Here is a 143,445-nt window from a genome sequence, read left to right on the forward strand (position 1 = left end):
CGAGCGCGCGCGCGCGCGCACACACACACACACACACACACACACACACACACAGGAGGAGGAGGAGGGAGAAGGCAGAAGAAGAGGAAGAGGAGAGAGTGCTCTTGGGCATGGTGGTATAACCCTAGCTACTGGAGAGGATGAGGAAGAAATAATTCAAGTTCAAGATCAGCTTGGGATGTACTGTGAGACTCTTTCTTGAAAAAGACAAAACTAGAGGGCAGGAGAGCTGGCCTTGACCAGCCATAGATAGGTGTGCAGAGGGTCCCACAGGTGTGAGTTTGTGTGGGGATGACAAGGTAAAAGTATGATCCCTCAGGGTCCCAGAGCAGTCCTGACAGCTTGAGGTTTTCACCTCTGGACCAGAACTGTGACTATTGTGGGATGGAGGTGCTGAGATGTTGAGACAATGTTAGGGGGGAAAAATCACATAGATCAGTGGAGGCAACAAAGTTGACTTCAATCATCCTGTGACCCAGTCACAGAGTGGAGCGCTTTGACATCTTCTCTGGTTGTATTCAGCTTGGACTGAGGAAGTTTCAGCATAGCTGGGAGACATCGGAAGAGAGACAGCTGAATGTGTCTCCCACAAGCCTTCTAGAATCTGTCACTCAATGATACATGTCCTTTACCAGGAAGACAGGTCTCTCCACTCACCCTCACCCCACACCAGCCACACTGGGCATGCTCCCAAGGGCACCACTGTGGGTTCTGCCATAGCAACAGCAGAATAGCTGCAGAGATGCTCGGTAGGCAGCTCACCCACCACTGAGACAGCACAGCTGGTCCACAGGCTTTTCATTAGCTCCATTCTCCTTCACTCTCAATGTCTCTCTCATATTCATCCTTACACGTCCAACCCCGTGTGACAGTGAGTGATGTGTACGCCTTGTAGAAAGGTCCCCACCTAGCTCAGAATTAGAAGAAATATGATAGACACTCCACCCCCACCATTGTGTCAGTACCACCCTCCCACTTCTGTTTCCTTTTTTCCAGGTGGGAAGAAGAAAAGAGGGGAGGGCAGGGTGTCATATTGTAGCTCAGGCTAGACCAGAACTTATAATGTAGTAGCCTAGGCTGACCCATAGCAATCTTCCTGCCGCAGTCTCCCTACGTTGGAATTAACAGGTCTGATTCTGTAGTGGGAAAACATGACTCTGAGATGGCAGAAGACAAATTCTTAGAAATGTGGGCATCCTAGGGTTGGTAAGCAAAGGAAACCATTGTGGCCATGATTTGTGTTAATATGAAGTGATGTTTCTGGGAGGCAGAGGCAGGCAGATCTCTGTGACTTCAAGGCCAGCCTGGTCTACAAAGTGAGTTTAAGGACAGCCAGGGCTACACGGAGAAATCCTGTCTTGGAAAAAAAGAAAATTCCTGTAGGGCTACTGTAACAAAGTGCCACAGACCTAGACTTAAAGAATAGACGTTTATTTCCCCACAATTCTGGAGGCAAGGCGTGGGAACAGGACCCAGGATGCGTGGATGTGAAGATGCAGGGTGTGAGGCGATAGAGTCATGTGCTGTGCTGGGAAATCTGACTCTGGAGACAAGCACCAGGGTGCAGATTTCAGTTTATTGCCCAGCCCATAAGCTTACTTATATACAGAGTCTGAGCCAATCCCAGGGCCCTAAGTCCTCGGCCAATGGCATCTCACCACACTGTTATCCTGCTCCAATGAAAGCCCTGCCTGAGGAAGTCACTCAGAAGGAATGTGTGTGTGTGTGTGTGTGGGCGGGGGTGTGCGGGGGGAGAGTACTTTCACCTGTGAGGACTTTTCTTAAGATAGGGGGTAGGGGCTGGAGTGGGGTGGGGGGAGGGGTGCTGCCCTGGCCTTGGTTCCTTTTGCTGCCTCATGAGCGTGCCGGGAGCCATCTTAGATTTGACGCCAGGTCAGGATTCTTGAAGGAGTCGCAGGAGCCTGTGGCACCTTGTTCTCCACCCCACTTCTTCCTTGACAAGGTTGATTTCCTCATCCCTCACGATGAGAAGTTAGATTGAGACATCTTCAAGGTTGGTTTCCTGAGGCCTCTGTCTTTGCCTTGTAGCCGGGATCTCTCTGTGCAGATCGTCCTTCTTCTGTATGTGTCTAAATCCTAATCTCTTTTTCATATAAAGACATGAGCCAGGGGGCTGGCAAGATGGCTTAGTGGGTAAAGACATTGGCCATTCAAGCCTGATAACCTGAGTTCTAGCCCTTCTATTCACATAAAGGAGGCTAGAACAAATCAGCTCCAATAGTTTTCCTCTGATGGACACACACACACACACACAGAGGATTTAAAATATATTACTGGAAATCTACCAGGCATATTAGTATATACTAAGAAAGATGATTACCCTAAATAATTATCTTTTTCCTCCTTCTGAGATGGAGTTTGTGTAACCTTGGCTGACCTGGAGCTCTCTATGTTGACCAGGCTGGCCTCCAACTCACACAGGTGTCCCTCTGCCTCTGAGTCCTGAGATTAAAGATGTGTCCCGCCATGCACAGCCTTGGTTGCTCTTTTTAAAAACCTTATCTCCAGAAACCAGAAACGAAGAAGCCCTAGACAAGCTGAAGACAAAGCACTGACAGTGGTTCTTCATCTCGTTTTGCAGCATTGGCCATCAGAGCCAATTAGTAGCCAGCCGCGGAGTTAAACCCAAGCCCTGAGGGCTTTATTTAGGTGCAGATTATATCTGCAAGTCTGGAAACACAGGCTTAGCTAGGCAGGACCAGTGCCTCCCAGAGGGAAGGTAAACCTTGGCTCTTCCTTATCAGGCTCAACATTCGGACGCCAAGATAAACTAGAGAGGGCATAAAACGCGTATGTGCACACATCGAATGTCCTCGTCAAAACTGGTCATACTGCTGTTCTCAAACATTTCAAGGTATTATTAGGTTCCAGAAAATCATTCCTTCTAGAAGATTCGATTCCTCACATGATACCGCTCCTCTTGTATGAACTCTTCCTCTTGTAAGGAAAGCTCTAAAGGCGTCTGATATTTCTTGTTGCTGTGCCATCCTGTAGTCATTTTTACTTCCGTTTCTGTTGAGGAAGCCTTCTTTAAAAAAAAAAAAAAAAGATGATTTATTTATTATATATAAGTCCACGGTAGCTGTCTTCAGACCCACCAGAAGAGGGCATTAGATCCCATTACAGATGGTTGTGAGCCACCATGTGATGGCTGGGAATTGAACTCAGGACCTCTGGAAGAGCAGTCAGTGCTCTTAACCGCTGAGCGGTCTCTCCAGCCCTGAAGAAGGCTTCTTTGTTAGTTGAAATTGGGTTTAGGACTTTGAGCCCTAAGTTAAGATGGCCACACCGGCTGGCTGGGATCTACCTACCATTCAGCCCATAACAAGTAGCAAAGCAGGAGGAGCCTCGTTGCACATAATTTCCTGTGCAGCCAGAGCTTTAGGAATCTTTTCATTCTCTCACAGCAGGAAATGAGAGACCCATGCTTCTCACAGCTTCCCATCCAGTAGCCTGCATGTGAAGGATTTTGAAATGTCTCAGAAATGAGATCTCTCCCTTTATGAGACATGACTTACAACCAGCAACCATGAGATACATGTCATCTTAAATATTTACTGTCAAAATTCAGTTCCAGAGTGCATTTTCCCTTCTGAGAATCCCTCTCCTTGGTGCAGTCCCTGTGAGCCAAGCAGCCAGGAGGCTGAGCGGCACCTAGCACTTTCTGAGTCAGGAAGGTGCAACTTTTCCCTTGTTGGTTTTTTCTGCTTCTTTCTTTTGCATGCTGGCCAGAAGCCGAGTGTGCTTTTTCCGGTGCTTTGAGCTTCCTTGCTCTTTTTCTAGTGCATCCCCCCTGGATCATGTGAAGTGTGCTGGCTGGACTCACCTGGTACGGCCTTTTTCCTTTTCTTATCCATTGTCCTCTACTGGGAAGTTATTGAAATTTACAGCTCACCTGCCCTGTTTTTTTTTTTAACTTTAATAAAATTATTCTTGAGCTTAAAAAACTAATAATAGTAACATGGGCCTGAGGCAGGTGTAGTAGCACACACCCTTAATCCCAGCTCTCTGGAGGCAGAGGCAGGTGGATCTCTTAGTTTCCAAATCAGCCTAGTCTACAGCCTGAGTTCCTGGCCTGCTAGGGCTACATTGTGAACCTGTCTGAAAAAGAATTTAGGTTTGAGGAGGACAAGACACAATTTGCAGCTAAGTGTCTTTGTTAGGGAGTCAGGCAGAGTGGTGACATTCCTGAGAGAGGGGCTGAGACAGGAGGCTTTCGAGTTCAAGGCCTCCTGGTCTCCAAAACTGTATAAATCTGAGGTGTTCATACTTCAAAGGCCCATTGCCTTCTCTAGAAAAGTCCAGTGGGCAGGAAGATGGGGAAGGGCTCTGCCCCACAAGATCATTTAAGGCCTTCGGGGTGGCAATAATTCTGTTACCTTAGACAAAGGACTGCCAGCCGGGACTCCATTTAAAAACAAGACAATTCTGTATTAAAACCCCATGCTGCTGCAGAAATCAAGGAGAGACATCCCCTACATATCCAGAGGGCAGACTGTGTTTTTCACTGGTGTATTTGTATATCCATAGTAAGATTATTAGGGAGGAAGGGCTCTGTTAATAGAAGAGGGGAGAGAGGTACCACTGTGGTCTGTACACTCCAGAGAGACTTCAGGAAGGACCTGGAGGTAAGATACTCAAAATCAAAAACCAACCAACCGACCAACCAACCACCAACCGACCAACCACCAACCGACCAACAGAAACCCACAAGTCATAGACGAGGGAGAAGATGGAGAAGAGGCCCAGGCACTGAATTCTGGGATACCTTGAAATCAGGGCATCAGAGGAAACCTCGTATTAGATTCTACAAAGCAAGCTTTGGGGCCAGCAAGATGGCTCCACAGGTTAGAGGCGCCTGCCACCAAGCTTGACAACCTGCGTTCAGTGCCCAGGGTCTCACATGGCGGGAGGAAAGACAAGGTATCCTACAAGTTTTCCTCCGACCTACACACTGGCTGTGGCATGGTGCACCTACATCCACTAGAGAGCACTGAGTAAGTCACACACACACACACACACACACACACACACACACACAGTTTACTAACTGTGGGAAGAGATAGCCTTGGGCCAGTTAGCTGACTCAGCAGATACAGGCACTTGCAGTACAAACCTGAGGACTCAAGTTTGATCCCTGGAGCTGTGCAAAGGTAGAAGGAGAGAGCTGACACCCCCAACCCCCAACACACACACGAGGGCACATATGACCCCTCTCATAATACATAGCATTGTATGTCCCATATCATCATCACCACCACCATCATCACCATCATCACCATCACCACCATCATCATCACCACCACCATCATCACCACCACCATCATCATCACCACCACCATCATCACCATCATCACCATCACCATCATCATCATCACCACCACCATCATCACCATCATCACCATCATCATCACCACCACCACCACCATCATCACCACCATCATCATTATCATCAAACAAAGATTTTTTTAAACAAGAAAGTGGTTCACTGAGGTAAATGTATAAATGCTGCCAGAACATCAAACAGGAAGACTTGAGACTTGCCCTTGGATCCAGCCACATGGAGTTTAAGGAAGGCTTCCACTCTCTAAGGATGTTGGCTCACTTGATTCAGAAAAAAAAAAAAAAAAAGTCAGTATCAGGCATTTGAATAAAAACTCAAACTGAAGCCCAAGCAAATAAGCAACAAAATGAACAGGGAGGAGAGTTCGAAGTGAGCCCCCAAATATGTTTGTCAGCTCTGTTTGTTTGTGTGTGTGCAGGGAGTGGGAGGATGGCACAGGCGACCTCTAGTGGTTCATTTAGATCATTAACTTTTTCTTTGTTTCCTTACTTTTCCAAATGCAAATTAGCACTGTCAACATTGTAACATCTTTGAAGAAGCATGATTCAGCACTCAATATAGGAAAGAAAAAGAAACACACAAATAGTAGGAATTTCGGTGAACCAACCCACATCATCTAGGGTCCAAGTGGGAATTGCTGGAGTTGCCATGGGTTATCACTGTGAAGATGGTCTCTTCCAGTCGATCTCTGCAGGGATGCATGGACTGACTGGCATTCTGCCTTGGGGACCAGCAGTTGTATTAAACCCACAAGGACAACTGGAAGGCTTGGCTGATCCAGGGCTGGCTGATCTTGTTGCTCATACACAACACCCAGCAATTCAAGGCTCTCAGCGCTTCTTCTGACTTTTGGATATCATTGGGTTCTCTACCTGACCAACACCCTAGTTTAGCCAGCTCATTTCCTCTTGGGAGTCTCCAGGTCAGACTGCCTCAGGTGTGACCTGTTACACAATCTTGTAACATTCAGTGCTTCTTTCTGCCATACTTGTCGTCGTCGTCATCGTCTTCTTCTTCTTCTTCTTCTTCTTCTTCTTCTTCTTCTTCTTCTTCTTCTTCTTCTTCTTCTTCTTCTTCTTCTTCTTCTTCTTCTTCCTCTTCTTCTTCTTCTTCTTCTTCTTCTTCTTCTTCTTCTTCTTCTTCTTCTTCTTCTTCTTCTTCCTCCTCCTCCTCCTCCTCCTCCTCCTCCTCCTCCCCCTCCTCTTCTTCCTCCTCCCCCTCCTCTTCCTCTTCCCCCTCCTCTTCCCCCTCCTCTTCTTCCTTTTTTTAAAAAAAAGATTTATTTATTTATTATATGTGAGTACACTGTCACTGTCACCTGATCCCCATTACAGATGGTTGTGAGTCACCGTGTGGTTGCTGGGAATCGTACTCAGGACCTTTTAGAAGAGCAGTCAGTGCTCTTAACTGCTGAGCCATCTCTCCAGGCCACATAGTCATTTTCCTGAACTGTAATGAAACAGTTTTACATTACCACTTAGTGTCTGTTTCTTCTGATAAGTCATGAGACCCATAGGGCAGAGACCAACCGGCTGGTTCAGCACTGTCTCCTAAGCACTTAGCCCAGTGCCTACCACATAACGGATACTCAATAAATGTTTGGTGAGTGAACTAACACTCTTCTGCAGGAGACTTTCTGCCAGGATCCTATTAAAATCTTTTGGATCTCACTGCACAGGAGACTGGGTTTTAGAATGGATTTCAAGAATTTCTGTGCCTGGGATATAGCTCAATGGTAGAGTACTTAATATGTGTGTGGCCCTGGTTTAGCCCCCAGCACCACACACACACACACACACACACACACACACACACGCACGCACGCTAGCACACACATACATATACACACATATACACAGACACACACAGACACACAGACACACACACACACACTTCTATTTCTAGAATAAAATTTACAGCTGTTCTATGTGTCCTGTGACAGATTCAACACTCTGTTGCAAATCCCTTTCACCTATTCCTTCAACGACCCTACTTTTAAGATTGAAAAAAGTTGGGTTGGGGATTTAGCTCAGCGGTAGAGCGCTTGCCTAGCGAGCACAAGGCCCTGGGTTCGCTCCCCAGCTCCAAAAAAAAAAAAAAAAAAAAAAAAAAGAAAAAAGAAAAAAAAAAGATTGAAAAAAGTTGGGGTTGGGGATTTAGCTCAGTGGTAGAGCGCTTGCCTAGCAAGTGCAAGGCCCTGGGTTTGGTCCCCAGCTCCAAAAAAAAAAAAAGAAAAAAAAAAAAGACTGAAAAAAGTTTCTACCTATTTAGCGAAGAAGCTTTTTACATAAAAAGCTGAATCCGTAGATCCGAGCCAGACCTTATCAGATACCTGCAGAGCTAAGGGAAGGAAAAAATGTGACTATAGCAGGAAGTTCCTTAAGACTTTTTATACCTGGTATCCATGGTCGTAATCACCGTCCCACATGTTCCCAGATTTGGTAATCTTCTGGTCTTCTGATACTACAGATTTTCCCCTCACACCAAGATGGGCAAGTGAAAACCGGGTAGTGATGGGGCACGCCTTTAATTCCAGCACTCTGGAGGAAGAGGCAGGCAGATCTCTAAGTTCAAAGCCAGCCTAGTCTACAGAGTGACTTCCAGGACTACCAGGGCTACATAGAGAAACGCTGTTTCAGAAAACAAACAAATGAAAAAGATGGGCACGTGACCGTGTATACCACAGGAAGCCTCCAGCACCAAGCCTCCACCTCACACTTGGGATCTGAGTACCTGTTTGCCTGAGAACGGAGAGATGGTCAATTGTGTAATACTATATAGGCCCTGGATCTTAGACATGTGGCTTGGGGTTGAGTAGGAGCGTATTAGAATGCTCTGAGCAGGGAGTAGAGTGCGTGTTCTATGCATGTGTTGCTACAGATCAAGCTTAACCTTGCACACACTAGGCACTTCCACTGAGCTATACTACCAGCCTCGGGACATCCATCATCTTTTCCCACAACTTCTCATCTTAAATAATTTAACCTCTTACTCTGATGTAGTTTTTTTTTCCTTTCTCATGTGTGCATAAGTATGCATGGCTTTGCATGTTTGTGGGCACATGTTTGTATGTGCATGTGAGGGTCTGAGGTTAATGTTGGGAATCAATCTTATTCTCTCTTTAACCTTAAACCCAGAGCTCACTCACACAGCTGGTCAGCTTGTTCTGGGTACTCACCACCTTGGCCTTCTGAGGCTGGACTGACAGCCCACATACTCACCACTTATGTGGCTACTGTGGCTCTGAACTCTGCTCCTCATGTTGTTCAATAAATTGTATTAAGCCACCCGCCTGCTTCTGATTTAGGTTTTTTGATGTAGGTCCTGGAAAAGATCCTCGTTTATTGCTGTACGAACGTGGTAGGGTTTTCCTAAAGATTAAAACATATATATTTTTAATGTATATTCGTGTGCATATGTACCTCATGGGTGTGAAAGTCTGCAGAGACCAGGAGAGGGTGTTTAAATGCCTGGAACTGGAGTTAAAGAAGTTACCACATGGGTGCTGGGGACCCAACCCAGGTCCTTTGCAAGAGCATCAAATACTCTTTACCAAAGAGCCATCTCTCCAGCCCCATAAATAAAAAGGTCCTCTGTAAGAGCAACAAGTGCTCTTTACCACTGTCTTTCTAGCCCCACAGGGCTTTCCTAAAATCACTTTAACATTGTATTTGTGAGGGATACCCAAGCGTGCACGAGTAAATTTCTGGTATGTTCCTTCAAATCCTGTCTGTCTTCTTATGTCCATGATTGTTTTGTTATAGACGGCTGCTCCTTTAGGTCTCAGCCACCAAATCTAATTAGAATCCAATTTATTCCGTCAGTCTCAGATACTTTTATTTCCTTTCCTTTCTAATTTCCAAAAATTTAATTTTGTATGCAAACCTGTATTTATTGCACTTTCTCTATTTTTAAGTTCTGGTTTGTCGTAACCCCCCTTTTTTTGGTTTGACTGTTTTCTAAAGAGAGAGAGAAAAGAAGGAAGGTGTGGAGTTGGGTGGACAGGGAGATGGGGAAGCTTTGGGTGAGGGGAAACTGTGATCTGAATATATTGCTGGAATATATATATATATATATATATATATATATATATATATAAAGTAACACTAAAAATAAGGCATATGGGTATTTTGCCTGCGTGTACACATGTGCATTACTTGTGTGTATGTTGTCCATGGAGGCCAGAAAAGGGCGTCGGATCCTCTAGAACTGGAATTACAGGTGACTGGAAGTCTCCAGGTGGGGGCTTGGAATCCTCTGGAACTGCAGCCACTGCTGAGCCACCCCTCCAGGCCTGACTCTATTATTTTCTGTCATACCATAATTGGAAGTCATCAAATATTTATGTTCATTTATTTAATTCTGTCTATTCCTCTAAAATGAAATTCAGATGTATTCCAAGGGAAAGGACTTTGTAATTTGGTTCACTTTTGCATTCCTGGACTCTGGCACAGAACAAGTAGCAGGTGCTTCATGAATATTTGTTGACATTTCTTTGGATGGTGCATTTACACTCATTTCTTCTATGGTATTTTAGTTTCTGCCATTGCACTGTAACCTCCAAGGGAGAAAATTACAGTACTCCACTCCTCTATCTCTGAGTACTGAGACCTGCAATTTTGCTAATTTACAGACAAGCTCAGGCTTCTCCTAAGAGGCTGTCAAGGACCCAAAGGTGCGTGGTAATTCTATTAGTTAATAGCGTGACTGAGGCAATAAAGACAGATGTCAGAAATGCTTTTTAAGTTACATTCTTTGGGTTCTTGAACAGCTGAAATCGCAAACTACTGCATTACAATTGGGCAAGAGCGAAACGTTGACTTTTTTTATTATTATTTGCATAATAGATATCCTAGATATCCTTTCTCGCGCTCCAGGAAACTGAGCTCCTGCAGCAGCTCATCTGCCCGACGGGGGGCGGCAGTATCCCAGTAACTCACTTCTTGAAGATGTGTAGGTGGGAGGAGAGATTCGCGTTCATAATCTTTTTGACTCTACCCACTTTCCGTAGCGCCTTAGCCCGCTCGAGTTTCAATGCGCGTTGTTGCTGGACGAAGCTGAGTCCTATACAGCGCTCGCAGCTCTCCCGATCATGGCTTCTTCGAGTTCCTTCACCTATTATTGTCCTCCATCTTCTTCCCCTGTTTGGTCAGAACCGCTGTATAGTCTGAGACCTGAGCACGCGCGGGAGCGGTTGCAAGACGACTCAGTGGAAACAGTCACGTCCATAGAACAGGTGAGGTGGCAGGACTGGGCGAGGCGCCCGCGCGGGGCCTTCTGGGAGTAGGAGTCCCATATGTAGGCCTGTGTGGGTGCAAAACTCTCCATGGAACTACAACTCCCGTAGTGCACTGCGCCCCCGCCCCCGAGCTCTAGGCTCCCAGATTGGGGCTTCTGAGTGGAGCGTTTGCGGGGCTTGCTTGGGTAGGAAAGGGTTGTTGTCAGGGTTGGATTTGGAGAACAGGACAGTACCCCTGTCCTCTCTGCTTCGGAAGTTGTAAAGAATCGTGTTCTGTGTCTGGAGTCTACAGCAGCCTGGGCAGACCAGGTAGCCCGCTCCGTTCTGTCTAGATGTCTTGAGGTTCTAGGACCGACCGCTCACTTTTCCTTCATATGCTCGCAGTTTCTGGACATTTAGGGGACCGAACGGCCGGACTGTGGTCAGGCCATCCCAAAATCGATTTAATTTCTGATCTGCCAGGTCAGATTGAGGCCTACCCCCGTGGTGGGTAACCGTTTGAGCACCTGCTGTTGAACGCTGGGAAAACAGTAAAAGATAAACAGCCCCTAGGCAAGAGCCTGGTTGGGGAAGACAGACTGGAAAACTGTATAGTTCAGAAAGAACAAAAAAGTATGGGGTTTGAGCTGCTTGTGAGTCACTAAGGCCTAGGGTATACCAGACATGCCATTTTGAAAAGTGTTTAAGGTGTGAGTAGTGAATTTCATTTTTCTCCCTCTCCATTTGGAATTGTTCCCAAATTGGCGGTTGTAGAGCTGTTTACCCATCTGTTACTAGAAGTGGTCAGGATGAGTCTTGTCACTAAGAATGGGCATGCAGCCACTTACTAAGATCTTACTAAGCTTAGTACCCAGGCTTAACTGTGGAGGGACCCGCTTCATCCTTCCTGCCTTAAGGTGGGAGCCTCTATTTAGGGAAAACCAACAGCAAATAATGATTATATAGATTTGTAATTTTCATGTGTGTGACTGTGTATTTTTTGTTTGTGGGAGTTGATGCCAGGGCGCACCATGTGGGTTCGGAAGATCCAGCTGAAGTTGGCAGGCTTGCATAGCAAGCATCTCTACCTTCTGAGCCACCTTGCTTGCCCTAAAGAAAATTCATAACAAAACAAGGGATTGGACACATGGTTATTCACGTAGTCGCAGAGGCCTTGTGGGCTTTAGGGGTAATAAAGGAAACTTACTTTTTGACTTCAGCTCTCTGACTTAGTTAACTGTCCCCCACAGAAGTCTTTTACAAAACATTGCAAAGAAATCTTTCATCAGTAACAAAAACCTGAAGGCCCTGAATTCAGTCCCCAGCTCTGAAAAAAAGAACCAAAAAAAAAAAAAAAAAAAAAAAAAAAAAAGAGTTGCAGTTAGTAGGAAGGTGGACTGGCTGGTTTGTGTGTCAACTTGACACAAGCTGAAGTCATCAGAGAGGAAGGAGCTTCAGTTGTGGAAACGCCTCATGAGATCCAGCTCTGGGGCATTTTCTCAATTGGTGATCAGTGGGGGAGAGCCCCGCCCATGGGGGGTGGTACCATCTCCAGGCTGATGGTTCTGGGATCTATAGAAAATCGTACTGAGCAAGTCAGGGAAGCAAGCCAGTAAGAAGCACCCTCCAGTGACCTCTGTATCGGCTCCTGCCTCCACGTTCCAGCCCTGGCCTTCTCCAATGATGAACTGTGATCTGGAAGTATAAGCCGCCAAATCAACCCTTCCTCTCCTATTTGCTCTTTGGTCATGGTGTTTCGTCGCAGCAACAGAGACCCTGACTAAGAAGATAATGTGATATTTCATTTTTTTTAAATCCTTACTTATTTTTTCATATGAGTACACTGCAGTTATCTTCAGACACACATTAGAAGAGTGCATCAGATTCCATTACAGATGGTTGTGAGCCACCATGGGTTACTGGGAATTGAACTCAGGACCTCTGGAAGAGCAGTCAGTGCTCTTAACCGCTGAGCCATCTCTCCAGCCGGTGATACTTCATTTTTATGGCTTCCTCTGCATTTTAATAATCACCACACTGACCGTTCATTTGGTTCCAGCGGAGTGCTCAGTGCTCTCCGAATGTGTCACTCAGTCCTTAACACATTCTGACAGAGAAGGCAGAGGCTCAGAGAACTGTCTGGTTGGTGGCTAACATAGTGCAGCCATAAGAAATAACATTGCTGGGAGGAATTGTCCAAGAGCGTACTGTGTGAATTTTTTGGATTTGACCAAAGCTTCCTCAAAGATTTGCTGACAGCTCAGTTTTATGTCACGACAATAAGGATTAATGCTTGCTATCTCATTACTTGGAAACCTTCATTTATTAAACAGTAATGTAAGAATTTAATAACAGGAGTAAAACTTGTAAGGAGTGCAAAGAGCTCTTTCTCATGAGGCCTTCTATTCTGTTCATTTACTTTGAGGAAATTCTTGAGGGCACGAGTGATGGCTCAGTGGTTAAGAGCATTGGCTGCTCTTCCAGAGGACCTGGGTTCAATCCCTAGGACCCTACAAGGTGGCTCACGGCTGTCTGTAACTCCAGTCTCAGGGCGTCTGATGTCCTATTCTAGCTTCTGGGGGTTCTTCCTGTATGTGGTGCACAGACATAGCACTCATACACACAAAAGAATAAAATGAAAATTTTTAAAGAAATCTCTTAGGTGCTAGACACCGCTCAGACACTTGGCATGAGTCAGTGAACAAAGGACATGGGTTTGATGTTTTTAAGGAATTTTAAGAGAATTGTTCCAGGCCAGGGAGTCAGCCAATTAAGGAAAGAAAAGCATGAGGAATGGGGGTGTTACTTTGGTAGAGCATGTGCTTAAACATGTGCAAGGCCGGATCTACAACCAGTTCCACAGAGAAGGGAGGATAAAAAGGAGTTTTCTAGAAACTTAAAACACAGTGAGCAGAGGGTTGCCAAGGATATCATGCTTGATCTGATCGTGTTTGAAGTATCCGAGGGGACCAAATGGATGAGCGTTCTGGGCTGGGAAAGCGTATGCAAAAACCTGAGGTGGGAGTGTGCCAGGTGTGGACAGGCCAGGAGACAGGAGATGAAATGGAATCATGTGTGGCTGATGGCTGCTGAGTTTGAAAGGGCCAATTGAGTTGAGAAGCCACTGGCTGGAAAGCTTGCATTTACCAAGCATACTCACCATAGATCTTTAGATTTGCCTCAGGAAGTAGATCTGTATTAACAGTCTCCCTTGTCTCTTGTGCTGGGATTGAGCCATGAAATATTGCTAGAAGTCAAGAGAGTGAAGGATGAAATCAGAGCATGTCCTCACTCCTGCAGTGCTGTGACCTGAAGTCTTCCCAGTCTTAAATTCAGATCTCCAGTACCTTCTCCAGAGACCCTTACTCTCTCTCAACACCCCTTCCCTTCCCACTTTCAGACCTTTGAGCTGCCAGGACTCAGCAGCTCTGAATCGTAACTTAATAGAGTGCTCAGGTTACTGTCAAGAATCGCATTTGTGTGTGGGGAGGAGGGGTTGGGCTGGAGAAATGGCTCAGCTGTTGAGAGCGTGTGCTGCCTTTCCAGAGGACCTGACTTTGGTTCTTGGCACACACAGGGTGGTTATAACCTGGAACTCCCACTCCAGGGGTATCTGAGGCCTCTGCTCTCCAAGGGCACCCACACTCAGGGGCGAATAACACACACACACACACACACACACACACACACACACACACACACACACACACGGAGATTAGGGTGGAGATAAGAGGCAGGGCTTGGGAGGCTATTGCACTGCTCTTGGTGAGAGGTGACAGAGTGTAGTCAGTTTCTTGACAGTTGTGAAGGTCTATCCCTTGATAAGGATTTTGCCAGTGGATGTGATGCGCAAGGGCCTTTTCTGAGTAGATAGCAAGGTGAGGTTGTGCTATTAACGTCCACCCTCATCATTATCCTGCCATTGGAATCACCTTATTGCAAACTTCAAATTACTATGGATAGTCTCAGTCTCAGTGGTGGCCTTGCTAACATTTGTTTCTAACTGCTGTTTGTTTTCAGTTTACCCTTGAACAGAGAAACAGAGAACAAAAACATCTTCCACTTTCCACAGGGTCTCTCAGTCCTGGAACTCACCCTGTCCATTAGGGTGGCCTTGAACTCAGAGATCCACCTGCCTCTGCCTCCTAAGTGTTGAGATTAAAGGTGTGTGCCACTGTCACAGACTGAATCTTCCACTGGAAATGGAAGGGTTGTTTCTGTCAGACAACTCTAAGGGGAATGTGAGATGGTATTATTTAAATGTCAAATCTAGGTAAATCCGAAAGGGAGGGTGAAGTTGGCTATGGTGGTGCATACTCCATAATCCCAGCATTTGGAGGATGAGTCAAGGAAACCATAGTTCAAGGCCAGTTTATGCTACGTTGCAAGACCCTGTTTATAAACAAACAAATAGGGCTGGAGAGATGGCTCAGTGGTTAAGAGCACTGACTGCTCTTCTAGAGGTCCTGAGTTCAATTCCCATCAACCACATGGTGGCTCACAACCATCCGTAATGGGATCTGATGTCCTCTTCTGGTGTGTCTGAAGACAGCTACTGTGTGTGTGTGTGTGTGTGTGTGTGTGTGTGTATTTTTAAAATGTTGTATGTACTTTAATATTAAAAAAAAACATAAATAAGCAAAAAGAAAACTGGGCTGGAAATGTAAGGCTCCTAGGTCTACCAAACAAAAAGAAGTCTACATATTTTTCTGGTTAGGATGAAATACAAGCACTTTTAGACCTTCAGGTGTGTAGCAAAGGATTCAAGTGCCTGTTGAGAAAAATTGCATTTAAATTTAGGTAACCGTGGGCCTTGGGATATAGCTTGGTGGTAGAGCTATATGAGAGGCTGGAAGTTCAACCCCTAGTACTGCGCACGCGTGCGCACGCGCACACACACACACACACACACACACACACACACACACACACACACACACTCACTGATAACATGAATATTTAAAAAGGAAAGTTTCTCCTCTTTCTGAGTTTTTACCTTGAACTGTCTGAGTCAGAAGAGATTAGCAAGAGAAGCCACACAGAAGGTCATTAACATGCATGCATCTCATGCTGATACCCAGAGAAGTTAGTGACTCTCTAAGAGGTGACTTAGTTCTGATTTGCGCAAGGTCTTTAACTGCAGTGTTGGGAAGCCTGTGACAGGAAGGTGACCTGGAAGAGGGCAGAAATCAGTAGTAAGGTTTGTTGTGCGGATTCACACTGTGCTTTGAGGAAAGGAATCTGGAGTTATCTTTCATGTTGGGAGGAGGGTGGTAGTGGAGGGGAGAGGAGGATTGCCAGAGGAGGTGGAGAAAGATGGAGATGTTCTTTAGAGATGGAAACTTCCTCTTACAAAGGAGCAGCTTCGGCTCTGTTTGCAAAGCTGTGTCTGCTGCTGCTCAAAATAATCAGCTCAAAATAATCCTCACGCCAAAGAGGCTTATGGCCTGCGCTGTGCTTTGTCTCCTGTGGTCTTATTGTGAGGCATGGGTTCTGGTCTCCCACAGTCTTCTTTTGGGGTGACATACTCTACTTGCCTATATTCCTCAAATATTAAGTTATTTGTCCAGGAAAATGTTTTGCTTCTTGAACATTAGAGAATTTTTTTGTTATCCTTTCAGTTGAGAAGAGGAATAGTATGGTTGGTGTTTTTAAAAAGTAACATTTATGAATGAAGAAAGTACTTTATCACTTATAAAAGCCTTTTATGGCTTTGGAGATGGTCACACAAGCATAAGGACCTAGGATCAGGTGCCCAACACCCAGGTAAAAGCCCCTACACTGGTGGTACTGAGGCAGGAGGATCCCTGGAGCTCACTGGCCGGCTGTATAACTTCAGGTTGGTGAGCTTCAGGTTCAGTGAGAGACCGTGTCTCAAAAGTAATGTGGAGAGTGGCTGAGGAAGGCACCCAGCACTAACCTCTGACCTCCAAAGGGCTCACAAGAACACACAGGCACACCTTTTGATCTAACAAACATGAGCATGCATCAGAGTCCCTAACGGTTTGTTAAAAACTGGCGGATGGACTCCATCCTCCTAGGCTGAGTATGTAGGTCTGTATTGAGACTACAGAGCTTCCGGTTCTCACTAACTTATCCTGGTTCCCAGCTTCTGGGATTTTAGTTTTCTAGCACAGTTCACATGGGGAGGCCTCTTTCTGGTTTCCCTTTTCATGCTCATGTTTAAAGAGTGTGGGTGAGCCAAAGGCAGGCTCTGGGGTGGAAAGTCTCTTTTGTTCAGCAATATATTCTAGACACCTACAACATAGAGGGAGGATGACAGTATTATTGAAAAAATATTTCTTCTTTTCTTTTCATATGTGCGTAGGTACACATGTGGAGGTCAGAGGTTGGCCACATGCCTTCTTTCTCTGTCATCTTCCACCTCGTTTTAGTCACTGTTCTATGGTTGTGAAGAGACACCATGACCACACAACTCTTATGAAGAAAGCATTTAATTGGGAGCTGGCTCACAGTTTTAGAGGTTTAGTTCATTATCTTCAGTAGAGGGAGCATGGCAGCATGCAGGCAGACACTGGAATAGGGGCTATGAGCTACATCCTGATCCAGAGAGACAGAGAGACAGAGACAGAGAAACAGATAGACTTTGGGCTTGCATTGGCTTTTGAAACCTCAAAGCCCAATTCCAGTAATGCACTTCCTCCAACAAGGCCGCATCTCTTAATCCTTCTAATCTGTTCAAATAGTGCCACTCCCTAAGCATTCAGGTATATGAGCCTTTCTTTTTTAGGACTATTCTTTTTCTTTCTTAAGATTTATTTAGTTTTTGTGAGTACACCATTGCTGTCCTCAGACACTCCAGAAGGCATTGGATCTCATTACAGATGGTTGTGAGCCACCATGTGGTCGCTGGGAATGAACTCAGGACCTCTGGAAGAGCAGTCAGTGTTTTTAACTGCTGAGCCATCTCTCCAGCCCCTTGGGTACCATTCTTCAAACCATCACATGCTATATTTTTTTGCCACTTTGGCTACAGTGGCTGGCTATGTGCTTTTTATCCAGTTCCATAGAGCAGGAGCAATAGATGTACTATGCCTGGCTTTAATGTTGTTGTTGTGGTCACAGACTCAAGTTCTTATGCTTCTGTGGCATAGTCTTTAGGCCATCTCCCCGGCTCCCCAGCCTAAGAAAATATTTTACTGTTTTTTGAGACATGATCTCACAATGTAACCCTGGCTATCCTGGAAGTCACTATGTAGATGAGGTTGGTCTCAAAACCCACAGAGATCCACCTGCCTCTCTCTCCTGAGTGGAATTAAAGGCATGTACCACCACACTACACACTTGGTGAGAATATTTCTTCATAATAAAATATAGGAATAATAATTATTGTTTTCTCATAGTTTATTATAGAATTTTGAGCAAGGTTAAAGAATTTCATGGTGAAAAGCGTATGCTCACCATCTAGATTCTTTTTTTTTTAAATATTTATTTATTTAATGTGTGGGTGAGCACACTGTCACTGTCCTCAGATCTCATTACAGATGGTTGTGAGCCACCATGTGGTTGCTGGGAATTGAACTTGGTACCTCAGGAAGAGCAGTCAGTGCTCTTAACCACTGAGCCATCTCTCCAGCCCCCATCTGGATTCTTATGTTAACATTTAGTTTTACTTTTTTAGGGGGCAGACTGTGGTGAGAGAGTTGAGGGAGGGTCTTGTAGCTTAGGCTGGCCGTAAATTCCTAGGTCTCTGTGTCTGATTCCTGTGTGCCAGAATAACCCTGCTGCTTCTGGGGTCTTTCCCCTTTCCCTTCCCTCTTGTGGCATTGGGGCTGAACTCAAGGCCTACACTCAACACTGACCCAAACTCCCGCTTACCTGTCTTTTATTTTCCATTTGTTTGCCTCACTGGGTATCTCCCACTGCCTGGAACTGGTGATCCTCCCTCCAAGCTTTCCAAGTGCTAGGTTATAGGCACACACCACCATCTCTCTTTAGTGGATTTCAAAGTAAGTAGCAGATGTCAAGACAATTGTTAAACACTCATTAACTGGAGTTTAATATTAACATATAGTTCATGCAAGATGTAATTTATACAGAATGAAATCTGCATACAATCAGAGTAACATTTAAACGTGCACTTAGTTTGGCAGGCGCTCATTCCTTTGTACACAAACCTATGTCAAACCAAAGCATCCCATAATGCTTCTTCCTAGTGACTACTCCCGACCCCAACCCCAAAGGTAACGGATGTCTGGTTTAAAAGAAAAAAAAATTAGCCTTTTCTAGAATTTTATCTTTTCCTAGACATGGTTTCAATGTGTAGTCCTAGATCGCCTAGATAGAACTCACTATGTAGACCAGGTTGGCCTGGAACTCAGAGATCCATCTGTCTCTGTCTCTTGAGAGCTGGTATTTAAGGTGTTTGACGTGCATGTGAGTGTGCGTGCGTGTGTGTGTGTATGTGTGTGTGTGTGTGTGGTGTGAGTGTGATATGTGTGTGAGTGTGGTATGAGTGTGATATGTGTGTGAGTGTGATGTGTATGTTGAGTGTGTGATGTGTGTGTGAGAGTGTGAGTGTGGTGTGCATATGAGTGTGAGAGCTTGTGTGTGACCTGTACTCCTGTGGAGCTCAGAGGATAACTTGTTGGAGTAGGATTTCTCTTTCTGGCTGTTGAGGCAGGATCTCACAGGCTGTGGTTTCTTGCTGCACTGAATTCTCCAGGCTCGTAGGCCAGTGAGCATCCAGGCAATCCCCCTGCCTGCCTCTCTTCTCAAGTACAGATCCATGCCACTGCACCCAGGTTTTTTATGTGAGTTCTGAGAATTGAATTCAGGTTGTCAGGCTTCCGTGGCAAGCACTTTTACCCACTGAAAGACCCTTGCTTGTATGTAGCCAGAATGGCCTTGATTTCATGAGTCTCTTTCCTCACCCTCCCAAATGTGAGTCAAAAGTGCATTTTTGTTGTTTTTCGAGACAGGGTCTCATTATGTAGCCCTGGCTGTCTTGGAACTCACTATGTTGACCAGTCTAGCCCGTAACTCACAGAGATCTGCCTGCTTTTGCCTCCCATGTGCTGGGGTTAAAGCTGTGCGGCACTGTGCCTGGCTAAGGATACATTTTTAAAAGATTCTAAATGATGACTTATGGAGGCAGAACAGGAACTACGTCGAAGATTTTCTTTTAATTATTAGTTAAAGAAAACTGTTAATGTGTTCATTTGGAGAACTGAGAATCTCACCCACTTAGAGTCAGGGAAGGCATGTGATGAATTTATGAATTAATGAAAAGTGTTAGCCAGGTGTGGGGGACTGGAGTCCGTGGGAAGGGATCAGGTTTATTCACAGGCCAGCATCTTCAGAATATGGAGGGGTTATGGACCTCAAAGCTCCATCTCAGGTAATTCAGGGGCACGGAGGGCTAAAGGGAGGAAAAGGCTATGTAGGGGACAGTACTCAGGAAGGCCATGTCCAGTATGGAGCCTTCATCATCCTGGCTCCCTTTCCCTCAGAGGGGACACCTCAGTAGACTGCAGCCTCCTCAGGCGAGTTCCTGTGTTTTCTGAAGTTAAACGTCAGCGTAATGTATATGCTTTTTGTTACTCGGTACACAGGACTAAGGACCAAGGAGAGGCATTGCCTGCTTGGATGGTGTTGGAAGGTCTCAAGGTGTTCTGGGTTCTTAAATCTGGAGTTTTTTTTTTTTTTTTTAAATATCTTAGTCATTTAGGTGTGCCTTCTATCCCTCTAATACTGAGTAATACTGAGGAGTCCAGGTGAAAGGGAGGGGCTATCATCCTGGCCAGAGCCACTGGGGAGAAGGTAGCCTTTCTTCCCAAAGGAGAAGGGGGTGCTGCGGAACCCATCTCACCCCCAGGATAGTGATGGCTGTGGATGGGACTGTTTATAGCCCTGTTGGTTTGCTTCTTAAGGTCTTTCACTGTCTTCAGAGTTGTGAAATAGCTGAGGTGTCGAAGACATGGGTGTTTTCTTTTTTTAATATGTGGGCTTACATGTCTATCCATATACATACATTTTATATACTTAAAACTGTATCTATGTATGATTTTTGTCCTAAAAATTTGCAGGGGTGGGGAGCATTTTGATTCAAGACAAGGTTTCTCTGTGTAGTCTTGGCTGTCCTGGAACTCATTCTGTGGACCAGGTTGGCCTCAAATTCACAGAGATTACCTGCCTCTGCCTCCCAAATGCTGGGATTAATGGTGTGCTACCACCACCCAGCTTTGTCCTGAAGTTTTTAAAGCAATGTGAAGATATTGTCACCTAAGAATGACTTTCTTCTATATAAAGGCAACAACATCATGGCTAAGAAGAAAATAACCTAATTCAGTAGTGCCATCTAATATCCAGTTCATGTTTAATTTCCCCTTTTGTCCAAAGATTTAATAGAAAAATGAAGTATATGCACTTATTTGTATGTACATGGGAGCAAGAACTTGTGCACATGAATCACAGTGTGTTTGTGGAGGTCAGAGGCCAACTTGCAGGGGTCAGTTCCTGCAGTCACGTGGGTCTCAGGGATTGAGCTCAGGTGGTCAGGCTTGGTGGCCTTTACCCAGTGAACCATCTTGCTAGCCTCTGCTTTTCTGTTTTTGTTTTTAATAGCCTTTGGGTATATATTTAAATTGGATCCAATAAAGGCTCACTTATTTGGGGCCATTTTTAAACAGTAAAGAGCCGGGCTCTAGGGAATTAATCTTCTGTGCTGATCCTGGCCTTTCTTGTAATCTTGTCATGTAGCTGTGTTTCTGAAGTAGGTCAAAGACTCTGAGCTCCATCCTTTTCCTGAGAGAAGCCGCTCCTGTTCATTTACATGGCTATGAACGGTGTGCGGTGCTCGGTGCTCTGGGGACACAGCCTCTGGGCCCTTGGTTGTTTAGTCAAAGAAAAGGATCTGTTGCTGTCGGGCTTGAACAGCCTTTCTGTCCTATAGTCTGGTACCTGCCTGTGGGGACTTATGTAGAAAGGAGAGATTAAACAGAACAGTGGGATTAAAAGGAAGCAGGGAAATTAAAGCAAAGGTGAGAGGTCACAGGAGGTACGTGTTTTGGCATCCCTAGGCTCTCTTCTTTCACTGTGTGGAAATCCGTGTATTGAAAGGTTTTGTTGTTGTCGTTTTCTCGATTGTAGACAATGAAACAGTAACAGCAACAACAGCCGATCACATTCAGACCCTCAATATTTCTTTCTTTTTATTTATTTTTGTGAAGTTCTGGGTAATTGAGCCCAAAGCCTCATGTCATGCGTACTAGACAACACCTTTACCATCCAAGCCTAGTTCACCTATGTTTAAGGTGTGTGTGTGGGGGGGGTTGTGTCTTTATGTTGTGTATATGTGCATTTGTGTGTGCGGGTGCCTGTGGGTGAGAGCACCTGTGCGCACTGGGGTGGAGACCCAGTGTCCCATCACTCTCTGCCTTATTTTGAAAATGCTCCATGAACTAGGCAGCCGGCAAGCCATAGTAATGTTCTTGTCACCATCCCATAGCCCTGGGGTGTGTGGGGGATCATGTCCAGCTTGATATGTAGGTGTTGGGATCTGAACTCTGGTCTTCAGGGTTGCACAGCAAGTGATTTTACCCACTGACTCATCTTTCCAAATTGATGATGAAGAAGAAGAAGATGATGATGATGGTGGTGGTGATGATGATCATTGGCTTTTCAGTTTAACTCTATGTAGTTCTGGCTGTCCTGGAACCTGTTCTGTAGATCAGGCTGGCTTTGAACTTACAGAGAGACCCACCTGCCTCTGCCTCCTGAGTGCTGGGATTAAAGTCATATATCACCACTGCCTGGCAAATTAAATTATTATTATTATTATTATTATTTTTTTGGTTCTTTTTTTCGGAGCTGGGGACCGAACCCAGGGCCTTGTGCTTCCTAGGTAAGCGCTCTACCACTGAGCTAAATCCCCAGCCCAAATTAAATTATTTTTAAAACTTTAGATTTACTTTATTTTTCTGTGTATGAGTGTTTTGTTCACATGTATGTCTGTCACCTCATGCCTGCCTGGCTCCTTCTGAAGGTTTCAAAGGGCCTTGGATTCTCTGGAACTGTAGTTGTGGACAGTTGTGAGCCACCATGTAGGTGCCGAGACTCAAACCTGGGACGTCTACAAGGACAAGTGCTCTTAACCACTGAACATCTCTCCAGCCCTGAAACTGAAGACTGTAATGATTTGGTTTTGTTGTTGTTTTTATGTTTTTGAGACAGGGTTTTACCATGTAGCCCCCGCTTTGTGTGAAGCTTCCTATGTAGACCATGCTAGCATTGAACTTGCATCGATCCCTGCCCGGCTTCTTGAGCATTAGAATTACTGGTAGTGACACCATGCATCTTAATAAAGATCTAAAAGGACTTCGTTATGTCTTCTTTCTAATCCTGTCCCACAAAGCACGTTTCTCGTTGCACTGGGGGTTGGAGGTCCCTAAGGCCATGCTTAAGTTTGGGGATTCAGTTTCGGGGATTCGAGGACTCAGCGTATATGTACTCACAGTTAAGTTTACTGAAACAGCGACTCAAGGCAACATCCCAGAATGAAGCTCTGGGGCAAAATCTGGAGGAAAATGGACACTAAGGACACAGCTTCACAGTGTCCTTCCTCACTGGAGTGAAAGAAGAGAACAGTTGTTTTTTTCTTATTTGCATCTCTCTAACTAGGACCCAGTAGACGACCAGGTGACAGAGTGACAGGAGAAAACTAGAAGCTTATTTATTTGATTTTGTTGATGTTGTTTTAATAATTTATTTAATTTTATTTTATGTGCACTGGTGTGAGGGCGTCAGACTCCCTTGAACTAGAGTTACAGACAGTTGTGAATTTGTGGATGCTGGGAATTTACCCTGTGTCCTCTTAACCACCGAGGCACCTCTCCTGCCCCATTTTGTTGTCTTTAAATAGGGCCTTAGTATGTCGCCAAGGCTGGCCTTGCACTTGTGTAGCTGAAGCTGGGTTCAAATGCCCAGCCTCCCTAGTGCCAGCATTCCCAGTCACAAATGGAGCTTTATAAACGTCTGAGCATGCAGGAGTGGCCCAGTGGGGTGGTGAGAACCTGAGGTAAACAAAGGAGTTTACCTGAGCAGTTTGGGCAGGCAGGAGGCCAGGTGTGGGGGGATAGGACTGTGGCACATAGGTCTATCAATGTGTTGCCTCTGTTTCCCTGTGTTGCAGAAACAAATGAGTGAAGGAAAATGGATCTATTTAGTTTGGCCAGAGCTGGGGAGAGAAAGTTCTTTAGATCCTGTCTGCCTTTGATGCAGCAGTGTTAGAGCTTTGTAGAAAAGATGAAAGGACACTTGTGGTGGCTTAACTGTGAGGTGAGGTGGCAGAACCAACGTCTCCCTCCTCGGGCAGGGCCTCCTCCTCCTCCCACCCCAGGCTTCAGCCTGTCCTCTCCCAGCAGAAACGAATGCATTCGTTCATTCCGTTGTCTCAGAGCCCCTGTTTCAGTGCAGTCCCCTCTGTTCCTTGCTCATTCTTCAATCTTGAGGATTTGGGATGCTCTGTTATCTGTTGGAGGCTCGGTGTGAAACATTCTTGAAATTTGACTTGCAGGTGCCTGAAAGAAAGGTCTGCAGCGGAATGCGGCAGCCCCAGTTAGAAGACCCTCACCCTTAGGTCACCTTCATAAGAACCCCTTCTCTGTAACCTCTGGCCTTGTGACTGTCTAATGGGCTGGCACTGGGGACTCCATTTTGACTGACAGTATGCCCCTTGCCTTGGAACAGTTTTTCTCTGAAGACATAGATGCCAAAGCCTTGTGCTTTGCTTTTAATTCTTCCTCCTTGCTGTGATGAGGCTTTGCCCTTTGATCTATGCTGGAGGTTGGGGGTGGGGAGAAGTATGGCAGGCAGGCAAGCAGTGTCAAAGGCCTCATTTTTTGGGTCAAGCATAAGCAATTGTTTAGAAGGGTCTTAGTTTTCCTGGAGTCTCCTGAACTTTTGTGAATGCCGAGTCTCTCTTCAATCAGGATCAATTGATTTATTATAATTGGGGGTAGATAAGACAGATCTCACTAGCCCTGGCTGTCCTGGAACTTACTCTGTAGACCAGGCTATGCTAGAACTCATAGAGCTCTGCCTTCCTCTACCTCCCAGCTCTTGGTATTAAAGGATGTGCCACCAGACTCAGCTAAAGATTTACTGTAGTGCACGCATGCGTGCATGCGTGTGCGTGCATGTGTGTGTGTGTGTGTGTGTGTGTGTGTATGAGTGTTTGCACACATGCATGCAGGGACCCGAAAAGGACATGGAATATCCAGGGCTAGAGTTATAGGCAGTCATGAGCCACCAAATGTGGTTGCCAGGAAACCCACTTGGGTCCTCTAGAGGAGCAGCAAATGCTATTAACTGCAGAGCTGTCTCTCCAGCCCCTTATCTCTATTTGAAGGCTCAGCTGTAACTATGGCCTCCTGGTGCCTATTAAATACACTGATTCCTAATAGAAAAAGATTTCTTACCTTTTTGTAGCAGAGTATCAACAGACAACAACTAAAAATATCACAAAGACTTCAGAGAACAAAATCAAAGAAAATGTAGCAATTTACAAAAGAATCTAGTTATTTTCACTTAAATAATTGATCAGGACTTATATGGTCAATGTTAATCCTTTTAGCTATTAGAACTAGGAATGCAGAGTGCTTGGCCTTAGCCTATTGTCTGTACTAAAAAAAAATGGTGATTATAATTAAAAACATACACATGCTGTGTACAGTTGCATCTGAAAAGCCATGAAATATAACCAAACTTTAATGATAATTTCATGTTGCATCTGTCATATATAAATATATATGTAAATAGTGAAATACGTATTACAGATGGATATGTTATATTACATTTCATATATCATAACATTTTTTAAAAGAATTATTTATTTTATGTATGTGAGTATACTGTAGCCCTCTTCAGAAGAAGGCTTTGAACTCCATTACAGATGGTTGTGAGCCACCATGTGGTTGCTGGGAATTGAGCTCAGGACCTCTGGAAGAGCAGTCAGTGCTCTTAACTGCAGAGCCATCTCCCCAGTCCCCATAAGAACATTTTCTGCTACATACATATTATAAATATATAATCGAGGGGACTAGAGGGGGAGTTCAGTGGTTAGGAGCATTGGCTGCTCTTCCAGAGAACCTAGGTTTTTAGAACCCACGTGGAAGGTCACAACTGTCTGTGACTATAGTTCTAGGGACCCAACATCTTCTGGCCTTCAAGGGCACTTCATGGAAGTGACATACATGTTGGCAACCCCCCATGCTCCCTACATATTTATACATTTATATATATATGTGTGTGTGTAAAATACATGTGTTTATATGTGAGTCTAAAGAGTATAGAGACTTTAAATCTAATATTGCCTTTTAGTAATTTTTATTACTTATATATTAAATTAGGTATTAAAATAATTAAGCTCTTAATATTGTTGATAAAATATATATTATCTATTAGTAGTGAATGAGTGTTGAGTAGCAATTTTACCATCTCAATAGCTAGAATAGCTTATCTTAGCATGATAAAGTTTACATAGATTTCAAATGGAGCAACACCGAGAAACCATGTAAAATATCTATCCATATAGAGCAGTGGTTCTCAACATTTCTAAGGCTGTGACCCTTTAATACATTTCCCTGTGTTGTATGACCCCACCCATAAATTATCTCACTGCCATTTCATAACTAATTTTGTTACTGTTATGAATTGTAAAATCTGATATGCAGGATATCTGATATGTGACCCCAGTTTTATAGAGAGCTGGCCCGTGACAGGTATCCATTAGAACTTCTAACTTGAACGGTCGGCATCAGTCCACTGCAGACAGCATTGAGTGGAAGGTGCGATTAGGATCCAGAGGTAACTGCAGAGTGTTGGGAATGTTTCTGTTACCTTACCCCGAGCACTATGGCATTTCCCTGTGTTTCCATCAAGGTATTTTAGTGTAGAAGTAAACCTCCATTCTCTTGCTTGGTGTTTGATGTCCATGTGCCCAAGTGGGAGTAGGATGTCTAAGTGGCAGAATTCTAGGGAGACTGTGGATGCCTCTGGTGGCATCTGAAGGTTACATGGATTGGAACTGGCTTGTGCTTGCTAGTGGGTTTGTTTCATTGAGGATTTGTCATCTCAGGTATACAACAGTATGCTACAGGCAGATCTTGATTTTCTGTTCTTGCTGACATGCTGCATGGATATTTCCCCAGATCATTTATGTGCAGCACAGCAGGAACACTGTCTATGTTCCGTTTGTCTGCTGCTTTGCATTAGTCCAAGGGGAGTATTTGGAATGGAGAAAGAACTGTAAGGAATCTAGGACAATGTTCTGCTTTTTTCTAAGTCATATTTGATGTTCACTTTGATCTTTTACTTACAGTATTAAAAATTCTTAACCACATCATCCCTCAAACTAACGTCCAAATAGAGATACCAAAACATATCCTAAAACGAAATATAAATATATTTTAGGGGGCTGCCATTGTAGATGGTTAACATCACTGCTCTCCTCAGTAATGCAAGGAAGCTCTGCACATTTCTCACACTTTAAAACAAAATCTAAATCATAAAACACAATAAATGAGTGACAAAGAGAAAGGAAGGCAGAAAGAGAGGCCGGTGGCTTCTTTGGTGACTTGATTTTCTGAGTGGCTTCATTTTGTGACACTGTGGAGATGTGTGTCTGACAGAGAACCAGATTTTCTAATTCCTTGGCACCTTAGAAGTTATGTCCTTATACATTTCTTAGATGATTTTTATAGTTTTATTTAAACTTCAACTTGACAGTAACATGCAGTCTTTCATAGGAACTGATCGTATTTGGTTGGCAGTTTTGTAGAACAGAGAGAATAAATCTTTCAGGGAGTATAGCTAGGTGGTGAGTGCTGCCTGCCCTGTGCCAGACTCTGGGTTTGATTCCCTGCACAGAAATAAGAGAAAGCATGTATCTCGAGTAGGGGAGGAAAACAAAGCAAAATGAAGGGGGTGGAGAGATGGCTCCATGGTTAAGAGTGGGCTCTGCCCACTCTTCCAGAGGACCTGGGTTCAATTCTTAGCATCCGATGATGGCTTATACTGTCTGTAACTCCATTCCCAGGGGCTCCAATGCTCTTTTCTGGCTTCCATGGGCACAGGTGTGCAAGTGGCATACAGACATACATGCAGGCAAAGCACCATTCCCCTTTTAAAAAAAAAATAGGAGAGGGAGAATAGTTTTTCTATCCTCTAATTTTGTTTTTCTGAGATCCTTATAATAAAATAAATTTGTTAACATTATATACATGAAGTTCCCCAGGGAGAAATGGTTGAGACCATATGCCTATGTAGCCTCTTCCATAACAACAAAGCGTTGGTAGCAGTAAAGAAATTGCAAATACAGTGAACAGGAGCAGACGGAATCAGCCATTGAAGAAAGGCTTTCGTTAGAGGTAAGGAAGCACACACATACAGCAGGCAGACAGACAGACTTTCCACAAAGCAAACAGGTTCTTCTTGAGGGCTGGGAGCTTCTAAGTCTTTGAAAGGTCATCTTCCCACACTCTAGGTTGGTCAATTTGAAGAAAGACAGGATGGCTGATTGGCCTGCAACTTGTGTAAACTTAGCCTGATCTGGCCTTGGACTCGTTGAGTCAGCCATTAGTAAGGGACATACTGGCAGGAGAAAAAACCCACGAGGGCTTTGTTCATACTGCCAGGCTTTTACCTCAGGTCTAGAGGGTGAGGAAGTAGCCATCTTGGAAGTTCACCATCTTTATTACCTAGTCATGGACTCTCTCCCTTTCTGCCTGACTACTAGGGAGTCTGTCCACCTCCTAGTCCCTCAGTATCTACCTTCCCTTGTCCCTCTGAGTGACTGGTACTGGGGAGATAAACACCCAAACTGCCTCTCACCACTCAAAAGCCAATGTTTAGTCAAGAGTTGACAGGAAGGAATTAAAGCACCCTGAGAAGGTGAGGAGGAACATTTGTCCCTTAAAAAAGGCCATCTCAGAGAACCTAGGACTGCAGGTGGTCTCTCAGAGGGAAATAAAAGGTACAGGGGGCAGTGAGCAAGAAGGCCAAGGGCTGGGTGTGGCCTTCTTCCTCTTCATCACCACAGCATGACTGTTCTTTTTTCTTAGTCAGTACATTACAATCCCCCTCAATCTCCTAAAACTAGTTCCTGTAATTCTTTAGATGAATTTACTACCTTCTGCAGCTTAAACTTCATAGCAGTGTGCATGCTTACACAGACTTAACACATCAGGAGGGGCAGGACACGTTTGCAGCTACCTGAAGGTCTCCAATCGCTCTGTTCTGTAAATCACAAGAAATATTAGCTGTTCAGAACTCCATCATTTGGGTGTGGCTTCTCTCGAACTTAGGGAGGGAACTCAGGACTCTGTGGAAAGGGGCAGCTATTGTTACCTTTTGGAGAGCATGGATGAAGTTGCTGGAGAAACTTATGTGACACCAGCATGTTTTTATAAACAGGGCAGTCTCTCCTCATCTTTCTCCCTCTCTTCTCGTCTTAATTTTACTAGAATTTTTGGGGTGCGTCATTCAGGGTGTGACCTGCTACTAGAAATCAAAATGCCTTTTTAGAGTTCTTGGTCTTATTAATAAAAGAATTGAGGAATGGCTTCAGGGGAAAAAAGACCCAGGACATCTTTATTAGAGTTTCAAAGAAATGGTCCAGGGCAGACAAAGCTGTAAATCTTAGCAGCTGTCCAGGGGAGGAAAATGGGGGTGGGTTGGGAAGAAAGAGAAAGCCATGCTTTTTAAGCTAGGTTTTTACAAGCAGCCTCATGGTGGAAGGCAGGGGGCTTCAGCAGAAAAATGTGAAAGCCCAGGTTTTGGTGAGTATCCAAAAGAAAGAAAAAGCTTTAAAAAAAAAAAAGTGCTTTTTGGAATAATTTGGAAAAACAGAAGACTTAGCAGAGCCCATGGCATAGTTCCATAAGAAACTATACTGAGAGTTGGGATTCTGGGAAGGGAATCCTTAAATTATTTTTAAAGGGATAACTGTTCCTCCCGTATTTTTAGCATGGCTGAAGATGAATTGGCCTGGTTGAGGGGGGAATGGTCTCCACCAAGTGACTGACAGGCCCACCTGGGTTAAGTCTTACACTTTGGGTAATGCGTATGCGACTTGCGTTCTACTTAACCCAGGCCTCCACAAGGAGGAAGCAGCTTTCCTTTCATGGGCCTCCGCAAGAGCTCCACAGAGCCATGAGCAAGGCTATCGTGACATTCCCATCCCTGAAGAGGTGACCAAATGGGCTGAAACTGGGGAGTAAGTAGTCCCATTTCCACCAGCAAAGACTAGAGAGTCGGTTATGTTTATCAGAAAGGATTAGCGCCTGGACTGGGGTTCTATATCTGTCTGTGTTGGCTAGTTGTTTTTATTAAGCCGTGACTCTGAATGTCTGTGCAGCACAGAGCTGTGCTGAAAACCTTCGGCACTGGACAGAGGTCGCGGTAGAAGAAAGTGGATAGCCTCTCATCTTTATGTTTTCTCTCTTCCATGTCCTGCCACCTCTCAGGCCAAAGTAGAAGAAAAGATCCAGGAGGTCTTCAGTTCTTACAAGTTTAACCACCTCGTACCAAGGTAAGCTGTTCGTTGGAGCTTGGGGGCCTGAGCTTGGGGCCTTGTCATCTGTCCTCGCCTCTACTTAAACATCCTCAACCAGCTGGACTAAACCTCTACGTCCCTGGAATCGGAGATCAGGTGATTGTGAGCCACCTGACGGGGTGCTGGAAGCCAAGCTCATGTCCTGTGGAAGAACAGCAAGTGCTCTTAACTGCAGAGCCATCTCCGGGGCCCCTAGGATAGTTATTTCTGACACTATCCAAATTAAACGCAGGAGACACCAGCTGAACCAATCTGGTTAAGATACTGTATGGTCTGAAGTACCCCCCTGCTTAGCATGTCTACCATCCTTCTCCTCCTCCTTCTCTTCATCCTCCCCCTCACCCCTGCTTTAAGACAGGGTTTCCCTGTGTAGCTCTGGCTGTCCTGGAACTCACTATGTAGACCAGGCTGGCCTTGAACTCTGCCTCCCCGGTGCTGGGATCAAAGGCATGTACCACTTCGCCTGGCTGTCTGCTGACTTCTTAAGAAAGTTTTTAATTTAAGGGGACTTTTTCTTTTTAGACACCTGGTCAGAGTTTATTCCTACAGATGAGGAGGCCGGAGAGGTAGTAATTCATTCTCTTATCTGCCTTGCAGTGCTGGGGTTTGAACTTGGGGCCTCACATGCACATCACACATCTCCAGCCTAGAAATAACCCTTCTGTGCTTAGTGTTCTGCAACAGTCCTCGGGCCAAGTACATAAAAGTCTGTGACTGGTTCATCAGACAACAGGGCTGACCGCTTTGCATGCCTGCCTGGACTCTCAGGGTGACCCAGGACACTGACCCAAGACAGAGGTCTCCCGGTACTTCTTACTGAAAATCTACATATGCTTCTGCCCTTGTTACCTTTGAGCCTCTGTTCCCTCCCTAATTAGCCAGTGCAAAAAAAAAAAAAAAAAAAAAAAAAAAAGCAGCTGGAAAAGGACTAGGGAGAAGGTGGAGGCCCTCATCCTTCCCTGGAAAGGCAAGGGGCCTTCCTCTAGCTGCCAGGCTTTGTCTCTGCATTACCCAGAACAGTCCTCAGTCCAAGGAACTTTTCCTTTTGCCTCAAGCCGCAGCTGGAGCTTAGCAAATGACATTATGTCAGCAGCTCGGGAACAGACAGTAAGAGAACCTATGCCACTCTTGCCTCCTCCACACAGACCTGCTCCAGCTTTGCTTCCCAGAGGTAACGGTTGGACTGAAGGGTGTGCCAGCGGGGAAGAGGGCTTTGCTGTTAGCCATTGTGTCTGCAGATGACTCACCTGAGTGGGCTCTGAGTCACTGCTCCTGCCTAGGGCTCTGTGTTCCCACTCGAGGGACATCTGACATTCTCTTCTCATTGCCCATCCTTTGGACTCTGTGCTTCTTAACGAGAGGTGAGGACGGCTGAGAGGCTGCAGTCTGGAAGGGTTTTGGAGAGCGGTGGCAGACTCCACCCCGAATTCATAGATCTTAGGTGTGGGTGGAAAGCAAGTGTTCTTGGGCTTGGAACTTTCTAGAAGCAGAATAGATCAGCTTTCCGGGTTTGTCTCAGGAATCATAGCTTCCCGTTTTTATTTTTCTCTTTTCTTCTTCTCTCCTTTTTTTTTTTCTGTTTTCTTTTAAATGTTTTTCTCTTGTATTTCTTTTTTGTTTGTTTTTTCAAGACAGGATTTCTCTGTGTAGCCCTGGGTTTCCTGTTTGTAGACCAGGCTGGCCTCAAATTCACAGAGGTCTGCCTGCCTCTGCCTCCTGAGTGCTGGGGTTAAAGGCGTGTACCACCGTCACCCAGCACTTTTGTATTTCTTGTTTTAAATTTTGTCATTTTTTGCCTATGAAAATGACTATCTAAAAAAGGGTTTTACAAACTGGAAGTGTATGTATCATGTATATGTCTGGTGCCTGCAGAGGCCGGAAGAAGGTTTTCAGATCTCCTGGCACTGGAATTAGGATGGATGTAAGCCACCATATAGGTGCTAGAAACATGACCTAGGTCCTGTGCAAGAGCAGCCAGTGCTTTCACTGCCGAGCCTTCTCTCTAGCCCAGAACATGAGTGGCTTACAGGATGATTAGCATGTGAATTGATAATAGAAATATTACACAGTTTGGCTGAATAGCTGAGTGTAAAACTCAGGCTATCAGTGTAAAGCCAGAGCTAACTACCACAGAATGAGCTGGGGTCTAAGGATCAGTCTGGGGTATGGTTCATCATGGTAAAGTACTTGCCAGAATGCACCAGGCACTGGCTTCCACACCCAGGACAATCCCTACCCCCAACCACCACCAAGGAAAAAAATCTGAAAATGTATCAAAATTTTAAATTATCATTATAATCTTAACCTTTTGTTAATCAAAATTTAAGTCTTGGCTAGGAGGAACAGTGAAATGTAGAGTATTTGTGTAGAGATATGAGGCCTAGTGTTACACCACAAAACAAAATATAACAACCCCCAAATAACAACAGACCAAAGAAACAAAATCACATCTGAGAGTGTTGACAGCTTGATTCAGGAACGGACTTTCGTGACTCACCGCACGCGTTCCCAGATGTTGGCAGTACACCAACAAGCTGGTGACAGCTTGATTGTATTCCTGAGGTCACTGTGCTATGCTCATTAGCTGTGACACCCTGTCAGGACGGCTGGCTGTGTGCAGGTCCAGGAATGCCCACAGTGGTGCTGAGGCTGGCATTCACTATGCAGCCTGACCCTGAGCTCCGTCTTGCTCTCTCCACCTCTCAGATGCTGTGATCTCAGATGCCACACTGCATCCTGGTTTCTTACAAAAGTCAGTATTTTCTGTTAGGTCTCAAAGAAACCAGGGATCCATGGATGAGGTGCCTGTTAGCATATCAAAGCAGACTCTGGCCACCAGTCTCTCAGTGGCTCCAAGTGCTTTTGACAGAGACCTGGCTTCTCTCAGTATTTCTGACCCCTGACCCCCTAAACCTCTCCAGGCCCTCAGCTGAGTTGAGCTTCCCTTCCGCCAGCCTCTCTTTCCTGTCTATATAACTCAGCCACTTTGGCGACATGCTGTCTTGGTTCTTCTCTTGGTTCTCTCTGCCCTCTTGGTCTTCTTTTGTCTCTCTTCTTCCTTTCTCCCTTTCCCTGTCGCCCTTTCCTCTCATGCCCAGTCTGTTCTGCTGGCCATGTTCAGTCTGTCTCTTCCAGATGCTCGTGGCTGTGCTTTCTTCTGTCTACAGTAACCCTCCCCAGCTGCACCTAGGGGAGCGAGGCCATGCCCTCATTGTCCTCTTCACTTTTGTTCTGGCCATGCAGTAGTCCTTCTAATAAAACCTCATTCCAGGCCTCTCCAAAGCCCTCTTGTTCTGCCCCTTAGGAATGTATACCTTTCTAGTCCAGAACCATGCGTGATTAACCACTTGGCCAGCACAGTCCTTAATGTATACTTTTCTAGTTCATTTGCCTTAATGTGAAACCTAAAATGTATAAACTGTGCAGAATAGACACAGACAGACAGACAGACAGACAGACAGACAGACAGACAGACACACACACACACACACACACACACACACACACACACAGAGTTTAAAATTTTCTCTAGGGCAGAAGTGACCCATGTGCTCCTTAGTGCAGTAAGCTGTGCTAGCAGCTGTGGGTGGTTCTGAAGCCAGCACTGGAGTCCTAGAAACTTGACCTGTGTCTTCTGCGATTCCTGTAGAGAAATCTGAGACTCTGGGAGACATACTTCTTCTTAGTGCTGCGTTTTCTATGCTCAGTGTCTTCTGTGTCACAGTCCACCACAGGACACTCGGGGGAGGTCCAGGTTTGGAGAAGTGTGCTTGATTTCACTCTGTCTTGTCATGAAGCCCTTCAGGGTTTGTCCCCTCATTCAGCACCTGTGTTTAAAGAGTCTCCAAAGAGTCAACCATGTATTCTCTTAGGACCCACAGGATGAGTTGGCTAACTTAGAAGTGTCTAGAATGTTACAGACAGAGGGGACAACACGTGCAAAGTCCTGAGGCCACAAAAAGCAGAACTCAGTGAGGTCATGGGGCGACGTTGGAAGGAGAGGAAGGTACTTGGGGAAGGTCTGGAAGCTGAGTGGGCCTACCTCAGAATATAAGCTGTGTCACTCCGTGGTACACACTTTAAATCCCTTCCAATTCCAGTCCCTAGACACATGAACATGCACACCCGGTGTCCCTCTGTTTGTCACCTGAGTGCCCTTGCCCATTGGTGTTCTGAGTTCTTGCGTCATCCCAACCTCTGCTTTCTTTTCCCCATTCTTGGCTTTGAGGCTGAGCTCTTGGGGGTGGGAGGAGCTTTGGCTTTTAACTTCCTACACACAGAATGAAAGGAGAATGTAGGGGTATGAGTCAGCTTGGTAACCAAGTTCACCCTGGGTGCTCTGAAACCCAGGGGCGGAATAGGGTCAAGAGGTTGGAAACCCAGGATCAAGATGCCAGCAGGCCTGGTTTCTCCTGAGGCGGGTCTTAGGATTTGCGGTTGGCTGTCTGTCTGTCTGTCTGTGTCCCCACGTAGCCTTTGTTTGTGCTCAGACTCCCTGGAGTCTCCTCTCCTCCCTTGGCTTCTTAGGGCCTTTGTGCATCCTGGGCAAGCGCTGCACGCCGAGCTCCACCCTTGGCATTCGTCCTCTTACTAAAGCACCTGTGTTATTGGGTAGGGCTCCACACCCTTGGGCTCTCATTTGCCCTTAAATTCTTGCTTAAAGGTCTGATTTCTAAACACAGTCACACCGTGGGTTAAGATTTCAGCATTGGCTGTGAAGGGTGGGGGCACAATTTAGCTCATAGTAGCAATTTTTTTTTGGTACAACTTAGTGCAATTTCTGGTTGGCCAAAACAAAACAAAACAATAAAACTGAACAGTTCAACTTAACAATACCTTTATATGCTTATAATTAATGGATAAGAGTGGAAGAAGTAAGACGTTGGTCTGGGGAAATGTCATTGGAAATAATCTCTCTCCACATTCCCTAAGCCTCCTTTTCCTCCAGCATATGAAGCTGAAGTTTCTCTTCAGACAGACTCAGCTAGAAAACAGTCCCCCTCTTTCCAGGGCTCTTGGGCCTGCCCTGCTGTCTGTGGGTGAGGCTCAAGGTTGGAGGGAAGCTCCTCAGGAGGGGGCTCACCTGGGGCTGGCTCTGGTTCTAAGGAGCAGCCTGAGGTAGATGAGAAGGTAATTCCTGGCACTTAGGGTCCAGGCAGTTCTTTCACTTAAGCAAGCCCATTTGTTGCCTTTGGAGGCCAAAAGCTCCGGCCTTGGCGCTCATTGACTTCTTAGTGACTGTTCAGTGCTTGAGAGCATTTCCTTTTGCATTATTTGTGTTGTGTATGTGCATAGGGTGGGTGCTTGGAGGTCGGAAGACAGTTTGAAGGACTCAGTTGTGTCCTTGAACCATGTGGGCTCCAGGGATTGAACTCAGGGCGTCAGGCCAAAGTGCTCTTATGCTGAGCTGTCTCTCTGGGCTGCATTTCTGTACTTTTGAAGGGTTTGTTTAGTTGTTTAACTGAGCTTGGTAAAAATGTCATTCGTGGTGGCACATGTTGATAATCTCAGCAGAGTCAGAGGAAGGATCTCCAAGTTACAGGCCAGTCTGTTCTACAAAACGAATTCCAGGGCTCCATGGAGAATCCCTATCTCAGAAAAACAAAACCAACCAAGCAAACAAACAAAAAACCCAGCCAAAGCCTGGCTTGTGGTACGTGTATGTAACCCCCAGAGCTTGGGGATCTTGGCAAGAAGATCTTAGTTCAGAACCAGCCTGGACTACTTAGGTAAGATCAGTGTAGAGTCCGGATACTGGTAGTGTTTGATTTCACCTGGCCTGGGCGTCTGCCTTCATTAATGGTCTTGCTCATTCTTGTCATAGGCTTGTGCTAGCCTGTGGCTCCATCCTGCTCGGGCTGAGCCAGGACACATGAGCTATTTCAGAAATGTGCTTACCATTTCCCTCCCTCCCTGCTTAGTCTGCTCTGCCCACTGCTGTTTCCCAAACAGTCCCAGCAAGGAAGCCAGGCAAGGTAGCACACACGCATAACAAAAGCCTCCGCTAAGGCAGAGAATTTTGAGTTTGAGGCTAACCTGGGCTAGTGAGACTCCATTTTTATAAAAAAGATCATCAAGAAACACCTAGAAATGTCTGCTAACTGGCTTCACTAAAAATGTTAATACTCCTTGGTCCCAGTCCCTTTATTCATCTCATGAGTTCCCCCAACACCATCACCACAGCAGCCAGGCTGTAGCTCCTGTGCACCGGGCTCCTCATTCCTGGAAAGTCACAGGCTGTCATCCACATGGCTTCCTTGTCTCCTCTTCCCCACTTCAAACTCCAAGATTTGTCTGGATTCACACACCTGCACATCACAACATCTCTGTCTCTGAGGATGTGGAACCCCCTTTAAAATCCCTTTTACTTGCTTGCTATGGTGTATACGTGCGTACGACACATGGGCAGCACATATCTAGGTAGAGGATGGATGGATCTCGGGTCCTTAGTCTTGGGCTTTAACAGCCCGGGAAGTGGAGACTTTGTGGCCTTGGACATGCAGCCTCCTGCTCCAGCCCCCTGCCCCAGCCTCCTGCCCCAGCCCCCTGCCCCAGCCTCCTGCTCCAGCCCCCTGCCCCAGCCTCCTGCCCCAGCCCCCTGCCCCAGCCTCCTGCCCCAGCCCCCTGCACCAACCTCCTGCCCTTGTCTCCTGCACCAACCTCCTGCCCCAGCCTCCTGCCCCAGCCCCCTGCCCCAGCCTCCTGCTCCAGCCCCCTGCCCCAGCCTCCTGTACCAACCTCCTGCCCCAGCCTCCTGCCCCAGCCTCCTGCCCCAGCCCCCTGTCCCAGCCCCCTGCCCCAGCCTCCTGCCCCAGCCCCCTGCCCCAGCCCCCTGCCCCAGCCCCCTGCCCCAGCCTCCTGTACCAACCTCCTGCCCCAGCCCCCTGCCCCAGCCTCCTGCCCCAGCCCCCTGTCCCAGCCCCCTGCCCCAGCCTCCTGCCCCAGCCCCCTGCCCCAGCCTCCTGCCCCAGCCCCAGCCCCAGCCTCCTGCCCCAGTGTCATGCATGCTGGCCTCCTGTGCAGGCACACACCATGTTCAGCTTTGTCCCTGTTTAGGAAAGAATAACATTTAATGAAATATAACTCTTACATAATTCATTGAGTTCAAGTGTGGAACTCGTTGGTTTTCGCATATTCACTGAGCAGTATAGCTTATCAAGGTTAATTTTTGAGCATTTCATCACCCCTTAGAAGAACACCCTTACCCACCACCCTCAGCGCCTTCATCCTCCTGAACTCTAGGCAACTAATTAATCTACTTTCTGTCTCTAAGGGTTTTTCCTTTGTGGATATTTCATATAAATGGATCATATAACATGTGGAAATTTGTAAGTGGCTAAGCAGAGCATGTTTTCAGGGTCATCCTTATTGTACTTCAGGCTCCCGTTTGCCCCTTAGGTTTTATTTGTTTTGTTTTAGAAACAAACTCTCAGGATAGGCTGACACTCACTATGAAGTCTGGGCCAGCCTTGGCTTTCTGAGTCCTGGGTTTAGGGCATGGGCTCCAGTGCCCAGCTTTGCTTCAGGGTATTTCTGTTCTCTTTTGTTTTGAGATAGGGCCACACTGTGTAGCCCTGGGTGGCCTGGAACTTGCTATGTAGACCAGGCTAGTCTGGAACTCACAGAGATGTGCCTGCTTCTGCCTCCCAAGTGCTGGGATCAAAGGTGTGCACCACCATACGCAGCCTTCTTTCAGGCTTTAAACAACTCCTTTAATGGACTTCCAGGTTCTGCCCCTCTCCAGTCTGACTTCTCTCTGCCTACTTCTCCCATGTGCTTTGGCTCCAACATCTTAACTAAGTTAAGTTCGGTTTTTGCCTGGCCGTTTCATCTTCTGCTTTTGTCTCAGTACTGTTCTCTGAGCGAGGATATTTCTGACTTCCCCTGCCTTCCTGTGAGCTCAGAGCACTTACCAGGTCAGAGCATCAAGTGGACAGGGCTCTAACTTGCCTTTGCTCGTCTAGGTCCACGAGTGGATCGTAGTTGTGGGGAACAGTCATCCTCCGTGCAAGATGCTCCCTACACAGGAGTCCTGACCATTAGACCCTCTGAAAGAGAAACGAAGTCTGGTCAGTTCCCCTTTCTTCTGGTTTTTGAGACTGAGTCCTATGTAGCTCTGGATGGCCTTGAGCTTGTTATATTGAAGAGGATGGCCTTGAACTCCTGATCATGCTGCCTCCAGCGCTAAGCTTATAGTCCTGTGACTCCCTACCTAGCAACCATTTTCTATGTAGTTTGCTCTGAGCTCTGCCCTGAGCGTTTACAAAGGCCATTGGCCTCTCTGTTGTTGGTCATCTTTTTCTTCAGTCTTCCTGCATCATCTGCTCCTGCTAAATACTTCTTTGTGATTATTCTCTCCTTCCTCATTGCCTGTGGTGTGGCATGACTTGCCCTTGTTCCTGCTTGCTCCTGTCTCCCTTTAAGGATGGTTCTTGCTGTGGTTCTGACCTCCTGCCTTCTTCCGTTTCACCTGTCACCTTGTATAGTAGATAAATATTCCCCTCTCTATGCGTGATCTGGGTTCCTGTCTGTGTCTCACGGCGTCTAAGACCATTTCTGTTGCCTGAACTAGGGGATTTTATTATATGTATCTGTTTAAAGCGTATTTTGGTTAAAGACTCTGGAGACTGGGAAGCTTCCTGCGAGGACCTTTGCCGTTTCAGCGCGGGGCAGAAGGCCAGTGGGTGCCTGGGGAAGAGGCAGAGGGAGGAATTCCCTCGCTTTGTAACATGGGATTCGTGAAAACCCACTTGAGGAATGCATTACAACCCCTCAATGACTCAATGGACAGTCCTTCATGCTCAGAGACCCCACTGTCTCTAACAGCTTGTGATTTCTTTTTTTCCTGAGGAGGCACTCATTTCATTATGTAGGCTGCCCTTGAGCTTGTGGTCCTCCTGCCTTCTGAGTGCTAGGACTACAACAGGTGGGTACCACCACCATTGCTTTCCTTTTGAGACAGCATTTCTATTCCTGCCTTGGAAGGTTCTTCTGAGATAGAGACCACATTAGTGACCGTGTTCTGAGCACAGAGCAGTGTGCTCTGGAAACCATTGTTTATTGACTCCCTAGAAGAGAGTGCTTCTCCTCCCCGTTTTCCCTGTAGTCAGCAGGCTCAGTGAACGTCTTGACATTCTTTCTGCTTTTCCTTCTCCCATAACCACACAGGCCATCTTTCAACACTAAGCAGGAAGCCCCGCCTCTCTTCGCCCTTGCAGGTGGCTATGGGCCGCATTCCATCTCAAAGCCGGTATTGCTGACCCCAGTGCCACGGGTGTGCCTAGCCCGTGGAATACAAAAAGCATCTTCTGGCCAGCGGGTGGGAGGTGGAATTTTGGGGCCAGAGTAACAGATGCACAGCTAAGGGGTGGGCAGGGGACAAAGTACAGATCTCAGACAAGTGTCTGAGAAGAAATGACTGAAGCCGGGGAGGCGGAAGCAGCAAGGTTCTGAGCGAGGATGTTCACAGCTTGGCCGGTCCTGGATCTGGGTAGACTGTCAGTACCAAGCATCTTGTGCCCAGTGCAGAGCAGACACCCAAATCACAAGGTGTTTCCTCTCAGAACATTTGCCAGAACGGTGTGCAGGCAGCCAGAGAACTCAGCTTGAGCCTCTTTTCCCTGGTGTAGTTGCTTTTTGTACATACTGAAGCTACCAGGTATCCACTTAGCGACTGTGCACAGTGTGCTAACAGGTGTGTGTAAGAATGTGCATGTGCGTGTGTGAGCTTTTAGAAGGGCTTACAGGCTCTTTGTCTTTCCAGGCTTGTTCTGCAGAGGGAGAAGCACTTCCATTATCTGAAAAGAGGCCTTCGACAACTGACAGATGCCTATGAGGTAACCGTTACCTGGGAACTTTCTGTCAAGCACTGGGTGACGTTCCTGTCTGAACACAAAGGCTGCTTGTTTCACCTGTTGCAGATGTGTGCACTGTGCCCGTGGCTCTGGCAGGAACCAGGCTGCTGGTTCAGAAATGACACTACTTACAAAAGGGGCCAAATGAAGTCTTCTCCAGCTAACAGGCAGTGGCACACACCTTTAGTCCCAGCCCTCAGCAGGAGAGAGGAGGGCGAATCTCTGTGAGGTTGAGGCCAGCCTGGTCTACAGAGCAAGTTCCAGGACAGCTAGGGCTACACAAAGAAACAGTCTCAAAAAAACAAAACAAAACAAAACAAAACAAAACAAAATCTCTTCCAGCTTTGTCAGCCCCTAGATCACTAGAACTATTGGAACATTCTAGATGGGCTAGGGCTTTCCTTCATCATATGATCACAACAGCTTTCTCCAGACTCCCTTTACATATAGATAAAAGTCAGTTACCTTGTCCCCACACCTCGACCCTATAAGCTGATCCAGTCTTGGCCAGAAGACCAGGACTTGAATCCCAGAGGGCACTAAACACAGAGTGAATCTTAAAGCATGATTCTAAGAGCCATGAGATTCATGGAAGAACCTAAGAGCCTTGGTGCAGGTAGAAAAGGCTGTGACCTGCAGAGCTCCCATCCCCCTGCCTCCCTTTACAAAGGATACCTCTGCCTTTAGTTGACTTTTATTTCAGAGTTCTAGATTTGGGGTGTGTGTGTGTGTGTGTGTGTGTGTGTGTGTGTGTGTGTGTGTGTGTGTAGTGGTTTTCCAAATTTATCATAGGTAATCTGAGTAACACAGCCCACACCCCAAGTCTGGCATTTACTTCTTTTATAACCCAGAGAAAGTCAGTCTCCCTAGACGTTGTTTAGATACGTTAAATGTATAGACCTGTGACTGGCACCACCTGCCCTCCCTGTGGAGCTCGGGATGCTCAGCAGCCATGTTTGACTTGAATTAGGATCAAGGTCTGTGCACAGGTCACCTTCAGAAGCCTTTGCCCAGTCTCCAGACACACTCTTCCTCCTCCAGGTCCTCAACGCCTAACACCTAACAGGCATTATGTCCACATTACCTTGTTCCAGAAAGACAATGGGTAACTTATATGTCTACTTCCTCTTTCTTTAAGATAGTCACGCCAGTCAGTATTCTACATGCCCAGCTCCCCAAGACTCAGAATCACCCCCCGCCCCGACATGCCCCCGTGTATAATGTTTGGGACAAGTAGATACCAAACACTTGCTAAGTCTGTAAATGAGAGTGAATTCAGGAAATGACCTAGAGAGGGGCTGTGTTTCCTTGTCTGCACAGGGAAACCAGCAGCAGTTAATGTCCCTGTGTGTAAGTTTTCTGCAGAAGGAACTTTAGAGTCTTAAGAAGGGTTCCCTTCTGTTCCCTGCTGTCCCTTTGTCACAGATGAAAGCACCCTTCATTGCTGAGTGTTGTCCAAAGCTAGGGAGCCTCCTCCTCCCCTCACTAGGCTTCAGGAACTAAGACAGATGTAGCCTTGTCACAGGATCTTGGGCCGATTGAATAAAGGGTGTGTTTTCTCTTGGTCCCTCTCAGTGTCTGGATGCCAGCCGCCCCTGGCTCTGCTACTGGATCCTGCACAGCTTGGAGCTCCTCGACGAACCCATCCCCCAAATAGTGGCTACAGAGTGAGTTCTGGCTTTGGGGAACCTGGGGTGTCCTCTGGAATCACATCCTGGATTTGAAATTGTTTTTTATTTGTTTTATTTGATGTAAATGGGGACGGAAAGGAGTTATAAAGAAACCCTTGCCCTTCCCCTGACCTCTAGCAACTTCCGGAAACGCCTCCACTCAGAAACCCTGCTGTAAGCTGGTGGGTAGAACAACTCTTTGAACTTCTAGAGGAGGTCTATGCTTGCTCAAGTGCTCTCCCTCTCCCTCTCCCTCTCCCCCTCTCTCTCTCTCTCTCTCTCTCTCTCTCTCTCTCTCTCTCTCTCTCCCCCCCCCCCCTCCCCCCCACCATAGTTTTAAGACAAGGTCTCTACAGATGGTGGTGGTACAGGCCTTTTAATCCCAGCTCTTGGAGGTAGATTTTTTGTGAGCTCAAGGCCAGCCTGAGCCCCTCCAGGGCTACATGGAGAAACCTTGTCTTAACAAAACAGAACAAAACCAACCAAACAACCAAACAACCAGCCAACCAAACAAACAAATAAACAAAAAACCCAAAACCAACCAACCAAAAACCCAGTTTACTCACACAAGGTCTCTGTGTAGCTCTAGCTGCTTTGAACTCACTCTATAAATCAAGCTGACCTCAAACTCACAGTGACCAACCTGCCTCCCATGTGCTCTGGCTTTGATCTTTGAGAACAAGTCCTCACCATCACTTGTGATGAAACACCATGGAAAGCATATACCACTCTGAATCAAAACACTCTTACCTCCCTTAAATACCGCTGTGGAGGTGTAAGGCGGGCGACAGGCCAGCTCTCCACAGGACTAGATGGGTAACTGCCTTGGGTACCAGGGCCATGTGAGATCACAGTCTCACTGACCTCGGACTGATGACAAGACACGTAAGCAGCTTAGGTATCCCACACTGCTGGTGTAGGTAGCACTGATAATCGTGCTCATCACTGGTTGTATCTTAAGAAAAACGAACACCAAAACCGACCATGCTGCCAACCTTGGAAATACCAGCGATAGGAAAGGACGCCAGGAATTGAACCTAAGGGGTTTATGGAGAGCATATCTTCTTGTCTGTGTGCCTTCACTCCCTCATACCCCGGGGGGGTGGGGTGGGAGGTGAGGGAGTGGGGGTGTGTGGGGGGTGGAGGGTGGGATGCAAGCACCCTGAACCAGGTTTGTTTTTCCACACCAGAAGGCAGCAGCTATGCCAAGACTCGGGAAGGCTCGCTGTAGACCCCTTCCAGTCCCAGAGTCCCTGCCTTGGTCACATTGTCAGGTCAAAAGAACAGAACTTACATTGTCTCATTCATTCTCTCTTAACAATAACCTCTCATTCTTGCCTTCCTGGGAAGGGTGTCTTGTGATGAATGTGGATGGAGAAGATAATAAAGAATTAAGTTGTTAACCCTTAGAATTCATATTTCTGTGGCAGAGGGAAATATGCATTGTTTTTATAAATAATCCAGACATTGCAACAAGCCTGCTTGCTTCCAGCTCTGGAAGTAGAGCTGGACACAGTTTCTGCAGTGACAGGAATTCAATTGTCAAAATAAAGGGCCGGGTGTTTTTGAAATACCAGTTGGGGGCTGAGGGTTGTTGGGGAAGCCCCCCACCAATGCCTACACTGTCAGGATGTATGCTATGAGAGAAGGGGGTGGGAAGGAGGAGTTTGTGAAAGACCCATGGAGGCCTGAGAGAGGACACAGAACATGTGGGGTGCAGAAAGGATGGGGGCTCCTCAGCGGGAGCTCATCAGCAGTTTCTTCTATTTTCCTAGGTTGCACAGAAGGTTCTTTTCCAGGGCCACTGATCTGAGGAAGTCAGTGTCAGTCGATTTTGTGGCGGTGTCAGATGGGAAGAGGGGCCGTGAGATGGCTCCTCAGGCATCTGCCCTGAAGTCCAACGGCCTGAGTCTGACCCTGGGCACACATGGTAGAGGAGAGTTCTAGATGGGAGGAGAGGCCTCTTCAAAGGGCTTGCCACAGTGAACAGCGTCAGTACAAAGGGATGCTTTAAATTTTACTTAAAGTAGCTGGGCATGGTGGTAAACACCTTTAATCAGCTAGGTGGATCTCAAAGTTCGAGGCTAGCCTGGTCTACATAGGAAGTTCAGGCTAACCAAAGCTATATAGTTGGCCCTTATTTTCCTTTCCACCCTAAAAGTGGGTATTTTGAAAATAGTCAAATTGTCTCAATTTCAAGAACCATTTTAATAATCAATGGCCAAGAAGATATTTAATTCATAGTTCTTCTGAGCATTGATTTGATAAACCTGGTCTTTATTTTTTAATTTATCATCAGTTTTGGAGACAGATCTTACTTTGTAGACAGAAACTCACTATGTAGCCCAGGCTGGCCTCAAACTCATGGTGTCCTGCTTCACTTCTCAGTGCTGGGATTTTAGGCCTAAGCTACCATACCTGAGTTGCGTTAATGAACTTTAAAGTCCAGCTTCTGCTTCTCAATATGAGAATGAGTCTAGGGCCTTATGCATGCTGGGTAAGTGTCCTACCATTAGGTTGTAGCCCATGGCTTGATTTAATGAAGGAGAGAGAGAGAGAATATGTGTGTGTGTGTGTGTGTGTGTGTGTGTGTGTGTGTGTGTGTGTGAGAGAGAGAGAGAGAGAGAGAGAGAGAGAGAGAGAGAGATATGCAGGCAGGCAGGCAGGCAGACAGACAGACATGTGTTCCCACACCCAGGTCTCACACAGCAAGTGCTCTTACCACCCCTCAGACATCTTAACGTATGTATTTTTTTTATCTTGTTACTTTTGTTGTATGTGTGTTGTACGATGTACACATCACTGGTGTGGGCATGCGTGTACCACGGTGTACATGCGGAAGCCAGAAGACAGCTTTCAGTAGGTGTTCAGACAGCTTCTGAGGCTCAGCGTACTCCAGGCTGGTTGGCTCAGGAGCTCCCAGTGACCCTGCGCCCACCTCCCAGCTCCATGTAGGAGTGCTGGGATGGTGGGTTTGAATCCTTATATCCAGCTTTTCACTGTCAGTCTGTGTGCCAAGTGCTTTTACACCCTGAACTTTCTTGGTGGCCTCAATTTAATGAACTTTTAAGTGCCTTAGGCTTCCCTGCACTGTGCTCCCTTTGGTTTTGTCCTAAGTAGCAGTTAATTGACAGTCCAGATAGTGCTATGGTCAGGACCTGGGAGTGCTGACTGGAAAGAGATAACGATTTTTGTTAGCTCCGGAGACATCGTACTGGTTTTTATAAAAACGTAAGGATTGCTTTTCAGACTGCCTGGACTAGGATGATGTCTCCATTTATCTGTTTTATTTTTAGGTTTATCCTTTTGTTCACTGTTGTGCTCAATATCAATTCCCTATATCTCAAAAGACATCATTTATTTGTTTGTTTGTTTGTTTGTAGACAGGGTCTCTATGTTGTACTGGCTGTCCTAGAGCTCATTCAATAGAGCAAGCTGGCTGTGAACTCATAGAGATAGATAGGCCCACCTTCTCTGCCCCCCCCCAAGAGCTGAGATCAAGGACATGTGCTTGAAATATGCATTTTAAAAATTATTTTTAGGAAAATAAAAATCGGCCAGAGAGATAACTTAGCCATTAAAGGCCAAGGGTCATAACCAGAACCTCAAGAGAAATGACAGTCACAGTCCATATGCTATCAGGACTTGCAGTTGAAGATGTAGAGCCTTGTGGGGTTTTTTAGTATAAATTTTTTATTTTTTGAAATAATTCTTAAGTTTTTAAAATTAAAATGTAATTACACCATTTACCCTTCCCTTTCCTCACCCCTCTGTGTCTCTCCCCTCACCTCCCCGTGGTGTCTCTCCCCTCTCAGATTTGCAGCCCCCTTTCATTTATCTTATACAAGGAAAGGGACCACTTTGAAATGTGGTCTGTTTCCCCAGGTGACCTTGCAGGTGGGGCTCCAGCTCTGGGGTTTGGGCTTTTCCCCGCCCACATCCTGGTGTCACACACAGCCTACACTGCACATGGGTTTGTCTCCTTTTCCTATTAGATTCTCTCTCCAGCTTATTTGTTTAGGAAATAACATGTATCGGGTTCCCTCTAGTGGACAGAATCACTTTTGTTAACTTTCTGCCAGCAAGGTCACAAGCCTTTATTATTGCAGGTGCCTCAAGGAAAATAAAGTCAGAGGTGGGAATCTCCTAAGAGATTACACATAAAATTATATGTGTGCTTACGTAAAACGAATGAATGAGTATGTGTTTTGGAGCAGACACTTGCTTGGCTTGGCATTGAAGGAACTACATTAATGTGATTCCCATGCTCAGCTACTAACACCTACTTTAATGAACCACACAGAGCAAAGTGAGAACCACAGGGACCCTGTTGCACTGTTAAACTGAGGCTTTTAAGTCCAGGATGTAGTTCTATGATAGAGTACTTGCCTAGCATGCAGAAAGCCCTGGTTCAATCCAGTGTTGCATAAACTGGATGTGGTGGTGCATATCTGTAATCGTAGTCCTGAGGAGATGTGTGCAGAAGGATCAGAAATTTAATGTTATCCTTGGCTACGTAAGTCTGAGGCCAACCTGGGCTACAAGAGACACTATTCTGCAAGAATGACCTGAACTTCTGATCTATCTCCCTTTACCTTTGAAATGTGAGGATTACAGGCATGGCCACCACGTCATTTTTATATGCTGCTAGAGAGCTTTATCTGCTAAGCAAGCACTCTACCAAGTGAGCTGCAACCCCAACCCCATCCTTTCAGTGATAACATCATATCCGATAGTCTGGGAACTTTTCTGGGCCAGGTTCTATTGGCATCTAATGGGCACAGACCAAGGAAGCTAATTAACTTTGTAAGTCTCAAAACAAAACTGACTGTGACAGTTGTGCCAATGTGGAGAACCCCTGTTCTACATAGCCCACTCTAAAACTTCACCGTGCTTTCCAAACAGCTGCTGTCTGGATGTGCTTAGCAAAGACTGTGGGTAGCTCTGGCCTCTGTTCATGACTGGGCTCCACCTAACTGAGGCTGTGCCCCCGAGTTACCGTGAGATACAGCTGTTTTGTAGAATAAGCTCTGAGGAATCATTACTGGGAGAAGCCAGCTATCCACCCAGAAGCTCCTCCTCCTAAGCCATTCTGTTCACAGGTGACTGTATTACCTTCCAAACTGCAGTCTTCCTTGAAACTCGTTCTAGGCCTGAAGTCTCTGTGGTAACCTGTTCTGGTGCTGAAGTTTTGTTTTGCTTTATTGTTTGTTGTTGTTGTTGTTACTGTGCTGGAAATTGTACCCTGGCCTTTGTGCTTGCTACCACCACACCACACATCACAAGAGCAGACTTTTTTTTTCTTAAGGTTTATTTATTTTTATGTGTGTTGGTATTCTGTTTGCAATCCTGTGAGAGTATCAGGTCCTCTGGAACCAGTTACAGATAGTTGTGAGCTGCCATGTGGGTGTGGGAATTGAACCAGGGTCCTCTAGAAGAACAGTCAGCGCTCGTAACTGCTCAGCCATCTCTCCAGCCCCAGAAATGTTTTTAAAATCCAATCTAAGCTGTTCTTACTACAGACAAGCCCTGCTTTTTGTTATTTACTAGAGTTTGAACTAAGAAGAGAGTAGCAGGGCATCCTCTTCACTGTGTCTGTCCATAATTTTATCCTTTAAATAGTTTGTTCCCTTTCCAGCTTTAGTATTTGGTTTTTAAAATGTTAGCTATTTTTATCAGTATAATCTGAACTTTCTCTTGGTTGGAAAAATGAGGGTAGGGCCAGGTGCAGTTCTTAGGGGTGCTGTGCTGACATCTTTAACAGGAGCACTTGATGATTATCCTAGTCACCAGTGCCCCCCTGCTGGGCAGTCCTGTCTGCCCTCTGAGCTTGTATTTACATGGTTCCCCTCCCCCAGCACTGACCCCCAGTGTACTGTTTGCTAGTTGTGCCTACTTCGTTTGTTTTATTCTTACTGGGTTCTGATTTCTTTTCCTGCTTGGCTCACATTATTTACATATTTTTTAATCCTTCGTTGTTCCCATTGGCGACACCTTTGTTCTGAGTTTAGATTAGTCAAACCGTTACAGGAAGTCCAGGGAGACCAATTTGAGACCAATAGGGTCAGTGCGGTAGCTCAGCGACTAAAGGCATTTAGCACAGAAGCCTGATGACCTGAGTCTGACCCCCTGGACCCCTGTGAAGTTGGGAGAACCAAGTGCACAGAGATGTCCTCTGCCTTCCACACGTCTGGTGGACATCTCACACACACACACACATACCACTTCAACTGTAACAAGTGTTAAGTTGTTAAACTCTGATAAATGTCTGATGGACACCATATACTCACTTACTTAAACTTAAATGAAATTGAATTTAAAAACTAAGGCCAAAATGCTCTTCCCTTGAACTTGATTCTCTTAGAAGTTTTACATTCTCTGTAGTGGTTGAATGGCAGAGAAGCATTATTCAATAGAATGTCCCACAGTGATGGAGAGATTCTGTGGCTTATGTGTGACCCAGTATCATCACCACTAGCTAAACATAGTCACTGAGCACTGGGAAGGTGGCTTGTTAGACTGAGGAACTAAATTTTCTATTTTAATTAGTTTGAGTTAAGATTTAAGTTGCCCCCTGGTGATTAAGGTAGCCTGTTGGACAGGACAGGTATTTTTCATTGATCTTCACAAGGTGCTTCTCAGGTCAGCAGTATCGTTGTTACCCCAGGACCTGTCAGAAGAACAGTCAGCGGAATGTGGGGGCTCATGGTAATTTCAGTACTTAGGAGTCTGAAGCAGGAGGATTGCTTCAAACTCAAGGCTAATTTGGCCCATGTAGTGAGTTGCAGGCCAGCCTGGGGTATACACCCTTTAAACAAAACTAAAGTGGACATGGTAGTGCACACCATTAATCCCGGCACCCAGAGGGCAGAGGCAGGCTGATCTCTGTGAGTTCAAAGCTAGCCTGGACTATATAGTGAACAGAGGCCATCTGGAGTTACATGGTAAGACCTGTTTTAAAACAAAACGAAACAAAACACAAAACCAACACATAGACCAAACAAGACGAAACCAAAGATCCACAGGTAACCGTACACATTTAAGCATAAGAAGGAATGGGATTTGGGTGAGCATTGGAGTCATGTGGAGAATTAAAAAACCTGCCACCTGCCTCTGCCCTCCACGACTCACATTTAAGTGGTACTAGACATGTGTTAGTTGTTGGGTTTTTGGTTCTTTTTTGTAAATATTCTCTGAAGTAATTTTAATGGTGCAGCAAAGATGGTTGGTGTGCAGCATTGTGCGAGCCATCTGAGCCACTGGTAACGGTGGACTCTTCAGCCTCAGGAAGCCCAGGTCTTTGTTCCTCCACTGATTCCAGTCCATGCGGTTTGGGTTTGAAAATCCTTCATCTACGAGAGGGTTTTCCACTGTTCTGGTCATTGATATGTGTAGAAAATATTCCTGGAACTTCTACCCCACCTTTGACCATTCAGTTCCTGGAATAAAGAAAGACCTTTATAGCACTAAAGCTGGGCAGATATCTGTCCTTTATGTTATTAAAATCTATTTCCTATCCATAAGCCTGAGTTATGTTTCATCTGGGCAGCTCTTAACTCCCAACTGGCAGCCCTCATGGCTGTGCTTCCTTGACTCCTAACCCATGGTGTCTTCCTCCTCTCTCCACCTTCTCTCTCTTTGACCTAGGCAAGCCCAGGGACACCAAGCCCCGCCCACCTCAATTCTGCCCAGCTATAGGCTGTAGGCATCTTTATTCACCAATCAGAAATAACTTGAGGGGAAGGTCATATAGCATCACTTGGGTCTCTGTGCAGATGCTCTGTCTTGGGGGCAACCATGTTTTGGGGGCCGCACTTGGCATTACATACAATACGTAGCAACAGACCAAACAGATGTGTATGCTGGGATGCAAAGCTCTCTGCTACCCCATGTAACCTTGATCTGCATCTGTGTCTGACCCCCTTGTGCCTGTGGCATATCAGAACGAATGCTTTTGTGAAAACTTTCTTTTCATAAAGGGTCAGTTTTGGTGTTTACTCAAAGCTTTCTGGTTGCTATTTTTTATTATTGATGAATTTTTGGTCTTTAAGTGTCTCTCCCCTTTCTGATAGGTCAGAGTATGTTAATATTTTGGTTTTTCAAAGTTGCTAAGAAATCTGCTAATGACAGCTTGTCACTCGAGTTTGTTGTGTGTTCCTTGAGTTGCAAGTTGAATAGCCTGAGGATCAGAATGTTCTGTGGTGTGGAGGGGTGAGGCACAAGGGAAGCCCCACCTCCAGTTTCCTCATTCAACCTCACAGCAGTGAGCTGAGGAATGTTGGCACTGAGCCAGGACAGCAAGGCGTCTGGAACATTCAGGTCCCCACTCCTTCCAGACTTCGGGCGACTGGGTCAGGGGTGTTACCTCTCATTGCAGTACTCTACCTAAGAGCTGGGGAAGGAACAGATACTAGGCGACTGTTTTTGGTTTCTGAACTTCCTACATAGTTCAGGCTAGCCTCAAATTTGCAGCGGTAGGTACAGTGGAGCACGTGAGTACTTGGAGCACTTGGAGAAGTGAGGCTTCTAAGATGGAGGCTAGACCGGGCTGCATAATGGTCCTCTCTCTCAAAAGACCGAACGAAGAAGCGCTTCGTGATGTTGAGCTTAGATTTGTTTTTATGTCTCTTGTATGTTTGTGCAGTACATATATTTTAAGTGTATGAGTTTCTTGTATGTCTTACATGTCTACACCCTGTGTCTGAAGCCAGAAGAGGGCATCGGATCCCCTGGAACTGGGGTGACAGATGGTTGTAAGCAGCAGTGTGGGCGCTGGGGATTGAACCCGGGTCCTCTGCAGGAGCAGCACATGCCTTGCCTAAAGTACTGTGCCACCTCCCTCTGATGAGCTTTATTTCAGTTAAAACCCTTCATTCTTACGTATAGGAAGGTTCTGGATATTCTGTAAGAATTGGCCACGGCTTGGATATAAAAGGAGCAAATTCCACTCATAAAAATTTTTCTCAAAAATATACTCTAGAATTGTTTACTTTTCTGACTATAAACTCTAGTTTCAATCCTTGTGTTACCTACAACAAGATTTTAGTTATAAGGAGAAGCAAAAAGAATTGTCTTATCCTCTGAAGACTGAAACAACCAGTCTGTTGCTGTACCTGTCTACATAACGGAATCTGAACTCAAAAGTAACAGTGTGACGATCACGCCAGTAATCATGGCTCATGGGAGACTGCAGCCAACTGACTGCTGAGGGCATGGCCACAGTGAACTGTAGAGAGAGACCCTGTCTCAAAAAACAAACAAAGCAGACCACAAAACAGAGGCCTGGTGATGAATCTTAGTGGTTAGAGCACCTCATAAACCACATCTGTCATCTGAGTACTTCAGGGGTGAAGGTGGACAGGCGGGGGGGGGGGCAGAGTGTGAGGGGAGAGAGGTGTCAGAACTTCAAGGTCAGTCTCAGCTCCATAGCAAGCTGGAGGTAGCCTGGGACACATGAGAACTTGTCTCCAGAGGATGTGTGCTGTGGGGAAGGAGAAATGAACATATGCCTCTGTGGGAATCAGCCTTATGTCTCGGGAAGCACTAACGGGTTAAAATAGACATAATGCCTATATTTATGTACGTGTGTAAGTCATAAAACCGGAAAGGTCATACAAAGGAAGGAAGATCGTGAAAGAGAAAGGGAAAGTTAATAATGGAGCACATGACTAAAACAGAAGGGGTGCTGTCTGGGTGAAGGGAGGAACGCAGGCAGACGGGAGGGAGGGTAGCGGGAAAGGATGGATTGGAACAGTCTCAGATGCATAAGCTCAGATGCCATGACCAAACCCAGCACGCTGTGTGCTAACTTCCAAAAATTAATTGACAAGCAGACTGTAAAGTTTTTATGTAACTACTTCTGTGTTGGAACATATCCTTTAGGACAACTGAAGCCATGCTTCTCGTCATTCATATTTGGCTCACAATAAACTGTTTCTCATTTTAAAAAAAGGAAAGAAAGGAAGAAAAGAAAACAAATAATAAATGAGATAAAACAGCCCAGAAAGAAGGCCTTGACCACTAGAAGGACAGAGACTTGCCAGGAGGTCTCCTGGGTAGAGACTCTCCCTGAGGAGAAGGTTGTGACGAAGGAGAGATGCTATACTTGGCCTTCCTAACTCGGTCCGTCCTGGAACAGTCTTTCCTGAAAGCTGTGCAAAGCCCTGTGAGTGAAGGCTCCTAATTTCACCTGATGCCATGCCCAGCAGCAGACCCTCAGGAACAGGTTCTCTCTGTGAGGGAACTGGAGCGTCTGTAGGTTAGCTGGAAAGATTCAGGGGTGGTGAAGGCAGTGAGTCAGCCTTAGTTACCTTTTTGTCACAGTGATAAAATGCCCCGGCAAAGCTCTTTCAGCCGCTGCCTTTCCTCCAGTGCTGTAATGGTGCTCATGTATGTCCTGCTGATGCTCTCAAAACATCAACAGTGCTGAAGAGACAAACCCTGGGCCCTTATCAGGCCGTGCTCCATAGCTGTTGTCAGAACTGGGAAATCATTGTAACCTCACAACCAGGTTCAACAAGTGTGGGGCAACCAGCCCAGGTTTGATGTGCGATTCAAAGATTCAAAGACCTAGAAAATCGGCCAGACAATCCTGTCAATTCAGTTCCATTGTATTCGTCACCTCAGATGGCATCATGGGCCACAAAGAAGCAAGACAAAAGCACACAAGACGGGAAAACCCTGTGGTCCTTTTCCTAGGGTTGTTATAGATATAAACAAGATGCCCGAGTGGCAAACATAAAATGAAAGAAGAGGAGAAAAATCAGTTTACAGGTGAAAGTGAAAGTGGGTTGTTTACAGCCACAGGGGTACGGAGTTCACCATGGCAGGGAACATACAGTGCAGGGGCAGGAAGCTGGCTTTGCGTGTACGCTCAGAAGAGAGTGCGCAGGAAGTAGGCCTTGTTCTAGATCTACCCGAGTCCTAGCTTCCTGTGAGGGTCTGCCTCCTCCACAAGCAACACCAGCAGCTGGGGGACCAAATCTCAACTGAGCGATCCTACGATCCTACGATCCTACAGGTGTTAGCGTTTCACACCAGACCCCCAGCAGTGCTGTCTTGAGCTTCTGCTCTCCCATCCTCCCAACAGTGGAGCGGGCTGCACTGAAAACTCGCCCCTTGCTGGTGGTGGGAACAGAAGGATGTTGTCTGAGAGGGCTCAGGTGAGAAAGTGTGCTTGTGGGCTGAGGTCTAGTAATGCATCTAGAGCTGTGACTAGCATGGTGAGCAGCAGTTACGCCCTGAGCTAGGGGCAGAATCCAAGGGCCCTTGGAGGAGACTACTGCTCCAGACCCAGGTGACAGGTTACTGAAACATAGGAGAAAGGTTTGGTCAGGAAGCATGAAACTCAGCACCAGGCTGCCAAAGATGTCCCCCCAGCCTCGAGGTGTTTGCTCTATGGCAAGTCAGATGCTTAAACAGAAGATTCAGGAGTGTGCACAAAACGGACGGTAGCCAGGTGGAGAGTTAAGTCTTTTGGGGGATTGTAATCAAGTGGCAAGGGGGGATGTTCACCCCTTTAAAGGTAGGAGAATGCATAAGGAAAGGTTGGAATCTGAAAGGGATTTAGTGTTGGGAAATTAATGCTGTCTAACTTTGTTTCCCCCTTGGTCATGCATCTAGTGTGTGTCAGTTCTTGGAGCTGTGTCAGAGTCCAGACGGTGGCTTTGGAGGGGGCCCTGGTCAGTACCCACACCTCGCTCCCACGTATGCAGCTGTCAACGCGCTATGCATCATTGGCACGGAGGAAGCCTACAACGTCATTAACAGGTGATGCTGCGGGCCGCAGTGGGGAGGCTCCAGGAGGGTCCACTGCTGTTTGGCACTGACCATTGCCCTTTCTGCCCTCTCCCTGTTCTCAGAGAGAAGCTCCTTCAGTACTTGTACTCCCTAAAGCAACCGGATGGCTCTTTTCTCATGCACGTCGGAGGAGAGGTGGATGTAAGGTGAGTGGGACGGTTGCATCCATGGCTTCTAAAACGTACCTATTCTTAGAGCTGCTAAGCCTCAGAAACATGGCAAAGTGCTGCTTCATCCCATATGCCGATGTGCAAATGTTGTGTCCCTGGCACAGTGTCACGGTCATTGCTAATAGGACACTAATGTCCTAGGGTGTCACTGTCTCTCGGCTTCTTTCATGAAATGTCAGAATATGAGTTGGATAAAAATCAAATGCTTTTGATTTAGAAATACGAGATACATTTGTTTGGTGTAAAATAGTTTACTGTAAGTAATTCCATAGTGTAACATAAGCTTTCACCTCTCTTGGTGAAACAAGCGTACAGTACCTCTGTAAATCCTGTCTGGCTACATTTGGTGAAACCCCGAGGGTGCTGAACACCCAAGGCCCATGAGGGTTCCTCGTGGGGTGCAGAGGTCCTTGTGGGCCAGTACACTGAAGAACTGCAGCGGGCTTGAACCAACTGATGGGCACTGTCGGTGTCTGCTGGCTCGATCCTCGGATCTTACTCTAGAAGTATATCTGGCTAGGTATGGTGGTGTGTGATCTCGGCCCTTGGGAAGTGGAGGCAGGGGGATCAAGAGGTCACTGTCATTCTTGGCTATATAATGATTTCAAGGCTAACCTGGGCTACATGACCCTGTGGATTAAAAAGAAGAAAAGGGAAAATAGATATACAGATATACTAGTTACCCCAGCTAGTAGATTCCTGACCTGTGGGCAGCCCATCAAAGGAGTTTACTAAATAAGTAATTTCTTAAATGCAGTGGATCACTGAGATTGTATATTATTTAGTCTAGGAAAAATACATTTTGGGGAGGAGGTGAAATTTTTATGTCAAAATGATAGCGCTATTGTGTGTGTGTGTGTGTGTGTGTGTGTGTGTGTGTGTGTGTTGTTTTGTGACAGGGTCTCACTGTGTAGCCCTGGATGGCTTGGAACTCATTGTGTAGACCAGGCTAGTCTTGAACTCATTCAGAGATCCTCCTGTCTCCCCCAAGTGTCTGGCCTCACCGCGGGTTCTTGAGCACGTTCTTCACAGTGGCGTGCTAGCTGTGTAGCTTTTGGGTTAAGTGTTTTGGCATGGCTAGCATGGTATCTGGCTCACAGGTAAAGGCATTCACAGCACAGGCTTGACAATCTAAGTTTGGTCCTGGTAGAAGGAGAGAGCAGAGAACACAGAGTTGCCCTCTGACCGCCACACGTGTGCTGTAGTAGGTGTACCCCCACCTGCCATCCTAGACGCATGATGATGATGGTGGTGGTGGTGGTGGTGGTGGTGATAATGGTGATGGTGATTTTTAAACAGTCTTAAAGAAAACAGACCAACCAGATAGGCCTTGTTTGCCTCCTAGGAAGCAGTAGTGGCTGAGGTCTGGAAATGGAGGTCTGTGTTGAAGTCCTGAGCAGTTTCTACACCAGGAGCTGATAGGAGACTGAGAACAAGCTCAGTGGATTTCTGCTAGCATCTAATTCACCAAGCGACACAGTACCAGGCTATAACGATGCAGCTTCAGTGCCCTACAGGAGAGGGCGCACTCTTGGGTGACTTACGTTGTCGCTTGCTTCCTGGGTCCTTCTGCTCTGGCTGAACCAGGTACAGAGACTCCCTCACCTGCTGTCTTAGTTAAGGTCTGCTGGTGTGCAGGGACACCATGACCACGGCAGTTCTTAGAGGAAACCATTAAACTGGGGCTGGCTGACAGTTCAGTGGTTTAGTCCATTATCATCATGGCGGGAAGCACGGTGGTGTGCAGGAAGGTATGGTGCAGGAGAGTCACTGGGAGAGTCACTACATCCAGATCAGCATGTGCCCAGAAGAGAGAGTGAGCGACTAGGCTCGGTTTAAGCTTCTGAGACCCCGAAGCCCCTAGTGTTGTACTTCCTCCGGCAAAACCACACCTGCTCCAACAAGGCCACACCTGTTAACGGTGCTGCGCACTGTAGGCCCGCAATGGCCATTTTTATTCAACCTACCACACCTGCTTTGACTTTAGGCCAGAGCTTGGAGGCTGCACTGTCCTTAGAGAATCATGGCAGCTTGCAAGACAGTTTAGTTTTTATTGATTAATTGAAGCTGGGCGCGGTGGCGCACTGACCGTCAGCATTTAAGAGGCTGAGGCAGGAGGAGAGTGAATTCAAGGTCTGCATACAAGGCCTCCATAGAGAAACCCTATGTCAAAACAACTGGATGTGGTGGCTCATGCCTTTAATTCCAACACTTCAGAGGCAGAGGCAGGCAGGTCCTTATGAGTTCCAGGTCAGCCAAGATACACAGAGACCTCACTTCACAAGACCAAATGATGTCGACAACAACAAAAATAAAAAGAAGCTGAATGAGATGAGGCACAAGCAAGCAAATCATGGTGTCTCCATGGTGTTTCCTTAACAGACTAGTTTTAGATATCATTCTCTGAGTTTCCAAAATGCAGTCTTTTTCTGTGTCTGTGTTCATATATGCTAGACAAATGCAGGGAAACTTCTCTAGTCAATTCTGTGTGTTCCATTAAGGAGCAGCAGGCCATCATCCTCGCCACATTTCTTTGGTTTTCCTTTGCCTAGAAGCACCAGCCAGTGCTCAGTAGAGAAAGTCAAAACCAGAGACAATTTATCACTTAGAGAGCAGCTTATTCCAGTGCCTGATTAGACAGAGATGGTCTCCTGACCCCAGAGTCTAGAACAATTCCTGGTAGTTCCTAAGAATGCCTTACTCAGGTGTCCATAGCTTCGGGGTCCCTGCAATGAACAGCTAAGTAAGGAGTTACTGTTAGCCGGGCCTGGCCCATGACCTCAGACTCCTACTCAGAAGACTCAGCAGAGTTATAAAGTAAAGGCTAGCCTGGTAACTCTGAGATCCTGTCTCAAAGTAAAAAGCAAAATGGAAGTTTGACGTGCAGCTCTCATTTAGAGCATTTGCTTACTATATATGAGACACCGGATTCAATCCTGAGCACTGGGAAAACAAACAAATAAACAATAAATAGGGGGCCTATTTATTCATTTTTGTCTGTTCATCTATTCATGAATTAACTGTAGGATTTGTAGTGTTCTCTGGGGAGAGGAGAGACAAGTGACAGAGCAGGATGTATTCAAGGGATGAGCAGTTAGCTGAAAGCTACTGAGGTGTAGGAGGCCTGCAGGCCTCTGGGAACAATGACCTGTGGCAGGCTGGGGACAGATGGAGGAGACCCTGAACTCTCATTACAGAGGCTGACAAATAAATTCTTACAGGTTTTAAGTAGGCAGTGAAATGAGCTGACTTGAACTCTCTGAGTTCTCTGGTAGCAGTGAATGAATTAGAGTGCTCCAGTGACGTCCTCTGGTTTCTGGACTGGAAGGAGGGAGACAAACAGAAGGTTGATCCAGGCGGATGATAAAGACTTGGGTCTGGAGGACAGTGCTGAAGAGAAGACAAAAGCAGACGAGCCTGAGAGCCATGGTGCTGGACACAGGAACAGGAAGAAGCTACATGGAAAGTTGTGTCTGTTCCCTCCCCAGCTCTGTGTGTGATCTAGGATTTGTGGTTAGTTACTGTTGTGTGACTTTTCTTGGGAGTCTTATTTCTGTCCATCTCAAATACAGAGGGCAACCAGAGGTCAAGGAAAATTTCATCCAGGCCCTGCTTGGTGAACCATTGAGTGCACTGGAGTTGTTTATAGAACATGGGTGATGTGGGCAGCTGCACCACCAAAACCCACGGGTGACGGTCACAAAAGCTGCATCATTGGAGTTCCCGTCCCCAGTCAGTCTTGTACATCCTATGTTCTCTGAAGCCACACTTTGTGGAGTCAGGATTACATGCATCGGGTGGAGGTCAGGAAGGAGCAAGAGGCTGGAGTCTCAGCTGAGTATCTAAACATCTCCCCTCCCCTTCTCTAACAAGGAAATGTTAATAGGCTTAGTCTCTTGAGTGTCACATGGGTAATCACAAATGCTCTGATTTCCAGAGGACAGCAGTTATTCATGCCTAGGAATTCCACAACACTCCGCCCCTTCTCCTGGGCTTTGTATTCTTATATTCTCTTCTGCAGCAATCCCTGGACCTTGGAATTATGTAGATGTATGATGACTTGCTGAGCGCACCAGGACATTTTCAACAATTTGACCGATTCTAAGTCTCTTTAGAAACTGTTTAGACAAATGTGCAGAAGGTAAACTGCTAAAAGGTAAAGATAAACTATTTGACAACAGCAGTAGCCTTCCTGCCCGCATAGGGTTTTGCTGTTTTACAATACCAAACATAGTTTCCCTCCATTGAAAAAGTAGTTGTTTGTACCATTGCTTCACTAGCAGATGGATTTTACCTGCTATGTTGATGACATTAACACACAGCCAAGCAGGCCTGTTGGCGACCGTTTCTCCCAGCAGCCAGCCTAGTGTCCTGTGGCACTACGAAAAGCAACCAGTGAGCTTCTAGCTCAGTCCAGCTTGATTCCTTCATATTCTGCAACCAGAACATACAGTAGTTTCTTGCAATAGGATCTTACCATCTAGTTACATACCATTCCTTATGTGGCCAATAGTAATATAGCCTGAATAGTGGGACTTTAGGGGTCTCCCTTGCCAATACCATAGGGAGATATCCCCACACCCAGGAAACAATTGAACCCTTTATCTTCTGTTTTTCTGTTCTTCTAGGTGCTTTTCCAAATCTGTGGAGAGCCTACAGCTTAATATTATATCACGTGCAAAAGGAACTCTTTCACAAAGTGGGGGTAGGCTCTCAATGCACACACACCACAGGCAGCTATTCCAAGCAATGAGAATAGGTCTTAGGAGTTGATGGCTGGGAGAATATTCTTTAAAACTGTTAGTGAGAGTCAAAAGATCCCATTGCTTTGTTTGTTTGCTTGAGACGAGGTTTCCCTGTGTAGCCGTGGCTGTCCTGGAGCTCACTCTGTAGACCAGACTGACCACAAGCCTGCCTCTGCCTCCTGAATGCTGGGATTAAAGGTGTGCCTGACTTTGATCCCATTGCTCTTAAAAGTAGTTTCTTCCAAAGAGCAATGTTAGGTGCAGCAGTGCATGTGGGGTGGAGGGGGGGTGACCTTATTTAGCTCAGGTATCCACAGTCATTGTTCATGAACCAACACCTCCTCATCTTGGGGTACTGCCATAGGCCACGCGCATGCCTACCCATGTCTGGTGGGCTTAATAGAACCATCTTGTGCTGTACTGCCCAGCCTAGGGCCAAGAGGTAGCAGTACTGCACTCTCGCTTACCACAGCTGTTGCCTGACTGGACTTCCTGGGTTTGGCAAGCTCCAGGCCAGCGCTGATCCTACTGCCTTGCCGTCAGCACAGCCGGCTGTCCCAAGTGTCCTGGGTTGGGTAGAGAATCTCTACTCCCAGTGTGTTTTCAAGGGAGATATATACAGAGCATGGGGGGCAATAATTGCCCACCCCAGCAAGATTTTTACTTACATCACTTTATCTTTATATCAGTCCACTGATGTTTACTGGGGACTGCCAGGAACTAAGGCAGCTCATGGCTCTAGCCTCTTTGCACATTAGAAGAGGGCCAGTAAATCCTCAGTTCAACATGTGGCACTTAGTTGCCCTGCCAGGCCCTTCTGTATGAACAGCGTTGGCCACCATGTTGGGGAAGTGGCTGTGTCAGTTCTCACCCTCAGGACTCCTTCCTCCATAGCAGTGGGCACACTGGGCTCACCTGTCCCTCTCCCACCTCTTTGGGAAACTGTTGTTCAAGCTTCTAGACCAATGCCCTTTCAACCTTCCTAATACTGCGACCCTTAATACAGTTCCTCATGTTGTAGTGACCCCCACCCCAACCTTAACATTATTCTCGTTGCTATTGCACAGCTGTGATTTCGCTACTGTTATGAATTGTAATATAAATGTCTGTGTTTTCTGATGGTCTTAGGTGAGCTCTGTGAAGGGGTTAGGTTAAGAAACACTAGAAGCTCACAACACATTTGGTTTCTGTCAGCTTTTCTTGTGAACGCCACACGAGCACAGATTTTGCCTCATTTGTTTTCAAGTGACCTGGACGCAAACAGGCCATTTTATTTGGTTTTTCTTTTTCGAATCCTTTTTGATGGTTTAGCCCTTTACAAACTGGTTGGCCATGCCAATCTAAATTACTCAGGCCCACCAGCACCTCTCCTACCTCACAAAGAGGCAAACCTCAAAAGCCCCATGACCCCATGCCAGTCCCTAGCCTGCTTTAAAGTCCTTCTTAGCTCCCTGCTGAACACAGAGAACGCTTACACCTCCTCTCCCGTGCCTCGTTCCCTCCATATCATTTCTACCTCATTTCCCAGTTTGACTCTTCCCATGTGTTCTGGATTCTTGAATTACAGAGGGTTTTTGTACAGATCCAGGTTACACTTTCCTATTGTTTGCCCCAGCTGTCAGCAGTGGCAAGCCAGCACCTCTGTCTCCTCTCTTTATCCAGGTTAGGGCATCCTGATGAAGGCTGACATGGAGTACAGTACCCACATGCCGGCTTCCCACTCATGAGCAAGTTCTGCCCTCGGGCAGACAGCTCGGTTTCAGCTGCGTGTCTTGTCGACTATAGCCTCGGTGTTCCTGGCAGTCTTATTCCATTGTACATGAAGTTGTCAGGGATTGTAATAGATTCTCGAGTCCATCAACCATCTGAGGGTGTCTCCAATACAGACATCAAGGAGCCTGCCGCCCTCTGTCACATGCAGGAGTGCAGAGGAGGACTGTTCCTCTGGGATCTTCCCTGCAGACTTTGGGTACTAAAGTTCCCTCTGGGTTAGACGGCCCAGCGTCTGTCTCATGTCTTACATCAGCATGGGGGAACCGAGTTGCCATTCCAGCAGGGAGACCTGCTTATCCATACCACTTGGGCAAAGATGGCCGCACCGGAACTGCCCCCATGGATGCTGTACCCTCAGACAGCTCAGCCTCAGTTGTTAGCCCATCCCCCTTAGCTGAGGCCGCGTAACTGTACTCCCCCAACTCATCTCTGGCTCTGTTCATCCCCCGTCCAGCCACTAGTTGTTGATGGCCTCATCCTGGGAGGTGAATTTCTGTTCATCCTCACTAGAGCGGGCAATAACAGACCCAAGAGACAATTTAGTCATGATAGCTGCCTCATGTGAGTCCTCCCTCAGTCTTCTACCTCCTGCATACTCTCAAGCACCTGAGACCACTTGCAGCAGCTCCTCAGGATTGCATACAGCTAGTGGGGGAGCGGGTTTCAGAAAAGGAGTGGCCGGAGTCTCCGTAAGGGCCTGATGCCCCTCCCCCACTCTCCTTCTGCACAGGAATAGATAGACACTATCTTGTGAGGATCTATTGAAGTCATCACAACTGCTTTCATTTCAAGACTGTAGCAGCCGTATCACACCGGGAGGACAGCATTCCACAACTGCCTCCCCTGTCTGTTCTTCCAAGATGAAAGGCAGACTGCATTTCAGGCCCCTCCCTGCCTCGTTAGGATTCTGAGAACTCTGCAGAGCCTTTGTGATGGCTCAAGCCCTGCAGGAAATTAGATCATACCTTCAGAGTTAGCATATGGTAAATGGCAACATTTGGCCCTCGCACGCTTGACTCTTGTGTACTCTGCTGGCGCATCTTGTGTACTGCGTGTATCCATCCGCCTGCCGGCGAGACTCAGCCTCGGCTGTGCCTTCGGCCAGTGGGAGCCTGGCTGGCCATAATGCCGATAGGACAGCCAAGCCTGTGGTTTCTGCAGAGATTTCCGTAGAGCGCCTCAGCAAGTCTGCCTCACGTTAGTCTGCACGCAGAGTAAGATGGAAGCCAGGCTTCCCTTCCCTTCCCTTTCAGGTTCCTTCTGAGCCCTTAGGGAAGGGTTTGTGAGTAGAATTCAAGCATATAACTCCTGTCTTTCCATGGCGGGTATTGGAGAAGACTATGGGTTGTTCCAGGACAGGCGGAGGAGATGAAAGAGCGTCTGGAGTCATGACTGAAAGGATAGAACGACACGATTAACTCAAATCAAATGGATAGATTTTATTTTATTTGCTCATTTTTCAGATAGGAGCTAGAAATGTAGCTTAGAGGAAGTGAACGTTCATGGTATATACAAACCCCTGAGTTAGATCCCCGGAATTACCCTGCCGGAAAGACAGGTTTCTACCTTTTTTTTTTTTTCCTATTGAAACAGTATCTCATGTATCTCAAACTGGCCTCAAACTTGTTCTGTAGCCAAGGATAGCCTTGAACTCGTGATCCTCCTGCCTTTGCCTCTTGAGTGTTGAGATTAGGGCATGCGTTACCATGACCGGTTTGGGGGATCAAGCCTAGGGCTTTGTGCATGCTTGGTAAGCACTTTACCAACTGAGCCACATCCTAACGCTGTTCCTACTTTTGTTGGAAGGTGTGCTTCTGTGTGTCTGATGACGGCACTTGAAACCCGAGCTCTTTTCTCTAGAGGCTTGGGGACATACCCCTTCCTCTTCCCTTAGTGTGCTCAAGCAGCTATTAGGGTTTGGTGACCTGCTTTGGAGTGTGGCTGTCGGAAGAAGTGAGAGCTCACCTTTCGCACATGTCCCTAACCCAGACAGAAGTCCCGAGCCTGCAGCAGTGAGACATCTGGACAAACCTCAGCAGCACCAGACGAGACGGTGGGAACCGTCGTGGCTCTCTGGGGAAAGGGCTCAATCTGTTGTTGAGGTGAACTGAGAGGGCCATTAATTCTGAGGGTGCAGGCCCGCCTGTGCGGAGGCAGAGAGATCAGAATGTCATGTTCCTTCACTGAAGCCATGCTGTGAGCAACTCTATCCAGACAGAATGTCACACCTCTCGGAGACCCAGGAAGAACAGCTGTGTGCCAGGAGCACGATGTGACTGCAGTAATCAACCCAGGCAATTTTCTGAGCCTCGTTTTGGCTTTGCCCTGGAGCCTGATGTGTTTCCCTCCGTTTCTGTCTTTGCAGAAGTGCGTACTGTGCTGCCTCAGTAGCCTCTCTCACCAACATCATCACTCCTGACCTCTTCGAAGGCACTGCTGAATGGATAGCAAGGTGGGAAAAGTCATGTGGTCCCCAGTCCTTAGAGAGCAAGCAGTCAAGGAACATAGAAACTTAGAAGGATTCTTAGGGGTGACTTGCTATGCCCGAGTACATGAGATTACCTTTAGACTTCCATTAATGTTATATTATAGTTTATATTGGCACAGATCTAAACCTTTGGTGAGTAGCATTGGTTAGAGTCTAAATTGATTAAAGCAGTTTGGCAATATCTCAAAACACTCTTGCTTATGAAACCTAGGAACCTCACTTCTACAGAAACCCACCCACGTGCATTAAAGAGACAAAGACTTGTTTATAAGAACAAAACACTGGAAACAGGACTGGGTGTGGTGGCCCTCAGTACCCACACTGTAATCACAGCATTCAGGAGACTGGGGAAACAAAAGGCACATCTGTATGCATCTGTGTGTACAATCTGTTTTTATTGAAATAGTACTTTACCACCATGTAATAAAATGTAGTACAATGACATTACATATGTACAGATGATATGCTGTAGTCATATTTTTTGTATAACTTTCATTTTCCTGGAATTAATGTATTTATCAGGAATTCTCCAGATTCTCTGCCAGTACTACAAAGTTTTTCTTCATACAGTCAGATATTTCAAATAATATTTCCTTTTGTGTATTTGCACATATGCATGCGTGTTTATTTGTGACTGTGTATGCATGTGTGTCTCTGCGTGTGAGTGTGTGTGTGTTTGAGTGTGAGTGTTTGACTGTGTGTACGTGTGTGCACGTGTGAGTGTGTATGAGTGAGTGTGTGTCTGTGCGTGTGAGTGTGTGTGAGTGTGTATTCTGGGTACTTCCCCCCCTCCCTCAGCCTTCACCCTCTGCTTTAGATGTAGACAGATTGCTCTCAGCTTGGTGCACAGCAGGCATCTAGAAGCTTCCTTCCAGCATGAAATTTACTTCATTTTTCTGCTTTGTTGGAACCCTGTTTTATTATTATTATTCATTTTAACAAAGCATAATATTCCAGAAGTTCTCAGAAAAGGACCCCTAGGAAATGCACTTTTAAGATCCCGCACATACCTGTATTTGCCAGCCTGCTTGGTGGGCTGTGTGGTTGGAGAGTAATAAGTTGGCAGTGGTGTAGACCGTATTTGTCTGAATTCTATAAGCGTGGCTTCACTGCCTTCCGACTTTCCATGTCATCGTCAGTGAATCTTTGAGGATTGTGAGAAAGACAGTGGTGCTTTGAGACTGAAACTGGGCATTCCCTGGATTTGGTTCTTTTTAGTGCTCTGTTCCTCAGTTGAGATGTCCCATCTTTTTTTTTTGTTTTGTTTTTAAAGATTTATTTATTATATGTAAGTACACTGTAGCTGTCTTCAGACACACCAGAAGAGGGCATCCGATCTCATTACAGATGGTTGTGAGCCACCATGTGGTCGCTGGGAATTGAACTCAGGACCTCTGGAAGAGCAGTCGGCGCTCTTAACCACTGAGCTATCTCTCCAGCCCCTGAGATGTCCCATCTTTTTATGCCTTCTCAGTATGCTTTTTATCACTTCCTGTGGCAAATGGGTATTATGTTTGCTTAGAAACCCTTGGGTGATCCGGGTGCAGTAGCATGTGCTGGTCCCTACTGCCAGTCTGGGCAACAAAGTCTTAAATGGGTGGTATATTTATGGGGGTGGGGGTGTGGGTGTGGGGGTTCAATAATTAAGAACACTGCTCTTCTAGAGGTCCTGGATACTGTTCCTAGCAACCCCATAGCAGCTCACAGCTGTCTGTAACTTGATTTCTGGGGGATTCAATGTCCTCTAATGGCCTGCATGGGCATGTGGTATGCATGTGGTGTGCAGGCATGCATGTTAGGCAAACACCCATACATGTAGAATAAAATAATCATAAAAATTAAAAACCATGTGTAGGCCTTTTCAGCATGTGAGTATCTTGAAATGGACCTGTCTCATTTCTTGGATGTTCTTGTATTGGACAGCTTTAGATGGCGGTTGGTGTGTTGTAGAGAATGGATTCTGTTAGATTGCCTCAAAGGATGTTTTTGTTTTTAAGCAGACCAGCCACTTAGTCAGACTCACACTGTAAACTTCAAACAGTGCTCTGCCCTGCCGTGGGTGGCGGGTGGCTCAGATCTCAGATCAGTTTTGATTCCAGGCTGCTTGGTCTGCCCAGCGTATGTGCTTTCAGCGTAGAAACTTGAGCTGAATTTGGGTTTTTCCATCTCTGACTCTCCTGGCTTGTCCTCACTTTCTAGTAGCCTGTTTCTTCCTGCTAAAGATGGAGGTTTTCTATTAGATTTAGCTGCCCTGCCTTGCCCTAAGACCCAGGCTGCCACTGCCACCACTAGGGTACTATGGCCGTCCCCTGGGCAAACCAAAAGGAAAAAAGAAAAGACAGATAGGGGGACCAGCGTTCTGCAGTTGTACAATGGCTGTAGTTTTAATGCCACATTGAACTCCCTGTGCCTTTTCTTGGTTGGCCAAGCCTAGGAGGTGTTCTGAACCAAGTAAGAGTGTCCAGCCCAGTCTTCAAGAGGACTCACTAGCAGGACCCTCACCAAACATGGGGATCTGACGGAGCCAGTCTATTTACAACTAGCTTTGTGCCTTGGACACATTATTTCATTTCTTTGTGTCGAATGATGGGATGCTAAATTGTATACACATGTGGAACAGACCAGATTCAAGTGCGTTAACCTCCTGTGGTGGTAACCATAGTGCCTGCTACCATGCCAGGCCATCCAGACGCCCAGTCCCCTGGGCAGTTTGTTTTGTTTACTCTTTATCTGTCATCGCCTGACCTCCTTTGCTGGTGCTGTTTGGAGACTTCCTGATGATGAGTCTTGGTGTGGATCAGTTTCCCCTGTACTAGGCACTCAGCAGGACCAAGAAATCACATTGCAGAATTTCTTTGGCAACTTCTTCTTTATTTTCATTTTTGAAACAAGGTCTCAGTGTGAACCCAAGGCTGACTGGTACTACTGGCCAGCCACATCTTGCCTTGGTTTCCTGAGTGCTAGCATTATAGGCATGTGCCAGCATAACTCCGCATGCTTCTTTTACAGTAGCCTTTATAGGAGTATTAACCTCATTTTAAAAGACTCCTATCAAATTTGTTTTTGGGGGGCTGGAGAGATGGCTCAGTGGTTAAGAGCACTGACTGCTCTCCCAGAGGTCCTGAGTTCAAATCCCAGCAACCACATGGTGGCTCACAATCTTCTGGAATTCCAGTTCCAGGGGACCTGACTCCCTTTTCTGTCCTCCATGTGGGCTGCACATAGTATTCAAACATACATGCAGGCAAAACACACACACACACACACACACACACACACACACACACACACACACACACAAATAAAACTTTAAAGCATAAAAATACAACTTTCAGCAGTTTTCTTCCGTTCCCAGCATGTCTCCTCCACCTTGCCTGTGAGGCCGGGTCTCTCTTCCATATGGAGATGAGCTCACATATCTGGTGCCTAACAACTCTGCTCATGCTGTAGCGGATATGGAAGCTGACGGGAGCCTGCAAACTGTGCTGTGCTGTTTTTCAGGGAATTCACACATGTCAGTATCTGAAGGGCTTTGTTCTTGAGCTTTCAAATTCCTGCCTTGGATGTGAAGCTTGAAGGGAAAAGGTGAGGTGTTTGTGCTGCGTGGTGGCCTCCCGTGGGTCCCGCCTGCTGTCTGCTGTGGAGGCGGGGATTCAGCACCCCCTCCTTTCTTGGTAGAAGTGTAGATTTTAGAGATAGATAGATAGATAGATAGATAGATAGATAGATAGATAGATAGATAGATATACAGACAGCTAGACAGACAGCAAGACAGACAGACAGGGAGAGAGACGGGGAGAGAGATGGGGAGAGAGACAGAGGGAGACATAGAGGAAGTAGGAGGGAAAGGAGAGGAGAGGAGAAAGTAGAGAAACAGGAAGTAAGAGGGAGAGAGGGTGGAGAGTAGGCCTGGCGAGGGATTTTGAAACCTCAAAGCCTACCCCCTGTGACACACTTACTCAAGAAGGCCACACCTCCTAATCCTTCTCAAATAGTGCCACGCCCTGGTGACTAAACATTCATATTTGAGCCTAAGGCGGCCATTCTTATTCAAACCACCATAATTTTCAAGCCTGGTCTTGCTCTTGGCTGCTGCTGCTTCTGTCCCACTGTCCCAGAACTGAGGAAGGTTTCTCTAACTACCCCTTTAGGTGGTCTTAGCCTCTGTGCTGGTCATCAGCTTTTAGGATTTTGTTGTTGCTAACCTGTGTTCCTGCTGTCTCCTGCTGTCTTTACCCTGGCTATTTATGCCATTTAAACCCTCTTCCTTCTTTTTATTGGGCTCTAGCATTCTGTCCTTTGTGTTGTCCATTATGTGTGTTTGTGGCTGTAGCTGTGTTGAAGACGGGGTCATAGGCAGCCCAAGCTGGATTTGAACTTGCTTTTTAGTTGAGGCTGTCGTGAACTTTGATTTTTTTTTTCCATCTATCGGTGCTGGGATTGTAGGCATGTGCTATCATGGTCATTTTCTAAGAGTTTTAGTACCTGAAAACAAGGTCAGAGAGGGTGTACATGTGTTCCTGTTTGTATAAAACCAGAACACAGTCTGTAGTATATGTGTGTGCCTTAGTGTGTGTGTGTACAGTGTGTATGTGTGTGTATGTGCATGTGTGTGGAGTATATGGGTGGGGTGGGGTGTGTGTGCATGTAGTGTATGTGTGTACTGTGTGTGTGCATTGGTGTATATAGTATATGTGTATGTGTGTAATATGTGGAGTGTATGTGTGTGTATGTGTAGTATGTGTGACATGTGCTAAAGAGACACAGACAGACTGAGGCACAGAGACTGATAGGCCACTGCTGGTAATGGGAACTGGGGTGGAGAGTGGGCAGGAAGCTGCTTTTCAGTGTTTATTCTTTCATGCTCTTGGAAGTAGAAACTTTCACTATTGCCTTTTTAACTGAAGCAAAGATTAGTTTAACAAAGAAAGGAACTCGATCTCCCTTGCAGACTCTTCACTCATCTTACTTTTCAAACATGAATGCTTTCTCTAGTCCAAGCAGCCTGGTGCACTGGCAATCTAAAATGAGGCTGTGTTTGGGTGGTGATGGAGGAAGAAGGACAGACAGACAAGAGCAGTCTGCTCCAAGCATGCAGCTGATTCAGACTCTGCACACTCAGGTTTCCCTAAGGCTGAGTTTCTCAGAAGAAAGCTGGTGAGCTCTCCAGGCTCCAGGCCTCTATGAGGAGGGACTTGGAGGTCCTGTCAGCTCCTGGATGAGGGCCTGCCTGTTCACCTGTGCTGTTCCACTGCAACAAAGAAGAGTGACATTAGGAAATGCACCATGGCAGTGTCACTTAAAAATGCATTTAAAATTCAGGGCCAGGGCCAGACTCAATGGTAGAATACCTGCCTTGGGTGAATCCTCACTGGATTCAACCCCCAGCACACATCCAGGTGTGCACAAGCACACACACGGACCTTAAAATTATTTCATAGATAAAACATGCTTGTTATAGGTAGGCAAAGAAGAAAATCTAACTTGTAATCTACCACCATGATGTAACCACTTCTCCTAGTTTCATTTCCTAGAGTTGTGATAAAGTATCCTTAAAGAAATCAGTTCGTGGGGGGTTGTTTTACTTTGAGAGTCTAGGACACATCATGGAGCAGACATAAGCAGAGGGAATAGGAACTCGCTATGCAGGACAGAGAGAGATGAGCGCATGTGTGCTCACGAGTGCCCAGCCCACTTGCCATCCTTACACAGTTCATGACCTAAACCCAGGACATGGTGCTGCCCTCAGTGGGCTGAGTATTCCCACATCAGTTAACACAATCAAGACAGTCGCCCATAGACATATCCCCCCCATAGGCCAGCCTCATCTAGACAGTCCTTCATTGACACTGTCTTTCCCAGTGATGCTACATTGTGTCCAGTTGACAACTGAGAGTAACCATTATACATTTTTGGTTGTTACTTTTGTCTCTTGAGACAGGGCCTCACTATGTAATCCTGACTGACCTGAAACTCACAAAGATCCACTTGCCTCTGCCTCCCAAGTGCTGGGACCTACAGCATGTGCCACCATGCCCAGCCTCACACTAATTTTTATTATATTCTTCCAAAGTTCTGGAGATTCAGTCACACAGCACACTGTTGTTTTCCAGCATCCATGTAATAAGGGAAGCATTTTCATAACTGTAGCGCTCCTTCGTGAGCAGTGAAGACTGCGGTAAGATGCACTGTGCTGTATGGATCAGTCTCCCTCACACATCTGCACTTCTGAGTTGGTCTGACACTCTGCTCTCCAATATGGGGTTATAGCAAACATGCTTACCGTGTGCCCCTTGGACACTAATAGCTACTTTGTAAGGTCAGTTCCTAGGAGTGGCCCTGTCCTGCTGACCCACAGATTATTTGTGGGATGGGGAGGTGGCAGTAGATACAGCACTTGCTGTGCAGGCAAGAAGACCAGAGTTCATCCCCTCTGAGCTATGTAAACTCTGGGCGGTCATGGTGGCTGCCTGGAATCCCAGCACTTGGGTCACAGAAACGGGGCATTTCCTGGGCAAGCCTGCTAGCGTGACTAGCCATAATCAGTGAGCTGCAAGTTCAACAAGAAACTACCTCTGACTGGGTGATAGTGGCCTACTCTTTTAATCCCAGCACTCAGCAGGGGGATCTCAGTGAGTTTGAGGCCAGCCTCATCTCCAGATTGAATTCGTGGACAGCCAGGGCTACACAGAAAAATTCTGTCTTGAATATGGCCCCTCGCTCCGCCCCCCTGCTCCCTCCTCCCCCCCTGCAAAAAAGAGATTACTTTAATAAATAAATAGAGTCTCATATGTAGCTCTTGATGGACTTAAACTTGCTGTGTAGACCAGGCTGGCCGGTGGCTCAAAGATTAGTCCTGGGTGCTAGGACTAAAGGTGTGTGCTGCTACACCCACCTCAGATATTTCAAGTATATAGAAAATTCTAAGATTTAAAAACAAAGCTTATTTTTGAGCAGTTAAAAGCTGGACACAGCCTTACACTTAGTGGGTTTATTGTTGTTGGTGGTGTTTATTTACTTATTTGTTTGAGAGAGGATCTTACTCTGTAGTCTAGGTAATCCTCCTGCCTCAGTCTTACAAGTTCTGAAATTACAGCCCTGAGCCATCACACCCAAGTAGTTCTAGTCACTTGTAAAGCTGAGATAGGAGGGTCACTTGAGCATGCCTGGGCAACATAGTTGCCAACAACATAGCTGAAAAACTGTGTGTGAATGTGTGAATATGCGTGTGTGTGTGTGTGTGTGTTCATTATAGAAACTTTGAGCCATGCAGAGCCTGGTAGTGTGAACCAGCTACTCCAGAGGCTAAAACAGGAGAATCCCAAATCTAGGTCTTGCCTGGGCTACAGTAATGCAAGTAATGCAAAGCCAGCCTGGGCAGTTTAGGGAGACCTAGTATGAAAAGCAAAAAGCAGGCTGAGGGGTATAGCGCAGTGGTAGAATACTTGCCTAGCATGTAGAGCGCCCTGGTCTAATCTCAAGTACTACCAAAACAAATCAAGACAAACCAAACTGGGCTGGAGAGATGGCTCAGTGGTTAAGAGCACTGACTGCTCTTCCAGAGGTCCTGAGTTCAATTCCCAGCAACCACATGGTGCCTCACAACCCTCTGTAATGGGATCCGATGCCCTCTTCTGGTGTGTCTGAAGACAGCTACAGTGTACTTATATATAATAAATGAATAAATCTTTTTAAAAAACAAAACAAAACAAAACATAAAACACCAGAGAACCCAAAAGCTGCAGCACACATCTGTATCCTAGCACTTGAGTGACATAGAGGTCAGGCAAGACAGGGGGCTCAGGAAGTTCATGGATAGCCTGGCTCCATGGAATCTGGTCTCCAACAGAAACGGGAAATAAGAGGGGTGGGTTACCTCAGTGGTAGAGCGCCTGCCTAGTGTGTGTGTAGTCCTGGGTTTGAGCTCCAGAGCTAGAGTTAAAAAGAGGAGACTAGACAAAAATAAAAAAGGCATCCACCAATAAACTTTGTACTGGAAGATCGCCAGGAGTAGCAGTGATTCTTCTATTTTATTTTAACTTGACGAGTCTGCTACATATAGTACTTTGCAACTTTTCCACTATGAGCATTAACCAGTGCTACTATGTTTCTTATGTAAGTGGACAGTTTCTAAATTTCCAGGTCCTACTAGTTTTGTTTTCTAGGAAAAGGAATCTGCCAACTTTAATGGGTAAGGGGCCAGGGAGATAGTTCAGCCCATAAAGTGCTCTGTACAAGCAAGAGGGCCTGAACTGTACCCATGGGAAAAGCCAGACATACTCGTAATCCCAGCACTGGGGAGATGTTTTGGGGATCCCTAAGACTCATTGGCAAAGACATCCTAGCCAAAAGTATGATTCCTCAGGTTTCAATGAGAGACTGTCTCAAAAAACAAAGCGGATGACCCTCCTGAGAAACAAACACACACACACACACACACACACACACACACACACACACACACACCAGCACACACCAGCACACACACCAGCACACAACACACACACACACCCCAGCATACATACACACACACACCAGCACACACACACACACACCAGCACATACCAGCACACACACCAGCACACAACACACACACACACACCCCAGCACACATACACACACACACCAGCACACACACACACTCACACACACACACCAGCACACACACACACACACACACACATACACACGCCAAGGTAATAAATCAATCATCAGCACATTTCTACCCATGGTGCTGCCATCCCATGCTGTAATCAGAGCTGACTTATTCTCTGTCACCAGAACATGGACAGGGCGCTTGTTCTCATCCCTGCACTCTCCCTGGTCGGCTTCTTTCATTCTCTTAGGTGCCAGAACTGGGAAGGCGGCATTGGCGGGGTGCCAGGGATGGAAGCCCACGGTGGCTACACCTTCTGTGGCTTGGCTGCGCTGGTGATCCTCAAGAAGGAACGTTCTTTGAACCTGAAGAGCTTGCTAGTGAGTCGCTGTTGCACCATCTTCTCCCTGAGCCCAGGTTTGGTGATGTGACTCGATCTGGGACCACGGGGACGTCTGGTGACGGGCTGGGCTGGCTGAGCACTGATGAAGCTTCAGGTGTGGTTGCTGGTGTCAGCACAGCTGCCCTCGGTCTCAGCTCCCTTCTCTTACCTCTCCTCCTGCCTGCTTTGAAGGTTCTGAACAGACCCAGAGTGGACTTGAGTCCTCCACCGTCTGGAATGAGCCAGAGTACCTTGCCCCTGTGCTCCCAAGAGGAATAGCAATGGACCCTTAGGATTCACTGTTACCGTGTGTTTTAGAATCTCCTAAGAAAAGAAGCTCTGAGAAGAGCTGTGAAGCGTGTGAAGGCCAAGGATTTATTACCTGTGAAAATTCTATATCTGCATTCCAGCGAGGACCCCAGGCAGACCATCTCTCCTAGACCTCCAAGCTCTTGGCCAGTGTTCAAAAGGCGGTCAGGTTAAGGGAAACCTAGGACATACAGAGAGAATATATTCCCCTTGTCTTTAGGGGGGTATTGCTCCCCTGGCTGTCATGAAAGCAAACCAGCGACAATAGACCTTCAGCTCTCTGAGAGCAGCTGCCAGGCCCTCATTGTTGAGCCAGTATGAGCCCTCTAGAGCATTGCTTTTATATTTTGTGGTGTAACAAGCAGCGCTTTGCCCTCATTGTGAGAGAAAGCCTCTCACACAGCATGCGCTGTGAAGGTTCTGGATAGTTGACATGGAATGACCAGCTTTGTGGATACATTTTACAACGAGATCATCCGTAAGAGATGAAGTGTAAAGTCCCATGTTGTCTTAGTCAGGGTTTCTACTGCTACAGTGAAACACCATGACCAAGAAGGGAGCTGGGGAAGAAAGGGTTGATTCAGTTTACACTTCCACATTGCTGTTCATCACCAAAGAAGTCAGGACTGGAACTCATGCAGGGCAGGAACCTGGAGGCAGGAGATGATGCAGAGGCCATGGAGGGAGGGATGCTGCTTACTGGATTGGTTCCCCTGGCTTGCTCAGCATGCCTTCTTACAGAACCCAAGACCACCAGCCCAGGGATAGCACCATTCACAGTGGGCTGGGTCCTCCCCCCTTGATCACTAGTTGAGGAAATGCCTTACAGGTGGGTCTCGTGGAGGCATTTCCTCGAGGGAAGTTCCAACTTGTGTCTAGTTGACACACAAAGCCAGCTAGTACACACGTTGTAGACAAACATGAGAAATATACTAGTGCATGCATAAGTTAAAATGTCAGTACTGTAGGCTTGAGCCTGCCTCTGCCTCTTAGCCAAAAATCCCTGGGAAGATGTTCTGATTGGTTTTAGCTGCACTGCCTCTTTTCCCTCTGGGAAGTAGGATGGTAATCCTTTCCTTAGGGTGAAAGAGGAAGACACATAAAAGGCCTGGTAGACAGAAGGTGCTCCATAAATGTCAGCCCTCCCTGGTAGACAGAAGGTGCTCCATAAATGCTAGCGCCCCCCCCCCTTCCCCAGTGACTCCCTTTCCTTCCTTTGCTATAAACAACCAACATCTGAGCCGGGCAGTGGTGCACACACCTTTACTCCTAGCACAGGAGGCAGAGACAGGCAGATCTCTTAAGTTTAAGGCTAGCCTGGTCTACAGAGAGAGTTCCAGAGGACCCAGGGTTACACAGAGAAACTGTATCTCGAAAAACAAGAGAGAAGTGGGAGAGGAGGTGGCTTTGATTTCTTATATCCCAGGAAGTGGAGCCAACCCCTGGCTCTAGGCGCTGGAACAAATGCATGGCTTGAACCTACTCTCGTTTTGGGGTGAGCCAAAGCTCGGAGTGACTGTCCCCACCCCTACCCTTGAGTGTTTAGCTCCGTCGTTAAATAGCAGTTCCTGAAGGATCATCCAAGACAGACTAGAGAGGTGTTACCACCTAAACCCACAGGTTTTTGTGTTTTAAGCATCTGAGACTGACTTTTGTGCTGCTGTGACCAGGGACATATTCTAACTGCATTATATATGGGGGAAGTCCAGGCTTCCCTCTGAAGAGTCCCTTGTGTCTGCATTCAGGAATTCAGGCTAGGAGGGCTCCAGATTCTGGGCATAGGCCACTCGTTCCCTTTCAGTCCAGTGGTGCAGCTCTGTGGCCTCAGGCTGAGCAGGAAGAGAGCATTGTATCTGCTCAGCCAGTTGGTTCTGCTCGTCCCTCCAAGGCTATCCTGATGGAGCATGTTTAGAAAATGCAGAGATAAGCCAGGAGCCGTGGCATCAGGTGTGCCCAGTGCATGACAAGTGCCAGTTTATTGCTTCAGCCCCAGTTTATTGTATCCCCCCAAGAATACTGGAGGCTAGGCCAGGAAGTATCATTTGGTAGTGAGGCTCAATGGCTCAACCTTCAGTCCTGGTAGGGGCTTGCAGCTGTCGAGTGAATGTCCTCAGGTACCAGGTAAAGGCTGGACTAGCTTGATGTCATCTGATGAGATTAGCCCAACACTTCCCTCCTCTGCTTTGAACAAACTCCCCTGAGAAGTGATGAGAAGAGACAAGTGGTCTTGCCTGAGTTTTCTGACTCAAGCTGTGTTTAAAAGACCTTTGCAGACCTCCCACACCAGCGTGGCCTCTGTACTCAACACCTGCTTCCGTTTGGGCCTAAGCAGAGGTAGTTGTCAGGGTAGTGGGGACAGGAGAGGGCAATGGGATATATGTAACATGACACTAAAGGGTGACTATTTGAGGAGAGGAAGAAAACAAGCCTGGGATGACAGGAAATAGCAATAAAGGAGACTAAAAAGATATATGTGTATGTATATGTGTATATATATATATATATTACATATATAATACATATATAATGTGTGTGCATATATAATGTATATGTATATATCACACACACACAAATCTAACAATGAAAAAACCTTTTACTTTTTATGCTAAGTGAAAAGTGGGGAAGGGGAGGAGAGGAAGGGAAGCTGGAACCCCAGATATTGTCGCACCGAGTGAGTGGCCCTTGGATCTGTACACCTTCGGCTCACACCGCCTCTCCTGTGGTCTTTCTCAGCAATGGGTGACAAGCCGGCAGATGCGGTTCGAAGGAGGATTTCAGGGCCGCTGCAACAAGCTGGTGGACGGCTGCTACTCCTTCTGGCAGGCAGGACTTCTGCCCCTGTTGCACCGGGCACTCCACGCTCAAGGTGAGTCCACACTGCTGCTGGGGCCAGAAGAGGAGCCCCGGGTCTGTTACTACCCAGTGCTGCTGAGCGGAGTTTGAAAGAAAACCCGGCTGCCTGGGGTTTTGAGAGCTGATATGGAGCCTCCCACCTTGGGGCTGTCTGAGCAGAATTCTGTTCAGTTCCCATGGTTTCAGATCACTCACTGCTGCCTCAGCCTTCTGGGGCAGGATGACCTTCCCCTGAGCCACTCCCTGTTATCTGAGGGGAGCATCCCCACCCTGCCCTGGGCCCCACAGTGACTGGAGCTGCTATCCCAGTTGGCATGATGCCTCAGCCTCCATTGCAGAGCCATTGGTCATGTCAGAATGGTGACAGGACAGGCAGGTATGAAAAGGGGCAGAGAGCCTGAGCTTATGAGAAAAGACTCACCCACTCTGACTGAGCACTTGTCACCATCAGAAATGTGCTCATTTGGGGTCAGTAAGATGGCCCAGTGGGTAAAGGCTTCTGCTGGCAAGTCTGATGACCTGGGTTCAATCCCAGGGACTCACAGAGTGGAAACAGAGAACTGACTCCCATGAGTTGTCCCTCCTCCACATGTGATCCCCTCCCACGCAAAATAAATAAACAAATAGAATGTTGGTTTTTTAAGAAATGTTTTGACTGCCACTGCTTGCGTCAGTGGTTTTGTTTCGTTTGGCAGAACAGGGAGTTGAAACCAAGGACCTCATGTATGCAAGACAAGTGTCCTGCCACTGAGCTGCAACCCACCCCTAGAAATGTTTCATTTTAAAGTCAGTGAGTTGACCTATGACTGCGCTTCCTTGAGCAGCTAGTTCCTTCTGAGGAGACTCCACAAAGCATGCAAAACAGCGAGCAAAGACTCCATGGCCCTGTTTCTCAGTACTGTCTGATCCTGTGCTCATGCTTGCCTGTGAGCACGGGGTTCGGGTGGGAGGGGAGGCACGGCCACCCCGCTGGCTTCCAATCTGTTCCTGCAGGGAGATCCCTTGGCTCAGGGGGAGACTTTTCCTGTGGTCTCAGCTGGGTGGCTAATTGCTCAGATGTAAAAGATGAGATTCTTTCCTGCCACGCCCACACCTAAGCTTCTTTGCCCATCTCTCTGAACCCTAAGCTTTAATTCCTTAATCTCTCTGAAGTTGTCTAGTTGTAGATGCTTTTGATACTGATTAAAAGCTCACAGAGGCCCTGTCCTCCCTTCCCAGCCTGGGGCCATAGGGTTTAGACCTCAGAATACTGAGGGACAGAAAAGCCAGGCTCCCTGACTTGATCCTAAGTTGGACTGTCAGAAAGTCCCCAGAGCAGCAGTTCTCAACCTGTGGGTCGAGACCCCTTTGGGGTTGAATGACCCCATCACAGAGGTATATCAGATACCCTGCATATCAGATCATGATTCATAACAGTAGCTAAATTACAGTTCTGAAGTAGCAACAAGATAACTGTATGGTTGGGGGGGGGGGGTCCTTGCGCCACGAGGAACTGTGTTAAAGGTCGCAGTGTGTGAAAGGTTGAGGGCCGCTGGCCCAAAGGCTGTTTTTTCTGAAGAAATGAGTTGAGGTTTGGTGAGCTGACTTGTAGAAGAAGCCACAGATGTTGCTTTTTTCCAGAATGGTGGCTCCATTAGCAGCAGCAGAGATTTCCCAAGCATTCACTATGACACAGTGTCTCACTTACGCTTTCTCACCTGGTTCCCAAATAGCCCCATGACATCAAGACTTTTGGTATTTCCATTTTCAGAGGAGACAAAGTAAACGCAGTTGAGACTTGCTTTGTAAACTGACTGTAACAGTGCGGTTGGCAGGCGAATGCAGCCCTGCCTGCATTACAGCAGATGAACACCAATCCCATCCTCGCATATACCCACACAGCTTGCTTCTAGCTAACAGAGTGTTAGATGGGAGTGGTGGGTTACACCTCTAATCCCAGCACTTAGAGGCAAGAGCACTCTGAGTTCGAGGCCAGTCTGGGCTACTTAGTGAATTCCAGGGCAGTCAGGGCTACAACAGAGAACTCTATTTCAAGAAACAAAATTGAAACAAAGTAATGCAGGGGCGGGAGAGATGGCTCACTGGTTAAGAGCATGTGAAGCTCTGACAGAAGACCTGAGTTCAGATCCCAGACCCACACTGGTTAGCTTAAACTACTTAAACTCCAGCTCCAGGGGACTGGACTCCTGTAGATTCTGAGTTGGAGGCCACTCCTAGGAACTGACCTTACAAAGTAGCTATTAGTGTCCAAGGGGCACACGGTAAGCATGTTTGCTACAACCCCATATTGGAGAGCAGAGTGTCAGACCAACTCAGAAGTGCAGATGTGTGAGGGAGACTGATCCATACAGCATGGTGCATCTTACCGCAGTCTTCACTGCTCACGAAGGAGCGCTACAGTTATGAAAATGCTTCCCTTATTACATGGATGCTGGAAAACAACAGTGTGCTGTATGACTGAATCTCCAGGACTCTGGAAGAATATAATAAAAATTAGTGTGAGGCTGGGCATGGTGGCACATGCTGTAGGTCTCAGCACTTGGGAGGCAGAAGACACGGGCAGTTTATCCTGCTAGTGGACTGCATGTAGGCATTTGGTTTTGTAGGGTAGTGTGCAAATGTCTGTTTACCTCATGAACACAGTTAAAGCTTTAACCTGGCAGCTGCACTGTCAGGAGTTCACACGCAGAGATGTTAACTGAGGATGTGTAGGCTCTCGGTGGCAAACAGAGTATCCACGGAAAGGTGAAGAGTTGCCCGGCCTGGTAACATGCACTCAGGAGGCAGAAGCAGAGTCAGGGAGAGCCAGATCTACACAGCAAGTTCCAGGTCAGCCAGGACTGCACTGTGAAGCCCTCTCCCAACAAACAAACATGCGTGGGTGAACAGACGACTAGCTCTCTGAGCGGTAGTTCTATGCAATGGCTCTGTACAGAGAGCTCCCTGGGATACAACATGAAGTACATAAGGCCACACCCAGGGTAGTCACGTGCATACCAGCTGGTGTCCAGTGGCTTTTCCTGGCAGCATTTCAAAACCTTCAACGATGGGTATTATTAAGAGAAGCAAACTACATCTTCTACTGTGCCCTTTAATTTTCTTTTAAAAAATTATATATACTGTTACTTATATTTTAATTTTTTTTTTAAAGATTTATTTTTATCTATATGAGTACCCTTCAGCTGTCTTCAGACACACCAAAAGAGGGCATCGGATCCCATTACAGATGGTTGTGAGCCACCATGTGGTTGCTGGGAATTGAACTCAGGACTTCTGGGAGAGCAGTCAGTGCTCTTAACCGCTGAGCCATCTCTCCAGCCCCCATATTTTAATTTTTAAAAATTATCTGTGAGTGTGCATGTGTGCTTGCGTGTGGTATGTGCATGAATGTGGGGGTCCGAGGGGTCAGGTTCCCTGGAGCTAGAGTTACAGATGACTTTCAGTCACCTGGCAGCGAGCGCTGCAACCAAACTCATTTCTCCTGCAAGGGCAGTACTTCCTCTCAGCCCCTGAGCCATCTCTCCTTTAAAGTAAATGTGTTTAAAATTTTTTTTTATGTTTAGATGTTGGATATTGAGCCCAAGTCCTGCTACGCATTTACTACCACTGAGTTATATCCATAAACTTAAAATAAATGTTTATGCATTCTTTGTTTGCAGTACTGAGGGTAGAACCCAGGGCCTCATCCATAGTAGTGTAGACTCTACCACTCTATCATTACTTTTAAAACTGCATTTGTCGGGCTGGAGAGGCAGCTCAGTGGTTAAGGCCTGGCTGCTCTTCCAGAGGACCCAGACTCATTTGGTTCCCAGCAGCCACATGGTGGCTCACAGTCATCTATAACTCCAGTTCCAGGTGGTCTGATTCCTTCTCTACCTCTGAGGACACCAGGCACCGGGTATGCTCATGGTAAGCATACATATATGTAGGCAAAACACTCAAACACATGAAATAAAAATAAATCGAATACATACATTTGCGGCTGAGAGGAGAGCTCAGTGGTAGAGGGGTTTCCTAGTGTGAGCCCTGAGTTTGCGGCCCAGCACTGGTGTGGTGGAGGAGGCAGTGATCTTATTCCTGATTGAAAAAGGAAAGGCTCAGCACAGTGAAGCATGGGTTCAAGCTGTCACCTGACTCAGCTGGTGACTATGGTAGCTCCTGCCAACGATGGCCTGCCGTGTGCTGAAGGGAGAGTCTGAGAATGAGTTATTAGTAGTAGACAGCGTATCCAATGGTAGCAGCTGGAGAGACGCTCAACAATTGGGAGCAGTAACAATTGTTACTGCTGCTCTTTCAGGGGACCTGAGCACCCAGGCTAGGTGGCTCAAAACCATCTAAAACTCCCACTCTGGGGGGATTGGATGCCTCAGGCCTTTGAAGGCCCGTGCACTGACATCCACATTGCCACCCAGACACACACACACACACACACACACACACACACACACACACACACACAGTAATTTTAAATAATAAATAAGGGCTGAAGAGTTGGCTCTGCAGTTTAAAACACTGGTTGCTTTTTCAGAGGACCCAGGTTCAATTCCCAGCACCCTATGTGGCTCAGCACTGTCTGTAACTCCAGTTCCAGGGAATCCAGTACCCTCACACACATACACTCAGGCAAAACCATCAATGAAACAAGGAAGCAGCCTGAGCCGGGCGGTGAGGACAGAGACAGGCAGATCTCTGAGTTTGAGGCCAGCCTCTTTCCAAGCCTTGTCTCAAAAAACCAACCAAAACAAACAAACAAACAAACAAACAAACAAACAAAAAGCAAGCAGCCTGTGAGCTTCGATGGCCTACAGGGCAAGCATTGCTATCAATGTGGTCCAGCACGAAATCCTAAACTCTGTTAAGCTATTAATAATTTTTAAAAGTTTTGGTGATGTTTCTTTTCTTGGAACTCAATTTTGCAGTTCTGGAGTGCAAACTTGTAGATGACAGCGTAATGTCACCGTATCAAAAGGTTGGGAACAGCTAATGGTAGATGTGTTTCTTGATGTGTTCTTTGGGACATACCCTAGGCCTTGTCTACCTGTTGGATTGAGCGCCATCCAGCTGCAGGTCTCAGCTGTAATGTGGAAAGACTCTTGATTTTGTAGCTAAAGGAACCTTTGAAATCCAAAATGACATTATGACAGGGATCTCCAAAAGGGACATTGTAATGGGAGTCTATAACTGCTGGACACCTCTGACCTCCATGTTGCTACTGTCCAGTAACCACCTTGTCCTTCATCTTGCCATGATCCATGTGTGCTGGCATTTAAGGTCCCTAAGGAGTTCTTGGGAGGATTCATGAACTATGAGCTTTTGGACTTCGGTGAAACATTGTGATTTTAGCTTAGGCTATCATCTGCCCCAGGATGACAGTCTCCATTGTTATGGGACATGACATGAGGGCACACTATGTACAGCTCTACTGCACTTATCCTAAAGTTTAATAAAAACTCTTGTAAACACAATAGCTTTGCAGAGATAAGCTTCACACGCTCTACACTTGAGCCATTTTTTAAAGTCTACAATTCAGTGTTTTCATAATTAGACTACCTGTATCTCAATCAATTTAGAACATTTTCTATACTTTCTGCCCTAAACAAATAAGATTGTTGGAGCAAAGAGAATAACAAAGAAAATAACAATAGTATGATTATAACTGGAGTATCAACTTTATTTTCAACTCTTACAACAAATGGGCAAAAAGGAGGCAGGAGGTTCAGCTGTGGTAAAAGGTGAATATAGTTTAATGAGGAGGTCAGAATGAATGGGTTTTAGAGAACAGAGGGTAGACTGGTAGTCAGTGTTACAGAAGGCTCTTACCCTGATTACTAACGCAGGCTGTAACAGAATAAACGAGCAGATGCTTCCCCTTTCACCCTTTGTAGTTGTTTTAGACAAGGTAGCCCAGGCTGACCTAGAACTTATGAAAGTCCCCCTGCATCAACCTCCCAAGTGCTGGATTACAAGCATGTGCCATAAACTTGGGCTGCTTCTTTACCTTTAGAACATTGTTTTTATTTATGTTGGGGATCAAATCCTGGACCTCACACACAATGAAGCCTAATTGTTTTTTATTGTCTTGTTGTTTATGGTATTGGTGTCATGTAGGAGTCCATTGCTAACTCCAACACTGTCTTAGTTAGGGTTCCCATAGCTGTGAAGAGACACCGTGACCACAGCAACTCTAATAAAAGACAACATAGAATTGGGCCGACTCAGTTTCAGGGGTTTAGTCCATCATGGTGGCAGAAGTATGGCAGTGTACAACCAGACATGCTGATGGAGAAGGAGATGAGAGTTCTACATCTTGACCTAAAGGCATCAGGAGACTGTCTGCTGCACTGGATGTAGTTTGAACATATAAGACAGCTAGAGGGACATACTCCCTTAACAGCCACATCTCCTAATAGTTCCATTCCCTATAGGTACCCTATGCATTCAAACACATAAAATCCATAGAGGCCATTCCTATTCAAACCACCACATGTCATTCCCTGGCCCCCATAGGCTTATAGCTATCACACAATGCAAAAAAAAAAATGCATTCAGTCCAACTTCAAAAGTTCCCATAGTCTATAATGGTCACAGCTTGTTTAAAAGCCAAAAGTTGAATGTCTCTTCTGAGAGTCATACAATCTCTTAACTGTAATCCTCTCTCAAATCAAAATAAAAATGCAGATCACACATTTCCAACATACAGTGGCACAGGAGAAACATTACCAATCCAAAAGGGAGGGAGGGGAGCATGGTGAGAAAATACTAGACCAAAGCAAGACCAAAAACAATCTGGGCAAACTCCCAACTCTGCATCTCTCTGTATGATGTCAAAATGTTCTTCAGATCTCCTTTCAGCTTCGTTGATGGCAACACACTTCCCTCTCCTGGTTCCAGTCTTTGTTAGCAGCTCTCCTTGGCAGGTACCTCACAGTTCTGACATCTCCAACATCTTGGGGGCTCCAAGGCAATCTAGGCTTCACCGTCACAGCTTCATACAATGGCTTCTCTAGGCCTCCATGCAGAGACACCCCTGCCACACCACCTGGCCTCAGTGGCTATTCTTAGTCATGGAGGGAGATCCCATAACCCCTTTCTTCTATCCTTGTCTCTAAAGACAGAATCACGTGGTGGGAGCTGTCAGGTCCTGCCACTTGCTGGGGCTGGAACATGCCCCCTTGTTTAGTTACATCTTAGACCAGGTTGGCCTTATTTATACTCAGCGATGTCCGCCTCTGCCTTCTGAGTGCTGGGATTGGAAGCGTATGCCAACACACCTGGCTCTAAGCTTTTCCCAGATTGGCAGCTTTGCTGGGTGGGGTCTTGCCCTGCCTGAGGTCACCACTCCCTTTATAGTATCAGGGTTTCGTTGTTTTTTTAATCTCCTTGAACACAAGATTTAGTTCTGTTCCACTTCCTGGTGTTCCTTTTCTCCTCAAATTGTATATTTTCTATTCCCCTTGCTCAGCTTGCTCCTTTTTATTGTAGACCTTCGTAAGAGTGAACACTAATAACCACACAACAGAGTCAATTCTAGGCTCTTTTGGGATTTCCTTTGCCAAACTCTTTAATTTAGCCTCAGGCAGACTCTTTGGATGAGGTCAAAAGCCACATTCTTTGCCAGAATATCATAGGATCAGTATCTAGGCCACATATTAACATTCTTCTCCTCTGAAATCTCTCGAGCCGAGCCTCCACAGTTAAAACATTGAATTTGGGCTGGCATGTAGTTTTAGAGGCCCAGTATCATCTTAGCAAGAAGCATAGCAGCACACAGGCAGACATGGTGCTGGATAAGGAGCCAAGAGTTCTACATCTTAGTCCAAAGGCAGCAGAAGACTGTCTGCCACACTAGGCATAGCTTGGGCATAGAAGACCTCAAAGCCCACCTCCACAGTGACACTTCCTCCAGCAAGGCCACGCCTCCTAATAATGCCCCTCCCTGTAACATGAATCTATGGAGGTCATTTCTATACAAACTACCACAAACATCATGGGAATATATCTTTATTTTCTTCCTAGACTTGGTATTTAGCTCTTATATTTTGGCTTGTGATGTATTTTTAAGGGTTTGTTTTGTTTTATTTCGTGAGACAGGGTCTTTCTGTGTGGCACAGGCTCCAGCTTCCAAGTGTAGGGATTATGGGCATGAACCATCACACAACAGCAAAGGCTGTTTGGTTTTGGTCCTGGGGTTGAATGAGGCTCTCATGTGTAGCTTATACGCTAGACACACATTCTACCTCCAAGCTTCATCATTGGCATGCTGAAGTCCAGTTGTCCCCGGATCAACTGTTCTTTCCTTCACAGAATGGATATCACACCTCGTGGGTGACCAGTTGGCCATTGGTGTGTGGGCTTATCTCCTGATTCTCATTTCTCCTGCATTGTGCCATGTGTCATGATTGTCTCAGCTCTGATGTAGGTTTTGAAATAAGGAAATATAGGCTTCCAAGCTTTCTTCTCTTTCAAGATTACTTTGGCTGTTTTGGGTCTTTCTCAATTCAGTTTGAATTCTTAAAAAAAATTACAGAAAATGTGGTTGTTTTTTTTTTTTTTTTTTTTTTAGTTCTTTTTTTCGGAGCTGGGGACTGAACCCAGGGCCTTGCGCTTCATAGGCAAGCGCTCTACCACTGAGCTAAATCCCCAACTCCTGTTTTTTCTTTTTAAAGACAGTCTCATGTGTCTGAAACTAGCCTAGAATTTACTGTACTGCCTAGGGTGGCCTTGAACTCCTACTCTTCCTACCTGTCTTCTAAGTGCTGAAATTACAGGTATGTGCCACTATACCCAGCAGCACTGACGTGTTAACAGTCTTCTTTTATGTATTGTTTCTGTCTCTGTGTGGGTGATGCGTGTGTCCTTGTATGTCCTGGTGTACACACACATCTAGATGGCCTAGGAAGGCCTGAAGTCAACAACCAAGTATCTTCCTAAGTCACTGTCACCAGTTTCACTAGACTGGCAGGCCAACAAGCCTCAGGATCCCCCTGCTTCCGCCTCTCAGCTCTGGTTCTGGTGCCCAGATTTTTAACCCAGGTGCTGGGGATGGAATTCTGGTCCTAATGCTTGTGTAGCAAGCCTTTCATTGACTGCTCTATCCTCCCAGCTCTGGGTAATTAAAAACAATTATTGCATTTACTTAGACTTGTTTGTATTCCTTGGAGGGGGGACATGTGTGCAGAGCAGACCTGGTTCTGTCAGGCTGAGTAGTGAGAGTCCTTACCTGCTGAGCCATTTTGCTGGCTCTGTTATTATCTTCAACCTCTTTATGAAGCTGAGGACGGCCTTGAACCGCTCCGATCCTTCTAAGTGCTGGGGTTACATGTGTGTTACCATACCCATCTTACACAGCGCTACGATTAAAGGCATGCGCCGCCGTGCCTAGCCTGATTTTCTTAATGTTGACTTACTCTGCATTCCCAGGATCTCACTTCCTCTCTAATATGTCAGATTGTTGGTATTTTACAATTTTTGTACCTTTACTTATAAGTATCTAGTTTGATCTTTGTAATAATTCCTAAGAATTAGGGTATATGGCCTGTAATAACTCAGTGGGTATAGATGCCTGCCCCCGAGGCTGGCGATCTGATTAGTGGTAATTTCTTGCCTAGCATTCACAAGCACACATACATATATGTACACGCATGCACAGGTACCTCTGCACACTTGTGTATGAATAGCATAAGTACACATGCTCACATTATCTGCCTCGTTTGGGCTCCTTTTCCTTGCTCCTGTACGTCTGTCAGTGGAGATTAGCATGGTGGGGAGTTTCAGATAAGCAGTGTGTGTGTGGTCTGGAGTGTGATCCCCGGCAGGATCTGCAGGCTGGGATGGCCAAGGTTAGGCACCAACATGCCCTACTGTCTGGTAGGGTTGCTCTTCGCTTTTACGGAAGGTCCTGTCACTGACTCCTCCAGAGAGGAGGAAAGCTGTACCCTAGTGCTGACAGGTACAAGGCATCTCCTTTATCTCTTTTCACCCTTTTAGTTACTGGGGACATTTTAAAAATTACATTGTGTGTGTGTGTGTGTGTGTGTGTGTGTGTTCATTCTTCATCTTTTTTCTTGATTCAACCTCCCAAATAGCTAAGACAACAAGTATGTATCTCTTTTTAAGGAAAAAAATGGGGGTAGAGCTGGAGAGATGGCTCGGTGGTTAGGAACACTGACTGCTCTCAGAGGACTCAAGTTTGGTTCTCAGCACCAACATGACACTTTACAGCTGTCTGTAACCCTAGTTCTATATCCTGTGCCATCTTCTGGTCTCCGTAAATCTTAGGCATGTGCTACATTGAAGAACACACGCACACGCACACGCACACGCGTGCATGCTTGTGTGTGTAAAATAAAAATAAATTAAAATAAAATAATTACAAAATCATTGCCAGATGCTCACCTGTAGCTCCAGGAGGTGGAGGCAGGGGGATCAAGAGTTCAGGGTTATCATTAGCTACATAGTGAGTTCAGAGCCAGCCTTGGGCTGAGACCATGTCTCAAAAACGGAAAGAAAGGGGTTGGGGATTTAGCTCAGTGGTAGAGCTCTTGCCTAGGAAGCGCAAGGCCCTGGGTTCGGTCCCCAGCTCCGAAAAAAGAACCAAAAAAAAAAAAAAAAGAAAAAGAAAAAGAAAAAGAAAAGAAAAGAAAATACTTTCTCTCTGAATATTCTGTAACTAAATGTGGGATTTTCTTTTGCCATGTGCGTTATGTGCATGCACACGTTTGTGTGTGTACATGTACATGTAGGTACAGATAGAGGCCAGAGGCTGACGTCTGCTGTCTTTCTCATTGAGTCTCTACCATAGTTTTGTGTGACAGAGTCTCTCACTGTACAGTTCAGCTAGGCCGGCTGAATTGTGAGCTACACGTATCCTCCCATCCCTTCCTCCCCGGCACTGGAGTTGCAGGCGTGCACTGCTGTACCGTCCTTTACCCAGGTGCTAGCATCTAGACTTGGGTCCCCATGCTTGCACCGGAGGCACCGTGCCTGTGCCAGGCAAGCCGTTTCCCTCCTGCTTGTTTGCTTAGATTCTCACCACTCTGTTCGAGTTAGCCTTTTCTAAGGTCTACCTAGCAGCTTTACCCACCCAGACATTTATACATTCGTATCCACGAGATTGTTGGCCCATCTTCCTTTCTCAGTTACCTTGTACCTCTCCCTAAATGTGATGCTTCACTGCTGTTCAGAATGATGGTTAGGAAGATGATGTAGCAGAACAGACATTTTTATGCGTTACATGGGAAGCATGCAGTTACAAAATTACAATCATCGTAACTATATAGAGAAATGCATAAAGCAGAGGTGGTGAGCTCTCTCTCCTTCAGGTAACTGCGACCTGAGAATTCTCTCGCTGTATTGGCTGAACTTGAGAATGAAGGAGCCAGGGCCTCGGGATGTAGCTCAGGGTGGGGTGCATGCCCACCATGCTCCCCGGCATCGACAGAAATGAAAAGGAACACAAAACCTTGGACTTAACTTTCTGGAGGCTCCCAGCATAGCTGGTTTTTGCTTGTGCCATCTGTGGCACAGAACAGTCAGCAGTGATGGCTTCTGGGACAAATGTTTGGGTCTTTTGGATGTGGGTTTAGTTCAGGGTTAGGGAAGTCAGAATAAGCTGCTTGATACTAGCCCCGGTAAGCAGTGTGACTTCACAAGTTGTAGAGAGGAGCTAAAGGAAGTGCCCTCAGGACACTGAGGCAGTCCTGGAGCTATGCTGAGCAGCCACTGCTGCAGGTTGATTTCCGACTGTCATCCGTGAGACTGCCACCCAACCTGCTCTTTGACAACACAGCCACCATGTTCAGGAGAGGGCACGCGTGCTGAAGTCAGCAAGTGTGCTAAGCATGACTGGAACAAGTCAATGACCACTGATGCCAGCCCCGCCCTCTGACCCTCTGTTCCTCACCAGGTGACCCTGCCCTCAGCATGAGCCACTGGATGTTCCATCAGCAGGCGCTGCAGGAGTACATCCTCATGTGCTGCCAGTGTCCGGCTGGGGGTCTCCTGGACAAACCTGGCAAGTAAGTGTCCTCTTGGGGAGGAGGAAGATGCCACTGGGCTCACTGAGAGCCAGGCCCATCCACCTGGGCATCCCTGTCCCTCGTCTGCTTAGCATTAATATTGTGAGGGGAAAGTGCTGTGGTTGGGGTAGCCTCCTTTCAGTGCCCATGAGCGGTCGGTCACTTCTGGCTACTCATCCTGAGTCACTCATCAGAGCCCCCAGCTCCTGTGCACCTTCCTACTTCCCCAGGGAGGTGAAGGGATGGCCGGCTCGGTAGCTTTGCTTTACTGTTTTTGTTCCCTGAGATAGAATTTCTCTGTGTAGCCCAGGCTATACCAGAACTAGCTCTATAGACCAGAGACCAGTTCAGGCTGGCCTTGAACTCAGAGATCCACCTGCCTCTGCCTCTTGAGTGGAAGGCATGTGCCACCATGCCTGGCTTCCTTTACTTTTTTGTCTGTGTTTACCTTGTTAAGCCCATTTAACAAGAGTGGGATGTGGATAGAGGTATGGATCTGTGGAAAGTGGAGCATTTGCATAGCACATATGATGTTCTGGGGTTGATCCTGAGCATTGCGAAACAGTGAAAAAGAATAGGCTATCAGGGCTGGGGAGCCCTGGGGTGCAGTGTGTGGTACTGTAAATGAGAAAGGTAAATAAAACAGGAGATGTTCTGTTGCACTAACTCCTGGCACAGCAATCTATCAAGAGGAGTGTGATTGACTTCTAGACCTTTTTCTAGAGAACTGCATTAATTTAGTACCGCCACTCTCAGAGAGAGAGCCCTTTCCAGAACAGTTGGAAACAGTTCCTATGGCTGAGGGTATGACTCTGCAATGACTGGGCTAGCCTAGCAAGTGGGAAGCCCTGAGGTCCATCCTCTTCACTGCAACAAAACAAAACCAAACAAAACAAACAAGGCCACTGCTGGGCGCAGCCATGCTTCCTCTGAGCCTGTGTAGAGAAGGGTCCCCTGTATCACAGTCCTCTGGATTCATGTGGGTTCATACTTGGGGGCGTTGGTAGGGAGGGGTGGGGTCATCTCAGAGCTATCTATCTGTTCTCGTAGGTCACGTGACTTCTACCATACTTGCTACTGCCTGAGCGGCCTGTCCATTGCCCAGCATTTTGGAAGTGGAGCCATGCTGCACGATGTGGTCATGGGTGTGCCTGAAAATGTTCTGGTAAGGCAGGTGGAGTTGCAACATCCCTTTTCTACAAGGTCGCCAAGGTCAGGGGACCTAATTTCAGAGTGGCCACTTGCATCCTGCAGAGCTGGCTCTGTTCCCTGTGTGGCAAATTGGGAAAGTCTCAGGCCTCACCCTCCTGGCATTCTGCAGCCTATGAGTGAGGGTGTGAGTGGAGGAAATGCAGGGCCAGGCAGAGGCCGGACTTCAGTGACTGCACTGGGGGGCAGAGGTGCTGTGACCTTATTCCAGCCCATTGCTGACCACAGCTCCCTGTCCAAGGCAAGCGCAGTTGTTCCTCAGAGCCTGGGAACCTCTAGCATGGGCCGGGTGCGCCACTCACTGTATTACGGCTTCTTCACTCTCCTTAGATGCTGTCAGAGAATAGGCTGTCCGCATTGCTGTGTGGCAGTAGCACACGCCAGTTTGCCATGTATTTGTTTCATGTGGGTGTGCCTCCCCCATAAGGTGGCAGCCCTAGGCTAGGGATGTAGCTCAGGGGTAGGGTCTATGACTAGCTGTGTCAGCAGAGCCCTGAGCTCAGTCCCAGCACAAGAGAGGAGCAAGATGTCGCCCACCATGGCCTGTGCTACAACAGCTTGTCAGAAGGGGATACACTGTGCATCTAGACATGAGCCCAAGAAACAAATGCAGCTGAGACTGCCCACAGTCCTCAACAGATATCAGTACTGAGCCGTTTCTTTTCATCTCTCTTTTATGTCTTGCCTTGTGTTGGGAAATATTTCAAGCAGAATGGCAAACAGATGAAAAATCTTTTTTTTTTTTTTCTTTTTTTGGTCAGGATCCCATTATGTCACTTTGTAGCTCTGACTGACCTGGAATTCACATTGTAGACCAGGCTATCCTTGAACTGTGTCAGCCTGCCTGCCCCTGCCTCCTGGGGAGGTTGTGATTATAGGCTGTAGCCACTGTACTTGGTTCAGCCTTTGGTGGGGTATGTGTGTGGGTGCACATGGGGAGCAGAGGGCAAGCTTGGGTGTTTGAGCATCTCACTGGGCCCAGGTCTCGCCTGTTGCTGGCTGACTAGCCAATAAGACCCCGGAATCTTCCTGTCTTTGCCTCCCTCCCTGTTGCTGGGATTACAAGTGCCCCAACCACACCTGGCATTTTACATGGTGACTGGGGACCAAACTCAGGCTCTTATGGCTTCTAGCAAACATTTTACCGGCTGAGCCACCTCCTAGTCCCTCAGTGAAGATCAGGTCCACTCTTTCTTAGACTTATGTGAGGGCTAATGGGATGGATCAGTGGGTTGCCACACAAGACCCTGAGTTCAATTCAATTGTGGAAAGGGAGACGTGACTTCTGTAACTTGTCCTCTGACCTCCACCTGAATACTGTGGCATGGGTGGACCTGTACCCATGAAAAAATAGAAAAATATTTTTAAGATTTGATATACATATTTTATTATAATGTATTTTTCAGTTTGTGTTTTAAAATACACTGGTTTCATGAAATTCAGTGGGTAGCTTACTAGCCCCTCCCCCATTTTAGACAAAGGTCTTACTCTGCAGTCCTGGCTGGCCTAGAATCCTCTGTGTAGACCAGGCTGCTCTTGAACTCACAGAGCTCTGCTTGCTTTACCTCCTGAGTATAGGGTGTTAAAGGTGTGTACCACCATGTCCAGCTTCCCTCTCCTTGTTTGTCTCTCAGGAACATCACGGAGCTGAGGCTGGGCAGCTCGTTCAGCTGGTACCGTGCTTATCTAGCGTGCATAGCCTCTGTCCGTCCTCAGCACCATGTAAAGCAAGCACCATGGTGTAATCCCAGCCCTTGGGAGGTGGAGGCGGAGGTCAGAAGTTCTTGTTGTGCTCCTCTGAGATGGAGGCCAGCCTAGGCTACATGAGACCTTGTCTAAATAAATGAATAAATGGGGGGCTGACAAGATGACTCGGCAGGTAAGGTGTTTGTTGACAGGCCTCAGAACCTGAGACCACTCTGGAACTGACACTAAGAGAAAGCCAATCCTACTAACTGGGCACGAGCGCGCATGCACACACTTGCGATGGGGGACGTAAAGAAAGTTTAAACTCTGTCTTCTCTTCCCCCTCACTGGCCCAGAGCGAGGGCCTGAATACTGGTCTAAAATCCTGCCCTGTCTCAGATCTTAAATTTCTTTCAGATTTCTGCCATGTAGGGAAATAATGTAAAAGAACCAAATTGTGATCCGACCCTGTACCCTCACAAGAGTCGTGGTCCTTTTCCTTAGTTACACATGCAGATACACCGTACTGTTTGATAACTGAAACCCACATAGAGGAGTAGGAAGATTGCGAACCAATCCCGAGGCTTGCTGTCGCTGTCTGGCCGGATGCTGGTGGTCTGCCAGCCCCAGCCTCTCCATCACAGCCCTGAGCAATTGTGAGATTTGAGATGCTTTTGTGCACAATGCTTTTTGCTCATGTGTTATAGGTTAAACTTCCCTGGTATGAATATTTAAAATCCAAAGTGCTTTAAAAGCTAACTTTTTTAAGATCATACTAGCACTCAAAAAGTTTTGGAGCCAAGAGTGGTTGTGTACATCTGTAATTGCAGCAGAGGAGGGATACATCCTGCCCCTCCCCAAAAGGACTCTATTCCAGAAAGAATCCAGTCATGTCATTTGCAGGAGAACGGAGCGGTCTCAGGAGGACATGTTTTCTCTCATCTGTGGGTCAAGTTATACACAGACACATAAAACACGCCATGTATCTATGACATGAACCAGAAGTCAAACTGTCTGTGGAGACAAAGGGAATTAACGGGAAGGGGAGGGTTTGAAAAGGGAGGAAGGATGAGTGCGTGTATAGACAAGCTTTAATTTTTAAAACGCTGCGGTGTGACTCCTCCCCTCTCATGTCTCTTTTCTCTTTTGTTTTTGTTTTTGATAGAGTTTCTATCTATCTTCAAAGCTAGCTGTCTGTCCATCCATCCATCCATCCATCCATCATCCATCTATCTATCTATCTATCTATCTATCTATCTATCTATCTATCTATCTATCTATCCATCTATCCATCTATCTATCTATCTGTATGGCTGTCCCGGAACTCTTTCTGTAGACCAGATTGGCCTTGAACTGACAGACCTGCTGGGATTAAAGGTGTGCACCCCCACCGCCCGGCCTGATTTTCTTCCTTACTTTTTATCTTCACTCCATATGAGAGAAAATGTGATCTTTCTGTGTCAGAGGTCCCAGGAAGGGAAACGGAAGGACAATGGAATGTACTGCCAAGGGAGAGGTGGGGGACAGCAGAAGTGGGGGCTGGGGGCAAATAAGAACAAAGCATACTGACTGCACACAAGAGAATGTCACAGCAAAAGGCAGACACGCACTCCTGTAATCCCAGCGTGTGGGAGACGCAGGAAGGTCAGGAGTTCAAGGCTAGCTTACATAGTAAGTCTGAGGCCATCCTGGACTAGATGAGACACAGAAAAACAGAATGGAAGGAAAAAAAATGGAAGGAAAAAAATGCTGGAACAAGCAGTACTTTGTTAATTAAAACATATTTAGTGATAAGAAAGTTACAGTGCTTAAGAAAAAGATTTTGGAGCAAGGAGCTAGCTTAGTGGTGGAGCACATGTCTAACATGTTAGGGTACTAGGTCTGCCACACAGTTTCTGATTTCAGTTTTACATAAGATGACTAACTGGTAAAGTCTGGGTGAATATTCTAAAAACAACAAACTCCAAAATGGCATTTCCTCACGTCATTAAAATATTTGAAAGCACATATTAGAGCTCTCTCTAAAAGATTTATCATGTAAGTCGGTGTTTTGTCTGCCTGTCTGTCTGTATGAGGGAAGTGAACCCAGGTCCTCTGACAGAGCAGTCAGTGCTCTTCAGTGCCGAGTGTCTCCAGCCCTGGAAAGCACACATCTGGGTGGCTGAGTAGTGGTCCCCTGTAATTGTATACTGAGATGTTGACTGTTTTGTCGCACATTTGGGCCTGGAATAACCCTGTGTATGTATCACTCACGCTCCTTAGCCGAAGCTCTGCTGGTGCCTGTCCGCAGCCACAGAGCCACTGGTGACGGACGGCTTTGCCTCTGTTCTCGTTACAGCAGCCCACTCACCCTGTGTACAACATCGGACCTGATAAGGTGATCCAGGCCACCACACACTTTCTGCAGAAGCCGGTCCCAGGCTTTGAGGAATGCGAAGATGCGGTGACCTCAGATCCTGCCACTGACTAGAGGACCCCATGGCTCCCCCAAATCCCCCGTCAGACAAGGTTTCTCCGTTTGGGTACATAGCACAGTCCGTGCTACTTGAGCCTTGGCCACTGTGGAGTTGTGGTTTCTTTGTCCTTTCCTGTCAAACAAAACAAAGCCATCAGCTCTGGGTTGGAATACACAATGGTGTGATTTTAAAAATTATTTTCATACCTGTCAAACCAAAACTCTGGGAGCCGATGTAGTAAGCAGGGTTGGAGAGCAATGCATGCTGGGAAGCAGCAGCCTCCTCCAGCAGCCAGGCCCACAATGCTGAAATGGAAGGTGTCTGTGAGTATCTCCACATCACAGCCACTGCTGTGCCTCCCACCTACACACCATTCAGTCAGCAGATGGGCTCCTCTCTGGTATAAATGTCAGCTCTGTGCAAGGGCGGGGCTGTGGGTCCAGCCAATACATGCTCTCTGGAAAACAGCACTGGGCTCCAGTGGGCATATTCATACTTGTCTCTTTTACCCCAGTCATTTGCGAAGGACAGGGGCCAGGAATGAAGAAGGGTCTTAGATTGAGCCTTCCCCACAACCTGAGGAGAACTGATCTCATATTTCTCCAAGGCCATGTTTGTATGAGCAAGACTTGTTTTGCCCTAAGTATGACGACTAGACCCAGGTAATCAATTATGAGTGGAAAATCAACCTCTAGGTGAACTCTGTGCCAGAGGAAGCAGCCTCCCCAGTGCCCAGCCCCTGCCTCTCCCCATCATGTACCAGGAGAGGCCCTCCTCACGGCAGTGCTGCAGCCCAGGCTCCTTCTAGTCCTTTCTCCCCACCCACCCTCCAAGACAGTGCTCTTTTCTCATCCAGGGTGTTAACACTACTAAGGCTTCACCGTAATCGATCACTCAGGATTTACTCCTGCCCTGCCCACTCCAGGCTCTCTGAAACACAGTCAAGTGCTAGGCAAGCTAGCTGCTGCTGGGACAGTGACCAGCAGGAAGGCAAGTGCTGTCCGTGTGCTGAATTCTGGAACTGCCTCTGCACCGGCTGAGTTTGCTCACCTATCCACTGCTACAGTCATAGCAAGCTCATGCCGCTGTCCCAGCCTGTGCGAGCAGGCAGACGGGAGCTTGGAGATGCAGCATGAGGTTCTTCCCCAAACCACTGGCCATTTGCTGCCTCTGATTCCCCATTGCTTTGGTGTACTGGGCTATGTATTACCTCCTTGAAATAATAAAAGAGTAACATTTTCTATGCTGTCTTTTTTTTTTTTTTCAGAGAAAATTTAAGTGTGTGTGTGTTTGTGTAGGTGTCTGTGGAGACCAGAAAAGGGCATCAAATCCCCTGATCTTAGTATAGGTGTTGTTACTTAGTTCAGCATGGGTGCTGGGAACCAAATTAGTATCTTTTCTAAGAATGCCAAGTGCTCTAGCCATTGAGCCTTCTTTCCAGCCCACCATGCTATCTCCTGTCTATACCAAGAAAATTCCTTCAGGATGCCCTTTTGCTGTGGGCATTTCCTCTCTCCTGCATGTGAATGAAGGGAGTTGAAATTCATTCCTCCTTGTGTATCTCCTTCCCACACTGAAGTCTGATATTTGTGAGTCCCCAGCCCACCGGGGAGGGGACCATGACTACCATCGCACAGGGCTGTGCGGGTGGACATCCTGGCCATGGGTAGGGGCTCATATGGGGGTAGCCGGAATTCTGTGGTTGCTGTAAGTGACTCTCTGACAAGGCCAAGAAGGCAGCATTCTGAGCTTGCTTCTTGAAAGAAGGATACCTCACGGGGAAACTCCATCCATGCAAATAACCCAGCTACATTCTGAATGCAACTCTCATCCCTGGGCAATGTTTATTTTGCTAATAAAGGTTTGGGTTGCAGTCCAATATCCCAAGTTTACCTGGCCACCACGGACAGGAGAAGGCTCAGCACCAGAAGCCTAAGGCAATGAAGATGATAATCGGGGTCAAGAAACCACCTCAGGGGCTGGAGAGATGGCTCAGCAGTTAAGAGCACTGACTGCTCTTCCAGAGGTTCTGAGTTCACTTCCCAGCAACCACATGGTGGCTCACAACCATCTGTAATGAGATCCGATGCCCTCTTCTGGTGTGTCTGAAGATAGCTGCAGTGTACTTATATGAATAGAATAAATCTTTTTTTTTTTTTTAAAGAAAGAAACCACTTCAGTCTGTGGAGTCTTTATGCCCTGGGGCAGGGCCTGGAAGGACAGGTGGAGTAGAGCTCAGGAGAGGCAAGGGCACTGGCACTGTTGTCTCCAGGTTTGTTTGTGTTCACTTTCCTCTATAATTCCTTTTCTGGAGAACTTTCCAACCGAGCCTCCAGGTGGGCCTGAAGAGAAATCTCAGATTTTATCTGGTCCCTATTTTATCATGTAGATCCTCAGTAAACGACACTGCTAGCATAGCGTTTGGCTCCAGGAACTATGTCCCTTTACATAAATGTCAAACTAAACAGCCCTGTATCCACCTGAGTCCCACCCACCCACCTGGGGGATCAGCCAGGGGGAATGCCCCTCGGTTGGCGTTCGTAAACTGTCCTTTCATCGTAGCCTTGTCTCTGGGTCGCTAACATCAGGTGAGAGTCTAGCCATAGCTCTTTGGACATTGCCAAGATCACAGTGAGAGGAGCTGCCAACAGGAGCTGTTTGCTATTGTTCTGTGCTTCACCGCTGCTCTGTTGTGAGACTCCTCCCGACAGACCTCCATCCAGAGCCTCCCCATCACCATGCTGTCTTCCCTGCTGAGGATGAAGGTTTAACCCCATGACTGAGTTTGCTCATCCCAGATTCCCAAGAATCCTCGGAAGACAATGATTCAGGCCCACTTCTGTAGTCTCTGGTCAGTGCTGAGACACCTCCTCAGCACCTTAGCTGCCATCAGCCCCAGCACCCACTTGGCGGCAGAGCTCCCACGGCTGCCTTCAGCAGGAGTGCAGATGCCAGAGCCAGAGAACCAGTCTGCGCCACGGAACTCGCGGAGGCGTCTTCAGCTGCTCTCTCTTGGCCGGTAGCCCCATGTGTTTTCTGGGTCTGTGACTAGGACCACAGAGCCTATTCTTGTGGGTTCCTTTGAAGCACAACACTGTAGTGTATCTTCCTGTGTCAGTACTATAACAGCACAAAGCCTGCTCAACCTCCATGCCATGGGGGTCTAGAAAAGGGCCACACAGGCCCAGAAGTCTGGAGGAGGAAGGAAGATATGGTGCCTCTCAGAACTGAGTTTACTTAAATAGAGCTTCCTGGGGTCAATAGAACAAAAGGCTAATGACAGTTACTATACAGTTCTAGCAGATGAAGGCAACATGCCAGTTCCCAAGAGCCTCTTCCTGGTGATAAATTCCATAACAGATGTATCATGTAGGCCTTAGGGACACTGAGAACAGAGCATCCTCCTCGCCTAAGCTGTCCTGCAGACTTTGTAGCAGGACTCTATAGGAAGCCACTTAAAACCATACAAAAGCGGAGGTTGTAACGATGCTTAAACACCAGTGCCATGGAAGATCCTTTGCCAAGGGCTAGCCTCATTCTGACCTGGCTGTGTTGCTTCCTGGTGTTTTAACCCATCAGATAAAATTTAAACAACGTTAAGAGGGAGGCTGCGTGATGGTTCCTGAGGTAAAGCATGCCACCAAGCCTGATTGATCCTTGGTAGAACTGACTCCCTTAAGCTGCCCTTTGACATCAACATGTATACTGTGACATTCATGGACCTGTGCGTATGTATGTATGTATATATGTATGCATGCATGCATATCTACATGCACACTTGTTAATTTTATTATTTTAACATATAATTTAATATTTTAATATGTAATCAGTTTCTGAAATTGTATTAGTAATTTGACTGCTAATAATAGTGTTAATGATTTAATTTTCAATAAATTAATAATAAAGAAAGCTTTGGGGCTGCTGCAATGGCTCAGTGGTTAAGAAGGTTGTTGATGTTCTAGAGGACCTGGTTTCAGTTCCCAGAATCATATGGTTGCTCACAATTGCATGTTAACTCCAGTTCCGGGGGACCCAACACTCTCTTCTGCTTTCCTTACACACTAGGCGTACATGTGATGCACACGTACTTGAAAGGAAACATGCATATATAAAAGTCCATCTTTTAAAAATGAAACCATAAATGAAGCCTGCGCCTTACCCTTTCACCAATACTAACTCTGTATACTGTACTTCAGTATACAGCTTAATAGTCAGGGATTGGAGATCGATCCGCCTGGGACCAGAAATAACAGCTTCATAGTAAAATACTTGCCTAGCATGCTCAAAGCCTAGGGTTCTGTGCCCACCATCACAAACTAAAAAGAAAAGGCCACAGCTGCAGCCGCTGCAGTGTGTGGTGGTCCTGGGTGCAGTGCAGTTGTGGCTGGCGGTAGGATGCATTGGCTTGAGGTATTGGGTGTCTGGCCAACAATGCAGACATTCCATCTCGCAGATCAAAGCTTGTCTCAGGTTCCCTCGAACCACCTCTTGGAGAAGTGTGTTCTGGGAAACGGCAGGAGCTTTCAGCTTCCGAGTCCAGAAGACTGGATCAAAGCCCCGGGTGGGAAGTGGATGTGTTTAGACCTACATGCAGTCTAGAATCTCACTGTGGCCTAAAAAGATGTGCGTATCCGGCAGGCGCAGGGTGAGCTGGACTCAGGAATGCCTGCCCTGAAGCTGATTTGAGAGCTACGGCTGCTCCCATCTGGGGAAAGAGGGATGCTTCAGGGGAAACTGCTGTCCTGTGTGCTGCTTTATCAACTATAACATCAGCATGCACACTGTTTGTAAATAAAACATACTTTTAGGTTTTGTGGATAACACATTCTCTTGCAACTGCTCACTTCTCCTCCACCTCAGGAGTGTGGCTGTGTCCCAAGCCAAGCTGTGCTTATGAAGACAGGTGGTGACCCAGATTTGGCCCATCGGCTGCAGTTTGCCCTGTATTCATTCAGTGCTCTTCATGGCTGGGGCGCTTACTGTGTTGAGAGTCACATACATAGATGCATTTGGTCAGTAAAACTCGTAACATTACTCACACACACTGCTCAATGGCGTTCACTGCCTTGGACAAGGATGGGGACACATAATTAAAGATAACAGTGAAGCTGACGGCTGCGTGTGGTGATGCACACCTGTAATTGCAGGATTCAGGAGCAGAGGAGGAAGAAGCCCAAGGTCAAGACTAGATTGGGCTACGTAGGGACCCGACCACCTGAGTTCAGTTCCTGGATCCCACACCACAAAAGGAGAGAACTGACTCCTCCACACTGTCCTTTGATCTTACCATGTGCACTGTGGCAAGCATGTGCACATAGCTGTGCACACATATAAACAAATTAACAACCTAAAAAATGCTGGGGCTGAAGAGAAGGCCCACTCAGAGAGAGAGAGAGAGAGAGAGAGAGAGAGAGAGAGAGAGGAAGGAGGAGGAGGAGGAAGAAGAAGGAAGGAAGGAAGGAAGGAAGGAAGGAAGGAAGGAAGGGAGGGAGGAAGGAAGGAAGGGAGGAAGAGAGGAAGGAAGGGAGGAAGGAAAAAAATTCATGGTCATCCTTGGTTACACAGTGAGTTAAAGTTAGAGATCACTCTGGGTTACCTGAGACCTGTTTCAACAACATCAACAACAACCCTCAAAAAACCATTGGAAGCTCTGTCTTCTCTAAAAGAAAACAAAAACCGGGTTTGAGGACTGGGGTCTGCCTACCACAATGAGGTGCGGATGGGCAAGTGTCATTACCATGAGCAAGTACGTGGTAGAGAGATGGGAGAGAAAGAGAAACAAAATGGTTTGTGTGCTACGAGGATGTGAAGAAAGGCAGAACTGGAGATATAGCTTCTGAGGTGAGAATCAGACTGATGTGAGTGGCCAGCGTGGCCACCTGAGGGCCATGTCTGGGTCCATGGCCATGCAGCAGCAGGAATCTGAGTTGATGGCCTATCTTACCACCAAAGGCCAATCGGACATCCCAGGTCCATCCCAGGTCGGGGCTGCTGCCTTGGGCTATGCTGATTTCCGGGGCTGGGCTGGGTTGAGCTGGGCTGGCCCTGCCCACCCCTCTGCAGCTGTGGCTCTCAGGAGGGCTGGCCCCGCCCCTCACACCTGGGCAGCATGGGGGATCTGGCATTGGTGGCACAGGCAGGAGAGCTAGCCCTGCTTCTTGCCACTGGCTGTGTAGTGTTGTGGGCACAGGAGAGACAGCGCTGATAGTGTAGTAGAAACCAATTTCAGTGTACAGTGACAAGAAAAGCTGTCTGGGCAAAAGGGTATTACACTGTGTGACACATGAAAGCTTCCACGGCAAGACGTTTTGTTTTGGAGGGGAGGTTATATGGGTGGAGGGCAGATATGGAGGGACTGGCAGAGTGGGATTGGGGTGCATGATGAGAAATTCACAAAGAATCAATAAATGTTTTTAAAAAATGTTCCAGGCTATCCCAAGCTATATAGTCTCATATGAGACTTGGGAAGGTGGCCAAGAGCAAGGACAGACAAAATAGGCCAAACTGATTTAACAAAAAGGAATATACATTCCTAGTTTTCCTACACCACCTCTGAAAATTCTAGGACTACAGCAGGTCTGAGGGACCTGGTGCTGCCCCCTTCTGTGGTGCCTGCATCAGTCTCAGCCTGCACATTTCCACACAGCAGTCGTGGCTACAGGCCTTACACCCTCTTGGTGTCATGGTCAGCAGATGCTGTGCAATGCTGCTGTGCCAGTCTTTCTTCCCACTGGGGACACTGTGTTTTACGAGGTTTGGGCCTATATCACGGTCACACGATTCTCTCTCCATCAGAAGCACACAATCTTAAGAATGGCAATTAAAATCCAGACGTCGTGGTGCAAGCCTGGAATCCCAGCACTGGAGAGGGAGAGGTAGGAGACCAGAGATCCAGAGCCTGCTGGGTAGTGGCGCATGTCTTTAACCCTAGCACCTGGGATGCAGAGGCAGGCAGAGCTCTGTGAATTCAAGATCAGCCTGATCTATGCGTGAGTTCCAGGCCAGCCAGAGACACATGAATACATAGTGAGACTCCATCTCAAAATAACAACGACAAAAGGAAGGAAAGAAAAGAAGAATCTATTGATCAGTGATCATCTTGAGCAACACTGGGTTAGAGGTCACCCTGGGCTATCTGAAACCTGTCTCAAAAACAAAACAAAACTAAAACTTAAAAGATTTTTAAAAAAATTTGGAAGACCCCCCCATTCTCCCCAAAACTATTGGGGGAAGGAATGAAGCTCAGATTGAGTAACTGTCCTGTTGCAGTGATTAACATAACAGAAGGTAACTTATAGAGGATGAACTCTCAAAACTGCCCCACTGACTTACTTCCTCCAGCAAGGCCACAGTTCCTAAGCCTCCTGAGGCAGCACAAAACAGGACCAAAAGTTCAAATACCTGAGCCTACAGCTGGGAGTGCTGGTGCACACCTTGATTCCCAGCACTCAGGAGAGAGACAGGCAGATCTGAGTTTGAGAGCAGCCTGATCTATAGAGAGCAGCCAGGGCTACACAGAGAAACCCAGTCTCAAAACAAACAAGGAAAACAAGCAGAAACCAATACCCAAGCCTGTGAGGGACATTCTTATTCAAATACCACAAACGCCAAATAAAAATTGGAGTGTAGTCAACAGGGGAAACTGCTGACTTAGGAGATCAGTTACCACTGCTAGCCACCGCCATGGACTAGGTGTAACAGAAACCTGGAGTTGACAGTTGTTATTCATTCCACCCCAAACCAGTCACCCTGACCTGTCTTTGCTTCAACTACTTACTCAGGGTCGACAGTAACCAGGGATAAGTCAGGCAGCCTGTTTTGGCCTTGGTATTGATCTAGAGCCAAGAATATGACCTGAAACAGCCCAAAGAAGTCCTGGACACTTGATTAGAAAAAGCAATCGGTCTCTCCTAATGGGACAGTGTCATGTGTGGTCACTTTTCTACCTAGAAGGCAGGCAGGCAGGCAGAGGAATGAGCACATGCAGCCTCCTGGGAGATTAGGAACATGACTGAGCACTGATTCGGAGGCCCTGTCTGGTTTTGAGTTGATTGAGCTGATCTGAGCAGCATTTGCCCTTACAGACAGTCTTCAACTACCGTGTTGTGACCTCATGGCATTACGAAAGCAGTGCTGAACGGTTCCACACCACGCTTGGCAGGTTAGGCAGGTGCTGTGTTTGTTTTGTTTTGAGTCTCACTATATAGCCCAGGCTGGCTTGGCAGGTTAGGCAGGCAGTGTTTTGGTTTTTTGTTTGTTTGTTTGGTTGGTTTGGTTTGCTTTGGTCACTCTCACTATATAACCCAGGCTGGCCTAGAACTCGGAATCCTTCTTCATTCAGCAGTCTAAGGAATGACAGGTGTGTACCACCACACCCACCTCATTAGTACAGTCTCGACTTTATATTTTCAACTAAAATGAGCTTATCATACAAAAACTGAGGACTATCTGTACAGCTGGGAGCACCCTGGTAGATCACTCCTGAGGCCACAGAGGTTCCCAGTTGCTGCTCTGACCAGCTCAGCACCCTGACCTGCTCTCCCAGCAGTAACCCGTGACCATCTGCATGATGTCCTTCCTCCCTTATTGGATCCCTGGCTCAGTCTCGCCTAGTGGGTGAGGCAGGTAGATGACCTGTGTTTCATAACTGGAGAAACAGGCCAGAGAGCTGGGTGACTCACTGAGGTTTCTGCTGTTGGGTGGTGAAGTCCACCTGAGCCTAGATCATGCTGCCTAAAGCCCATGTTCTTGCCACCTTAGGTCTCTAGATCGACAGTTCAAGGGTAACCTAAAGGTAGAGGTAAACACTGGTTTCTTCCAGAGCAGGATGACTGAGGCCTTGAATTCCTGGTCCCATCTTTCAGCAGGACGAGACGATGGCAGCAAAGGGGGAGACAGGCCTACCCAATCCTTTGGAGACAGTCTCATGTAGCCCTGAGTCACTCTGGCCTTGAGTCACTCTGTAGCAGAGGATGTCCTTGAACTGATCCTCCTGCTACTATCTCCCAAATTCAGGGCTTAGAGGTGGGCACCACCGCATCTGATTTATGTAGTGTTGGGGATTGAACCCAAGGCTTTGTGAATGCCAGGCAAACATACAATTGAGCTGTGCCCCTAGTGGGTCCTCGTGCTGTGTATAGTCTATGGAAGAGTAGCATTCTTCAAATAAGTATGTGCCACCCTGCTGTGACACTGTCCTCATATGACGCACGGGTGTGATGTAAGTCTCCTGGAGCTAACCGCAGCCCTGGTGGCAGCCAGCCGTCTACAACCTGCCCCAGCATGTGTAACCAGTTCCTGGATGTCTTCCTCATTTCCCACAAGGACAGCTCTGCGTGACTCTTCACCAACTGGTATAGGAGCTGGGGCCAGGCAGCTGTGATTCTTTCCTCCTGCCACTCTGGCAGATCCAAGAACAAGATCAGACAGGAACAGAGCCTAGTTTAATGGGAGCTTTTCACTGCCCTCAGCTCCCCCTAAAGAAACCCAGCTTTTAAGAATCAACCACTAAAACAATGGATGTTGAGCCAGCACTCAGGAGGCAGAGGTAGAAGGATAAGAAGCTCAAAGCTGGGGCTACATAGTGAGGTCCAGGCTAGCCTGGTCTAGGCAATATAGCAAGACCCAGCCTCCAAAAAGAAAACAGAAAGATAAAGGGGCTGGGGGCAGAGGAGGAAGAGGAGAAAGAGGAGGAGGAGGAACATCAGGAGGCGAAGCAGCAGCACATTTTAAAAGAAAGCTTTGACTGGGAGAAGAGACTGGGAGAAGTATGGGGAGGGGCAAGGGAGGGGGAGGGAGAGGAGGAGAGGGGGAGGGATACACAGACCAGCTGGGTATGATGGGCAAGCCTGTTGAGGCAGGATTAGGAATTTTAGGCCAGCGTCAGCCACATAACTAGCTTGACACTGCTACATGAGACTGTGTCTCAGGAAGAAGAAAAATAGGGGCTGGAGGGCTGGCTCAGTGGTTAAGAGAACTAGCTGCTCTTCAGAGGACCCAGTTTGATTCCCAGCACCCATATGGCTGCTCACAACCATCTCTGACTCCAGTTCCAAGGGGTCTGATGCCTCTTCTGACCTCCTCAGGCTCCTGCATACACTCAGGTGAACACACACATACATAAAATTAGATATATGTATATGGTATATGTGTGTGTTTAAAGTAAATCCGAAAATGTTTGTTTAGTTTTAGAGTGTCAGAAAAATCACAAAGCACAAAGTTCCTATATATGCACCTGCCTGTTTACCCCAGTTGTTATGAGGGAGGTTTACATTAAGGACCCAGAGACGTGGCTCAGTGGAGAGCACTGGCTGCTGCTTCTCCAGAGGTCCAGGGTTCAGTTCCCAGCACCCACATGGTGCCATGGTCTGTAACTCCAGTTTCAGAGGACCTGATGGCCTCTTCTGCCTCCACAGGACTGCATACATATGGTGGGGTATGTAATAGGGCTGTAATAGCTAAAGGCCCCATTTCATTCAAATGCCTATAGTTTTTGTCTAATGCCATTTGTAAATTACACTCATCGTGTGTGTGGTGTGTGTGGGTGTATATGACACCTCACTAGTCTGAAAATCAAAGGCAGTGTGGAAGTTCCCTCCTTCCACCATGTGGCTTCTGGGGGTGGAACTCAGGTCATCAGAGTTGTCTGCCTGCTGAGCCAGCTCGCTGGCCACTTTAATACCGTTTTCTGGTGCTAAGATACTATGTAGAATACACTGGCTGTACTCTGCAGTTAGATCTCTTGGCTCCTCCTGGCTACACAGCTTCTCTGACTTCCTTGTCTATGATGATCTTGGTTGTTTTAGAGGTTCAGGTCAGGTTATTTGTGAGACTGTCCTCAAGTGAGATTGGTGTGACACTCCTCAGGGGTTATACTTTAGGGGAAGAAACCACAGAGGTTAAGTCACAACAATGTTGACCCTGGTCTCTAGCCAAGCTAGTGTGGTCAGATGTCTCTAAAGCTCTTCCTTCTTCCCTCCTTCCTTCCCTCTCCTTCCTTCCTTCTTCCTTCCTTCTCTCCTTCCTTCCTTCTTCCTTCCTTCTCTCCTTCCTCCCTTCCCTCCCTCCTTCTTCCTTCCCTCTCTCCCCTCTCCTTCCTTCCTTCTTTCCTTCCTCCCTTCCCTCTCCTTCCTTCCTTCTTCCTTCCTTCTCTCCTTCCTCCCTTCCCTCTCTCCTTCCTTCCTTCTTCCTTCCTTTTCTCCTTCCCTTCCCTCTCCTTCCTCCCTTCCCTCTCTCCCTCCTTCCTTCCCTCTCTCCCTCCTTCCTTCCCTCTCTCCCTCCTTCCTTCTCTCCTTCCTCCTTTCCCTCTCTCCTTCCTCCCTTCCCTCTCTCCTTCCTCCCTTCCTTCTCTCCTTCCTCCCTTCCTTCTCTCCTTCCTCCCTTCCCTCTCTCCTTCCTCCCTTCCCTCTCTCCTTCCTTCTTTCTTCCTTCTCTCCTTCCTCCCTTCCCTCTCTCCTTCCTTCCTTCCCTCTCTCCCTCCTTCCTTCCCTCTCTCCTTCCTTCCTTCCCTCTCTCCCTCCTTCCTTCCCTCCCTCCTTCCTTCTTCCTTCTCTCCCTCCTTCCTTCTTTCTTCCTTCCCTCCTTTCCCACGAGCTCTAGAAAGGAGGCACTAAGGTTAGCCCACATTCTGACGTGTAATGAATGAACTGCTCCTGGAGATTTGCTTACCACTCTCCATTCTTTATTCAGTACTTTGTGTCAGCAGCTACGGATTCAGCCAAGTGAGAGTCAGAAACACTGGAAAAACTCATGTCCACACCTTCCCCTTTACCACTTACTCCTGAGACAGAATAGCTTAGCAGTTATCTGCACAGCATTACTTTGTGTCACATATCTTAAATAATCTAGAGCTTTGGGAAGGAGGGCGGTGCTGGAGAGCAAACTGGGGGCCTTACATGCTCGCTAGGCAAGCACTTTCTGACCAAGCTTTATCCCCAGCCTCAAGAGATTACTTAAAGTACCTGGGAGGGCTTATGGGTTATGTGTAAACACTGACTAAGAGATTGGAGCACTTGTAGCTTTGGGTACCTATGAGGGCTTCAGAGCTGATCTCCAGTCCTGAGGGATGACTGTTTCTATCAGCACAGACTCCAGAATACTCAGTTATGTTTTAATACTGTAGCTTGTTTTGCTGATCAAATTGTCTTTACTTTGGCTACTGGAATTCTTTAATGGCTGTTTCTTTTACATATCAATACTTTTTTTTTTTGCATTCAATAGCAACATTCTATCATCTTTTTCTTTCAAAATACATTGCCTGTCAGGAAGAGCTGACAGTAGGTTCTGCATGTTTGGGTTCAGTAGACCACTCTCCTTACCTTTGCTCACATTAACTTCCTTCCATAATAGGAACTCTGAATTGTTATCTTGGGTGTGATCCTTCCTTGCTACCTCTGTACCTAGGATAGCCTAGTCTGGTGGGACAAAGGGTGTGCTGGAGCCTGAAGCTATCAGTCAGCGCAGGGCTGGCCTGCCAGGCATGCTCCTAGAGCATGATGACCAGCACCCATCATGCACTACGGGCGAGGGCCCAGCAAGTCACATCCTCATCAGAGATGCTGACGGTATGTATGCTCTTCCTTGGGCAACACCTCTGAAGTCCTTTATCCAAATCAATACCAGCCATGTGCCTGGATCCCGTCAGTGTGGGAATGGCAATCCAACCTATTCAGGGCTATGGGTTCACCTCTTCCCACTGCAGTCAGTCAGTCCTTAAGACCTATGGCCCATATGGCCTGACACTGGATTTTCAAGGGAGGAAGGAAAGTAAGAGTGTGAGAAGGGCTGAGGGGGTCCTTCCCTGACCCCTGACATCCCTCCCATCCCCCGTCTCCCTCAGGGCTCCACTTCGACTTCCCTGGCATTTAGAAACTGGGCGTCACACTTATGGCTCATATGTGAATCTTATCTCACCCACATAAGCTTCTCCACTGTAGGGTCAGGCTTTAGAACCCGCCTAAATCACCAGTGGGTGGTACAGGACGCCCCAATACTACACGCTGCTCAAACACCTGTGAGCCAGTCACATGGGAGTAATCCATTAAAAGTGAGAGACTGTTGCACATCCAGGCGTGTCCCCCTGTGCACTCTCAATGACTTTGTAGAGGACCACGACAGACCAGGTACTTGGCTAAGGTAAAGCAGGAAGAACTGAGCAGCCTGAGACTTCAGGCCTCCCCACATCACATCTGCTCTTTGTATACAGGGAGGGAGTGGCCTGGGTTCATTTCCAGGACAGGAAATGTGGTCGAGTTGTTAGATCCAGAGTCCTTCCCTGGTCTCTCAGAGGTGTTTACTATGGACGTGACAGTCCTTTCTTAGCTGGCTAGCCCTGTTATAGCCTCTGCCTTAGATCTGTTCCTACCATCTTGGAACTAAAAGGACACTAGGAGACAGGGAAACAATGACTGGACTCCCAGGCTGGGATGAGTGACCAGATGGCGGGTGGCAACCTGGGGGCATTTGGTTCCCTCTTGAACCATACTCTGCAAGGCTGGTTTCCTGCCCTTGGGTCCCTTGCAGGAGCGAGCATATGGGGAGAAGTGCACCTCTCCCCATAGGCCAGTGCCGTCAGGTTCCTTTTCTTTAGCAGAAAGCCTAATCCTTGGCCACTTTCGGCACTGGAATGGAAAATTCTGGTACAGCTTTCTTAATATTGGGCCCTTGATTCCTTGTTTGTTTTCCTCCAGTCTTTAGTTTGCTGGAAACAAACTAATAATGGAGACTGTTGGGTAGTCCAGCCCAGAGGCTGTGGGCATACAGGGCTCCACCCTGCAGTGGACATCAGAGGTAAACAGCCTTGACTGGGGCTGGCACTCACAGCAAGCCTGCTGGACAGCTGGCAGCATGGGCTCCGTGGAGGGACATGATCAGCCGCTCTGAATGCAGGACTACCTGTTCTGTACCCCTTTAAGCCACCCATCATATTGAGTATCTGCAGCAGTGTCTATCCTTGGGTCCAGCCAAAAGGTTTGTCTGCCTTACCTCTCGCCCCACCATGAGGAATCCCCTAATGAAATCAACATTTTCTTCCTGTAAGAGGCATGAGCCATTCCCCCTAGTTAAAACTTAAAGATCAAAGAGTGCGTTTTCTCCTTTGAAGCTCACTTAGAAGAAGTCTGAACCCCTGTGGGTGTGTTACTGCTGAGCGCCCATCTAATGCACCAGGGGGTTACCATGGCTGTTTAAAGTTGCTTTTTAGAAGTTTGGAGGAAGCACTGCCTGGCTCATACTGGCTGAAATCAACAAATCCACCTACGCTGAAAAAGTGTGAACAGGCAGTCAGGGGCCCACAGGTCATCCCAGGTTATACTAAGACAGCCATTTTTTCCCATGTCTTAGGAAGTGGCAAGAAGTTTGCACACGCACAAACCACTGATAACTTGATCTTTCTTCACCTCAATCACCCTTCCCTACACCTCAGACCAGTTTTCTCATCCCCAAAGGACTTCTAAACTCTACGTTGGGGAAGGCAAACAGAAATCCAGGGCTCCTCATTGCGCTGGGGCCTAGTGGGTTAACCTCCTTGGCTTCTGTAAAACTCACTGCCTCAAGAATTAGCATCCTGGGTGGCAAGTAAAGCCAGTGTGTTTCAGCACCCTCCTAAAACAGGGCTCATGGGAGAAGGTTGAAAACCATGCCTCGTCCACACCTCGACAAGCCCCATGTGGAAGAAGTACCGGGCTGGCATGCAAGGTTCTCTCAAGAAACACAAGTCACAGACAGAGGGAGGGATGGGTAAGGCACCAAGAGGCATACACTATCCCTTAAGGCTGCTCAAAGGTCTTCCTCCTCAGAAAGCAAGGAAAGCACCTGTGCCCTTCGGCCTTCACCGTATCTCAGCGTCCCTTCTTGAGGTATCTGCATACACTGAATGCTCACGGCATCTGTACAGGATGTAATCACTCACTCCTCCTCTCAGCAACTCCCAGGCAGGAGCAGCTCAGAGCCGTGTTACACTGAGTGTCTAAGTGCTGGTACACTCCAAGGACATCGTACATGTATGTCCACCTCCAGTCTCACAACGGTATTGGCTATTGTCCTTTGGAAAGCAGGGCAGCACCTAGAGGTAAAGACTGCAGCAAGTGAGAGAATTTGGACATGCAGGCTCAAGCCTCTGGCCTGCGGATGAGAATTCCTGCAAAGAAGCTGTTTGCAAAGTCATTTACTGACTAGAACTTGGGTGGTGTGGAGAGGTCGGAATGGTTCAGGTCCAGAGCCTGATTACAATTTATCTTTCTGTTTTGGATGTAACACCCAATGACAAACAGGTAAAATTCCCTTGGAAGTTGGACTCCAGTTCCCACCAATCTGATAGTATCCAAGGTCTCCTATAGAGTTCTCCTCTTTCTGCTTGAACCTGCTTACCTGGTTTCCCCACCAATATATTTTCAGGTGCCATAATTTATGCCGTTCTGTTCTGTTCCTACAAAAGAAGCTCATGAACATGGAATTTGGGATGGCCTAAATCACTGTTCCTAGCCCACCACAATTTGTATTTTGCTCCAGAATAAACTCTATCCTCTTTGAGATGGGAGTTGTTTTTGCAGCAACAGATTTCAGCTATACCAGCACTGGTTCTGCAGCTCTTCAGGTCAGTCCCAGTGAAGCACCAGCAGCCATGACACTTAGCCACAAGGTGACTGTGGAGGAAGAATCAATCACTCTAGTGCACTGCAGTCAAACCAGAACATGGTGCTTAAAATCCACGATGTTTTCTTCAGACAGGACCTTGCCACGCAACAGAGGTTGGCCTTGGGCTTATAGTACAGGCCTGCACTACCATGCCCGGGAGCCTGCTGTCCATCCTGAGGTACTAACCAGTAAGGTAACACTGCCTAGGGAGAGTTACCACCTTTTAGCATAGAGGCTGGCAAATCTCGATCTTACCTGGGTCTGCTCTTAGCCTAGAAAAACTGTTAACAAAGAGTCTTAAGCTTTGTGTCCCTGGGGCTGAGAACAGGCTCAAAAAGGCCTGTGAAAGACCTGCTCGACAGGATCACATGGGAGCCCAACCAACGTGTCACGAGAGCAGATTATCTGCAAGGGACATCTGAAAGAGGTAATGGGGTAGTCTCAGAGTCTTGGAGCCCCACTGGAGCAGGTGCAATGGCAGGGCAGCCACTTAGATTTTCCAAGACCTCAGATGCATATTAGCAGATCAACCCAGCTACACTGTGTCTTGAAGGCCAAACCTCGGTGGCCCAAGGACCACCTGAGAAACTAACTCCAGCTGCTGAGTCAGAGATGCTATAGGTTAGAGACGTGGAGTCCCTTGCACAAGCACTTGGGATCAGCCTGACCTACTGGGGCTTCTGTGCAATCTCCCTGGGTCTCCAATGGTGTCCGGTTTGCAGAGAAAGTCTGACTAATGCCTCTGTGGGAACCTCTTCAGTATTGAAGAGCCTGCTAGTCTGGACCTGTGGACCCCCTGCTCTTTGGTCACTGAGACCTGTTAGGGTAGAGCAGGTGTTGAGAGGTATTTGGGAGACACAGAAGGCAACCCTCACTCTGGGCACTTGCACTGGATGTCCTAGCATTTCCCATCTTGCACCTGTTACTGGTCACATTAACTCATATAGTACACACAGCCACCTTACATAGCTACGGTCATTATGAACCTCATTCTAGAGATAAGGATGCTGAAGCTAAGAGAAACTAAACTACTTCATGGAAGATAAACTATTAAATCCAGGCAGTTTGACTCCAGAGCCTAGGCATTAAAAATCCTGTCACTTTTGCATACAGAATTCTGCTTGAGTCCTAGTTCACATTTCTATCTCTTGCCACCCACTTGGTTTTGTTTCTTTAACCTGTCCCAGCTGACAGCTATTGGCACACATAAAAATCCCAGCAAGAGGGAGACTGAGGCAGGAGAATCTCAAATTCAATCTGGACTACCCAGTAAGTTCCAGGCTAGCCTGGCCTACATAAGAAAGAGCATGCACCAAGAAAACCAAGCAGCAATCTGACCGCTGTGTGAGCCTAGCAGACGGTTTACACTCTGCAGGGGCCTGGCATGTCAAGAAAGCATGCATCTGAGGAGTCAGGCCATTTTTAAACACCCTGTGCTTGGGGTGATTGCAAAAGGAAGCTGTGAGTTTCACCAGGTCCATCCCTAAGGGAAGTTACCTGCTGCTGTGACCAAGCAGACAGAAAGTCAACAGGGGACCCACCGTGACGACAGGCAGAGGCAAGATCGGCATCACCGAGTAAGCCACGTGGCTGTGGAACACACGGTTCCTAGATACACGTGCCCAAGGAGACTGGGATGTGACTTTTGTTTCCTTTGCTTGGTGTTTTCAGTCCCAGGTCTCTCACCTTGTTTCTCACCAATGGCACCATTGGTCCTCCACCACGTCATACCAGGTAGTATACATTTCCCCAGAGAGCCCAGCTAGACATTGCACCCCTTTACAGCCAACCGGCACATGAATTCCTGAGAAACCTAAACTTAACCCTTGTCCCATACCCATCTTTGAGCAAGGGCCTTGTACCCAAGATATCCTACCAGCCAACCATCTGGGCTCCTTTTCTTGTCTGCTCCCAGCCTGCTGGGAGCCTAACTTTCTGCACTTGCCAGCTCACCAGCTGGCTTCACTGGCAGACTGTCCCTGTCGTCTATTCTGATCAAACCGCATGCAGTGCCCTAATAGTGCTAACTGAGGTAACATGCTGACCCGCAAGCACTCGTGAAACCACCAGGCTGCGTATGCCTACGCCTTGTTTCAACTCTCCCTCCGCAAGGAGAGCCTTCAGAGACTGCTTTATTTTCCTTTGTATACCACAGCTCGTGAAGTCGAGGATCTGCTCCAGGTACAGACATGACCCACCTACGAATTTCCATTAAGTAGACACTAGAGATGGACATCAAGGGACGAAACCCCAGCACTCTTTGCCATATAAAGCAAAGAACTTACCTGCCTTGACTTCTTCCCTTGGTCTACGAAAGCAGACGGGAGTCTCCCAGCACACTGGAAAACCAATGGAGGCGCTTTCTGGCCGGAGATCCTCTCCTCAATGGTCAAAGCTTCAGGATGGAGTTGGGTCCACAGTAGTTAACTTGATGTTTTTATGGACCTTTTGACTTCCAGTTTTTTGTCAGCTCTGTGGTTTTCTCTTTATAACTAGAATGCTCTAGAAACTGAAAAACCCTGGCCAATACTACTAGCCAGCCACCTTTTACACCAGACAACACTCATTACCGGGAGAATGAGTGTCTCAGTTCGGAGCCATCGATTCCTCCAGAGAGCACCTGTTTAGCAGGAACTGCTGTCACAGATCTCCCTCTGCAAGCCTCAAAGGCGCTTTCTGTCACTCACTTAACCACTCTTTCAGGCAGAGAGGCATGGGAGAAACAGGTCCACCCGCAGCTGCTGCTTTTCTGGCTCTGTAGGTTCCAGTAAGAAATCTCTGCTTCTCTTTCAAGTTTCCACAGAGGCCCAGTAGCCTCCCGAAAGGATCTTCCCTCAACTGTCTTGTCCACTGCAGGGGTAAGAAGACACCACTACCAACAAGGATAAAATAAGTCTTTATTTATATTCTTATAGTAAAGGGGGAGCCTTAACTTGCAGGGAGATTCTTGGGCAGTATGTACAACATACTTTTATTTCCACGGAATGGAATCAACACCGACTGAGACTACAAAGTATACACTAGAAATCAGCAAATGCTGGCAACAGAGTAGGAAAAAGACAAAGAAATGAAGCCTAAAGACGAGAAACCCTTCACTGGGATCTGCTGACCACAGTCAGAGCCAGGGCCGGATCACACAGTGGCGACAATTCCAGGACAGGAGGAAGGAAGGAGGGCTGGGCTGTGGGTTTAGTACCAGGTAAGTCGCTCTTGGTGTTTACATATAAAAGAGTTGGCTCTGTTTCTTAGAAATACACACAGAAGTGAAGATTTGATCATTACTTTATGAATCTGTCGCTTTACAATATCGACATCATCAGAAATAGGGGCATTTCATTCAGATTCAAATTTCAGTAGCAGGAAATAAATATCAAAACATCATCACTGGCCCTTAATACAAAACCTCTACCCCACCTACAACTCCCTCCCAGCCCACCCACAGTAGCCACCCCACTCCTGGGAGCCGTTTCACTGCTGCTGTCTCCTATACATACCAGCGTCGCGTGGCCTTCTGGAAGGCTGGCTGGGCAGGCTTAAACAGCTGAAGAGTGACTGTGCCAAGGTGCTGCAAAGCTGTCGCCGCTTTCCTTCTCTACCACACAAACTTCTTCAAGAATCTGGTCTTTCAACAGGAGAGACCGCTTTTCCAAAAATAATCCTTACAAAGGAGAGGGGGTTCATTCTGATTACTCCAATCTGGTCATCTTGTCAAAGTAGAGCAGTTCAGAGATTCACAAAGTCCACCAAACAGAGGTGAGGGGGCTGGGAGGAGAGCCTAGCAGAGCAGGCGTCCTCCAGGCACATGCTCTGAGGGCTGGAGGAGCTGGTAGGGTGGGCAGGACACCATGTACTCAGAGGTCTGGCCGGCCGTCTGTCCTCCACAGAAAGAGCTGCCAAGTTAGGGTGTTTTGGTTTAAAATTTCTGGTGGGGACAGGAACCCCTGAAGGGCATACGTTTAAAAATAGTGGACACAGGGCAGGGGGTGAGAGCTGTTGTCCAAGAGCTTCTATGCAAAATAACAATTAATAGAGAGAAAAGGAAAAGAGTCTTCTCAATGGTTCTGAGGGTTCTAGTGATGAACTGAAGGAGGCTGCAACGGGTGAGCAGACAGTTTCTCGCTGGCCTGCCCCGCATGGCTTAGCTGGCCTCCATCCGCAGTTTCTTCCTGTTCTGGGGCTCCTCAGGCTCGGACTCTGAGCTGGAGTCTGAACCCCCATCGAAGGCAGAGATGGTGCCGCCCTTGGCGTTGGTGTAGAGGCTGTTGTCTGAGGAGGGGTAGTTGGTCTGCAGTTGGGCACTTGATCTTGCCTTCTCCAGTGCACGGACTAAAAGGCAACCAAGGGAGCATGTTACCCTTCTGGAGATCCGGAGCAACCAAGTCTCAGACTCAGGGTCCAGCCTGTTCTTCCTAAGGGTTTGCTTGCTGGCCCCCAAGGCACAGGGTGGCTCAGAAGTCACTCCCTTCTGGTGGCTGTTCCACCTGCACACTTCCGTTTCCCCTTTTCCTTTCCCAGATGGGCTTGGGGGCCCAGCAGACATGGCCAGCCTCAGCCATACCACCCTGAAGAGAAGGCTTGTGATGAGACACCGTCCTGCCATGGACCCAGCATAGAGACCAGAGCAAGAGTTCCCTGTTGGACTGAGCAATGCAATGACAGAGAAGAAGCTAGCCCAGCAATGCTAGGCTCTGTGAAGGTGAAGGCCCAATGATAGCAGGAGAGGATGACACAACAGATTGGGTCAAAGAAAACTTTTGGCTTGGCTCTCATGAACAAAATCCACTTGGAATGACAAGCTGGACACTTGGAAGCAAGTCACCAATACACACAAAATACCTGGGCCTTCCAACAGACACCCCTACATGCAGGCTGCTTGGCCCATCATCCAACCCGCTGCCGCCGCCCACTGCCCATCCCTTGGTTCAGCTCAGCTTGAGCCTGGAGGATTAACCCTTCATGTTATTTTATGTGAGATGTTCTAACCCAGGTGGTTACTTGCATTTCCTTTTACTTGCATCTTCCATGAGGGAGGAAGAGAAGTGAATTCCCCAGGAACAAAGAACTTGATCAGCTCTCGCTTTCCCCTGTGGTTGTAGGAAAAGGCGGGTGTGAGCATTGGAGAACAGCAGGGGCCTGGCCCATAGGCTGCCCTGATTGGACTACTATTGACAAGGGGGAGGGCTCACTGTCCCTGAACTCCTGGAGACTCTGGTACTTACATGGCACATTCTACTGCAAGGACCTCAAAGCTCTGTTCAGATACCTGACACCAGGTGTGACCCTTACTGTAGGCAAAGAACCTGAGCCCCAAGAAAGGGAGAGATCAGGCCAGAAAAGATACAAGCCTTTGGATGTTCAATCCCCTAGCTCCTCCATCTCCTCACTGGAGGGTCTGGTCCTTCCTCAGGATGGCTCTAACACTCAGGGCTGAGGATGCTTCTGAGGCATGGTCCTCTAGCTCTGACGGAAGGCTCAGGTTTTGTGAAAGCCCCAGCCTGGCCGGGGCACAGCAGGGCCAGCTGCCCCACGAGCTTGCCTGCTCACCTTGTTGCTCCAGAAGAGCATTCTGCCGCTTGAGGTCATCAATGTCTTGCTGGTGCGTATGGTTTTTCCTTCGCATATACTGGATATACTCTGTTGCTTTGTCTAGGATTTGGGCCCGGGATGCCTGTTGCAATATGAGAAAGATTTTTAAAAAAAGAACAAAATAAAGACTAAGTTTACATAGCAAGAGAACCATGCCCTTCTCTGGCAACAGCATGAGGGAAAGAAAGGCTGGAAACAGGATGGTGGCCATGATGGAAAAGGCTGAGGAAAGAGTAGAGGTTAACTGTGGTCTTTATCCAAAGTGTCAAGCAACTCACAGAACTTACCTACACGGAGACTCAGGAGCTCTACCAGGAACCCAGGGCTCAAGAGAGCCACACTGGCTTATTTAAAACCACCAGCTGGTCTGGGAAGGCCTGGGCTTAGAGTCTATCCAACTATTGAACTTCTCTCATCCCCTCTGGATCTTTTTCTTATAGTTTTTATTTGTTTGAAACAGGGCTTTAAGGCGAGGCAGAGGCTGGAGAGATGGCTCAGTGGTTAAGAGCACTGTCTGCTCTTCCAAAGGCCCTGAATTCAAACCCCAGTAACCACATGGTGGCTCACAACCATCTGTAATGAGATTTGATGCCCTCTTCTGGTGTGTCTGAAGATAGCTACAGTGTACTTATATAACTATAATACTAAATAAATCTTTCAAAAAAAAAAAAAAAAAAAAAAAAGGCCAGGTAGGCCGCAGGACCCCCAAGTACTGGGATCGCAGCCATGAGCTACACTCTCAACCCTCTGGCTCTTTAGTTTGCTTTAAAGTCTTCAGCTTGTCCATGCCCGAGACAGGCTGGTCTTGAACTCACTACGTACTGTACTAAGTATACCACTCCAGCTTCCAAGTGCTGGGATAACTACTCCCAGCTGTATATGGTGATCTGGATGAAACCCAGGGATTTCTGTATACTGGATGCAGCTCAACTGCATCTGAAATAACGGAAAAAAAAAAAAAAAAAAAAAAGCTCAGGCCACACTGACTTTGCTCGGGCCTGGCCATAGCATGACAAGATCAAGGGCTGGCATAGCATTGGCTTGGAATGAAAGTGGGCACACTTTTCATTACAGTCTTAGACTTCACCAAACCTTCAGACTATCAATCGGTCAGTAGCTCAACTGAACAATGTTCCTGTTGTTTCACCATTTTTACCTCCTGTCTAAAGAGAAAGCTGTAAGCCCTTGATGTCAACACAGGAAGGACATGTAATTGAGACATCCCAGGAAACAGCCACACCTGTACAATTAGAGCAGGTGGTGTGGTGTGGGCCTGGCTCATCAGGGAACCAGGTTAATAAATAGGCCAAAAAGTGGGCAGCAGGTTACTCTGCATGCACTGTGCCCTGTGCCCCCAGAATCGCACTTGTTGGAAGGAAGGTTCCTACTAGGTTACACATATGGGCAGGGTTAGAGCAAGGGTACCAGCTCAACACAACTGCTATGCATATAAGCCCAAAACAGGGCAGTGGAGTAGCCCTCAAGTCTAGTGTCCCTTCCAGAGGCCAAGCATTCAAAAGCTTTGCCCTCAAAAGGGTCATTCTTGACAATTCTGCTTTCCAGTCCAGTGCTCAGAAACAACCAGAATCAGCGAGGGGAAGGCAAAGAACATACCAGTATTCAAACTAGCAAACCTCAATTTCCTCACATTAAAACATTTCTAATGATCAACTTACAGACCTTAGGGCAGACGAGGTGAGGTGTACAAGGCCTAAATTTTTACCAGCCATTTACAATTCCCAGGTTTTCCTCTTATAGTACCCTCAAGGTGATGTGCTCAAGGGGAGATCATTCACATTCATTCATTCATTCATTTTATCTGTAAGAGTTATGTGCAAGGCATACACTGTGGAGAAACAAAACGTATAGTCCCAGTTTCTTTGCCCATAGGCTTACTGTCTAGTGAGAAGATAAGTATTATCTATATGCAGACAAGCCACAGGCAGTGCTGACAAGTGTGCTGACAGATTATAAGTGTCACCGAAGAGGCAGTTCCTGGGAGTGACAACCCACCATGTGGTAGACGCCGGCCTCAGTGTTGCACACTGCTCATGCTCCAGATGAAGCAGTGAACTAACTGTGTTAGACCAAGGGCAGAGCAGCACAGGGTATGAGGTGGGGAAGCTCAATGTGTTTCTTCAGCTGAGTGGCCAGCCTGTGTAAATGTAATGAGGAGACCCAGCAATGGACACCTCAATGGTTTCCATCTCTTCAAAGACCCTTCTGAGGGCAGAGATGGCAAAATGGGGAGGGTGCACTTAATTAGTAGGGACTAATAAAAATAAATGTCTTGCCACTTTGATAGACTGTCACTGAAGCTGCTTTGCGGAGAATGGTGCTGGCAGGAGGGGGTTCAGCAGACGGAGTTGTATTCCCTATTTGTACTGTAGACATGCATGTCCACAGCTGCCCTTACTGCCCACAAGTCCTCCACCCTCTCCATCCCTGACAAAGCCCTGTGCACACCTCTGTCTCACTCACTGAGTCCAGATGTAATTGGAAACTCTCATTTTCCTGATTCAGTCCAAGTGCTGGGATTACAAATAAGTGTGTACCACCTCTTTTTAAATTTACCTGTTCAAAGGTATTTTCCTAACAGTTCCCAAAAAGGCCCTTAGTTCTGAACAGAGCACATGCATCTGGGATGAGGGGAGGCTTGCAGACGTCTGGTGCTGAGCAGCCTGTGCCTTCCCAGCCTCTCTTTCAGGTACTTACAATGGAAACCTCGAAATCAGCACCTAGAGGTGAAGTGAGAGGCGGGCACAGCAAGCCAGAGGGGCCTCTAGGTGATGGTGGTTTCACTCACAGGAGTTTTCAGTGAAGATGGATTATAAAGGCTCAGAACAGTGCTTTGGGAATGAGGTCCTCAAAGAACACTGGTCTGTTTTTGTTTTTAATTAAAAAAAATTTTGAGATAGGGTCTTACTACTGTGTAGCCGTGGCTGTCCTGGAACTCATTCTGTAGACCAGGCTGGCCTCAAACTTCTCTACCTCCTGAGTGCTGGGATCAAATGTGTGCACTACTGCAGCCAGCTGACTTTTAAATCCAGTGTTCAAGGCCTCCCCAAGGCTAAACACAAGACAGCCCTCCTTCTAGCCACTGCTAAAGTAGAAGTGCCTTCGTCACATGAACAGGCTGCCCCTGGCCAATAAACAGTCTCAGAAAATGGTCAGGTTTACTTTATTTTGTCCTTTTTAATATACTCAAGAAGTCTAGGGGGCTGGAGAGATGGCCTAGTGGTTAAGAGCACTGATTGCTCTTTCAAAGGTCCTGAGTTCAGATCCTAGCAACCACATGGTGGCTCACAACCATTTGTAATAGGATCTGATGCTGTTTTCTGGTGTGTCTGAAAATAGCAACAATGAGCTTCATATATATAGAATAATTTTTAAATTTTTTTTATTTATTCATTTATTATATATAAGTACACTGTAGCTGTCTTCAGACACACCAGAAGAGGGCATCAGATCTCTTTACAGATGGTTGTGAGCCACCATGTGGTTGCTGGGAATTGAACTCATGACCTCTGGAAGAGCAGTCGGGTGCTCTTAACCGCTGAGCCATCTCTCCAGCCCATAGAATAATTTTTAAAAGGCTGAAAAGTTAAAACACACACACACGAAACAAAATGCCACAGAATATGACATTTCCACCCACCCCAGGGAAGAGAAACAAAAGGTTAAAGTCAGAAAATGCCAGATTCCTCTGCAATCAATGTCTCTCACCTCTTCAAACCACAAGACTACATACGCAGCCACAACTGTATGGTGTGTAGAGGGCCCTTCCCGGCCTTTATGAGTTCATAGTACTCGTACAATAAACATAAAGGTCCTGGGATTTATGGCATGGACTATGGAATGGCCCTGGGTTTTCAGTTTCTGCTTTCTGAAAAGGCTCTCAGTCAGCTGAGTCAACTGACTGTTCACGTGAGTCCTGTGACCACGCGGTGCCTGGTAAGTCAATGTGCCCACAGATCAACCACTGCCTTAGTAAGCACCTGGGTGAGTTTTTAATGTTTAGAAAGCACCAATTCTACCTCTCTGAGTAGACATGCCTCTTCTGACCAGGTTGGACAGAGCTGTGGGACAGGACAGATTGTGACTACAGGGACCAAAACGGTTAGCTGTGATATACATACACAGCAGCATGAAGAGCCACAGCGAGATGGTGAGCAGCCTTACCAGTTCTTCTTGCAAACCCATGTTTAAACACAGGAGTAAGAATAGCCAGTGACGGGCTGGAGAGATGGCTCAGCGGTTAAGAGCACTGTCTGCTCTTCCAGAGGTCCTGAGTTCAATTCCCAGCAACCACATGGTGGCTCACAACCATCTGTGATGGGATCTGATGCCCACTTCTGATGTGTCTGAAGATAGCAACAGTGTATTCACGTATCTAAAACTAAATAAATCTTAAAAAAAAAAAAAAAAAAAAAAAAAAGAATAGCCAGTGAACAGAAACAGCAGCAGCTCACACAGAGAGTACTGGGTGCCAGGCACTCCACAGAACCTTTGTGTGGAGAAACTGATGTGCAAAGCTCTGTCTTATTGGATATTAGTTAACTCGTTGGCAACAGTCAGAATTTGCCACGTCTCAGATATACTCATATTTTAGGAACAGAGGCAGTTGTAGCACTAATTTTAAAAGGTCAAGAGAACTGCAGACAGAGTTACCATGGAGAGAAAAAAACAAAGATGAGGACAGGACTTGGGGAGAACCATTGATCTGCCTTCAAGGACAACCCCGGTGAAGGTGGTTTCCTCAAAGTAGAGTCAAGCTGTATACAGGCACAGGCCTGGGCCGAAAAACAATGGCTGAAGACTAGTCTTTTTGGTTAAAAAGTGAGACATAAAATCAATCAATCAAACAAACAAACAGTAACAACCACCAGCTTGTAATAGTAATAACATCAAGGAACATAGTTTTCCACAGGTGAGACCTAAACAGGCTCCTAGCAGAGAAGAAATGCCGGGTGAGGAAGAGCCTGAAGAGTTATCTATCTCCCATAGTGCTGTTGGCTTCCCTGCCGCTTAGAGACCGAAAGGGGGAAAACCACAAGATACAAAGGAGAAGACTCCAGGTTTGACAGCAGGTGGCCTGAAGGGGTCAATCATTTCTAGAGGTACACGCCTTTCTCCAAAAACAGCAACCTATCCATGTGCCTTGGCAAAAATTTCACAAAAGGCCTCAAAGGCCTCAAAAGAAGCTGATGCTAACTAGAATCTTAAGACTCACAAGATTCCTGAGCTTCATCAACAGCCAGGCCAAGGCTAGTAAGTCATGAGACAGTGGTTCTCCAGTCTTCAGACAGGGCCGGGGAGATGGCAGTGACTGGAGCTCAGTAAAGAGAACCAACTCCCAAACACTGTCTCTCCTGGCCACCACCTGCTGCCCGCACAATGTTTAACAAAAGTCCCACAGCTCCACCTTCCTATCTCACCACACATTTTTGTAAAAATGCCAAATTGGTTTAGACAATAGGGGCAAGAGGCAAGGTAGAGAGAGCATAATAGGTCCAGATTAACATCGTTAGCAACATTGGGAACACCTCTGCCCTTCCCGGAGAGCCTAAAGCCCAGCAGCTACACTCATCCCTAGCCCCAGCCAGATGCTCGCTGTGCATGCATGGTGGGCCACTGTACTTGCTATAATGCCAACATTTGGGAGGCTGAGGAAGAACAAATGTGAGCTCAAGGCCAGGCTGGTCTTCAAAGTAAGACCCTGTCTTGAAGAGCCTTAGGTGGGGGAAGAGGCAGGCAAATCTGGTATACATTTCTGTTGAGTAAGCCACTTTTTGGAAATGAAAATTTGCAAACGTGCACAACAAATGTGGGTGTCTTTTAAAGTAGTTTACACTAAAACAGAGGCCAGCAAGGGAGGTCAGCCTGTGCCATTCCTTCTAGGCTTAATGCTTCCAGGCTCTTGGCAGACTTGGCTAACTGAGGCAGGGCAGAGACGACAGACCCTGCAAGGCTTTGGATTAAGGGTCAAAGGTCATTTTCAAACCTTACAGGTCGTAGGGACCCTTAGAGAAGGCACGGTACTCTCCATCAAACTGTTCATGAAGAACTAGTACAGCATATAGTTCCCTCAAGAAGAAACAGATCTACTGAGTAACAACATGTGCAAATGCATTTGTCTTCAAAGGTAATAAACAAAATTTTAAAGTAATTACTAGTTTCTTTCTTTTTTTTTTTTTTTAAAGATTTTATTTATTTTATATATGTAAGTACATTGTCACTATCTTCAGACACACCAGAAAAGGGCATTGGATCCCATTACAGATGGTTGTGAGCCACCATGTGGTTGCTGGGAATTGAACTCAGGACCTCTGGAAGAGCAGTAAGAGCTCTTCACCACTGAGCCATCTCTCCAGCCCCAATTACTAGTTTCTCGCCTACTAAGTTAATCTTCCTCTAAGGTCCAGTGATGTTGAAACAGAGACAGACAAACTAGAGAAAGACTCCAGAAAGCACAGAGAGAATGAGCCTAAAACCCTCCCCCCAGATCTTTGCAGCGCAGAGCACAGTCAGTGGCTAGTACCCTTCATTAGCTCCTGAGGTACTCACAGTTAGACCAAAACAAAGCAACAGGATGCCCTTGCTTCTTTCTTAGACTTTATCAACTCTATATGCATTAGGAGTGGGGATTCTCATGTAGCCCAGGAGAGCCTCAAACACATTAAATTGAGGCTGACCCCAAGTGCTAGGTTACAGGTAAGTACAATGGTTATACAGTGCTGGGGATGAATCCAGAATGTCAGGTGTGTTAGGCAAGCTCTCCTATCGAGCCACATCTACAGCCTCTGGGTTGAAAATTAAAATAATAGTTTATAGAGGAGAAAAATGAGACAAGTCTGACATTAACTTTAAGGTGGCTCCACTTCAATCACATTAAATTGAAGGGCAACACAGGGAGTAAAGTTTACTTCATTATTCAGTGTGATCCCATATTAGCCACACAGCTCACTAACGATCTGTTTGAACTGCAGTGACATATGTGTGTGTGTGTGTGTGTGTGTGTGTGTGTAATATTTTTAATACTTAGTAAAATAAATAAATAGGGACTGGGCATGGTGGGACACACCTGTAATCCCAGAATTCTGGAAGTTGAAGGCAGGAAGATCAGGAGTTTAAGTCTAATCTCAGCACAGTTTGAGGATGGCTTGACTGAGACCCTGTCTCAAAACCAAACCAAAACAAAATAATCCCCCCTCCTCCCGAAACCTCTCACTCTAAAAGAGAAAAAGGACAGTGCAAACAAAAAAATAGTATTAAATAATTTTGAATGCAGAAATTGTATATTTTAGTCCATTGCTTTACATTTTTAAATTTTATTTTTAACAGTTAAAGTATAATGACATTATACTGTTTTCGCCTCTCATCTCACAGACGGAGGGCAAGGATTACAAGGAGTTACTGCTTATACTTGGACGTGGCTCCTGGGGTCCAGCTCAGCACCTCAAGCTCACACTGCTGCTCTGGCCGCTGGGCATTAGTTAGTTTTTAGTAGAATCTTCTAATAAAGACAAACTGTATTTACATTAAACTCTACTTAGATATGTTTGTGGCTCACATTAATGTTTACCAGACAGTGACTATCCAAGAATCTCAGGAGAAAGGGAAGTTGTAGCTATGCTGGAGAAAGACAAAGACCTGTTCTGTTCTTCCCATTTTTAAAAAGTTTGTCCATAGACAAAAAAGAAAGAGTAATGATGTTAAAGGGAAGATCTAGACCAGCCTCTACCTCTCTCGATCTCAGGAAAGGAGAAAGGATAAGCCTCCTAGTTCTCCAAAGGAAAGCCCCACCCCTGGCTCGGTAAGGACTGGGGATGTTCCTCAAGAAGGATCACCTTTAGGCATAGAATTAAGTTCAGAAACAGAGATCCCAGCAGACTTTGAAAGCTAAGCAGGGCTGGGCCTGGTAACTACTAAAACAGAGGAGAGCCAATGGAGGCCCTGGAATTAAAGGAACAAGAGTGTTTTAAGGACAAGAGACACTGGAGGTGGAGGCTGGCTAGGGTAGAATGCAGGTAGGAGACAATGCTTTGACACAGCCCTAGACTCAGACATTATCTGGATCCTGAGGCTAGAGTGTGACCTCAAGGAGGACCTCCGAGAAGTTCACAGTGGCATTTCTGGAAAAAAGAGGAAGTGAATAAATATACTCTTCCATGACACAACGGTTATCAAGACGGGAAAAGCAGGCAAGCAATGCCGAGTCCCTACCAGACTGGTCCATGAGAAGACCTTGGGGAAGACACAGAAACTGTTTATAAGGAACTGACACATACTAAATTGGAGTTTGGCAAGTGAATGAGGTGAAATGGACAAGGATATGGCTTATACCATTTCAAAGGCAATCCGCCAACAGCAGAAGACGTATGAGGGAGCTAGGATGAGTTGCTTCCTTTCAGGGCATCTACAGGAAAGAGGCATCGCCTAGATACCATAACCACAGCAGACAGAGCTCTCCACTAGGCCTGAGAAACAGGTCCCTGACTTGGGGGGTCCCAATGACGGCACAGCACAGACATCAGTCTTCAGGCAAACATAAATATTGGTAAGATGGCACGGGGATTTGAATATTTGCCAAGAACAAAGCTATTTGTCTTAAAATACACCCTCAATTGAAAAACTACAAGAGAAAACCAAAAGCTACAAGAGAAACATAACACCTTAAGACAATAGAGCAGGAAGGTCCACTCTCCAACCCGGGGCTCATGACAAAGTTGAACGACCACTGACTGGAATGAGGCACTTTCTAAGGCTGAGTGGAGAGAGGTGGAGTCAGAAACAATCTATAGACTTGAAGTGACCCGACACTCTGCATTCTGATGTAACCTGAACAAACCACCTTAGACAAGTATTTCCATAGTAACTGCATACTGCTAAGATTAACCCAAGCTATCTCAAGAAAGCTCCCAGGAAATGACAAGATTTAAGTACTTAGGCTAGATTTTCCTTGTTGATGTAATTTCATACACACACACACACACACAATGAACTTTGAGCACATTTCCCCCATTAACCTCTCCACCCCTTCCACTGAACCCTTCTTCCCAGAATGTCCCCCTTTACTTTCACATGTTTTTATTTTTTTTTCCTTTTTGTGAGCCCTACTGCATTTAAGTAAGGTTGCTAGCATGAGTGGAGAGAGACTTGGTTTCCCAGAGACAGGTCACTGCTAGCCTAGGCAGTTGTCAGACCTGTGGCAATCTGCCTGCCTCAGCTTTTGAGTGATGCATGCCTGTCCAACTATACAGGCTTCATTTCTTTAAGACACCCTCAGACTGCTTTCCTCCAGTACATGGAGGAAACGTGGAACTTAGCTGTCCCCGTCCTAAGTCCTGTTCTGCTACAGACTAGGTCATGACCTTGAGCAGGCCCCTCATTTCTGATAAGAGTAGGAACAACAACGTGATTGCCCAACAACAGTCAGCACCTCAAAAAAAAAAAAAAGGCTGCATCTGAGACAGGCTCTCACAGAGCACAGGCTGGCCTAACTGTCGCTGACAATGACTCTGAACTTGTAGTCCTCCTGCCTCTGTCTCCTAAGTACTGGGATTACAGGTGCTCAGTACCACTCCCAGATTCCAGATTATTGGCCCTTTCTATCTGTCTGTCTTTTTAAAGAAAGCTATTTATTTTCATGAGGGGTCAGTCTCTTGGAACTGAAGCTATAGGAGGTTGTAAATCACTGTGGAGAGGACAACTGAACCTGAGTTCCCGTAAGAAAGAGCAGCACCCTGAGTTTACAGTCATCCTCTTTCAAACTCCCAAGTGCTAGGAGTAAAGGAGTTAGGGAAGACAGGCATTCTTTGTGATGCATATTTTACCATATAAATACAAGAAACAAGACATAAATGGAGTTTTTCTTTCTTGCCAGACAAGGTGACACAGTCATGTCATTCCAATATTTAGGAGGCTGAGGCAGGAAGATCACTACAAATTCTAAGTCAACAAAGACTACCTAGGGGGTTGCAAGCCTCAGCTATGAGACCCTGTCAAATACATACATACATACATACATACATACATACATACATACATACATAAATTTATTTCTCCGTGTGAGACACAGTGGAACAGGATTGCAGTCTAAGCACTCAAGGCTTAAGCAGAATTATGAGTTCTAATCACACTATACAAAATCCCATACTAAATTAAAAAAAAAAAATTCTCTTCCCAAGTATTTTGGTTAGGGTCCAATTCAATCAATATCGATTTTCTCTTATATAAAAGCAGGGACAGGGGGGTCTTAGTGATTTCAAGGCCAGCCTGGTTTTTACAGTGAGTTCCTGGACAGCCGCGGCTACATAGTGAGACCTGTCTCAAAAATAAATAAGAACAAAGTAAAATGAATGCTCATGATGAAACTCATTTCTTTGCATATGTAAACACACACACACACACACACACACACACACACACACACACACACACACACACACACGGCCAGGCTTATGGCATAGGCCTTTAGTCCCAGCACTTCAGAGGCAGAGGCAAGCAGATCTCTCTTGAATTTGAAGCCAGGCTGGTTTATATATTGAGTTTCATGATAGCCAGGACTACATAGTAAGACCCTGGATCAAAAGCCAGAAACCCCCACTCCAGAAGAACAAAACAAAAACAAAAAAACACATGCACACGCATGAAATAGAAACAACCAAAAAAAAAAAGGCTTCACTTTTTCATGTGAATATCTGGAAGCCTAAAACAGAAAGATTACTGTGAATTCAAGCCAGTTTGAGAGCCACAGAATGAAACGTTATCTCAAGAAACCAAACCTAACAAATAAAATTTTTAAAAAGGCTTGGACACATATCACATAATGGCAATGTTAACTGTAGAGTCACCTGGGACATAAGGGTGCTGACATCAAAGGAGACTCAGATCAAAGGCTTTCTCAACAATCTGAGCTGAGCTCTCCAAAACTCACACGGAACATTCATTTCATGACCACTTACATGTCACAACCTTAACTACTGCAATTCAAATCAAGAATGAGTCAATTTCCTTTGGTTCCAATACCACATTTTAGAAGAAGATTGCGACATTTGGTGAGAAGTCAGTCTGAGAGACCGAAGGGTTCCGGAATTGAAGCCTCCCTGCACCTGGGACACTGTTGGCAGACGGAAGAATAATGAAAAGTCCTGTCCCTTACACGCGCAGAGGCTGGCTCAGCCAGTTAGGAGCAAACAGGACAGGGAGGTCTCTGAAGAATGTCATCTTGAAACTGGAAGGTTAGGGCTCTGATGAAAAGCTCATTAAATCTGGTTCTTTCCCAAATTAAAACAAAACAAAACAAAAAACTAAGCCAAATCCTAGAACTTAAGAAGTGGTGGCAGGGGCTGGAGAGATGGCTCAGAGGTTAAGAGCACTGACTGCTCTTCCCGAGGTCCTGAGTTCAAGTCCCAGCAACCACATGGTGGCTCACAACCATCTATAATAAGATCTGATGCCCTCTTCTGGTGTGTCTGAAGACAGTAACAGTGTACTCACATACATAAAAAGAAGTGGAGGCAGAAGATGAGGAATTCAAGGTCAACTTTAACTATGCAGTGGGTTCCAGGCCAGCCAGTGATCCAAGAGACCCATCTCAATAAACATGCAAACACAAGAAATTACAACACAGGGCCTGGTATCATCTCACCGACTCTGGCCTGGTCAAGACTCCTCACTGGCCTTCCTCCTGCCTCAAACGCCCAGCACCAGACAGACAGTTCTTTACTTCCAGGAATTCTGCCCAAAGGCCATCTTGTCAATGAGATCTGTCTGTTCTGATTAAAATTCCACCATTCCTTCCACCTTAATTTTCTCCATAGCATGTGTACACAGAGCCCTGGCTAGCCAGAAACTTAGTATGTGGTCCAGACTAGCCTCATTTAGTTTGAGATCCACCTGCCTCTGATCTTCCTATTGCTGTGATTAAAGGAGTTTGCTACCAACATGCCTACCTAATATTCATATTTTTAGTGATTTCTTAATTTCTATTATTTCCTTGCTAAAATAAAAGATCCATTTACTCTTGCTAAGAATAATGGCTGGTAAAAAACCAAAACAAAAAACAAACAAGAAAAAAAGAATAGTGGCTGGTATGTGTAGCCTCCACGAATGTTTGCTGGATAGAGAAAGTAAAAGGACCACAAAGGACAAACTATTCATCATTCATCCCATTTGTAAGCAACTAAAGTCAAACTTCAACTTCCTTAAAGAAAAGCAGCAGGAGGACTTATATAATAAAACTAAAAGGACTTAAGGAAGAATTAACAAGGTAAGACAGCCCAAGTAAGGAAGAGACGCAGCCGTGCCCGTGAGCTGTGCAGACTTCCTCAGAGGCACCTGGCTGACTGCTGCAGGTGCACACTCCAGGCACACGCCCAGTTCCTGTGGTACGGGATGTGGGCGGGCCGCTGCCCACTCTGAGAAGCACATCCTCAGCACGTCCCATTCATGTGAGGTGCAGGTGAAGGCCGCTCTAGCTCATGAGCTCACCAAGTGATGCTAACTCACACTGTGGCCTACGGAGGAATAAGCACCAGCCGTCAGACACGCATCGGAGATAAATCTTTTGCACAAAGGGTGCACCTCAGTCATAAAGATCCCCTGTGGTGCTCAGTGTTATACTCAGGAATGCTGTTATTCCGGTAAGTACCTTGGTTCAAGGCCATTAAATCAAGTATATACTAAGTGGGCTTAACCCACAGCAAATTCTGGTTTTGTAATTCTGCATTCACATGGCCTATTCGTGTTTTCCTGTAAGCTTAGACTTACTCCACACTCCAACTACACAGGAGGCCACATTAGAGACAAAATAGAAAGCATAGCTATTCAACTTCTTATAAACATGAAAACCTTAATCTTGGATAACAAAGCAAATTCAGGACCCTTATCACAGGATCAAAGCAGTGAGGTCACCTGCAGTAAACACTGTTAAGCTAGGTGTTGTTGCACACACCTGTAATGCTAACAGGCGAGATGGGAGGAATCCCAAGTTCAGGCCAGTCTGACTTCACAGTGAGGCTCTTTCAAACAAACAAGCTGACCAAGGGGACTACAGAAAGCAGCTTGTTGCTACACTGTGCCAGGGCGGAACTAACTGCAAACCAATGTTCTTTTCTATATTCCAAGGAGTGACCCTAACCCATAAGTTTCTGCTCAAAGCTTTTGGTTTTTGAAGAGACAGACAAATAGCTGGTTCCTACCTCTCCAGGGAAAATACGAGGAAGGATGAGAATGATTGGTTTACTACTTTTCACACGAACATGTCTCAACTTTTTTGTTCCACAGCTTACAGTGCTCTTTACATATGCTGGGAAGAGAAGCTGTCAGAACTGGAAATCACTGGTGCCCAGGCAGGTTCACAGACCTGCTTGCAAGTGTTCATTTCCACTAAGTACTAATGTTGAACCGTACAAGAGAAATTCCCACAGACGTTTAGGGAGTTGCTGGCCTGGGGAATCTTTAGTGATCCCAAACTAATTATGGACTATGTTATATAGTACAGTATATAGTTATAATAATGTCATAAATGACTAATTTATTTGCCTAGCATGTACATGGCCCTGGGTTCAATCCCCAGCACTACCAAAGAAAAAGTAATAAATTACAGTATCTCCAATTTTGAAAGGGATTTCTTGAAAACAGCTGTTAGAACTGACATTATTTTTGCTAAAGATAATCAAGAACTATTGAGATGTGTAGGGATCTTCCAAAGAATCAAAATTTTAAGAAAAAGGAAAAAGAAAAAGAAAAGAGAGACCATGCCACCTGACTGTGTTTCTTTACAGAAGGGATGATGTCCCGATAAATTCCAATTGGCTTTGTCAATAAACTTACCTTCTCTCCTTGGAGTGATGGGACTGAGTCCCGCAAACTGTGAAAGCTGTCTTTGATGTGGTCCCTACGTTTTCGTTCCAGTGCATTATGGTGAGCCCGTTTGTCAGCCTAGGAGAATGAAGAAAAGCATGTTAGGAATGCCACCTCCTTTACAGGGACGTGTGGTAAAGCCTGGAAGTGTGTGCAGTCGGCGCTGTCCCTGGCAAGTGGACTGGGAAAGTTTATAGAGTGAGGTGGGCAGTTAGGAGTCTCCAGAATTAGGCTCTGTTAAAGGGGAGAAAGGGGTGAGCAAGGCTTGCAACAGGAACATCCAAAGTAGCTCGATGAATCCAGCTCATGCACAAGTAAAATCAAAGTTATTCAGGGGACAAAGTGTGACTCTCCTGTAAGCGTCCCCAACCTACATGATGGGGCAGTTGCCAATCCGTGGTTGGAACGTAACTAAGGAAAGCTCCAGTGAGTACTTCATAAGCTATGGCTACCTCTACCATGAAACATGGGGAACCCACCATCTTGAGGCTCTGCTCTGACACCCTCCTGTTAAAAGGTCACTAGCATATCCAATTATCAAGTCATACAAGAGAGCACCAAACTTCTAGAAAACACAGTTGCACCTGAGGTCATTATGACAGAGCTGACAGAAGTGCCAACTACATTTAGCCAGAAAGGCAGTTAGTTCTTGGGTAGCAGACCTTCTGACACCCACATGCTCTTGGTAAATTCCCTCAGGCAATTGCAGCAGGGCAGGCCCACTTGGCAGTTTTCTAAATACCCTAACCAGCCTTTAACCTTTCCCGTTTTCCCACTTGGAATTATAAATAGTCAGCTGTTAAGGGCCAGGACTGCCAACCAATTGGGAAGGGTAAGAGGGCAGGGCACTGTGCTAGGGAGCACTGTCAAGGAGCTTCCTCTCCCTCTACACAGAACTCAAGGACCTACTTCAGCAAGAACTTCACTACACCTATACTTCAGGCATTATAGACAAACTCTCTTGAGAATTTACCCTGACTAGAGCAGGCTGGGCTAAGCTAGCCTAAGAATCTATTGGCGAGTAAGCCCAGAGCGCCAGGAATTTTGAAAATGTGGCAACAAGCGCAAACTTGGTTTAACGCTGCTTCCAAAGAATCCTTGTTCTAGAAAAGATGGTCAGACAGAAATAAGACAAGAGCCACGAGAAGAAAAGGATGTAAAACTCTTCTACTATCAAATTCTAAAGCCTGTAACTCACTCGGGTCTACATTTTCCTCCTGATCACTCAGTGGCCTCACCTACAGTTAGTTCTGCTAATCAGATACAAATCCCCATCACAGCCACTGTCCTAAGGACTTGTAAAGTTAACCCTTCTTAACGTCAGTTCACTGTTAAGCAAATCTCAATTAGTTATACAGAAAATAGAATGAGGAATCTGAAAGGACAATTAAAAAGCTGGGTCCCTTGAGTTTCGAGGATACTACACAACACTGGGGACAATAACTACAGTCACCCTCCAACGGCAGTGTGAGACAGCTTGAGGAAACTAAAACATCAAGACCCAAGTAAACTGGCTGGTCACAATCCATACCTAAGGAGTGCCAGAGACCCAAGACCACCATTTGACAGGGTCTACCTAACCCTCTGGTGTTTACTCTAACTTCCAAGATGGTCTATTTACATGCAAATCAATTGATCTTCAGCAGCAGCCCAAGATACTCCTGTTTACTAAATCACCCTGACTCCTGGCCCTCCTCCCAGTTTATGAGCTGTGCTCGGAAGCAGTGACCCCAGTTACCCATAATCCCTCCTGTTAATACAAATAAAATCCTAATTGTCTGTTTTCTTTCTGGGAGAACCTGAAAATCCCAAGCAGTCAGAACTAAGTTGGACTCGATTCCCTGTGGGCCTGTGCTGCAAGAAAGAGCCCAGTTTAACCGAACAACAAAATCATTCCCACAGGCGTGCCACCCCTCCTGTTTGCTGAGCACCGAGAGGACTCAAATGGACAAGTCATTTGGTTGGAAGACTGTCGTGAACTTGGCTGCAGACCACGAGCAGCAATCTCGGCTTCTCATCTGGGGAGCCAGCCAAGTTCGAAGTTGGCTGGGCTAGGAAAGGCAGCAGGCCACTGCTGGGTAGGAAGCCCGGGCTGGGGACTGTTGTTCTCCAAGCAGTGGATGGAATTTCTGTGGTGGTTCCAGACCCAATTTAACTAGCAGAACAGGGCAATCTTAGACCAAGCCCTCCTGCCATGTCTACCCCTCAGCTGTTATGCCTAAACAAAGAACCGCAGGATGTATTTGTTTTCCCCTTCCCCAAGCCTCATTTGCAAGCACACATGAAAAACATGCCGAACTCACATGCCTAATTCCTGACAACTCTGAATTAAGTGACATTTCTAGGGCTTACAGAGCATAGGAAAACCTGACACACCTTCACCCAAGGCTGAGAGTTCTCTCTGGAAAATATTTCTAAGCTGCAGATGAGGCTGATACCCCCTAGCTTTGTATGATGGGTCAGTGGGGAAAGCTATTACACTGCCTAGTTAGCCATCTTCTCTTGCTTTCAGAAGTGAGGGAAGAAAAACCAGGTGAGATGCTCAGCACGAGGTGCTGGAGATCCCCACATGAGCTGTCTTTTTAAAGCAGCACAGCAGTCAACAGCAGCAGAACAAAGCAACTCAGGCGAGTGCACGCTCCCTTGTCTGGCCCTGGAAGTGTCTGGTCATGCACAAACACTGGGACTGGTGTACCCGTGGAATGGATCACAGAGGTCTTCTTGGCTCTGTCACAGGTTCCCAAATGATTCCCTATGCATCGCCAGGTGCAGACACTGTACACTGCTTGCTCTTTGACACAAGAATTGCAGTTTCTGTCAGAAAGCCCTTCTTCACCAGCATGTCCCAGAGTAAGAGACCAGAGTGGACTGCAGCTGCTCACCAGGAACTACTGCACCAAATGGCTTCCAGCTTTGATGTGTAGGCCAAGGCTTTCACTCAGTCTCAGTTCCACCAAACTTCTCCATGCTGGCAGACAGAAGCTAACGCTTCACCTATAATTTGTCCACCTCTCACACTAACAAGCATGTGTAGCTTAGTGCAGTTCAATGTTGAAAGTAAGCTAAACTGACAGGACATAGAAGCTAAGGAGACCCACTCAGAATTGAGGAACTCTCTCGAGTATTTCCTTTCAGCTTATTGCACAGAAAATGCATCTTCATTCATGCATCCCACCAATCAGCAACCCAACTTCCTGTAAGGCAGGAAAGAAAGAAACAGTATGGAGAAAGAAGCTCCTTACTGTTAAAGATACACAGGCTTTCCGGAATGCTATTTCTTGCAAGCTGCCTGGCACCTAACTGCTCCACCACACAACGGGGAATCTTCTCAGTGCCAACGTGGAGGGAGTGTGTCCTCTTCAGCAGCTACTTAGTACATTAAGCTTCAGGAGTTTAAAGGTGTCACTTTAGAAGACAGAGTCCCAGGATGCTCCAACCAGTCCCACTGATACACTAAGAATGTCGAATACGAACGTTCCAAATTCTCGTGCGGTAAACTTACTACTTCTGTTTGATGAATTAGAAAAAACAACTCAACTCAAAAGAACTCATTTTAATAAACACAAAAATTGGACCAGGAAACAGGCCCCTGAGATGAGATACACTCACTGGCGTCTTTAGCAGGCAGATACTAGCTCCAGTTTCCCAGCGCTTCTGTTCGAAGTTGATACGCATTTCTGTGAATCTATTTGCTTCTGAGGTTTCTACCATCTTTTGGTGCCAAAAGAACCCACACACGCCATGACACTAGCTGTTTAAGAGGAAGGACTTCTTGGTTAGGACACTGAAGTCAGGCCTGATAACATAAACCTGTAACATATACAGATAACATGCACTCGAGAGGCTGAGGCAGGAGAATCCCTGCAGTGGGAGGCCAGGCTTCATAGCAAAGCCCTGTTATAACCTACCCTTGTCCCCAGGAAAGGTCAGGGTCCCTGATCAATTCTTTTATCCTACCGGTCTTCTGACAAAGCAACAACTCTTAAAAACTTAATACCGTCTCTTCTCCTCACAGGCACATGCAAGGGAAGAAGCTGCTGCTGATGTCATCAAAGCCAACGATGAGCAGAAACAAAGACCATATACCTTGGTCCCAGAAGACCCACAAGTTCCCTGAACTTGAACCTCCAAAATGGTCAAACTCCCTTCCTCCCAAATACACTTCAATCTCAAAGAAGGAAAAAGCTGAGGAGTCAAAAATACTTTAAATCAGAAAGGACTAGAAGTGGAATAGCACAAACCTGTCTTAAACCTCAGTCAGTATAGTAACTGCAACATGTTGAATTCACAGATGCAGCGAAGGACAGTATATGGAGAAAGGCCTCAGGTTCCTTGACCAACTCAGGAATCCTACGCTGCACATAAACTTTCACTCTTTTCCAGAGAAATTATCCAAACAGAAGTAAAGCAAAAGAAACCTCTTGCATAAAGTAAGTGCCTCACAAACTTATCTTTAAAATACAACCTATGCCCCCTGTCCCACAAAAAAGTACTGGTGAGATTCTGCAATTATCAAGTTTAGCAACTAGTGTTCAGGGTGACTTCCTCTAATGTCTGCTGCTCACTGGAGAGTGCTGTTCCCCTTCCGTGGGCAGCACTCTCCACATCAGTTTCACTTTCGTTAGCCTCCCTCCATACTGATCTGAAGGGCCTGCACTCTTCATGAGGAAGACTCTGTACTGACTGCAGAAACTATGATCATCTTTTCATGTTAGGACCCACAGAACATGTCCCAAATAACTTGGTGTGTGTGTGTGTGTGTGTGTGTGTGTGTGTGTGTGTGTGTGTGTGTGTGTGTGTGTGTGCGCGTGCGTGCTCGCGCTTCTATAGATCAGGTGGAACTCATGGTAATCCTCCTGTCTCAATTATCCTGAGTGCTAGGATTACAAGTGTGAGCTACCACACTTAGTTCCAAATAACTTTTTAAAAGTTTTTCTATAATCTTAAACATCTAGTTGTCCAGAGTCCATTTTTTAAAATGGTTTTCCAAAGATAAAACCTAATAGCTTTCCACATTTTAGAAAAAAAATGTATTATTTATACTAAATTTCAACAAGCAAATGGATATTCACAGGGATAAAGGAAGGAATACGGTTCCCAGACCATTTGTGACAGTTGTACAATGCACTCTGTCTATAATATATACCTGTTTTTTGTCTATGCTATGATAAACTTTACCAGAAAAATCTCAGTAAGTAAGCATACTGAATTAAAACAAAGGGTCTCAAAGGTTCAACCTTCAGCAACAACAAAAATTTCATTGTCCATGTCCCAAAGTGAAAGGAAAAATTCCTAAGCACCTTAACAAAAAAAAAAAAAAAAAAGTTAAAACACGTAGACAAAGTTAAGATCAGCCTTGTAGAAGTAGATTAATTAAACACCCAGAGGGATGTTTTAAAAGGCAGAAAGCCTACAATAACTGCTTATCATAAAGTAAGAAAACATCTCTCACTGAAAGGCAAACCTAATTCCAGTTCAAGAGGAGTCTTGCCCTCTAACCCTGATCAAGCCCTGCGCAGATCTCATAACCAGAGACTCAGAGGGAGGAAGAGTTGGCTTTTGTTGTTGTTTTGGTAGAACAGGCTCAAAGGATAGAACAGGCTCAAAGGAAAACAACCAGGTCCATAGTATTAGACGAATAGTACCCAGGCAGGGTGGTGCACACATTTAATCCCAGCTGATTAAATCCCATTTAATCCGGGAACCTGAGGCTGATGGATCTCTGTGAGTTCCAGGACAAAGCTTAGACTCCTCCCTCTCCCAAAAGAAAAAAAAGGATAACAGCTGAAAAACAAGACACAAAAGGGATTTGACGTTCTATTGACAACTGTGTAAAGCTTCATTAAGAAAACATCTTCAGTGAGAATCTCAGAACAATCCTTAAGACCTCTGAGATAACTGCACTCAGAATCAATCAGTTCCCAACAAATGATGTTTCGGGGGTCTGCACAATCTGATGCCCTAATGAAGAGCAGAAACACTGAGGAGCTGGGTCCTACACTTGAGCTGTCACATCTGCTCCCCAGAAAAAGAGACAGAAGCAGAGAATTCTTGTGCAGAATCTCATGCTGTAGTCCAGGCTGGGACTCACTCTATATCCCAGGTGGGCTTAAAATTCAGGGCAACCCTTCTGCCAAAGCCTCAGAAGCCCTGGGCTTACACACTGGGTCACAACCCAGGACTCTGTGCTGTGTTGGTTTTTGTATTAAGGAATTGCAGAGGCAGGCTCGGATGTTTGATCTTCCTACCTCAACCTTCTGAGTAACTGGGTTTACAGGCCTGAATAATCAAGCCTAGTTACATCCTGCAAACTCTTTACAAGTCCTAAGCAGCTGTTCCACGTATCATTTTAAAGATCAGATAACTGAAGCTAAAGAGACAGCTCAGCGGGTAAAGGCTTTGTAGTCAAACCTGATGACCCTAAATTCAATCCCCAGACCCACGTGCTGAAAAGAGAACTGACTCCCCCAAGTTGTTCTATGATCTTCACATGAGAGCCATGACATATGCATGACCACACACCCACACGCCCACCCACCCACACACACACACACACGTTAAATAAATAAATGTAATTAAAAAGAAAAATCAAGTAGGTTGAGGCTGTAGCTCCATGGCAGAGGGGTTGCAAGGCATCCTTAGGCCCTGGGTTCAATTCCCAGCACAGTCAAAAATTAAATGCATATAAACACACCAGAAAAAGTAATAATCTGTGTTTCTAGCATATTAACATTTCTCATAAAGTTAGAAGTTCCAGGGATATGGCTCAGCCCTGAAGGTAAAAAAAAAGATCTGGCAGCCTGAGCTCACTCTCGGGGAGCAAGCAGCAGAGTTAGGTGGCTACTTCAGAAGGGGTGTGCATCCTTCAGTGCATACACCAGTCCTCACCTTTCCCTCTATCCTTCACGAGCTCATTACCTGGCCCTCACAGGAAAATGCACTCTACACCCCTTTCTTACCACTTCCAATCATCAAATATTACATTTGTTTCTCTTCTCTGATTGGATTTATTCTGAGTCTATTCCTTTTCTCTCTCCCTAATCTATACCCATTTACTCCTAAGCCTCAGACTCCAAACACAAGGGAGCATAGGGTCAACTCAAAGCCAGAAACACCCATAAAAACCATTACTATCACAATCCTAAGAAGTCCCATCCATCACCTTCCAGCGAAGCTATCTCTTACAGTGCCGCTTAGCAATAATTTTTTTTTTCTTCTCAAACGGAAAGTCAGACCACAAAAAGCGGTGACACTCTCAGTATTTAACTTCTGGTGCCTCTCTTTCCCATTGTTGTTGTTGCGAATAAAGCGTTTTTCTATATTCTAGGGGCTGTAGCAGTCTTTGTAGCAGACTTTGGCTAAAGACATTGATCTTTATGCGTGCCTGCGACTTCACACAACTATGGAGACACTGCTTAAAGTTTACCTCCTAAATAAACCTGACCAGTCTGCTCTGAAATAACACTACCATTCACTTCGGAATGCTCTTTCGTTTCTCACACGCCTCGGCTGCATCCTTCACTGAACACTACAGAACTCAGTTCGAAGCACAGGCCTCCTCTCACTCACCTAGCTACCTACCTACTCACTAGAATCTACCACCTGAGAATCCAGAATCATGAGGATTTGCAACGCCCCCCTCCTCCAACCCCAAGTGACTCCACCTCACCTTAGCGGTTAAGAGGAGTTTACAAGACTATTAAAAGTAATAGAACGATCTCTTTTTCTCTCTGACTCCAAAAAGAACGAAAACTGAACGGAAATGAAAATGAAATGGAGAGTAGGAGACGTACCGCAGATTGAAACCTCGGTTGCTCTTCCTGGAATAAGAGAGAAAAAAAAATAGAAAATATAGAAGTTATTTTCGCACTTCGAATTCAATAATAAGAAAGAAAATGCCGGCGGCGGAGGAAGCAGCGGGTGGGTAGTCAGCCTGACACCCCTCCCTCCCTCTTTTCCCTTCCACTCTCTCCAGCGAGAACCCGTAGCCTAGTGGGGGTCCCAGGCGCTGCCCCTCCTTCTGGGATCCGAACCGGACAAGAGGGATCCGGAGCACTGTCTGCTCTTTCCCGATCCCTCTCGGGCGTCAGAGCACTCCCAGCCCCTTCACCCCCAGGATCAACCGGTCACCGGAGGAGGGAGATCATGGACCCAATGAGCAAGAACTGAGCGCTGGTCTCCTTGCCCAGGATCCGGACGGATAATGGGATCTCCAGCCCGGCAGAGTGGAGAGGGAGGCCTCGACACCCTCCTCCACGGGAGAATGTGTGGGTCCCGGAGGCCGCGTGTCTGCTCCCACCTTCAGTCCCAGGAGGCCTCTCCGGACAGGACTGGAGGGGAGCGAGCCTGGAGCGCGACGCAGGCGGTCCCGGCCCCGGGGGAAGAGGACGGAGGCGGCGGCGACCCGGCCCCCCTCCCGCCGTCGCCTGGCTGAGAGCCCTGGCCGCTGTCCCCGCCTGACAACCCGAACGGAAAGGAAGAAGCCCCGGGACTCACGTCGCTCTCCACCTCGATGTCATCGTTATCGCTCATTTCCTACGGCCCAGGGAGCGGCCACTGCAGCGGCGGCCGGGGAGGGGAGGGGTGGAGGGAAGGGGGAAGTCACCGACAACAACAAGCCGAGTGCCCCCACGCACACACTCACTCACTCACTCGCTCACTCACTCACACACTCACACACACACAACACGGGCGACAACCACCTCACTGTAGCACCGGATCAACGGCGGCACGCACGCCCGATCGGCCCCCTAACACGTGACCGGGCTCACCGCGCCGGGGTAGCTGAGACTTGTAGTCCTCGAGCGTCTGATGGGCGAGTGGGAGAGAGCCAGAGAAACTACAAATCCCATCAGGAACCGCACACAGTCTTCGTCAGACCCGCTTGTTGACAGAGCGCAGAGCGCCTGCGCCCCGGGTGTTGGCTGCGAGAAGTGGCGCGGTGCTTCCCGGGAGATGTAGTCCATAGACCGCGAGTTGTCAGGAGATTTTCCTCCCCAGGCGGCGGAGAGGCTGCTGGGAAGACAGGACACGTGGAGGGAGCTGGGCTCCTGGAGCCGGCCACAATTCTGAGCTCTGGGCGCCCGGCCCAAGGGATTGGGTGGAGGCTCTGGGGGAGAAACTGGCTGCCAAAATAACACTGTCTCTTCTTGGCTAGACTGCTTTTACATTGTCTTGTTTAATGCTTGAGTCGCTCCACTTGCGCCCTGGGGCGTAACCTACGGGGCAGGAATCACGCTGCGGCTGACCAGGGGGCGCGGTCCAGACGCCCACGCGGACCCTCTGAATCTGATTTTAAAGTATTAAGAGGCATTACGAGACAAGCTAAAGGACCGACTTCACAGGGGTGTCCTTGTCTCAAGAGTCTTGCTTTCATTTGTCGTAGAGAACTGTCCTTACTGGGCTTGAATGTTTACAAAACCTCTCGAAGGTGCAAGTAAAACCTACCTTATGTTTGTCGTAGCCAGAGCAGATTAGGGAGTGCCCCCGTTTAGAGAACTCTAATTAACTGCAAACAGAATCAAAACGGGAAAGTTGTGCAGCTTCCTGTCCAGTTAAGGTGATACTCACACAACTAGGTATGAAGTTTAACTACATTCATCCCGCCAATATTTAACTATCTAATAATGTGGCAGGCCAGGAATGGCATGTGTCCCCTCAAAGACTTCACAGCTGTGGAAGCAGAAAACCGGACGACGCTGTCACCTTTTTTAGTGTGAGCCAGGTCCTCGATGAAACAACAAACAAACAACCCAGTAATAATACACTTTCGTCTTCTGAGAAATTTTATAACTGATCTTCAAAGTGAGTGGTCTTGAGTTTGATCCATGAGTTACTGGTTGGTTTGTTGTTGTTGTTTTTGAGTAAAAAAAATCATTAAGTTCCTGACTGTTGAGTACAGAAACTTGGTGGTGTATACAATCTTTGTGACTCCTAGCCCAGGCTGGCCTTAAAATGGGTGTGTGGCCAAGCCTAGTGTTGAGAACACAGTCATAAGCAGACACTGACCCGTAATAGAAGTCAAGGTCTGTAAGGGAGACAAAGACAGTAAGAGTTAACTGGATACCAGAAGTAGAGACAATGGGTGATCACAGCAAACCATCCTTGTATACCTCCCTGCAGTGTGCAGAGTATTACCAGACATCTTTAGCTGCAAGTTAGTTTATTCAGAGACTTTAAAAAAATATCCTAGCAACCACAAGGCCCTGGGTTCGGTCCCCAGCTCCGAAAAAAAAAAAAAAAAAGAAAGAAAAACCCTCATGCCTGCTCCATGCCCCTGCTCAGTTAAGGCAAAACCTTTGGGAGGGAGTAGGACCAATGAAAGACAGTTCTTCATGGTCTTCAGGTGATTCGTATGTGAAACCTGGAAGATGCCAAGGCAAAGACGAGCTTTCACTGAATTATATTCTTTCAAGGAGTGGGCTTTATGATATATTAATAATTATATGTCAACAAATCTGTTATAAAGATAATCTTTGCTCACATGGCTACAATCTAACGAGGGAGTAAATTCTAAAATCACTGTAGGGAAGGTAGACACGTCAAGCAGACTGTATGACAGCAAGCAATATGAATTTAGAGGAGAGTGCCAGATTTCGGGGAGGGCGGGAAGTAAGGGCCAGGTGTCCCCTAGACTTCCAGGACAAGGGCTAGGCCTATGAAGAGCCAACCAAATTCAGCTCACCATGCATCTCCACGTGTTGGAAGGACATCTGGACAAATGGAGAAAAGGCTTTCCAGGAGGAGAGACCACGGTTGCTAACACATCTCTTCCTGATAATATTTTTCTTGAGGGGGAGGGGCAGTAAACGCTGGGTCTCAGCGCCTAGAACTCACTTTAAACCCTCCAACTCTCAATAATTTTCCTGCCTCAGGTAAGGCCTGGAATTACTGGCGTGTGCTACCCAAGTTCAGCTTTCTTAGAGTAATTGACGAGACTATTCAAATCTGTCAGTCTGGCCAGTACCTCTGATCTAATAGACAAAAAAAGAAAAAAGAAAAGAAATAAATGAGAAAAAAACCAAAAACTACCCAGAAATTGAATATTATTTTGAAGGACTCATGGGACATTTGCAAGAACTGATGGAGTTCTGAGCCATGAAATACATCTCGGTAAGTTTTGACTGACGGATGTGATGTCAGAGAACACATTCTTAGATCTAATGTAGTTAAAATGGAAATAATAATACCAGGGTGGGCATAAACTTGGCTTATATGCACAAGGACTTAGGTTTGACCTCTGGCACTACATAATAGTAATAATAATATAAATTAAAAATAAAAAGCTAGACGTGGTAGCGTGCCTGTAATCTTAGCCTGTGAGGGTGGAGACAGATTGATAAAAAAATGTATGGTCCTCTTCTGTCCTGTGAGAAAATGGAGTTGAGTGGCCTGTCATTTTCATGAACAAGACGTGTGCTTAGGGAAGAACTGTGCACAAGGGCCAGCATTGTCCGTTTTAGTCTCTTCGATATGGCAATCTAACTTATTTCCACAGGTGAGTCTTCGGTAAAGCCGTAAAAATGTTTCAAGCCCTCGAGCCTTTCAAGATTGAATTTGTCAGTCTTGGGCACTTCGTGCTGGTCCAAGTAGGCACACCGCTAGGAGCTTCATAGAAATGCAAAGCTGCAGCCCCCGCCGGACCCAGGCAATCACATCTGCGTTAGAATTGATAAGAAACTCTGCCTGGGGCGGGTGGGATCCGTCAGTGCGGTGTGCGGTGCGCGGTGCGCCGTGCGCGGTGTGCGTGCTGACTGCCTCCGTTTCTGATTCCTCCAGAGGTCAGTTCCGCCTTTCCACTCAACTAAAATCACTCTCCTCTAGCTCCTGCAAAACCCAAATCTTTATCTTAGCTGTTTGACCTTCTGATTCTTGTGTTTGTCTGTGGAGCTGGGAGTCCAGCGTAGGCCTTCACTTACGCTGTGCAAGGGTCTCAGGGTGTGGACCAGGCTGTCTCTGACTTTGTAGTCGTCCTGCGTCTGCCTCCCAAATGCTGGGAATGCAGGAGTGAGCCATTGTACCCCACTGAGTTCCCCTTTTATTGAGGAATTCCTGTTTTTTTCTCCTACTTTGTCTCTGGTTCTCCCTGCCTAGGCCCTGTGTAACTTTTGTGACCACTGACCCTTGAGTCTTCTTTTTAACAAAATCTCTTCTTTATGTGTTGTGTGTGTGTGTGCGCGCGCGCGCGCACCCCCCACCCCCACACCCCTTGAGATTGACTTTAGATCAGGCTTAGCAGTAGGAGCCTTTACTCACTGAGATAGCCCTCTGGCCAGACCCTTACATTTTTTTTCATCTTCCGTCTGGTGGGATCCCCAGCCTCGTGAAGCTTTGCAGACTAGTTCTCCAATGGGGTCCCAGGTGTTAGCATTTTGTCTAGGCTCCGCCTTACAGTTACCAGGCAAAAGCCAGGTGTCCCCTTGCTCAGGTTTCCCCTTCCCCTCATTCCCCTCCCCCCTCTCTCCCCGAGCTTAAGGCCAGCTTGCTCGCTCTCTCTCTCTCTCTCTCTCTCTCTCTCTCTCTCTCTCTCTCTCTCTCTCTCTCTCTCTCTCTCTCTCTCTTCCTTTCTCTGTCTCTACTCCCTCAACTCCCCTCCCCATGCTCTGAATAACTCTATTTTATACTATACCATCACGGGGAAGGGATGCCTGGGCCCGTGGAGGCCCCCATTCCCCCACACCTGACTGCATACCCACCAAACATATTCCCTTTCTCCTTTTTATTTTTATAAAACAACACCAGGACTGTATCTCAGCAAGGTAGAGTGCAACATTCCTATGACCCAGCAATTAGGAAGCTGAGGCAGGAAGAGGGAAAAGGAGTTGAAGGCCATGAGATGCGGGGTGGTTCAGTGGGTAAAGTACTCCCCTCACAAGCATGAGGACCTTAGTTCTGTTCCCCAGGACCCTTGTAAAAGCTGGATATACATCCCCAGCAATGGGGGTGGGACAGATCTCAGGGACTCACTGGCCAGCCAGTGTAGCCCAAAATGAGAGACCCTGTCTCAAGAAGAAGGAGAGAGGAGAAGATGACAATGATAAGGATGAGGAAACGGGCTGCTCAATGTCAGTTTCTGTTCTTTACATGTGCACACATGCACATATGTGCCAGTGCATACACATAAATAAATACACTGTAAATAAATAGATAAATAAATAAATAATAAGAGTCCAAGGCTAACCTGGGTTATAACAGTAGGCTTGAGAGCCTGAACTACATGAGGTCCCATCTCTAAAGTAAATTAACAATAGCAACATTGAGTGTATCTATATGAATATAGATATATAGAGAAGTATATATCATTTTAACCAAAAACATATGTCCTTGAAAAGTGGAAAGTTCCAATGATTTTTTCATCTTTTTTTAAAGCGTGCAGCATCATTCTTGCCAAAACAGTAGAGCTATTAAAAGACAGCCCCTAGGGGTTGGGGATTTAGCTCAGTGGTAGAGCGCTTGCCTAGGAAGTGCAAGGCCCTAGGTTCAGTCCCCAGCTCCGAAAAAAAGAACAAAAATAAATAAATAAATAAATAAATAAATAAATAAATAAATAAATAAATAAAAAAAATAAAGGCATGAACCACTATCAAAAAAAAAAAAAAAAAGACAGCCCCTATCTCCACAAGTCAGCACTCCTTCTTCAGCAGCCAGTGTTTCAAGTCACAGTCCTAAAAAGACAGGCCCGCCCTTCCCCTGAGTCAGCTGTGCTTGCTTTCTCTTTATTTGAGGGAGGAAATGCAACCACCGGGGTCTCTACAGCAACCTGCTGGCTCACTCAAATAAAGACCATTAAAGTCTCTCATGAAGGAGTGGGGCTTGGGTTGTGCCTGGTAAACATGAAGCCCAAGTTCAGTCCTCAGTGCAGTAAAAAAAATGAACAATAGTTTGTAAAGCACTAACAGCAAATCCTGGTGAGGATGTGGAGAGAGAAGAACCCTTTGTTGGTGACAGTGTCAACTAGTACAGCCACTATGGAAATCAATAAGGAAGTTTCTCAGAGAGTTAGAAATAGAACCTCCATGAGACACGGTCAAAGGACTTTGCATCCTACCTCTGTGCTAGGGTGTTTATAGCTGCACTATTCACAATAGCAAGGAAATGAAGCGGCCTAGATGTCCAATGAATGAAAAATGAAAATGTGCTATGCAGATACAAAGGAATTGTATTCAACCATAAAGGAAAAAAACAGAGAAATTTGCAGGGACGTAGATGAATGTGTGATTTTCACATTCAGTACAGGCCGTGGGGATGAATTCTAACAGACACTCTGTAGCACATCAGTCATGAAGCCTGTTGGGAGGTGGGCCCGAGAAGAAGAGTTTTTCTACTTCAACAACTAGGGATGATGGAAGATAAAGAAGTATTTGCTTAGGTCCCACTCACAGTGTGCTTGGCTCTGAGATATTTATTGTTAAATGTGTTTCAACAATCCTGACAACTCAGAGGTCATGGCGAAAAGGTTGTTAATGTCAAGGACCCATCTGTGTTTAGCATACATCTTACTTGAAGTCCTTTATTTAATTGGACTCCTTCCTCTGAAACCCAAAGTCCAAAATGAACTGAAGAGGTTTTGACCGTTAGCACCAGGATGAGTTTCTTAACTTAATTAATACAAGCTGGAAGTTTGTGGATAGAAGTTGTTCCAACAATCATTCTGGGAACTGCTAGTAATAGACAAGATTTTTATGAAATGAAAATGCATGCATGTAACATTTTAACATAATAGAACAACAGGACACCTATCAATGTATCCCATCATGGTCAAATATTCAAACACATGGTCAAACCAGAATTTAAAAAAAAAAATATTACAAATCCTTGATGGATACACTTGAAGTTGAATGAACTGTCAGCTTTTTAAAAACAAAACATAACAAAACAAAAAAACCCACAGAATTTCACTTTGTAGTCCAGGCTGACCTCGAACTTGTGGCAATTCTGCTTCAGCCAAGCACTGGAATTATAGGTGTGAGCCACCATGGCTACCCAGGTGTAAGCCACCATGGCTACCCGACAGCTTTTACTTAGTTTTAACAATGACTTTAGGTATGAGTGTGTGTGTGTGTGTGTGTGTGTGTGTGTGTGTGTGTGTGTGTGTGATGGGCACTGTGTGAGATAGGTACATGTATGTGAATATGGGCACACACACCCCACGGAGTGCAGGTCAGAGGACAACACTTGGGAATAGTCTCTCCCTCCAGCATGGATTCAGGGACACAATTCAACAATTTAAGTCATCAGGTTTCTGTAACAGGCACTTTGTTTGACCTTGAGCTATCATTGACTTGACAGCTTTTATTTAAAAGAAAAGAAAAAAAAGTACAGCTCAATCACAGAGTGCTTACCTAACCTGTGTGAGACCCTACGTTCAATTTCCATCACTGGAGAAGAAACAATCAGGGTTTCCATTCTGATGGTCCCCAAAAGACTGCTGAGAGCTGTGATAAGGCCCAGCACCTTGCTTGCTGCAGACAGCAAGGACATTTGTACCTGCAAATCACAAGTGCTTGTCTGTTTGTGTTTCAGGCAGCGTCTTGTGTAGCCTGCGCCTGCCTCAAACTCACCATATAGCCCAGGCTAACCTGGAATTCCTGGGCCTCTTGTTTGCCCCTCCCAAGCTCCGAGATTATAGACATAAACCACAACTCCAGCCTTTCCTTGTTTGTTTGCTTGTTTCCTGGTGCTGTGGTTGAACCCAGGGCACTGGGCACCGCACCCTTACCCTCCCAAGGTGTTCTCATTTCCAGAGGAACATGCCCTGTGGTACTTGGGTTTCCTCAGGAATTGGGAAGGAAGGTGGCTCTCAGAGGCCTTCTGCAATCCACACTCTCACTAAACCTCTCATTAACAAACTAATTTATCAATCTTCCTTTCTCCCTCCACTCCCTTTGCAGCACAAGAGCCTGAACCCAGGGCCTCTACAATACTAGGCAAATGTTGTGCTGTAGAGCTGTTCCTCAGCCTTTTCTTAGTTTTGCATTTTGAGACAAGATCCCATTAAATTGCCCAGGCTCACCTTGAACTCTGAACTCTGTAGTTCAGGCAGGCCTTGAAGCCCTGAGCCCCCTGCCTGAGTCTCCCAAGTAGCAGAGTTTACAGGACTACAGTATCGTGACTACTTTTCTTTCTTTCTTTCTTTCTTTCTTTCTTTCTTTCTTTCTTTCTTTCTTCCTTCCTTCCTTCCTTCCTTCCTTC

General features: G+C 46.6%; 2 protein-coding genes across 12 annotated transcripts; one reads left to right on the forward strand and one right to left on the reverse strand.

Moving 5' to 3' along the window:
* Positions 1-10,347: 10,347 nt before the first annotated feature.
* Fntb (farnesyltransferase, CAAX box, beta) lies at positions 10,348-93,407 on the forward strand. 3 transcript variants are annotated; one of them, NM_172034.2, is made up of 12 exons: positions 10,413-10,601; positions 30,071-30,135; positions 39,923-39,995; positions 41,589-41,680; positions 53,306-53,452; positions 53,545-53,628; positions 62,536-62,622; positions 71,505-71,634; positions 74,679-74,811; positions 86,704-86,815; positions 87,866-87,980; positions 92,049-93,407. In NM_172034.2, exons 1-12 carry the CDS (start codon positions 10,458-10,460, stop codon positions 92,178-92,180), a joined length of 1,314 nt encoding a protein of 437 aa, NP_742031.1. In that variant the 5' UTR covers positions 10,413-10,457; the 3' UTR covers positions 92,181-93,407. The 3 variants fall into 3 exon arrangements, with proteins under 3 accessions (XP_038968805.1, NP_742031.1, XP_063118516.1); XM_063262446.1 differs by lacking the exon at positions 10,413-10,601 and adding an exon at positions 10,749-10,913; XM_039112877.2 differs by lacking the exon at positions 62,536-62,622 and having other exon boundaries at positions 10,348-10,601.
* Positions 93,408-110,679: 17,272 nt separating this feature from the next.
* Positions 110,680-136,024, reverse strand: Max (MYC associated factor X). 9 transcript variants are annotated; one of them, NR_177989.1, is made up of 6 exons: positions 135,751-135,981; positions 135,048-135,074; positions 127,225-127,332; positions 113,344-113,467; positions 112,799-112,883; positions 110,680-112,125 (listed from the first exon to the last, which is right to left on the reverse strand). NR_177989.1 is itself a non-coding variant. In XM_063262440.1 (5 exons), the coding sequence occupies exons 1-5, from the start codon at positions 135,784-135,786 to the stop codon at positions 112,867-112,869; spliced, it is 312 nt and encodes a 103-aa protein (XP_063118510.1). In that variant the 5' UTR covers positions 135,787-136,024; the 3' UTR covers positions 110,680-112,866. The 9 variants fall into 9 exon arrangements, 5 of the variants coding, with proteins under 5 accessions (XP_063118510.1, NP_071546.1, XP_063118511.1 ...); XR_593084.3 differs by having other exon boundaries at positions 111,959-112,125; positions 112,783-112,883; positions 135,751-136,024; NR_177988.1 differs by lacking the exon at positions 135,048-135,074.
* Positions 136,025-143,445: the final 7,421 nt, after the last annotated feature.

Source organism: Rattus norvegicus, chromosome 6, assembly GCF_036323735.1.
Source record: "Rattus norvegicus strain BN/NHsdMcwi chromosome 6, GRCr8, whole genome shotgun sequence".
NCBI classification, from domain to species: Eukaryota; Metazoa; Chordata; class Mammalia; order Rodentia; family Muridae; genus Rattus; species Rattus norvegicus.

Coding starts and splice junctions, on each gene's coding strand:
- Fntb (NM_172034.2), top strand. CDS start 10,458: ATGGCTTCTTCGAGTTCCTTCACCTATTATTGTCCTCCATCTTCTTCC. Junction 62,623..71,504: donor ACTGCTGAATGGATAGCAAG/GTGGGAAAAGTC, acceptor TCATTCTCTTAG/GTGCCAGAACTGGGAAGGCG. Junction 74,812..86,703: donor CCGGGCACTCCACGCTCAAG/GTGAGTCCACAC, acceptor GTTCCTCACCAG/GTGACCCTGCCCTCAGCATG.
- Max (NM_022210.2), bottom strand. CDS start 135,786: ATGAGCGATAACGATGACATCGAGGTGGAGAGCGAC. Junction 135,075..135,750: donor ACATCGAGGTGGAGAGCGAC/GTGAGTCCCGGG, acceptor CTCTTATTCCAG/GAAGAGCAACCGAGGTTTCA. Junction 127,333..135,047: donor AACCGAGGTTTCAATCTGCG/GTACGTCTCCTA, acceptor TCATTCTCCTAG/GCTGACAAACGGGCTCACCA.